Source organism: Microtus oregoni, unplaced genomic scaffold, assembly GCF_018167655.1.
Source record: "Microtus oregoni isolate MIOR12 unplaced genomic scaffold, Mior012 000007F_ref0000211, whole genome shotgun sequence".
In the NCBI taxonomy this organism is placed as follows: Eukaryota; Metazoa; Chordata; class Mammalia; order Rodentia; family Cricetidae; genus Microtus; species Microtus oregoni.
In genome coordinates this window covers 4932777-5076955 of record NW_024543066.1, presented here as the reverse complement: position 1 = coordinate 5076955, position 144179 = coordinate 4932777, and the positions used below count along the sequence as shown (strand labels likewise).

Below are 144179 nucleotides of genomic sequence, written 5' to 3'. Positions count from 1 at the left end.
GTGTCACCAGGAAAGACAAACAAAAACCACATGGTCCTGTGGTCCTCACTATTACCATCAGACTTATTTTCTCTTAAAATACTTTTTAAATATTGAGAGGTACAGAATCCCTGAGAAGATAATAGGCAGCCGTTTCAAATATTTGCAGTACCTCTTGGTTGTATACATTGCCTGGCTATCATAAAATATGCTTAGAAAGATAGCAAAACTGAAACTGAGCAGTAGTGAATGGCGATGTTTGCACTGGCTCCATTTTTTTGTTACATAAAACATTGTCACTTCCTTTTGACTTAAGTAAAAATATTTTCACAAGCACACCATAGGTGCAGTTTGTTGCAGCACTGGTGGAAGTTCAGAGGGGCAATGCCATGTCTGGCTTTATGTGGGGTCTGGGGCTTTAAAAATAGATATTCTTTCTTGCATAGTATGTTCTTGGTCCACTGAGCCATCTTTTGAGTCCTGGTGGCTATTTCTTATTCTGAATTTGAATGGGAGCCATACATAAACTACATGCACATGTATACATGCAAGTGTAGCTAGGACCAACTCTGCAGCCCTGCCTATTGACTCTGCCCCATCCAAGATGGTAGAGGTATGTTCATCACCTCTGCTAGTCAAGCTCACTTCCCCAGCTCCAGGGACGCAGTGGGTCTATGTTGCAATGAAGAAACTAGTAGCATGCTACCCACAAACACCATTTAAGGGGAGGACCTCCCAAAAGAGTCAGGGTTCATGCTGCCAGCACAAAGCAGGAAACCCTTTCTTAAAGAAGCTGTGCAGTGTTTGCAGCTAATGCTGAGTCCGGAAGCCTTCTTTTAAAGGAGTCGTGCCTCTCCTCACTGCCAGCAAACAGAGCCTATCTGAAAATAAAATGCGGCTATAAAGAAGTTGCACTTAGCTTCTGCTTTTGTGGGTCGAGAAGCCCTCTTTTTTTCCTCTTCAGCTTTTTTTAGGTTTTTTGTGGATCCATGCCAGACAGGGGTCACCAGTAAACAAAGACTGCTTGTTTGTTTCCTGTCTCCTCAGACCCAAATAATCACACAGAAACTATATTAAACAATGGCTCAGGCTTCTTATTAACTAACTCTTACATCTTAAATCAACCCATTTCTATTAATCCAAGTATCTCCATAAGGCTGTGGCCTACTGGTAAGGTTCTGATGTTCCAGTGTCTTTCTCCTTCAGCAGCTACATGGTGTCCCTCTGATTCTGCCTATTCTCTCTATATATATCTTTTCCAGCCTGGATTTACTCTGCTATGTCATTGGCCAAAACAGCTTTATTCATTAATCAATGAAAGCAACACAGATACAGAAAGATATCCCACATCAAAAACAAAGTTCACTGGAAATGTATCCATTATCAAATATATTCTGTGTGGTGATCATACACAGAATTCAGGCCTGGGTGAATAGAAAAGTGTGGTGGTTTTTTTTTTTTTTTGCCAACATTCATGCAGGAGACTGTTCTCTTTGTGTACACCCATCATGATAGCTTTACCGTTTTGATGCTTAATAGATTGTCAGCCTATCTCTGTTTCTCTGTTGCATGTTTGTACTTAGTTCTTTTGTGTGCGTTGTTGCTTTGTTTTCTTTTGTTTTTCTGGAAATTGTCTTTTATGGTATAAAGAATCACTGATTTCAGCAATCCAAGGTAATTATGTTCTAATATAGTTTCATGGCAATAGTGGTTGAAGGGCAGAGAGAGAGAGAGAGAGAGAGAGAGAGAGAGAGAGAGAGAGGTGAATTTAAGTCAGAGAAAATGAATTATACAATGACATGTGAAGTGATTACTTATATTATTCTATTGTTAAATAAATAAAACTTGGGAGTCAATTACTGGAGTAAAACCCAATAGACTGGAAGAACAGCAAAGGAGTAATCAGCTGACGCTGCCTCAAAACCTTTACAGCTGATCAGGTCAGCCTATCACTGACTCCACCCTCTCATTCAAGGTAAATTTAATTGTCAAGGCTCAGAATGTCGGTGGTAGCAAATACCTCACAACAGACGTGTACAGTCTTGTCCCATTGTCAGGCTCACAGCTGACCCTGTAGCTGCCACTCTGGCCACTTCCCAGCTGGCCACTTTCTGTGCCCCACCCCCTCTCCGCAGACTCTCTTTACTGGATATCTGCTAATTACAGTATTTATATCTCATGGAAGAGAAGGGGATTTTGCTCCCATTTTCTTGACTGCAATGTCTGTTAAATATTTTTATTTCCTTCTTTGAGAACCACTGATTAGTATGGAAAACTTTACATGACTCTAACAGTGAACTTTTATAGAGAGACTATCTCCATTTATCACGGTAGGTAAGATTGCTTCCAGCTTACTTTGTTCCTTTTAGCTTGAAAAGCTGCCTCTCATTACAGAAAATTGTCTTGGGGAGAAAATTAATGACCATCTTCTCCATCATTTCTTTTATTTCTGTTAAACAATACAATAAATTGCAGGTGAAGGTAGAGTGTCATTTAATAACTCCAACCTGCTCCCTCTGTCATTGGCACCTGCATAGCCTTGCTACTATTGTTGCTATTTTAATTTGGACAGTGTAGCTGAACACATGAAGTCTGGTTTCGTCCTCCCTTGTCACCAAAACTCAAGACAGATGTGACTACCAGCGTGGCATGCAATCCTTCACACCTCCCACCTTCTCATTGTATTGGTTGTTCACTGGGTGAAATAATTTTTCAACGCATCTTGAGACATCACCGTGTCTTGTGACAACTGAGTAAGTCGTCGCCAAACTTCAGCCATTTCTCTTCCACAAACTACGATCTTCACCACAGCCCTCAAAATATCATTTACAAATGCACTTTTGTGGAAAACCATTGAGTGGTTTCCCAAAACAACTAGACTGAAGAGCACATGCTTAACTATGACATAAGTCTCATACATTTAAAATAGTAATGACAGTAACACGGGTACGCAGGGACCAGCAGTAGAGGGAGCAGCTTAGAGTCATTAATTAACCATCTAGTTTCACCTGCAATTTATTGCATTGTTTAATAGGAACAGAGGAAATAATGGAGAGTGGCCTTTCTTCTGCCGATTCTCTAGCTCTTGCCCCACATCTTCACTGCAAACCACTGCCCATTTATTTTTCTGACTCTTAAGCCTGTTTCTCAGCACAACTGTCGGATCCTTCCCCCTTGGGTTGCTCTCTCCTTCCACCCTGTTCCCCAGACACCTGACTCATCGTTATCATGAAATATTGTTTTGATTCATTCTTCCTCAGTTTCAACATTGTAGGCTACAGCTGTTTCCATGCTTTTAGCTTTGCCATGGAGGTATCTCTAACAAATAATCCTTTGTGTGAATTCTTAGCTAATATTTGTCTCCTCTGCTACCTGCTTCAGACCTTGAACGGAATTAATCACTGGGAGAGTGTAATCTAGGCTGAGGCACAGGGAAACATGAAAATGCTGAAAGTATTTTAAATAATGAATTGAATGATGATTACTGGGCCTTACATAATTTATAGTTTTATGGGTCCACAAATGTATTTATAAAATAAGCTCAACATCTTAATTTATCATGCTAAGATTACAGTATTTTTAACATTACTTAATATATTCAAATAACTAAAGAGATTCACATTTCGCGCTTACAGAACAGATGTCATATTACCTTTCAAAGGCTTTAATGCTTACATTCCTCTCAACAATACACGAAGGCATCTTTCTACAAAGATAAGGGAAAGATGGCTTATTACTGGTGTCTAAATTTGCTTCCTTGATTGTTATTGGAATTGAAACAACAGTTTTAATCTCTTCGGGATTTATTTCAGTACATGGTAGAAAGATTAAATTCACTTTTTCCTCCTGTTATCCCAGCACCATTTGTTGAATAATCTCTCCTTTCCTCTTTGATTTGTTCTATCATTAATCTTTATCATATTCTGTGATATCAATGGCTTTGATAATATAATAAATTCCTGTATACAGTATGGTTTGCTTCAGATACATCTATTTTCATCTATTCGTTTGTCTCTTTATTACTGCACCAGTGCCAAGCTGATTATATTAATAGAGCTCTTAAAAAGTCATCCTCATTAATCTTTTTCCAATGCAAAAAGGAGCCTGATGCTTCAAATGATGTCTAAAAAAAAAAATGGTTCTGTTAGCTTTAAAAAAAAAATAGCCGGTGAGACTTTCATCTGCAACCTATTTTGTGTCGGACTTTTTTGGAGATCAGACCCAGCGATGGAGATTTGCACTCAGAACATCCATATGGTTCATTTAGGAGTGTGCATGACAACAACACCTGGGGGAAACTGAGTGGCCCGGGAGTGGGGAGTGTGTAACTAGAATGAGGTGGCAGTAGAGGTGGCAGTCTGTCCCAGACACCACAGAGCTGGCATTTCTCTTCAACACTGATCATCACTGAACCACAGGCTCTATTCCAGACAACCAGACATTTAATGCATGCAGACAAGGTTTGGGACGGTCCGTAGAGAAAGACCCAATCATAAGCTGCCATTGGCCAACACTCTCTTAGAGAACGACTCAGCCTTAAGCTGTCATTGGCTAATGCTCTCAGCCTCCACCAGTGCACGGTGCTAGGACCACAGCATCTGGGATGTGGTCCGGAGAATTGTGCTGCCTTTCCCATGGAAATAACTGACATTTTCTCTTATTCAATTACTTTGTCATAGGCAACGCTCTCAAGCTGAAAACATGGAAAAAGGGAGTCACAAACAAACAAGTAATGTCCTTGCAGTGACTGTCACTAGAAAAGTAAAAGGATTGAACTCAGTAGACTGGAATAACAAGCCCATGTCAGCAAAAGAGCTTAACAAAAGTAAATGCCAATCGTTTCTTCCATATTAGCTGGAAGCACAATGTGGTTCTTCAGGAAAAATAATGTGTTACTTTTCATTCAGTTAGTTTTGTTGAAGCCTGTCATCTTCCATGACATCGAAGGAAAATTTGAGACACAACCACCCCCACTCCCTCCCCTATTCTTCCTGCCTACTGTCTTTGCATAAGACTGGCCAACACATAGCTCTGTAGTAGAGCCTGCCCAGCATGCAGGTAGCCCTGGTTCCATCCCAGCAACAATCATAAGGGAGCAAACACCCTTTGCTTTCTTTTATTAAAGAGGTTTATTTTCAGGTATCTGTTCTTGTGTGTATCTGTGAATAGGACTGTTCACTTGGGTACAAGTGCTTGTGGAGGCCAGAAGAGGGAGGTAGAAGCCCTGGAGCTGAAAACAGAGTGTTGTGAGCCACAGGATGTGGGTCTGGGAACCAAATTGGGGCCATCTGCAAGAGCAGCCATCACTCTTAAATTCTGAGCCATCTCTCAGTCTCCTCTTTGCACCTTTTGCTGTTGCTGATCAACACTGGTATTTCCATGTCCCGCTGCCTTCCGAGTGTCTCTTTCTCTGAATACTCATCTTCTATTTCTCCTTATCTCCTACCCCAAACCCGACCCTCTCCACGTTCTCTTCTAGATTTCTTCAAATGTTCTCTGACAGCCTGCTTTCAGTGTGTGGTCGGGACCTGCCTTGTCTATCTGTGGGGTATATAAGAAACTGTCTTCCTTCCATTGTTAGTGCCCCCAGCAATGATCCTATTAGTGTTATGTCTAAGCAGCTGCCTTCCATTCCCAGTACCCAATATTATTTTGCACATAGACTAATTCTGTAGACTCAAACCCACTCTCGGTGTCTCTCTTCATTTACAAATTCAACCAATGATACCAATACTAACACAACATCACATAAAGCTCACCCTGTAATGATCACTGCTTATAGAAGAATAAAATACAAGTTCCAAAGGTTGGCTAGAGATCTATCCATGTGGCTTCACCTAGAGTTTTGATCTTTGATCCAGATTTACTGCTTCCACGTGCTCCTATGCTTCTCATTGTCACTGCTTCTCCCGAGTCCCTGAGCTCTTTTATAAACTCTTTGCCAACTTCCCCTGAAGATAGAGTATTCATGTCAAAATCTGGCTCAGGTTTTACTACAGTGAAGTCTTCCTAGTATCCCACGGAAGAAATTGTGCTTCTTCTATGACCAAAACTGCCCTTGGAGTTATTTACTCATTTTTTCATCTCTCTCTCTCTCTCTCTCTCTCTCTCTCTCTCTCTCTCTCTCTTTCTCTGTGCATGTGTGTGTGAATGGTATGTATTCTTGTAATGGTACATGGTTAAAAGTCAGGGGATGATATTCTAGTTTCCTTTCTGTGATAAACACCATGACCAAAGGGAACTTGGGGAGGAAAGGGTTTATTTCAGTTTACTGTTCTAGGTCATAGTCTATCAGCAGAGAGCAAAGGCCGGGCAGGTACGCGGAAGCTGGAGTGTGTTTTGTTGGTTTTGTTTTTGAGACAGGGTCTCATTGTCTAGCCCTGGCTGGTCTGAAACTGCTTATGTGGACAAGGCTGGCCTAGAACTCACGGAGATCCACCTGCCTCTCCGCTCCTCAAATGCTGAGATTAAAAGTGTATTCCATCATGCCTAGCTCTGGGGATTACGAACTGAAATAGAGACTGTAGAGGGCCACTGATTACTGACTTGCTTTTGCTGGCTTGCTCCGCTTGCTTTCCTCTATAGCTCAGGGCTAACTGTCTCAGGACAGTACTGCCCCTAGTGGCCTGAACCCTCCTATACTAATCAGAAATCAAGAAAATGCTTCACAGACATGCCCACAGGCCAATGTGATGAAAAAAAATCCCTCAACTAAGACTTCTTCCTCCCAGCTGTGTCTAGGTTTATGTCAAGTTGATAAAAGTAGGCCAGGTGACTTGCTGGAGTCCCTTTACTCCTACCCCTATCACCACGTGTGTTCTTGATATTGAGCTCAGGTCACCAGGGATGGTGACAAATTCTTTTGCTTGCTGAACCACCTCGCCAGCCCCACGACTGTTTAAATTTAAATGAACGAAAATAAAAGGTACTGAAAACTTCAATTCCACAAAGTCACTGTTTATATGCTCTGCACACATTGCTAAAGGCTAGGAGTGCGAAGATGTCAACATTTGCACCCTTCCAGAAAGTTCTCAGACAGTGATGCTCTGTAGCGTATAGCACTTTCAGGGGCATGTAACAAAATTATTTGGGTTCCTTAAGGGAGCTGACTGTAGAGTTTGGGGCAAATATAATTTACTAAGAAGAGGAACCAAAACTCAACGAAGGCAGATTTGGTGGGTGGAGAAAAGAAAGTCACCTCATAAGCTGTTAGTGTGTTTCTCTTCAGAAAACTGGGACTTGGTAGCAGAAATGTCCCAACACAAGTTAGGAGGCTTATTCTCCAACTCTAGCAAATAACATTTGCCACTGGATGTGGCTTGGGGGAGGAGCTTAACTTCCTGCTTCTACACATTAGCGTAAACATCTTGAGGAAGAGCCATAAGGTGGAAAACTGTCAAGGCTGCAAAATGTTTGTTATTGTTTAGCAGAATATCTTACATCGGTCAAGAGAAGGATTCCTGAGCCAACAGATTCATTGAACAAAGGCTGGGTCTGGCTTGTTGTCTCATATGAACATTTTTTAAGAAGGGGAAAAATGCTGTTTGCCAGCTCAGTGGCCTGCAGCTGAGAAGGCCCTGAATAGTTGGCTCCGCAATAATCCTGACTTGACTCTTTCGTCATCATCTTAAGTTGTCTCTAGGATGTCTAACATCACCAGGTCTGACATAACACTCCACAGGGAAGGAAGGAGTAAACTTTGGTCTTGGTCTTTGATCTCTTATAAGAATGGGGAGTTATCTAAGAAAAAAAAGAACAACAACAAACATTAACCAACCAAATGAAAAACTAGCCAGTAGACTTCCTTTTGTGTCTCAGTGGCCAAGACTATCAGATACGCAATGGGTGGCAGAATTGCCTGTGATTGGCTTAACGTAATCAACATTCACTTATTGGGTTGCCTTTCTTGAGAACACTACTTTATAGCCCCTGACAAGGATAAGTTTCTTCTGTAATGTGTGATATGTGTGGGCTGGGAAAGCCAGTCTATGCAGGCAGAGGCCCAAGATTTTCAGAAAGATGTTAACAAATTGAGAGAGTAGAGAAAACCAGCCAGGATTTCTAGGACCTGGACACTACATCTTATTTTGAGTGGATTATAAAACCAGACACAACCCATTACGGGCTGAATTATTCAATCTTGGAATTTGCTGCTATGACATAAAGGATAGAAAACTTAAAGTTATTAGGCTAGCAATCATTAAGTATTTGAAATACGCCATTGGACGGTGAATTAAATTGAATTTGATGATTCACTGGGGCTGTGGAGAGGAGCAATGTCATAGCTAGATTTTTTTTTCATTCATTGGATAAATAGTCCCGATAACAACTGGAACTGTTAATAAATAATATGTTAAAATAGCAATATCCTGTGAATGGCAAATTGAGCCAAAGCTGAATTAGTCTTAACAACTTACATTTTAATAGTGTTTTGCCTTTTAGAATGTTATTTCATTGATCTAATCTTAAAGCTGCATAGGTACAGGATGTAGATGCCATTAGTGTATTTTCCCCGGGGAAAGAAAGTAAGGTTAATGATTATTCAAGATCATGGATCTAATAAATGGCCGAAATGTGACTCACATTCACGTTTTCTGACCTCTAGATACTGGCAATTCCTAAGTCTTTATAACTGTTTGGTTATTTAAAACATATTATGGAACTGAAAATAATGTAATACACCTGGACTTGACTGTGGTTGTATTGCTCTAATTCTCATTATCAGCGATATTGTTCCAGGAATAGCCAGAATTCGCTTCTCTACTTTTAGCCTCCTTGATAACTTCCAAATGGCCTCTCTTCCTCCTTCTGCTTTTCTTCCCCTTCCTCCTCCTTCTCCTCCTTTTCTTCTCCTTGTTAATAAGAGTTTGCTATTTTACTCAAGATTCCAGAGCTCAAGTAGTCCTGGTGTCTTAGGTGCCAAGTAGCTGGGACTGCAGACATACGCTACCTCCCTTGACAAAACTACATACTACTGTGGACACTATATTCCTAGACAGACTGACACTGCCTGTATTCTCCTTTAGGGTAAGTTATTTTATTTGGGACTAGTTATTGAAAATATTTTTAATGTTCTCGGTTCTCTGTGATGTCCAGTTTTTGAGCAAATGAAAGCATAACACTCAAAGTAGATCTAGCTTTTCCCTTTGGTCAGTGTGAGTTTCCTCTTTTTTTGTCACCATGTGTTCTTGTTTATTTCATTATTCATTAGACCCCATTAACCTACCCCCATACCATGCCTTTGTATTAGACACTGAAGATTAAATTGCTCCCATGGATTTTTTTCCCCTTGCTTGCTTTCCTTTCCCCTAGGTGAGGGTGGGTGATTTCACTGTTTCCCATATAGCAAGCCCTCGATGGCTTTCTCTTCAAAAAGTTACAAAACTTATTTGAGCTGAGAGGCCGTTTGGAAGGTATCAAGGAGGCTAGTGTTGATCTTGTACGGATATGCTTTGTGGTTCTGTCTTTCCCCTTGGTACAGAAACGTGACTTCATGGACTCCAAAGCTGGAGTGTTTAACGTCCCCAGAGCTTTAAGCTTTGTAGCATTTGCAGCAGCTCATTCCGTTCAGGGACCACACAAACTTCTGCTGCATCTTGAATATGTTTGATACAGGGTTTTTCTGTCAACTCTCCAAACGGGCTGCTTTGGAATTGGAGCAGCGCTCGGAGATACTCTATTCATTACCTCAACGTGTGCTATGTGGGGTGATTAAAAAAAATGCCCAAGAATTTTTCAACTTCAAAAGTATAAAAAAAAACTTGTTGGAAGGTAAAGCTTATGTAAGCTACTGTGATTGCTATGGTAATTTTTGTTTCTTACCTGTTAATTCCTTCCCAATGGTCCTTTATTCCACAGAATTATACAATTATACAAAAATAAGATTTCACTTGTCTTGGTTGTCTAGTACATAAGAGACAGTATTCTAAGCAATATATATCCTATATATATATATTCCATGAATATGCATCCTATATATAGTCTACATGTGTATTCTATATATTTTAACTATTATATATACACATACATCATGTATATGTATATATATTGACACAAAAACAACTTGGTTAGGAGAGTCCCATGATATCTATTTAAAGACTTCAGTCACAGAGAGGTTGATAAATTATTTGGTCACATACTCAACAAGCACTGAAATCAATCTTGCTATTCAGGCACATGCCTGGTCATTCTACTTTACAAATAATAAATACTGTAATTATTGGTCCTATTCTTCCTATTAAATGTCTTTTGAATTCTTAGAGTGCTAGCAAAAATTACAAAGGATACTATTCCTCGTGCGTGTGCTTACTTCAAATTTCTTGTATTGCAACTTTGACGTTAGCTGAATTTTAGTATTTTAAACATATGAACTGTGTATATTAAGTTTTTATGATTTGTAAAAGGAAGTTGATAGGGTCGGTGTTCCTGAGTGAATCCTATAGTCAGACTCTAAATTCTATGAAGTTGGAGAGTGTAGCTTCGGAATGTTCCGAAGAGCTGATGCGGTCTGTGTGTGGAGGAATGCCAAACCTGGTTGTGAAGGCACGTGAGAGCAAGTACGGGTGATCAGAAGACTCCTAGGGGCAAGGGTGGTAAAAGATGTGGGTAAGAGGACAGCATGTTTAGCTCAGAACCCGGACCATATCAATAATGCAAACGTTCTTATCGCGAGAAAGGTTTGAAGATGAAAGCTAGCGGGGGTGGTACAGACTTGGCAATCCTAGCTTTCCAGAAATGGATTCAGAAAAACTAGGGGCTCGGGGCTAACCTGGCAGTAGAACAAGTCCCCATCTCAGTACAACATAGCCACCTAAAGTCTGGGAATGCCGCTCAGGGACAGAGCACGTAACTGTTTTACACATGGCTCTGGGTTCAGTCGCCAGCCCCGAGAAAAGAAAGGTTCTTTTAAAGCCAGCAAGAAAGAATCAACATAAAGGATCAGAGAGATAAGGGTGGATTTTTGTAAGTCAGAGAAAAAAAAATACTAGATGCACTTAGGAAATAAAAATTGGATTCATTACTGCAGAGCCTCAAAAAAAAAAAAGAAGAAAATTAGTCAAGGAGATAGATGGAGAGGGGAAAAAATCACGAAAAGAAAACAGGAAAACATACTGAAGGGGGGCCATATTTACAGAAAAAATCTCACGATTTTTAAATTATTGGAGGCTACAGACACATAATATATGAGCGCTGAGAGGCTGTCTCCTAATATAATCCCAGAGCTGAGAGGCTGTCTCAGCTGCCTGCAGAGGTAAAGGCAGCCATGATTCTTTATTATGACGATTGACCAGCCAGATAAATCACAATTCAGTAAGTTATGGTCATGCAAGATGGAGCAGAAACACACGGCTACTCGGCAAACTGTAGAAGGACTCTGACTTTATCAGCAGACACATACGGACCCATCTAGATGATGAACCTCTTTATCAGCCAGCAAATATAAGTGACTTATGTGGATAATATTTCAAGGCATAATAACACAGCTATATCTAGTGTTCTTCTAAGATCTGGGTTATTAAATATTAAATATCAATGCTGTAAATTATAGCAGCAGCTTTATGTGACTAAATTAAATTCAAACAAAACCTAATTTCCTTAATCATTGGCTGTAATCCTCCAGGAACATATGCTATTAACTCAGCTACAAATGGCACCGAAATTGTATGACTTCAGTTATATTATTCACTGTCAAATTCTAATCCAGGCCAGACTTCTCTGTAAATCTCCTGTAGGGAGTTATTATGTCTATAATCACAGTGGCTTTTTACAAAGAAAGTCATCTTTTTTCATACTCTGATTTCCTTTGCTCCAATTTCTGTTCATTTCTGTCACCCTGCTCCTTTTCTCATTTCTTTGTCAATATTTTTTTATTTTATTTTTAAGGGTGTGTGTGTGTATGTGTGTGTGTTCTGGCCATGAGTGTGTATAATATGAGTGTAGGTACCCATGGAGGCCAGAAGAGGGCACTGGGTGCTAGGTAGCTGGAATCAGAGGTTGTGGTGAGTGGTTTCATGTTAGCACCGGGAACCGAACTCAAGTCTCCTGCTGAAACAGAATGAGTTCTTAATAGCTGAGCCATTTGGCCAGCTCCTCAGTTTTTATTTTTACAAAAGGCCTGTTGGATTTCATTTTTATTTTGATTCAAATGTATCACTGGAGTTATTGCAACCTGGGACATTGCACAGAAAACTAATGAAACTTCACTGGAAGTATTTATAAATCCAATTAACACTTTATGGCCTTTTACATCAGTGTAAGCCCAAAATAGTAACAAATTGATCAGTATAATTTGGCTCATTTTTTTCCATTGCTAAATGTCTATTATGGGTTTGTTCAATGATGAAGTGTATTGTAGCTTTTGTAATTAAGAACAAATGGCTTAAGTGAATTAATTTTTACCCGTCTACAAATGTTAACTGTTCTTTGAATAGTTCATTATAAGCATTATAGGCATAAACTAATAATATCTGATCAAGAATCTAACACCATCAGAGAGCAGGAGTTTGAAAGGGAGGGGGGCATCCCTTTCTATTCCAGGGGTGAGTTCTGGCAGGCAGCAAGTGAGAATTCTGGAAGATGTGTGATTTGAACATAGAGCAGCTTGGAGGAAATGGTTTATTTTTACTGATGGTCTCAGAAGTTTCAAGCCATGGCCACCTGGTCCTACTGCCTCTGGGTCCATGGTAGGGTCACTCAACTCAGGGTGACCGGGATGCACAGACAGACAGAATGGAGGACCAGTTAGATTTGAGACATATTTATCATTCAAAAGCATCACCCTGGAAATGTGTTCCCTCTGAGTAGACCCCACCTCCTAGATTCTATTGGGGGCAAGGTATAAGGATTAAGCCATTGATAAAGTCAGGGTCCTTATGTTTCAGTGACCTCCTTAAAGCTCAACCCCACCTGGGCATCAGGCCTTACACACATGAACCTTTATGAAGGCATTTCATATACATACATCATAAGAAAGAGGTCGCCTGGTCAGCGTGGGCTGCTGTTCACAGTCATAATGAAGACAGCCATGGGCACATCCAAGAACAAGTCTTCTCTTAGCAGGAAGATGGCAACCAGGTAGGATGAAGGGGTTGAGGCTGACCTAGAGGACAGCAGGCCTCTTAGCACCACACTGGAGGTTTGGTCCACAGAGGAGATGCCCACCTCCTCTAGAGGAAGAAACTGCAGCTAAGCATTCTCTGTATGTGGCATGCCCTTCAATGTCAGCTTCTTCATCCTTCGATTTTCTGATTGGTTGTGTAGTCTTCACAGTTAAGTTGTAGTCAGGGCTGAAGCGTGAAGCAGCTGGCACATGCAAAGGATTTGATGGATTACCTACAGGTCCTAGGGTCAAAGGTCATAGGATCAAAGGAACTAAAGAGCCTGGTTAATAACATCTGATCTGTAGGTGAGTCCTCTCCCTGCTTTTCAACAGCTGCCTCTGACCAACTACCTCCATCTGCTTTCCTGGGTCCTCCCCACCAAGATGCACTGACCAGGCCTGAAACCACACTGTGAGCCCAGGTAAACAACTTGCTCCACTGTGTTGATTCCCAGGATGTCTTCATCTCAAGGGATAAGCCCACTTACAGAAACAGTGATTCCAGAGAAGAGTCGGTGGCAAACGTGAGGGGGCAAAGGGAATAATCCTTCTACCTGTCTGTTCTTTGTCCCCTTCCTTCACATTTTTTATCTCAGTTGACTGTCCTACGCTAAGCCACTCCTTTAATGAGAGATAACAGAGAATGGAAGGCCATGGACTTCTGTTCAAACATGGTGTCGGGGAGTGAGGGTAGAGGTGTGGTAGTGGTGGGGACCACTGTCCAATTATTGACACCGTTCTTCAAATAAACATTATCTCCTGTCTTGTGCTGGAATACGTACCATCACACACAAACCTGCTTACATGGGCCAAACAAAACAGGAATCCTGTTACCTTTTCCTTTCCTTCCTATTTCATACAATTACCCAGCCCTGAAGGTCGTCTCCAGTCTGGGTAGAGCAGCCCTTCCTCAAACTACTTTTAGCCTCAAAGTTCCGACTCCAGCCCTTGGTCTCTGTTAGAAATTCCAAGGGTTTCCTCTAGTTTGACTCCTGCAACTTGCATCTGCCCTACCTTTATCCCGCTTTGATCCACATTAGGGAAAAATCCTCGTGGCATCTCCCTCTTCGGCACCTGCCTTTATCTGACGTTCCTTCCCATCTTTGTCAGTAATGTTTTTTAATCCAGCGGTGAAAAGGAATTTACACAATACACATAACTTTCAATAAAATAAAACATCTTGTTGACCATGTCCTTTGCTTTTCAGAAGTTTCTCAGTTTCAGGAGGTTCCATTTATTAATTGTTTTTCTCAGTGTCTGTGCTACTGGGGTTATATTTAGGAAGTGGTCTCCTGTGCCAATGTGTTCAAGTGTTGGTTTTATGTTCAAGGGATCTATTTGCATTCTTTGACATGTTGATATCCAGTTATGCCAGAACCATTTGTTGAATATGTTTTCTTTTTTTCATTTAATATATTTAGTTTCTTTGTCAAAAATAGTGTTTGTAGGTGTGTCGATTGATATCCAGGTCTTCAATTCAATTCCATTGGTCCTCCTGACTGGTATTCCAATACGAGGCTGTTTTCATTACAGTTGCTCTATAGTAGAGTTTGAAGTCAGGGATTGTGATGCCTCCAGATGTTCCTTTATTGTTCAAGATTGTTTTGGCTATCCTGGTTTTTTTGTTTTTCCATATGAAGTTGAGTATTGTTCTTTTGAGGTCTGTGAAAAATTTTGCTGGAATTTTGATGGTCATTGAATTGAATCTTTAGATTGCTTTTGGTAAAAGAAAATGCCATTTTTATGAACAGTGACATCATGAAATTTGCAGGTAAATGACTGTAACTAGGAAAAATCATTCTGAGTGAGGTAACCCAAATTAATAAAGACAAACACAGTGTGTATTCATTCATAAGAGGATACTAGATATAAATCAAAGGATAACCAGACTACAATCCATATCTATAACCATGCTCAAAACTCAAGTCCAGATGTATCAGAGACCTCAACATAAAACCAACCACACAGAAACTCAAAGAAAAGAAAATGAGAAGTACACTTGAATGCACAGGAGACCACTTCCTAAATATAACCCCAGTAGATCAGACACTGAGAGCAACAATTAACAAATGGGACTTCTTGAAACTGAAAAGCTTCTTTAAAGCAAAGGACATGGTCAACAAGATAAAATGGCAGCCTACAGATTGAGAAAAGATCTTCACCAACCCCACATCTGACAGAGGACTGATCTCTAAAATATACAAAGAACTCAAGAAACTTGACATCAAAAGAACAAATAATCCAATAAAAATGAGGTACAGACTTAAACAGAGAACTCTCAAAAGTTAAATCTAAAATGGCTGAAAGACACTTAAGGAAATGTTCAATATCCTTAACTATCAAAGATGCAAATTAAAGCAACTCTGAGATTCCATCTTACATCTCTCAGAATGGCCAAGATGAAAACCACTAATGACTACCTATGCTGAAGAGGATGTGGGGTAAGGGGAATGGTCCTCCATTGATGGTGGAGTGCAAACTTATACAACTGCTTTGGAAATCAGTAAGGTGATTTCTCAGAAAATCAGGAAAAAAATCTACTTCAAGACCCAACAATACAACTGTTGGGTTTATACCCAAAGGATGATAAATCATACCACAAGGATATGTGTTTAACTATGTCCATAGTAACATTATTTGTAATCACCAGAACCTGGAAACAACCTAGATGTTCCTCAACCAAAGAATGGATAAAGAAAATGTGGTACATTTACACAATGGAGCACTACACAGTGCCAAAATTAATGACACCATGAAATTTACAGGCTAATGGATGGATCTAGAAAAAAGTATATTGAGTGAGGTAACCCAAACCTAGAAAGACAAATATAAAAAGTACTCACTTAGAAGTGGCTTCTAGACATAAAGTAAAGAAAAGCCAGCCTATATTTTACAACTCCAGAAAACCTAGATAACAGAAAGGACCCTAAGAGAGACACATACAGATCTAGATAGGAAGGAAAAAAAGACAAGATCTCCTGAGGAAATTGGGAGCTTAGGGGTTACAGGAGAGAGTAGAAGGGGATGGGGAGGAAGGCAGGGGTGCAGGGAAAAAATGTATAGCTCAATAAAAACAATAAAAAATAACAATGACGAATCAAAAAAAAACAATACGTCAATTCATCCTTTCATATCATAGCCATTCTCTGGGATTAGGTTACTCTAATAACTATTCATAGTTCCAAGCCCCATGGTCCTGTCTTTGAACAACCCAGACCAGCATCTCTCATGGAGTTTCACAGTCTTCGTGGTGTGACAAATAAACAAATAAGTTCAAATTGTGCCAAGTATTAGAAATTGTGTTTAGAAGAAAGAACAGCTGGTGCAAGCGGTCAAAGAGTGGAAGAGCTTTTTGTCTGTGATCCAGAGTCCATGTTAAAGACATGCTTAAGGGGAGTTCTGAATCAAAACAGGAAGTCGTGGCCTAGGAGCTCTAAGAAGAGGACAATGCTATGGTCTAAGGCAGGATAGTACTTGGATTCTTAAGGCAACACTAAAGACAGACATCGGGTCATGCAGAGTGAACCAGGATGAGGATGAAGGAAGTCAAATTGGAGAGGAAGCAAGAGACTAGGTCAAAGTCATGTGTTCTTCCCCCTGTTGATGGAGGTCCTAGCCCAGTGTGAGAGTGAGCCTGGAGAGTGTTGAGGCAGCATCGTAGGAGCCAAGTTCTGTGTCAGAGCCATAAATCTGGTTATTGTGTGGCTAACTAACAAGAAGCTGAATACTAACTAGAATAAAAAACAGGAATCTCCATCTAAGAGCCTGCCTATTGATTGTCTAGACTTGGCTTGGGTTGCATTGGTCACAGTGAGTTACAGAAAATTATTAGGTGTAAGATGTATTTTGAAAGTAAAAAATTTTAATGGGATGGATCCTGAGGCAATACTCACAAACAACTTCAGTAAACTCTTAAGTGTACTCCAAATGCCAGTTCACTGACATCCGCACCATGCATGAGTAATCTGTCACAGCTCATAAGAAATGGCCTACTCTTTCTCACACTCATGTTCTAGTAGTCCGAATATGGCTTTTTTGTGTCTTTTCTCATTGACTCCCCAAGAAGGACATACATGTCCTTAAATATATATATATATATATATATTAAATATATATATATATATTTAAGAATTTCGCACATGCGTGTATGTGTTTTAATCAAGTCTACTCTTTACACCCTCTTCTCTAATTCCCTTCCACTTTCTCTGTCAGTTTCATGTGTGTGTGTGTGTGTGTGTGTGTGTGTGTGTGTGCATGTGTATATTTTAATACTCATTGAGTCTTCTCAGCTCAATAGCTGTGTGTGGGCATGGGATAATCTTACTAAAGCATGGCTAACGTCATAGAAACTGCACCCCTGATGACAACGGATTCTCCTTCTCCCACTAGCCATCTATTGTCAATAGCTCCTCAGCTGGAGGTCCTGAGCACCTCCCCTCTACATGCCGGAATTCTGTGTGGCTTGATCTTGTGACAGTTTCGTCCCTGCTGTCACAGCTGACATGAGTTCACATCCTTCAATGATGGTCACTACTGATTCTCTCTTGCGCGCCCTTCATCCTGCCTCAGCGCTTCATGTGCTGGGACTAACTGTGAGAAACCTCTTTCTGGCTATTAGGAATAATCATTCTTTTATATTGCAGTAGAAATAAAAAGCATACAATTCATAAAATAATGAATTTGACAAGTATTTAACAAAATTGTATATTTACATTTGGCAAATATTTGACAAAATCACATAATTCATACTATGATCAGTAGCCTTACATTCATAAATTTACCCCAGTGATTCTCTTGTAAAAAAAAAAGTGAAAACATATATTCACAAGGCAATTCATCATAATACTGCTCTTATAATATTAAACTATTAAGAGCATCTCAATGCCCATGAAGAGCGTGTACTTGAATAAATTATAGCACACCCATAACAGTATAAGATGCGGCTTTAATAAAAGAATGACTGTATTTATGCAATTCTTCCTTGGCTAAATAGAATAGTGGCATCTTTATTTCTCTTCAAGTACTTTGAAGTAATTCTCATGATGTCTTAATGAATGATGAAAGTACAATGTGTTACACTGACGATAATTTGTTTTCGTGTGTGCATTCAGAGGAAGAGACATGAAAATTTTGTCATATATATTTGAAGATTAATTTACAAATATTTACATATGGGTAAATTATTTTATTCTGTGTTCCAAGTTAATAAAAGAACAGTGTTTTTGACTGGTTATTATCATTAGAAGAGCTAGTCAATCTTTAAGTAACCCAACTGGCTTTGAACTCTTGCTTCTCCTAGGATCCTGTCTTCTGCCAACCTGTGGGAGCTTTCCTAAATAAAGACTTATTCCTCATCCCCCTGTTCTTTCTCTTTGTATTCTATTTCTAGAACCCATTTAAGGCTGTAGGCTGTGGCCTGAGGGCACAACCAATAATTCATGGAGACAGCATATAATGAGAATTGTGGACTCAAAAGATGTCTCTTTTTTGTTATTAAAAAGTGTGGGCTAAAACATTAAATAAGCCTACTTTTTCTCTTTCTTGATTAAAAATGAAGTAAACTCAACAGAATAGTCAAGCAAAAGTTGGGAAAATGTGGTTCTTCGAACTGGCCACAGGGATATAAAACACATTTGTAACACTAGCCACGGTACACTCTGCAACCACATATAATGCTTGAGCTAATCTTATTTAAGCTCACAGCAACACAAATATTCTTTGAGTGCTCTGTGTAAAGTCAACTCTAGGGATTATTTTTCCAGTCTGTGAGAGCTGGTTTTGATCCAGTGCACAGCTGAATCTGATCTATTTGAGACTCTTTCATCTTGCCATGGAAACCTTCCACAGAAGGCTAAGGGCTGGCAATTAGCAGACAATTAGCTCTGGAAAGTTTCTGGACCAAGATTTCTGGGTAACCATATCTGGAAGTACCTAGACTCCAGATTCTAGGTGACGGTATCAGAAGTCCCTATTGTGTCAGGTTTTAGATGGTGATCTCTGGAAATGCTGAGCCTGTGGATTTCTGATGACTTCTAGATAAACCTAAGCTGTAGGTTCTTAGCTGGTTATCTCTGCCAGGAAGGTCAATGCAGATCCCCAGATGATGTTTCTGGAAGAGCCTGGACCACAGGTTCAGGGCTATGCCTCAAGCAGCCTATATGGTCCCAGCACACCACTGGTTTCTCTATTAACCTCACTCCCCAGTGAGGTAATTCTTGCTGTAAGCAGAATTCAATTTTTCTGAGGTTTATGAATCCCAGAGGATCCTGAGATGCCTAGCCAGGTCTTGGTTTAGAAAGTGCTGAGTGGGATATTTAAAGAAGAATGAACAAGCCATCTCTCTGAAGGCAGAAAGGTTTCAATAGCTCTATAAATGATGTGTTTGAAGTGTGGTGGGAGGCCAGTCAAGGGATTGCATTCTAGGAGAATAAACTGCCGTCTGCCTTCCGTATGATGTGCCCAAGCCTCAACCTTGAACTTACGATAAGCCCAGCTAAGTTCTGGAAGATCAGTCATGCCAACACTTTCATACATCATAATTAAGTTCTAACAGATTCCATTTGATGTGCTTTCATCTGTGACTAAGTGTTCAGCTCTTAGTCATTTGAGAAAATGGTAAACTTTGTCTTAAGTGCCATGTCTCAAATTTGGATTGGTCTGACTCATAAATGTTATTTGGAGGGTTTGGGGGTGTAGCTTAGTGCTTGCTTGAAGCCCAAGACCTAGCAATGAAAATCAAATGCAAAGGATGCTATTTAAGGCTTCTTAAGTCTAATGTCAGACATACCGCTCATTTGCTAACCGGCTCTCTGCTGTATTTGTTCACCGCCCATTCATTTCATCGCCGTGACTTTGGGAATTCATTGCCAGTGTTAGAAGGGCACCAGGTTGGTAGGAATTAGTAAGACTTTGGGGGCTGGAGAGATGCTAGGCTGTCAAGAGCACTTTTTTTTTTTTTTTTTTTTTTTTTTTTTTTTTTTTGCTTTTCCAGAGGACCGGAGTTCCTTCCCAGCATCCATGTTGGTTAGTAGTTCAGTCAGCTCACAGCTACATGTAACAACAGCTCTAGGAGATCTGATATTTCTCTTTGCTCTCTTATAGCACCCAGAGTCATAAATGCATGCCTGCACACGCACACACGCGTGTGCCTACAGACACGTAAATAAATTAGTAAAAGAAGTCACACTGTTGTGTGGTTTATGTGTAAGGCTTTGATGAGAAATAAAGGTAATATGGTGTATTTTGTTTTGGGTTTTATTTATTTATATATTTTGAATTTGGGGCTTGTTCGAAAAAAAATCCAATTTCCAGTCCTACTTTGGGGGCTTTGGAAATCGGAAGCAGTGAGAACTACAGTCCATTTCATACACAACACAAAATGTTATGAGTTGGAGGGAGGCTTCAAAGGAAATAATAAACAATAAAGCTCTTATATAGTTCATGTTTAAAGGATAAAGCCTACCCGTCCCATTAGGTGATTTGAAGAGTCCCAGTAACTCCAGCGTCTTCTCTGAAGCCACCACAATGTTCTGTGGGAAGTAACTCTTCAGATTACAGCTGCTGTTCACGAAAAGGCCAGGGTGGTGCACTTGTGACTCTCCTCCAGAATTTCTGCCTTATCAACCTTTGACTCAGGACGGGAACGCAGCCCTGGTTTCTCTCAGGGATGTCTGCACTGTCTGTCGAGTGAATCTAACTCACACATTTCAGAGAGTGTAGAAATTGTTACACACAAAAAGCATATTGCTTTTATTTACAATTTTCCAGGTCATCTTCAGAATCTATGAACGTTGCAGTGAAAAAGAAAAAGTTGAAACACTTTAGTATTGTTCCACACCACCCTCTGTTTGGTGTTTCTTTAGGAATTAGGACACAACAGTGTGACATTAACAATGAAAACATTCCCAGATCTTTCTTCAACTTTGTAAGAAAGAAATAATGTGACCAAAAGAGCAAAATCATTTTCAAACAGGTTCCTTTCAAAAATTACAGCCCTGAAAGTAGGTTGTGTAGAATTAAAGCCTGCATGGGCAAGTGTACAACTGCATATACACACCATACCCGCCCACCACACACACATACACACCACACACATGCCACACACATATACATCACACACACATACACATCACACACACATACACACCACACACACATACACACCACAGATACACATACACACCACATACACATGAACACCACAGATACACATACACACCACACACGCATACACACCACAGATACACATACACACCACACACCTTTCACACATACATACACACCCCAAATACACCCCCCACACACATACACCACACACATACACATACACACACCACACAAAATCACACAGATTACAGATTACAGAAAGTAAGCCTTAGCGTCTAGGCTTACTTTCAGCTACAGACCCTCACACCTAATGCAAGCAGGTCATGATGTCTTAGGTGAGAAAGAACTGTCTTCCAGTGAAGGCTATATGTGCAGCCGTATTGCGTGAGAGAATCGTTAAAGCTTTCAAAAAGCAATCTCATGTTTTAACAACCTCAAAGATTCTAGGGAGCGATACTTTAAACCCACCGCGTGGCCCAGGTCCTCACTAAAATATGACTGCATGCATCTTCTCCCCACTGTCTCTCTAGGGTCCAGCAATCCTAGTTTCTTTCCCTGTTGCTTTGAAAAAATACCTATGACAAAACTGATGGAAAGGAGAAAGGGATGATTTTTGTTCGTGTTTCAAAGTTATAGTCTATGGCGGAGAAGCTAAGCAACAAGAGAGCAATGAATGCTTGTAGTCAGTTTGCTTTAGCCACCCCACCCCACACACTTTAAAAAAAATATACAAACCTGAATTCCAGCCCTGGGAATGGTACCACCCATGTGGGCATTTCTTTCCAATCGATTAATCGAGATTAAGTTATCATGTTCATGCCCAGTGCACTGTCTCCCCAGATGTTTCTAAATTTTATGAACTTGACAATTGAGGTTAATCATCAAAGTACTCAAAAATTATATGATTTTTCTTTCTGAGCCATCTCCTATTACTGGCAATTTCATCATACTGTTTTGAACCCATATAAGTGAGCCATCCTGAAAGACACAGAGGAGTTTATGATCCAACTCTCCAAACATTAAAAAGTTATGTTGTCTGGTTGCTTTTTTCTTTTTCTTTTCTTTCTTTCTTATTTCTTCTTTTCTTTTTTTTCTTTTTTTTTTTTTCAAGAAAGGGTTTCTCTGTGTAGCACCTGCTGATGTCCTGGAACTCACTTCGTAGGCCAGACTGGCCTCAAACTCACAGAGATCCACCTGCCTCTGACTCCCAAGGGCTAGGATTAAACGTGTGCGGTGTGTGCCACCACCACCCAGCTGACTTTTTTTTTTAATTTATTTTACATCCTAACCACATTTTCCCCTCCCTCCTTCCCTCCCTTTCCCTCCCCTTACCCCCTCTCTGCCCCACCCCAATCCCAACAGATTATATCCTGATGAGTTTCCACTTTCAGACATTAAAGGACTACCTTCTGGATATGTCCCCATGTGGCCATTTTCCTTCTGCTCCCACATAACTAGATTCCTACTGCTTTTTCCTTTAAGAAAGCCAGTCATGTTGGACTAAGTCTTTTCCTTATAGGTCCATTTGTTTTTAATGACCTGCTTAATGGCCCTGTCTCCAAATATAGTCACCTTTGAGCTGGGGTTTCATATATGAATATAGAGTGGTGGACACAACTCAGGAATATTCCATTCTGTCTTTATAGAATTTACATAATGAGGTATCAAGAAGAACAAACATTACCCAAAGACTTCACATCATCTTCCGAGGAAAGAATGCATTTTTAATTATACACAGCATAGTTGCAGCCTGTGGCAGGTGTATGCCATTTGCAGATTATTTATGATGCTATGTGTGTATGGTGGGGATGACGAGTAAGTTCAGAAGAGGACAATTGTGAGAGCCATATATGTATTTCAGTTTGACTGGGTCACTGTCCACCCAAGCATTCAGTCAAGCACTATCCTGTGTATTTCTGCAAGAGTGATTTTGGAGGAGGTTGGTATTTGACTAGGTAGTCTTGCACCACAGGACGTAGGACTCGTTCAATAAATCAAAGACTTAACTGGAAAAAGATGCTGAGTTTTCCACAAGATGGAAGAGATTTTCCTGCTTGCTGGTCTTTGTGGGAGAGAGAGGCTCTTTAGGTTCTGGAGGTCTGAGACCTGAGACCAACAGTTACTTCCCCTTTCTATGGGTCCTTCCCAGTCCTCTGCTTCAAGCTGAATCTAGAGTCTAAAGTTTTTTGCAAACTTCCATTGATTTAGTTTCTTTTGAGAACTCTGACTAATGCAGATGTGAATCTAAAAGGCCAGCTGTCTCCTCCTCCTCACTTAAGCATATGTATTGTAACTTTTTCCTATTTGGTCGTGTTTGTATTCTGTTGTTGCAAAATTTAGAAATTATACAGTCTCAGCCACAATTTCTAGTTTTATGACTACTTGTGTGAATCAGAAGCTTGAACAATTGCACAATATTTAAATGACTAAGAAAAAATTCTAAATCCTCTGATGCACATGCTACATGATCTACGGGGAAGCATTTGTCTCCTGTGACATCTTTTCTACAAAAGATCCTCCTTGGGAGCATGTGAAGGAAATGTACTGCTTTCATCTCACAGAATCTCTTTTGATCTCATAGATAGCACATGTCAAACTCCCATAAAGGTACAAGACTCATGTAACTAAGAGTTTGGCAGTAATGCTACCTGATATATGTATGACTTTCTTATGATGGGCTTATCTTAAAAGTTTCTAAAACTTAAGATGGAGATACGCTTTAGACATTAACAACACTCGCTCCTCTTGCAGAGGACAGAGTTGGGCTCCCAGCACTTACATGGTGCCTCACAATCATCTGGAACTTCAGTTCCAAAGAGCCTGATGGTCTCCACTGGCTTCAGCAAGCACTGTGTGCATATGGTGTGTATACATACACGCAGACAAACACTCATACACTAAAAGTAAACATTTAAAATTGTTTGCAAATTTCTAAAACTTTGGAAACATCTTTTGGGAATAGACTCCTTGGGCTAAATCTCAAGCATTGTCCTGACTGACTTTGGAAATTCAGCACAGACTCACTTTTCTGGTGAAGGTTCTAGAATTCTTCCACAAGTATTCCCGTAAGCCACCAGAGGAGACACACACACACACACACACACACACACACACACACATATATTATCATATATCAGTGTTATCTCTAAATGACTTGCTAACTGATTGATCTGTGGGCAAGCTATTCTGTCAAAGATGAGTATAGATGACCCTTAATTTGTGCCATTCCATGTGCAGTGTGGATGTTATTGAGAGAATGTATGGAATCTAAATCACTGCTGCTAACAATGGGAGCACAGCTTCGTCTTTATTAGCTTCTTTAAGAAGTTTACAGCATGTCTATATTAAGCCCTGGTGGTCAGAAGGATGGGCAGTTTTTCTTGGCTCTGTAGAACTCTAGATCATGGGGTCTACACTCCAGAAAAGAGTGGTTTGAAAGGACGAGCAGCATCAGATAAAAATGTCAAGAGTAGAAAATAAGCTAAATTAATCTACCGCCCTTTTTCGCCTTCCACCCACCACTATGATGAACACGAATACATCTGAGAATATTTTCTCTCTTTTTTTTGTTCAAATTACATAGGAAAAAAAAACGTAAAACCAGAGTTCTCTGATTAAAGTTAGCAGAAGGTTTTATGTTTCCTTTTGTCACTGAGTCATAAAGAAAGAAAACAAAACACACTCAGCTCAACCTAAATCTAACCAATCACATAGCTTTATTAAACATAGCATCAACAGAAAGAAAATGTGTAGTGCTTTCTCAGGAAGGGAGAATGCCAAGAATAAAGTAATTTTCTGGCTTTGTCTTCAATATCTATAAATTTTTTCCATGCAGTTCACTATGTTACTGAACAGCTGTTGATATTAAACATGAGGGGAAAAATCACAAATGGACAGGGAAATATATCAGGGATTACCAGATACTAACTAGCCACACTCCACAAGGACCTCACTCATCTGTTTTTGACCTCAGACTAAGAAACCACTTTCTTTTCGATTATTCCATCTCTTCATATTTTTTGTGGCCAAGTATGTATTGGATACAGAGCTTGTTCAGACCAAAACTTGGCATGTGAGCTCTTGATTTGACTGCAGTTGGGTTACCACCAATTTGCAAAAATAAAGTATGAATAATAATCTTAGCTATAAGAGTGCAAAGTAAAATAAATCTTTACTTTGCCATCTTATCGGGGAATATAAATCGATCTGGCATGCAAGTCAACCTTAATTTCTTATGTAAGGGTTCCAGATGTACCTCAAATTATGTTTTATAAATATAGCCAGCATGTTAGACATAATGATATCTAAAGACTCCATGGATCTCAGACATGGCCCTTGCTCAGTGAGCTCCAGCCAAGCGTTGGGCCACAGAATTAAGAATTCAACTCAGCTCACTTGACAGCATTGCCTCTGTGTATACTCTCTGGGTTTTTTTTTTTTATTGAAAGAAAAAAAAGAAATTCCCGCCTCCTCACAGCACTCTCCCGGTTTCTTTGCTCCTGTGTCTGCACTTGGCTAATGTCTTTCCACTCTCCTTGCTCTCTGACATGTACATTCCTTCTGCCTACCCACAGGCCATTGATTCCTAGAGGCATTATTGGTTTAAAGTAAAAGAAATCGCTTTTAGGATATACTATCTGCAGCTATCAAACAGTTGACTGTTTGACTGTTACTATTTGATTTTTATGTAAGGTTAGACTTAAGATTTGTGTTGGCTAAGAATTTATGCTTCATGGAAAACTCTTACTTGTACAAGACTTCCATTGATGTTCTGCCCACTTAGCATGAGCATGCCATTGTTTCTGTATCCACTGAATGAGGGCAAAACCACCTGGGTACCCTCATCAAAAAAAAGCAGAGAAAGTCACCAGCTCTTACCTGTGGAGTATCTGCCATTCCTGACATACTTCCTCTTTCAGGGCTACATCACACTGTTACAAAGTCTTCTTAAAAAGTAAGAAAAGGGCAGGATTGAAAAGACCTTTCAGCAGTGACAGTACTTACTACTCTAGTAGAGGTTTGGAATTTCATTCCTAGCAGGCATATTAGGCAACTCACAACTACCTGTAACTCCAGTTCCTGGAAAATCTGAGTCCTCTGGTTTCTTCAGGCACCTGCATTCATGTGCACATACCTCCATGTAGACACACATAATTAAAAATCATTTAAAATCATCTTTTTAAAAGGGCCTTAGAAACATTAATATGTTGTGAGGAGGCCGTTAGTTTGTTTCTTGGCCACCCAGCAGTTCAGACCCGAAATAATCACACAGAAACCATATTATTTAAATTACTGCTTGGCCCATTAGCTCTAGGTTCTTGTTTGCTAACTCTTACATCTTAATTCAACCCATCCCCATTAATCTGTGTGTCACCACGAGGTCGTGGCCCACCAGCAAAGTTTCAACACATCTGTCTCTGACAGCAGCTCCATGGCTTCTCCCTGACTCTGCCTTATTCCTCCCAGTGGGCAGTTTAGTTTTCCCTGCCTAGCTAAGTTCTGCCCTTTTACAGGTTCAAATCGCATCCATGTTCCTGCAAACAATATCACTTTTTCACAGCTGAAAAACATTGCACTGTGTACATAAAATGTTGGTGAGCTGTTGCTGTTTAATTACAAACTGGACATAGATCTTAAGTGAAGCTCTTCTTTTAAGAAATCAACCATGTAGTACAGACATTAAGATCAACAATTAATAAATGGGATCTCACACAAGTGAAAGTCTTATGTTAGGTAAAGGACATGGTCAATAGGACAAAATGACAGCCCACAGAACTGGAAAAAAATCTTCACCAACCCCACATCTGACAGGGGGTTGATCTCCAAAATATATAAAGAACTCAAAGACATTTTACAAAAACCAAGTAATCCAATTAAAATGGGGTAGAGAACTAAACACACACACAGCTTTTAGCTGTTTGCTGGCAGTGTGCTGCAACTCCTTTAAGACAGATTTTCCTGATTGAGTGGTAGGAGCCTGTTTCAAAATGGCAGCTTCCTGGCCCTGGCTGTACCACCATCACAAATTCCAGCTATGAAGCATTTCAATGGCATTTATGGGCCTGTGTGTTTGTATGCCCACTCAGGAACAGGAGAAAAATAGCTGAGACCATGCCCATGGCTCAGAGCTCCCCAGCAACTGCCAGGGAGTGTCCAGGCAGTCAGAGCACCAGTGGCTTTTCCACCATTGAGCAGAGGAGGCAGGATCAGGTCTACTAGGCATGCATAGATAGGAGAGCATGGCGGATTCGTGCTGCCATACACAGAGAGATTTCTAGGCCACGCAGTGCGCCAAATGGCAGATTTAGCTTTTACTTAGAAAAAAAGGTTTGTATGCTTCATGGTGCTACCCAGGTGGTGAGGATGGCTCCCACCTGGCAGTCCTAGAGCTGAGGTGAACTACCTCCACCATATTTAAAGCCTGAGAGAGGCAAAGCCAGCACCCAGGGCCACTGAGACCAAGACGCTTAACATTTTAAAAAATGCTTCTGATCAGAAAATAATTATAGATATGCAATAAAGACAAACCCAGATAAAAAGACCTATAACCCCTTCTTAGGTATTATTACAAATCTTATCCTTTTTTGAGGGACTAATCTCTCTGGGAGTCAGTGGCACCAGATGTTTTTAAATTAAGTTTTATTTTATTTTATGTGTATGTATACTCTGCATGAATGAGTTACAGGTGGTCGTAAACTACCCAGTGTGAATGCTGGAAACTCAACTCAGGTCCCTTGGAAGAGCAACAAGTGCTTTTAATTGCCACCCCTGCAGCTTGGCATCAAATTGTAATGCCCTTTGCTTCTCTTCTCTTGGCATCATCTCCCATCTCCCTCCCCTCCCCCAGTAGCTGTGCTCAGACTTTATGATTCTCTTCTATCAAATTCAGATTTAAGAGGTCTTATTTTCCTTTCAAAATCAAGAGAATGTGACCTCCTTGCTGTCTCTGTTATCTTTCAGTTCATTGAATTTCTCTTCCTTGTTTGTTTGGCATCCTGGGGACTGACATGGGACCTGCAGTCCTCAGCCTCTTTGGATCTGTCACATCCCTCTTCTCTACTGCTCACCAATGTTGCCATCCCTTCTCCCCATCTCTACCCTTGGACAGATGGAGACTACTGGAAGAAATGGCATATCACCACATGTTGGTACTAGTGCCACGTCAGAATCACCCAGCAGCCTCTTATCTCCTTCTGCATAGACTTTCTGGTTCTCAGAGTCAAGCGCAAATCTTAACCAGGTTTCTCTGGTTCCCACTCTCAGTCCCTACCCCTCCTTTCACCCAACAGCCTCATGCCCTGCTTCACTCCGATGACTGAGGTCATCAGGGCTGACTCATGCCAACTTCCTGTCTCTCTCTAGTCTTTGCTTTATCTCAACCCACACCCTTCCTTCCTCCCCACAATCTCGGGGGACATGATGCTGTGTCTCTTCTCCGGAATCATCACCCTCCCCCTCCCCACTTTATCTCTATGTGCTTCACCCTCCTTCTGTTTTTCAAGACCTCCCCAGCGGCCACTCTCCTCAAAGAGTTTCTTACCATCATTTCCACGGTGGGTTGGGTGACGTCCCTTGGAGCCTTCCCAAGGCACACATGTGTCCTCTCGGTGTCACTGTCATAAATCAGTTAGGTTGTCTGTTTCCTGTTGTGCAGTCCCTAGGAAGAGAGGTCAGATTCTTCTCACCCAGTGCCAGTGCTTGGTGAAAACCTGTCCCAATGAAGAGACAGTTTTACTTTTCTGCTTTAAAAACAAAAAACAAAACAAAACAAACAAACAAACAAGAAACCATACTTTTATTCTTAACTGAGCCTGGCTGTATTCCCTTTAAGTCTGGACCAAAATCAAAACCAAAACAGGCCAACTAGCTGGGACTATAGCTCAGTGGTAGAGAGCTTTCTTGGCATCTACAAGGCCCGGAGTTCTTGCCCCAACAAAGACGCAGGAACAAAAGCAACTCAAACAGATCCACAGCATGGATGTCTTGGGCTATCATACTTTTCTTTTATTTGGAATGAAAACCATATATGTGTGCTTCTTTATAAATGTACAGAAATATACAGAGATGTTCCTGGTTTTCTAGAACCTTATGTGTTATTAAGAATAGATTCTTTTGATTCATATTTCTAATGTTGTCAAAAGTCGGGTTTTTGCTTTTGTCAACTGTCCTTTGAATGCCTCAACTTACAAAGTAGTAAGGTTAGACTAGTTAAACACTGTGGCCATTATCACATGGAGGTACCAATTTTGTCAATGATAATAATAATAATAGTAATAACAATGACAACAACAACATAAAGACTCTTCCCATGGAAAAATAACAAAATCAAATCTGATGATCTAAAAATATTGTACTATACAGCATTTCTTTTATTTGACACCTCATAAGACCCTGCCGAACCAAGATGCAGTAAGCCATGGGGCCGGGTCCCTGTTGTGTCCCTGACACATCAGGGCCTTCAGTTATCCTCTTTCATATTTCATGGACAATGCTGTGCAGCTTGGGCCAGTGCTATGTACTCAAACCTACATGGGGCAATTGTATCTGCACTGAATGTGGGCAGACACGCTTCTTGCCATTATTCCCTGGACCGTGCATTCTAAGAGCAGTGCACATAGTGTGAAGCTTGTTTTAAGTATTATGAGTTACCTATAGAAGACTGAAAAGTACACAGCAGGAATTCATATGTGATAGGTAATACAAACACCATACTATATATAAAAGCATCCATGGCTTTTAGTACCCTAATCCTGGGACCCATACTTTGATACTATTGAACAATTTTATTTATATACTAATTAACACTTGGAATTAATTCAGTATACTTTGACACAATTTCACAATTGTGCTTAATGCATAATGACCTCATGCTGACTTTTTTCCATCTTTCTACCCCCACCACCACCACCACCACTGCCTTCCTACCTGCAAAGTTCCCTGTCATTTGTGTCTATTCATTTTGCTTTGTGGCCTGATTAATTAACATTTTAAGAGTCATTTTAACTTTGATAATAGCTTTAGATTTACAGAACTTTGTGAAAATAATAGTTTCTTTATGTTTCTTCACCCGAATATTTCTTTCAGGTTAACAGTTTACGAAATTGTGCTATATTTCCCATCTATATGGTACCAACCTTGATTTGTTATTACACGGCAATCATACTCTCTCAAACGCATTTGAATTTCACTAGTTCTTACAAGTAACACCATCTTTTCTGCATTCCAGAATCACATTCAAGGTATGGTATGATGCTTACTGGCCATCCATATCTCTTCCCTTGTAACTGGTTATTTGGGGGTTTTTCAGAACCTTAAGGGTTTTGAGAAGGACACCATCCAAGAAATCCCTCAATCTGACTTTGGTATGATACGAGACTGAAATGATATATTTTGGGTAGAATGCCATTCATTCTGCAGCATGGATGGCCATGATCAGTATGGCTAACTCCCCGTGTGGTGTGGAATATTGGTTGATATTCTGTCAATTATATTTTATTTTTTTTTAATTTATTTATTTATTAAGGATTTCTGCCTCGTCCCCACAACCGCTTCCCATTTCCCTCCCCCTCCCCCGATCAAGTCCTCCCCCCTCATTTGCTCGAAGAGCAATCAGGGTTCCCTGACCTTGGGAAGCCCAAGGACTGCCCACCTCTATCCAGGTCTCGTAAGGTGAGCATTCAAACTGCCTAGGCTCCCACAAAGCCAGTACGTGCAGTAGGATCAAAAACCCACTGCAATTGTTCTTGAATTCTCAGTATTCCTCATTGTCCGCTATGTTCAGCTAGTCCGGATTTATCCCATGCTTTTTCAGACCTAGGCCAGCTGGCCTTGGTGAGATCCCAATAGAACATCCCCATTGTCTTAGTGTGTGGGTGCACCCCTCGTGGTCCTGAGTTCCTTGCTCGTGCTCCGTCTCCTTCTGCTCCTGATTTGGACCTTGAGATTTCTGTCCGGTGCTCCCGTGTGGGTCTCTGTCTCTGTCTCCTTTCATCGCCTGATGAAGGTTAATATTCCTGAGGATGCCTATGTGTTTGTCTTTGGATTCACCTTATTTAGCTTCTCTAGGAACATGAATTATAGGCTCAATGTCCTTTATTTATGGCTAGAAACCAAATATGAGTGAGTACATCCCATGTTCCTCTTTTTGGGTCTGGCTTACCTCACTCAGGATAGTGTTTTCTATTTCCATCCATTTGTATGCAAAATTCAAGAAGTCCTTGTTTTTTACTGCTGAGTAATACTCTAATATGTATATATTCCATACTTTCTTCATCCATTCTTCCGTTGAAGGGCATCTAGGTTGTTTCCAGGTTCTGGCTATTACAAACAATGCTGCCATGAACATAGTTGAGCATATACTTTTGTTGTATGATAGGGCCTCTCTTGGGTATATTCCCAAGAGTGGTATTGCTGGATCCAGGGGTAGGTTGATCCCGAATTTCCTGAGAAACCGAAACACTGCTTTCCAGAGTGGTTGCACCAGTTTGCATTCCCACCAGCAATGGGTGAGTGTACCCCTTATGTGTCCCTAGTTTAATTTCCTTAATGATCATGAAAAGGACAAAACTGTAACCTTCAGCTCTGTTTCTAATAAAGGACCTTGAGGCTGCATCACTTGCTTTGAAATACTGTTTGCCCCATAGAACTCCAAATACCACCTTGATGTTACATATAAGAGAATAGAAACCAGTATCTTACAGTTCTTTCCAGTGTGACCCATCCTCATGCTCCCATGATTAGCTGAGTTCAGGATTTGATGATCTCTAATTTCGTTATACTGTAGTATAACCACCTTTGGGAAAAATCCACTTCAGAACAGGGAACCAACCAAGTAAGAAATGGCAAACTATTTCACTAAATATCTCAATTTGAATGCATGTTTAAAATGAAATTTCTTTCTTCAAGCTGTTATTTTTGTGTCAGTCAAACCTTATGCGCCTCAAGATCCATGGCTGCTTTTAAAAAAAGATTTATTTTCGTTTATTCTATGTATATGGGTGTTTTGCCTGCATGTATGTTTGTATACCTTGCATATAAAGTGCTTGCAGGAGCCAGGAGATGGGGTTATATTTTCTAGAAATGAGGCTACACATGGTTGTCACAGACTACACGGCTTATCCATCACTAACTCACTTCCTCACGTACTGGAGGCTAAAGTTCCCAGACTAAGGATTAAGGCCTCACTGGTTTGGTTTACTCTAATGTCTTTCTTCTTAGCTTGCAGAGAGAATGATGTTTTTGTTTTTACTTCCATGATTTTTTTTTCTGAAGCTGATTCTTCTGGAATCTCTGGGTCCCAATTTCCTTTTGATGTGAAGGGCAATGGTGAGATTAGATTAATGCCGAGACTGTGGAGACTCTATTCTTGTGGATGTGCTAGTTTCCAAATTTTGGAATTACTTATTGATATTGTTTGAGAGGTGGGACCCTAGCTTATCTCCTTTGCATGGGTTGGGTGTCCTGTACAATGGTTAGGCACAGAAATGGAGCACGATTAATGAAAACTCAGAGATAGATATTGGGATTCAACCTGAAGGCCAAAAAAGAAAAACAGCCATCTACTGGCTCTTATTTCTATCTTAGTCTGAAATGGCAATCCTGCCTCCAGAAATCCTCTTAATGAGACTGTCTGAGAGCTGTTTCCTCCCATTTTATATTCTTTCTTCGCTAGTACTGTCATTAAAGGCATGCACCACCACCACCCAGTATTTTGGCAAGCTAGTGTGGCTACTAGGATTATAGGTGAGTGTCACCATTGCCTAGTCTGTGAGGATGACCAGGGTGACTGTTTTACTCTCTGAACTTCAGACAAGCTTTATTTATTAAAATACAAATGAAATATCACTACACAGGAATTTGTCTGTTTTGCCCTCCTGTGCTCCATAATTCAATGACATCTTTCCCGTCCTTAAGAAACTAGACTGCTTATTAGACTTATGACCCTGTCAGAGTCTGGGATTTCCTTAGTATCCAGAATTTATAAGTCACAAATTCACCATGGTGGGAACTAACCAGTCTAAGTGTTTTGCTGTAATAACACAAATGACCAAGGCAAAGTCACATTGTAACTTAATCATCTTTTTAAAGACTTTATCTTTACAACTGCTACTGAAGAAAGGGGAATGAAACTAGATTCCTGCTTCTCATCTTGTAAAGACCTTAACATGATGCCTGGGACACTGATGTTATTATAGAACAACCTGGAAACACTTAAGCATATAGTCTCGGGCAACTACTTTTGGAATAAGACACTAAGAGATTAAAAAATGGCACTAACAGATTAAAAAATAGAAAAATATCAATAATTGATTGAGTCAAATTTAAGTCTTTGCACAATAGAAGAAACAATAAACAGAAAGTAAATAGATTATAGAATGGAAAAGAATCTGTCAGCTTTTCATTTAACATAGACTGAATATCAAGAATATACAAAGAACTCAAAGCATTTAAAACACAAGCGCATGCAACCCAACCAAACAAAGGGAAAATGAACCAAAAAGATATATGTAAGGAAGTGCAAATGCACAATGAATAAATGAACAAAAATATTCAGTATCCTTATGTAGGCAAAGGCTGCTCGTTTGTTTCCCAGCTGCCCAGACCTGAAATAATCACACAGAAACTATATTAATTAAAACAGTGTTTGGTCTATTATCTCGGGCTTCTTATTGACTAACTTTTACATCTTAAATTAACCCATTTTTATTATTTTGTATTTTACCACAAGGCTTGTGGTTTACCAGTAAAAGTTCTGTCTGGTGTCTGTCTCTTTTGGCAGCTACATAGTGTCTCTCTGACTCTGCCTTCTTTCCCCCTGCATTCAGTTTAGTTTTCCTGCCTACCTCTATTCTGCACTGACACAGGCCCAAAGAAGATTCTTCCTTAACCAATGATAACAAAACATATTCACAGCATACAGACGATAATCCCACATCACTTTTAGTCATTAGAGAAAGACAATTTAAAATTACATCACAATCCATCTCACTTCAATCAGAATAGTTATCATGGGGAGAGTGAGAAAAGATAAGGAATGCTTAAAAAGAAAGGGAAGGATAGAGAAGGGACCCCTCGTGCGCTGTAGGTAGGACGTTTGGCTACCATGAAAATCAATATGGAGGATTCTCAATATCCGAAAAGAAGCAGGCATCCCAGTTTCATCCCTTCTGAGTATACATCCGAAGGCATCAAAGGCACCCACCATGTGATTAAAAACACCTGTCCATCCATCCTGATGGTGACAGCAGTCAAGTTGTGGAATCTGCCCAGACGCCCAGGAACAGATGAATGAATAAAGAAGACACAGGGTGAACATACTATATAGTGCAGAGCCACATTCACCACAAGTAAGAACTAAACAAGAACATTTGCAGGAAAGATCCCGGGACTGGAGATCCTTTCAAACTAGCCTCAGAAGGACAATCGTAAGTTTTCTCTCATCCGTTGAATGTAAAAAAGTAAGAAAAGGTAGCAATCCCGTGGGAAGAGAACTATTAAGAAGAGTAAGTGGTCAGGGGAAGGGGCAATGGCTAGAAGGGAGAGTAAGACCTATATTTTGTTATAGCCATTTTAGTCACAAATTAAGCAAGCTATTTGCAAGCTATTCAGAAGCCTCTGTGGGGCAAGTTCCAGGCCTAGGGGCCTAGGATAACCCTTATCTCCCTGAGAGTTAAGATCCCCAGCAGACCTGTGGACCCCAGGCACCAGAAGTAATTAGAATTTCCCTTGTTAGTAAATGTTTACAGACCCTCCTAAGATAAGCATCTCCTTATCTCTTCCTATCAGCTAGAGGCCTCCAGACCTGGCATTTCAGCATCTTACCCTGCCTGTTTGCTATAAAATACTCCTGAAAAAACAAACAAACAAACAAATAAATAAATAAGGTTGGCAGCTTGCCACACAAGTCTGACTTGTACGTCAAGCTGTCCCTTCATTCCTCTCTCTTCCAGATTACCAGGGACTCTGGCTTGTTTCCCCGCTGGGTGGGACAGGGGTTAAGTCCTCAAGCATGTTGTACCTGTGTCTAGAGGCATCACACTGAACCTACTGCTGTGCATACTTGTTATAAAGTAAGGCAATGCAAGGACTCATTTCTAAATATAAGATGACTTATTTCTAAATATAGCTACATTCTGAGACACTGGGAGGAAGGACTTAAATATAACCCAGGAGGGAGCACAATTCGCCGTTAAGAGATCCAGGGTTCAAATGTAGCCATGTAGATCTGAGGCTAATTGGACCACTCCGCTGTTCTGGGATGCACATGTCAATAGAGCAACCCAAACTCCAGCAAGCATAGTATGCCTTCTCACAAAAGATGGGGCAGGATTTTGATAGAATGATGGTCCTGCTTCCTTGGTCCTTGACAGAATGAGATATTAAACTCCCAGGTCCACAGGGAAAGCACTCACTGGCTTTCTTCTTTACCTCCCAACTGAAGCTGGCCTTACAAGGAAACTCAGCAATAAAATCCTCAGTGTGTGTGTGTGTGTGTGTGTGTGTGTGTGTGTGTGTGCTGTTCATGCACCCCTTTGGATAACTCCGTTTGTTTATTCAGCAAATGTTTGCTAAGTGCCTGCATTCCAAGCATTTTTTCTAAGCACCTTTTAAACCGCTAGCCGGCTTAATCCTAACCATAGACAAGAAGGTATCATCACATCTCCAGTCACATGACGTCATCAGAGGATCACTTAAGAAGGAGAAGGGGAGCCAAGAGATGAAGAAGGTAATCAGAAGTTAGGCACATCTAGATGCTTACCTGGACATTGGCTGTTTCTCCCTCTCTAGATCTCAGAGTGTTCACCTGTTGATAATCACACTTGAATTTGTTTTCTTTTTTTTCTTTGAAACAACCACCAGAGTTAATTGTGAGCTTCCAACTGCTCTGTTCTCCTTCACCGTAAACTTTCTGGGAGAGGCGCTGTTAATGTCTCATGTTCAAGCCACACATCTTTGGATGTTAAGTAAATCTGTGAGTTTTATGTTCTGGTTGTGAGCCAGGAACTAAGACTCTGCCTTTCAGATGGCAGAAAAGTGTTTTAAACCTAGAAGGACGGAATAGAGATGAGGCCTGAAAACACAGGATGTTGGGGACGGAATCTAAGGAATTTCAGGCAGACACCATAAGGGTAGAACCATTAGGTAGAGAAACCAGAGAAAATAAGACATCCTCGGATGGCTAAGGGGCCCAGCTCCTCCTTTGAGCACACCAGAGAAGAAGACACGATAATTAGCAAGGGCAAACAGCAGTGGGGCTCAGTTCACTCAGCAGCTTTATCAAGGGCAGTGGAAAATGGCTGCCATTCATCCCTGCCTTTTTCCTCAAGGGTGCCATCCACAGTTATTACTCTCTCAAAGTAATATGAGCAGTTCTCTAAAGGAGGGACAGGAACTAGGTCTTGCCTTAATTTAAGCTGTAGAGAAGACCAAATAGAAGTGTCACAGGTGGGTAGATACAGATCTTCTCTGAAGCCACCATTGGTATGGGGGTACGGGGAGAACCCTGACTTGAATCACATCTATGAGGCCCCCACTCTAGCCAGGACTGCCTGTCCCTCTTCATTGCACCCTGAAAGGAAACAGATCTGACAAGTGCTCATGACCATCTGTCTCAAACCACAGTCCTTGCAATGGACAAAGAACAAATGGAGTGTGTATGTATGTATGTGTATATGGATGTGTGTAAGTATATGTGTATGTTAATTATTTCTGTTGTTGTTGTGATAAAATATATGACATAAATAACTAAAGGAAGATAAAGGTTTTTTGGCTCACCATTGGGGGCACATAGTCCATCGAGTTGGGGGTGTGGATCCGGCAGAGGAACCTGAGATGGTTGCCAGGAAGCAGAAAGAGAGGAAGGCCAGAGCTCAGTCCTCTTTCTCTTTTTCCTGTTTATTCAGTCTGGGATCCCAGGCTGTGGCCTGGTGTTGCCTACATTCAAGGTGCCATTCTTCCCTCTGTTCTTAACCTGCTCTGGAATGGCCCTAACACACACACTCAAAGGTGTGTTTTCAGATGGCTCTAAATCCAATTAAGCTGATGGTGAAAACCGGTTGTCCCAGCTTATTCCACCCTGTAGTCAACCCAGACACAGATTTTTCTAATGTGAGAAGCGAGAGAGCATCCTCAGATTATTTGAGAATATATCAACCACAAATATATCACTGTCACTGAAATATGGGATTGAAAAATGTGAGCAACTGAATGAAATAAAGTAAGAGGACAGAATTAATTAAAGGCCGTAGGTAGTATTACTAAAGATGGCTTAAAAGGTGTTGGAGTACACTGAACAAGCATAAGCCAATGTGAAAAAATAAAATACCAAATCACAGTTAAATAGCTTGACAAAATTCACCCCTGAAGGTTAATAATCATCATAATAATCCAAAGACAAAAGTAGACATCCAGGAGATAGATTTTAGAAACACCGTCAGAATACAGATGAAAAAGACAAGAGGAAAAGTAGAAGGCATTTGCTCAGTTGACTTTTTGCTTCTGTGAAAAACAAAACAAACAAAAAACCACTGACCAAAACAACCCGAGGAGGAAAGGCGTTATTTGGTTTTCAGATTATATATAGTCTGTGGAGAGAAGCCAAGGCAGGAAGCTGGAAGTAGGCACTGAAGCAGAGACCACAGAAAAGTCCTGCTTACTGACTTGGTTCCCCTGGATAACTCAGCTGTCTTTCTTTGATAGTCCAGCCTACCTGCCCAGGGTTGGCATTGCCCTTAGTAGGCTGGACCATGCTATAACAATCCGTAATCACGAACATACACTACAGACTAATCTGATGGGAGCAATTCTCTGATCCCCTCTTAGGTGTGTCAAGTTAACACCTGAATCTATGACCCCATTCTAGAAGAAGGTGGTAGACATATTGGAGAAATTACCAAAGACATATTACATCAGCCCCAGCTAAGTGTGGAGGAATGCAAAAGACTTTTTAGAGGTGTGATGTAGCCACCAGAAAAAAGTAATTTAAAAGGTGTTGGCTGAGACTAGTTCTTCTGGGAAATAGATGTACACCTCTGTACAGTAACTGACTTTTTCTATCATTGTCTTACACTTGTAGGCACACCCTTATGTATCAAAATGCTAACCAAATAGTATGCACATCTAGCTAAGGGAAGAGCAGGATTACCACCCAAAGAAGTGTCACGTCTGACAACAACCCATCCCTTGGGGAATCTCTGAATGAAGAGGTGACCTTTGGACTGTATCCCCACTGCAAACCCACAAATGCCTTCACAATCACGTGCCAGAGTGTAGGCAGCAGGAGGCAAGGATACCTGTATCGTGGCAAATCTTCTGTGTTAGCATGTCAACACAGAAGTGAAGGTTCTACATGGGTCAGTCATCATATACCTGCTATCCTCTGTTCCACCACTACTTAAACAGCTCTGCCCAGAAGCCCATGGGGAAGGGCCTAGGAAGCTGCACTGACATATTCCTTGTGTAGGGATGGCCTGAAAATGAAGCCCAGACTGGCAGTCTATGCAGTGCTGGGGACGTCACCTGGACAGTTACTTTTTCATCGCTGTGATAAATATGTTCAACCTGAACAACGGAACGATGATTTTTGGCTCAGAGATTTCATTAGTGGTTGATAGATTCCACTTATCCAGGCCCATGGCAAGGCAGATGCCATGGTAAAAGCAAAATAGAGTAGAATTTCTGGCACTCAGTTCGCAGATGCCAGCAAACAGAGGGCAGGCTGTCTGGGGACAAGACAGACCTTCAGAAATCCCAACCCAGTGGCCATCTCCACTACCTCCCAATGGTCGACCCAGTCGCGAGTCCTGACAGAGATCAACCCATCATTTGAGACAGGGGTGCTCACGTCTACTCACTTCTCAGCAGTACCACCCAGCCCTTTAACACGTGAAACTCCAAGTAATAGTCCAAATGTAATCCATAAGTACTAGTATCCAGAGTTAATGGAAGCTAATAGAATCCCTTTCCAACTTCAGACATTTGGCTGGGACCCAAAAAGGTCGGAGTTGCTGGGCAAAACTCCCCAAGCTGCAGCTCACACGTCTGTGGTGTCACTCGAGCCCCCAGCTCGCGTCGCCTGGTCTTGGTTCTTGGGAATTCTGTCACTTCTTTAGAACACGGGTTCCCTCTCAGCGGCTACTCCTTTCACTTGAGTGAGCTTGGAAAAGGCTTTATTGCAACCCAAGTGACAGTACGCCGAAAAGAAGCCCGAGAAAGCACAGCATTTGGAAGGGACCAGAGGGCTGATGGTGGCTACCAGGTAGCAGGTGGAAGGCGGCTGGTGTGCTTCGTGTGTAACGACAGCTGGCACCAAAGGGGCTGGGTACCGACACTGAGGCCTTTTTTTTCCCCCAAGCTAAATTGCTTAATGATTTTATACATTTAAAAGTATCATTGGAGATCTCCATATAGTTCTCAAAGTCTCTTCTCTATTTAGGTGAAAAGGAAGAACAAGAACTTTCCAGCTGTCTTTAAGGACAGTGCCTTTGTCTTTCAGAACCAGGCAGAGGACTCCACATGATTCAGATTGTCAAAATGAGAATCAAGAAAATGTTTATTGTTGCATTTCCCTCCTGGAGAGCCCTTGTTGAGACATATAGAGGAGAGAGAAGTCCCTGCCAGGAAGAGACTAATGTGTCTCTGTCAGCCACCCCTTGGTTCCTTCCACTTGAAAAAGGGAAACTTCACACCAGAGGATGCCAACTCTGTAGACCAGAATACAAACTCTGTCCCTTTACACTCGTATGTTACCACAGTCAAAAAGGCCAACTCCGTGTCGCTGTGGATCAGGATGCAGAGTTCCTTTATAGTCAAGTGTGAACACAGCCAAAACAAATTCTTCAAGCTACAAATGACCAAACCTTGTCCTATCCAAGATAGGCTTAGCAAGAAAGCCAGTTGTGAAAGTAATCCTACCTCTCTGTAGCATCCCATCTAAATCCCCATGGTCTTTAAGTCCCATGAACACCTAAATCAAGTTCTGATGCTTTCTAATAAGTCATCCCTGGGATCTCCACACTTTCTGAACGCTCTTGCTGATCTGGTCTAGTTTCCGTGGAGTGTCTCTCTCAAGGAAACCATAGTCAATCCAATTTATTTGGCTCCAGGGGCATTAGCTTGGTTTCTGCTAAAGCGTTTGTCAAAGCCTCAGGAAGGCTACGACTCTCTTGACCATTTCTGATTTTCCTTGTCTCAGGCACTAAAGAGCAGTGACTTTCTTAGTCCTGGCAATAATTTCCATGTTTACCATCTATGACCCACGGGTGCTTTATATGGGTCTCTCTCCAATAACATCCCCATAGACGTCTCTTTCCATGTTACTCCTATGGATAAGAGAGCACCCTTGCTTCACAGTACTGTGACTGTCGTTTCCTAAACTCTCTTTGTCACCAGACAAAGCAAGAGTTGGCAGCACAGAGCTTTGAAGGCTCTGGGTCAATCTGGCAAGGTTCCAATAACTTAGTTCACTTTATTAATTTTACAACTGTCTCCCGGCTGCATAGCCTTTCAATTTACAAACAACATAGCTCTTCCACATCTTTCTCAGGGAGATTTTGAATCCAATTAAGGGGGGAAAACCCTAAAAAATAAATAATAATAAAAGTTTGAAGGCCATCAAACAAGGAAGCAAAAAAATCATGCAGGTCTCTGGAGCCCAGACTTCAGCTCCCTCTCTGACATTGATGCTTGGAATTTAATTTGCATATCTTCATTGCAAGCATTCAGATGGCAAACATATACCTCAAGTACTCATAATGCCCATCTCCCTCCCCCTTTTCGCCCTCCCCTCTCTTCTCTACCCCTCTCCTATACTCTCCCCACCCCCTTATCCTGTGGCAGGTAAATGTTCTAAGACTAAGCTAAAGCTTCAGCCTTCCTTTGATTTTTTTTTTTTTTTTTGAGTCAAAGTTTCACCCTGTAGCCTGGGCTGGGCTAGAATTCACAGCAATCCCCCTGCCTCCACCTCATGGAGTACCAGAGCCCTGGTTAAGTATGCCAAGGGCTGCGCATTTCGCTGAATGAGAGACTGGGGAAGGCCAGCCTGCCTGATTGCCTCTGTTCCCTGGAAGTTTCATTTCTTCAAACTGAACAAAAACTTCAGTTCTAAAATTGCTTGAACAGCAGATTCTTTGGTTCTCTTGAGTCCCAGTTTCGCGAGTCACCACGAGGGCCAGCTGAACTTTTCTGATGTGGGAACGACCTAGAGAACACTTGGATAGGAAAGCGAAGGGTAAATGTGTGCTTGCCCTTCCCCCTTTCAGTCCTGAAGCACCTTGACAGCTCACATCCATTTGCTCGGAGTGGGGTGGAGGGCATTCCTGCCGATTCCCTGGTGTCCTGGGGGTGGGGAAGAGGGCAGGGATGGAGGCTGGCCCCCAGCATCCGCAGGAGGATGGGCAGCGCTGCAGGAAAACACCCGGGGGAGCCTGGGTGGTGCAGTCTCCTATGCCTTGCAGAGCCCAGCAGCCAGGAGAAACTGGCTTGGGACTCTGTCTTTGAAGAGTTCTCTGGAAGTTGGAGGGGCGGGGCGAGCAGCGCTCTCCTGTCCTACCGGAGTCCTGCGCGGGAGTGTGAGGAAGAACTCAGCCTGTAGTCGCAGTCCCGGTGCTGTCCAGCTACTGTCCCGCTCCTGATCAGGGGTGCACACAGGGTGCTTGCTCAAAGGGTCGGCAGGGCGCACGCGCCGGCTTGGCAGAACGCACCGGCAGGATGGTGGGGCTGGTTTTGCTCAAGGCGCTGGTCACCAGGCTGCTGTTCGTGCTGCACTCTCTGGTCGCCGTGTGGCGAGTGACCTGGGTGAAGAAAGAGCACCGTTACTGGCTGCTGGCCCTGCTCAACCTCTTGCTGGTCCTGGAGACAGTGCTCACCCTCAAGTTCAAGCGCGGCAGAGGCTACAAATGGTGAGTGTCCTGGAAAGAGAGGAGGCAGAGGGTCCCGGGCATTGTTCATTATGGTCCTAACAGGTGGCACCAAAGCCCTTGTCACTGCAGTGTGTGGTTTCCTCGCTGGCATTTGAGCCGGTTTGGTTCTCCGCTGAGCACGTAGGATGCGGTTACATCTTTTGGGCAAGTCAGTTGTATCTTGGGTTCCAGCGTAGCGCTGGAAAGGCTGGAGTCTGGACCTATGCATGTACTTGGCTGATCCAGCTGATAGCCTTCACTAGAAGAGTGGAGCTGATCCCTGGGTGCACTGCTTTGTAAGTTCGAGTGCGAGACTGACTCGGGACCAGTCCAGGATGTACGTGCAAGAGTGTGCAAGAGTCGGGATGCTTTGCCGGGCAATTGTGATCCTGGCAGAGCTGAGCGCTCCGGAGCGTACACTGAAAGGTGGCTCCCCCGCACCCACCTTTGGTTTTTAGCCCTCTTCCCTTCTTGCCAGCCCTCGGTGCGACTGTGGTTTTAGCCACTTCCAATTCCTTCCAACCCCAAACGTCCCTGGCTCTGCATTGTGAAACCAGTTTCAGGTGTCTGCCTTTGGTAGCTTTGAAACTTGGCAGCCTACCTCATCAGGCATGGTTTGTGCTAGGGATACTGGAAGAGGGACCAGCAATGATTTAGTCTTAACCACACAGCATGGGAACTCAGGGTTCCTTCCGCTGGTGGCTGCGTTTCCTCCTATAGACTGAATGCAAATGAAAAAAGGTTGACACAAAGATTGCCCAACTACTTGCAGAGCGCACCCCAGCCACTCACAGTTACTTTCCAGGGCAATTCCATTCCAAACTTCTCCAACTTAAGCCTTTTTTTCCTCGAAGGAGACGACGGTGGTATTAGGTTATTTATTAACTGCATGCACTTTGCTGTTGTGTTAGCTGTCACGTTCAGAGACAGAAGTCCCTCCGCAACGGAGTACGGAAAGGTTGTATACTTCATAGTCACTGTGAAAGAAGATGGGCTACCTTTGAAGATGAGGTGAACATAACTTTAGGCCTCTGCTTTTGAGAAATGTCTAGAATTATCAATGCTCAAGTCCTTGGGGGGCTCAGGGTAGATGGCAGAGCCAGGGTAAGCATGGTACTTCCCATCCCCCTTACCACAAACAATTTATGAAGCTTGAGGCTTTTGTGGTACTTTCTAAGACATAAAGGGGAGAAACCAAGGGGAAGAGATGATACGTTCACCTGTGCATTCTATAATAGAAACATTTGAAGTGTTTTTGTCTTTTTTACCCCTTAGTTGTAATACACTAGAGTAGACATATCTTGCATTGCAGGAGGAAGTCTGAGGCCAAAAACTGTGCAGTGTGAAGTAGTCCGGACACCAATCACGAGCACTTCTGGGACAAATGTAGATCTCAGGGAGGAGTCAACTCAGCGAAACCTGAAGTAACCCCTTTCTCCCCAAGAGTAGGCCAGAGCCATTCAGCTCCTGTGGTAACACCAGAACTGGTGGAATACACATCACAGCCTTCTGTGTGTTTCGCTGACTCAGGCTGTCATGGCACTTTCAACAAGGAAGGGGAAAATAATCTGGACAAATTGTACATGGGTCAGTGAGTCAGATAAATGGGTAACTGGAGTCATGTTGGAGTTTAAGCTGTGGGCTGCAGAATTGGGCTTAAAAATAGGATAGATTGTGGGCGTTACTTCTTACTTGCATAAACTTCGATGTATTTACTTCGTGTCTCCAAGCTTCAGGGTCGGATCTGCAAACATGTATTTCACAGGTTGTTGGAGGATTATGTGAACTTATATATGTTGAGAGTTAATGAATCCCAAGAAGCTCTTTTTATACCCTGATTTTTTTCATTTCTTTCATATTAAAATATTCTATGCCAAAATATCAGCTAGACACATTTTATTCTTGTGTGAGTCAAAGAACTTTAGCAGAGGGACTATTTAATAAGCCATTGGTTCAGAGTGCCAAATGGGGGAAATTCTTCCGTTTCGAGCTATAGACCTCTGCTGTGTGTTTTGTATTACATCACTGGTTCAAGAGAAAGGTTGCTGGCTTGATATCCCAACCAATATCTGAAAGTACGCAGGTAGGGAAGTTGATACATTTGGGTCATTACAAAAGTTCATGAGCAAATGGGCGTATGTAAAGTGGGGCGAATCATCTGCTCGCTCTAGTTCTACCCAATCCCCAGGCTACTTCTTTGATGCGACAGAAGGCACGCTGTAAGCCAGCCTGCGAAGATGGTCATTTGCACTGTAGATAAAAACCACAAACAATGGGCTGTGAAAAACATAAATGAAATTATCCTTGAAATAACATGACAGCAATGGGAAAGGCTTTGATTTGGGGCCTATTTCATTCTAGGTTGGAGTTTTCTGAGAAAAACACGGCATAAAGCATTTTCTGTTTGAGCATGTTAAGAACCATTTCCTATCCCAAATTACTAGCTGATAGAATCAAAGAGAGAAAAAAACAAACACTATAGTAATATCTATGCTAACTATATACAGTGAAATACAACACGTATTATCTATATGGGAAATGTAATTTTATATAGTTGTATGTGTAGATTCACATGAATGGAGATAGATAAATAGGTAGGAAATTTTTTTGAACCAGGGTCCCTTCTTTCTATTTTGCAATCTGCCCAAAGAATCTATATGTAAAGAAACAAGCCAAAATATTAACTTCCCCCCACATATTGGTGGAAAATTATGTTGAGAAAATTATAGTGAGAACATTATGGTTTATTCATACTGATACTATTGAAAAGGGTGAGATAGAGTTTATCCACTGTAGTAGAGAATTCTCCGCTGTGTATCATCAGGACAGGGCACTTATAGACTTCTTTGTTATGGCTCGTTTGTTACAAGGATGGACTTGGAGGAGAAGTATACATTTTCCAATTGAAAACACTTGGTACACTCATCAAAAAAGAAGAAGAAAAAGATGTGGCTAAGTGAGAACAACTGTAGAAAAGAAGAAAGATAAGGAAGAGGGGGAGAAGAGAAGAGAAGTATCATTTAACTCTGTTTCCTTGATTTTTATTATTTCAGTTTTCTGGGAAACAATCCAACTGATGTATGGATTGTCATTTAGGTAAAGTCGAAGCACACAAGACGGTGTTTCAGTCACTTCTTAGCCAATAGTGCTAGAAAGGAGGAGGCCATCTCAACACTAACCCTTCTCCCATATTGAAAAATCAGTTGATTCCAGTAGCACCCAAACAATGGCTATGACAGACTGGAGGGAAGCAAGAACAGCTCCACCCTGCAGGCAGACATAAGCACGCATACACCAGGAGCAAAAAAATCCCTTTGTAATGACTAGTGCAACATGAACTTCCGTTTTACTCTTTCAGGCTAATTTGAATATTATTCATTTTGTTAAAATTTAAACCTGGACCCTGAAAAGCTGAACGAGGGATGGCACAAATCCTGGTGCTATAAAGGACAGTGGGGATTCGATTTCTCCATGTAGCAAGCACGCACATGTCTCTAAGGACATCTTCCCAGCCCTTTGGAAGGGAAAAGTGGAACTAGATGCTGAGCTCAGCTGCACAGGGACAAGGAGCATTACAGCATCCCGACTAACTTGCCAGCTGGAACTGTTAATGCTGGAATTCTATAGAATACAGAGGGCGGACCCACCAGTGACACACCCGGAAGGAATGCCAGGGGGGCTTGTTTTTCATTCCCCTAGTGTTCACACTCCCTGAATCTTCATCTGTCTTTCTCCAAGATGGAAATCAGCATTACTTAGTTTAATTTGTTTCTTGATATTTTTTTTTCAGTTGTCTGGGCAAAGATCCAATGGATCTGTGAATTATCGTTTAGGTAAAATCAAACACAAGACAATATTCCAATTGCTTCCCAGCCAATAGTGATAAAATACTCCTCGGGGGATAGGAAATTTACCCAAGTTCGTGACAAGTTTGAAGCCTGTGTGCTTGGAAGGAGGTAGTAACTGAGAATAACAAAGAAAAACTCTAAGGTGAAATTACTGGCAAAAATACAGACTTTTAACCACAGATCTTTCTTCATCACAACGTTAATAATGTGAAGGATTTGTGACCCTTTGAGTTAGTGGGTAATGACCTTTGTCATCTCTCCTTTATTTTTCCTTTATGGTTGGTTAGGCAAAAGCTGTTTTTTGTTCTGTTTTCTAGACAGTCCTCTGCAGTCCTGGTAGCCTTCAACCTGTGACATTCTTTCTTCCTCCTGAGTGTTGTGGTTGTAGATACATGCTACCTAATCAAATTGACAATTATTTGTGTGGGAAGTAACAACAATATTGTGCAAGGTGCTATGGCCTGACAAAAGTAACAGGAAACAAAGAAAAAATAAACCTGAAAAATTTAAATAAAATATAACATTTTGATCAAGCGCTGTAATGTGTGGAATGAAAATCATTGCGAATCGTTAGCGTTTATCGAGTTTCAAGGTCTGGTGGATTCTACACACGTGGTCCCATCTATTCCAACAACCACTACGTTTTTATCCCCCTATTTTCCCCATTTTCATACGGGAAACTGAGGCACAGAGTTGTTAAATCTTTTCCCTGAAGCTTACAGAGTTGGAAAGGACGAGGGAGGGAGTCATGAAGACTGACAGATCCCATCCTTGTCTGCTGTGCTCTTCAACTTCCCAGAGGAGTCAGGGGGGCGAGCACCAACAGGCAGGGCAGAGAACTTTGCAGCATCTGAGCTGCAGCAGGATAAAAGGGTGTGACCTGCATCTGGAGGGAGGGATTCAAAATCCAGCTGGGAGGAAGGACACTCCCAGCTGGCAGAGCAGGGACCCTGGAGCTTACCCTTCATTCAAGCACAAGACACACGGCCAGAACTCATTCCATGTAGTGGATATGCAAATGTGGAAAATACGGAAAGAAACTGAAGTAAATTCCTTCCCCCAGTCACTTCATGCATTTTATGAAGGAGATGAGAAAAATCACTAAAGAAGTGCATAATTAGTAAACTGATGGACTAACATATCAAATGAACAAATGCTTGATATAAATAATGGGCACCTGGGTGATGTGGATGACAGAGTGAGAAACAGGTGGGTTCTGCTCGGTAGCCGGAGGGATAGTTGGACTGGGCAGAGGTTTTCAAAGTGACGTGGTCTAGATTCATTACTTTTCTGTTGCTTTAAAGAATCACCATGGCCAAGGCAACTTGCAGAAGACTCTGCTTTGCCTTCTGACCCCAGATAGTGGGGAGCATGGCAGGAGGCAGAGAACTCACATTGTGAATCACAGAGGCAAATCAGAGAAAGCAAATTGGAAAAGGCGCAAGGCTTTTAGTCTCAAAGTCTACGCTCAGTGACATACTTCCCTCAATGGGGCCACACCTCTTAAACATCTCCAAACAGCTACCTACAATGAAAACTGAGGGCCAAGTAGTCAATGCCTGACTATGAGAGATGTTTCTTATTCAAACCATCACAAGAAGCTGACATATTAGAATCATACAGGGAGAGGAAATAATCAAAAGAGGATAATATTTATGTGCCTTGGGATACTAATGACATATCCCCCAAATGTGAGTCATTTTCTTGTTATGCTACTTTAGTAAAAACGATTGTATTTGGTTTTCTCAGGCATGGGTTCTGTGGTAGACTGAGAATAATTGACCCTCATAATCCCTTATGGAGTACCACTATTAGGAAGTGTGGCTTTGTTGGAGTGGGTGTGTCACCGTGGGGGAGGGCTTTGAGGTTTTCTATGCTCAGGATACCGCCCAGTGTCCCAGCTGCCTGCAAGATGCAGGATTCTCAGTTGCTATTCTAGCACCATGTCTACCTGCACGTGCTGTGCTCCCCATCATGACGATAATGGACTGAACCTCTGAAACTAGTGAGCCACCCGAATTAAACATTTTCTTAAAGGATTGTCATGGTCATGATGTCTCTTCACAGCAATAGAAATGCTAACTCCTTAACTCAAACTCAGATAATGTTCATTTTCAATCTCACTAATCTTTGGGACCCCAGAGAGGATGAAACAGAAACTTTTGAAGGGAGCCCCCAGTAACTTCCGTGTAACCAAGTCAGGCCATGGACGTTCTCTCAGAAGGTAGACTGTGCTCTGCCTAATCTCAGCCTCACTTGCTGTTCATATCTCCTGGAAGTTCTCTGGAATTTTAGCTCTTTCAGTAAAATTTCCACTGTGAATCAGGTTTTCCATCCCCATCTGCAGTGAGTCAATGTGTATCCCAGATCTCATAACATTATCTTCTCAATTTTCTCTTTCTTCTGGTAGGCTTGCCGGGGTTTATGTGCTGTAGCCTGAGCCTCCATCTCAGTAGAGAAAGATAAATTAGGTAATAGTAAGTTTGGAATCACACACTGCATACCTCCCCTCCAATGGCTTTGTTTCTTGTCATTCATGTCAAGGCTCAGTCCTGGTCTTCTCTTAGAGCATTTCTGTGATGGACTGTCAAGGTAAAGCCAGGGGTCTCTCCTTTTCTTTCCTGATGGGCTGGGGAAAAATGTAATGATGACACTTGAGTTAGAGTAGGATATCAAGGAAATTGAAGCCCTGGCTGATGTCCAAACTTAGTCCATGAAAATACACAATGGGTAAATTTTAGAACTGAAATCAAGGTGACTGACATCTTTTGATTCATTTTTCTTATCATAGAGCAAAACAGAGAAAAAGAATCGATGTGGGTAGCTCAAATACATCAGCACAGACATATTTCTACTTCTATATATCCTGTTTCTCCTCGGAGCAGGGAGGTTATTATGTGTGCAGCACTGGGACATATGTGGACTGTTGGATTTTTCTCTAGCAGTAGAGAGGTCGCATTCACATCGAGGCTGAGTTCCTTGTGTGGGGGCCCCATATTGTTTATAAATTCTTCTGAAGGATTAGTATCAGGAGACTGCAGCCTCAGGTGCATCAACTATGTGGTGAGGGAAAAGCAGTGGTTTTCTTCTTTTAAAAATCACAATGTTTGTACCATAAGAAGTTCTTGTTTTAAGGTCACGTAGAATTGATATTTAAGACACAGGAAATTGCTCATACGAAGTGGCAGGGTGGGTATTGACCAGGTTCCCTTTTTCGGAATGTAAATTTATTACCCACATATATGTGTATGTGTGTATCTCTATATACATCTGCATTATGTATCTGTCTTGCATAGATGTATATAAACACACACACATATATACATGTAGTACATACATATGTATGTATATATTAGAGAATTATATTTTAATTGTGGTTCATATGTTTGGCCTGATACAGGAAGACAATATGTAATTGATTTAAATTATGCATGTATTAAAGTGAAGATTAGTCATTCTTAAGAGAATGAAATCCCTCCTTTCACTTGCTTTCTATTTTTATGAATCCCTCTGCTTTCTACTTTCTTAGAAATAGTTCTTATCTTATATAATATTTTGGTTTTCCTAAATTAGTCACCTGGTAACTTGGTTGTGTTATTCTTTGGCAGTCTCTGGTAATAGTAATGAGGATGAAGAAGATGACAATTATGGGGTGATAATGGAAATGATAACAGTCACTAGTCACGGCTTACTCAGGCCATACCAAAGCTTTTACATAGCCATTATCTTCTGTAATTCTCAAATGACATCATAAATTCATTTCCCTTTTTTAATGCCATCTTAGTGTGACTATACTCATGCACAGCAAAGTGATTTGCCTAAGGTCACAGATAGTGACAATAAGCCAAGATTTCCATTTCATTGTCTCCTCTTGCTATCAGGTATAAGATGTTTTCCATGAGGCAGAAAAGTTCATGCTAAACACATGGCTCACACATTCATGCTCAAACAAATGTTCTTGTTAAAACTAAATAGGTTATGAAGAAAAGAGGAAACGAATTCTACATAGCTTCAGGTTGGATCTCCAAGCAAAGATTCAACCTTGCCTACAGAAAAGAATAAACATATATTATCATCTTTATGCATAATAAAATAAATTACAATATTACATAAATAACATTCATAATATATTTTATGTTATCAGGCATCACAAAAATCCCTATAATTATGACCAACTTAATCTCACTTATGCATTATTAAACAAACATTTATTCTCAATAAGCAAACATTCCCCATAGAAGATGCTGTGCAGAATATAAGGTTTACGCAGCTGCATGTGTCATGTGAAGAAAATAAAAGAATATCCAGCCGGGCGGTGGTGGTGCACGCCTTTCATCCCAGCACTCGGGAGGCAGAGGCAGGCGGATCTCTGTGAGTTCGAGACCTGGTCTACAAGTTCTGGTCTACAAGAGCTAGTTCCAGGTCAGGCTCCAAAACCACAGAGAAACCCTGTCTCGAAAAACCAAAAATAAATAAATAAATAAATAAATAAATAAAAATAAAATAAAATAAAAGAATATCCAACTAATTCTGTCCAGGGTGCAGTAAGGCTGGAGGGTCAAGACACAATGACACAGGCTGCGGAATTGTCATGACAAGAGTCTTTAAGGTTGTTTCTCAGAACCGGTTCATGTGAAAAGGTGTCATGATTTCCTATGCTGAGAAATGTTTTACGCTAAGAATCATACATGGATCCCTGAATCGATTCATACTCTTCCCCTGACACGGATTTAGTTGTGAGGCAAGATCCAGAAGTTCAAATATCAGCTATCAGCTATCTGATTGTAATAAAGCTGGCCTTGCTTCAAATGAGCTCTTGGGGATTCTGAGATTGAGTACAGTGTGGAGAGTACAAGTTTCCCTTCCCACTTCTGTCATAATTTCAGGAGTATGGTTTTTATTTTAAAAATTATTAACAAATCAATAATGAATAATTTTAACACTCACCTCCAAAATTGTCTCTCTTAATAGAACCTACAAGGAATCTAAAGTAAAACGAGTGGCTTTTCCATTGCAAAGTGTAGTCTGAATCTTTTCAAAAATTCTGCTTTCCTCTCTTGCCAACGTCTGTCTAGCAGACTTACATAGGATAAATTAAAACAAATCTATTGTCTGATTGATAATCATTAACATATACCCAGTCTGTTTCTTTGGGGATTCTTATGAGCTTATGGGCACTCAGTAATGGCTTCTCTTGCCCGTGGAAGGCACCTGCAAAACCATCTGGCAGTAAGGACAGAAGGGGAGGGTATTTTACTTTAAGAAATAAAGAATGGTTGCTGGTGTCAAGACCCTGACTTCCCAGGAGTTAAGAGGATATAGTCATGCAAAGGCCTTGGGTTCACTGATGAGATGCTGCAGAAGGACAGGTTAAGTACCAAGGTGTTGACAACCATCAATCCCCTGACACTCACAGACATCTCCTGTTGAGGAGCCAGCGTGGACGTCACATATTCTGAAATTCACAGAGAGAAAGCAGCCTATTGATGAAGACGCCAAGGAATCCTTAAATTGGAACTCAAGCCCCAAAGAAGAACAACAACTTCCAAAAACAACCCAGCATTTCCAGAAATCATACTGAGCATATTTAAGGGGCCTTAACATTAGATTTTGAAATTTGAGTGTGTGATCCTTGCAACTCCAATCTGTTCTATAGCGTGTCAAATACCGTGAGGTGAAATAGAAATTAAATCTGTAGAAGTAATTTTTGAATGCTAGTTTTTTGCTTCATTTAAATATTACCCTACGTTCACATCTGTATACATGATTGGAAAGCCAGAATAAAGGAAAGCTAATGTCACAAGTGATATTATAGCTAATTTCCCTCCGTGTGTGTATATAATGTTGTATGTCTAAAAAATGAATGGGTGTTACATTTTCAGTAGGAACAATAATTGTCATTTTTTTTTTAGAAAGAGCAAAATTGAATCCTAATTCTAGACTAATGCTGAATTGAAATAAATAAAATCCACCCCAGCACTAAAGTGCTAAATGCCATGGCATAATCATTTTATGAAAAGCACCATAATTTGTTGAAATGACTACTTTGTATGATAAATAGCATTTTAGTTTTAGTACAAAAAATGAAAGGAAAAAAAATCAGCCAGTACATCTTTTGAAGAACTCAGTGCTAAGCTGGGTGTAGTGATGCTTGCCAACAACCTCAGCACTGGCGAGATGGAGGAAGAAGAAGCCAAAGTTCAATGTCAGCTTGAGTCATCAGATATCCTACTTGAATAGAGAAGGATAGGATATAGGAATAGGAAGTGAGGGAGCTCAGAGTAGTGTTGAAAAAGACATCGGTGCTCATATTGTCAGGAAATAAAACCAAGCCATCTAATTTATTAAGCAGCAAATAATTACGATAGTACACATAGGAAAAGTCTAGGACATATTCGTTTGGAGAGAATTGGTGTGCACAAAAAAAAATCTTAAATGAAATGTTAAGATAGAAAAGACATCTGAGCAAAATAATTTGGTGTTAAGATAGCAGCGCCCAACAACTTTAATTCTCTGACAATAATTGAGATTATAATGTATTTTGAGTTTCTCCAAGAAGCTAGCTCGTTGGTGATGGGCTATTGTCAATTTTGTACGAATGTCCCACTTGGATGTGTCATAGTCATTGTCCAGCAGTATAATGTGTGACATTTTCATGGAGAAGTTTCCAGAAATCTAACTCATTTGATTTCTGAGCTGGCTTGGTCCTCTTGAGGCATTAGTCATCAAGCAAGTTGCTTGGAACCTACTTATTCCTGAAGCCGAGACAAAAAAACAAAACAAAACAAAAACAAAGCTCTCAAGAAAGACCATATGAATTGATTGATGACACAGCCAAACATAGGAGAAGATTCAATTTATTAATTTTAAAATCCAAACTCTCTTTGGTTCCAAAACTGAAGAGTATTGATGATATAAAATCAATACTACAGACCTGGGACAGTAAGATGACTTCGTGGATAAAGACATTCGCTGACAAGTCCTTGGACCCGAGTTCAATCCTCAGAAGCTACTAAGTCCATAAATTTGTCCTCTGCCTTAAATGTATGCGTTGTGCCATGCGTGCATGCAGCATACACAGAATCAATAAATTATAAAGACATTTTAAAGGATACTCCAGTCCTTCAAACTAATACAACATAGCTATCTTCTCAGGATGAGACACTGCACTTCTTCTAAGAGCAGAAAAAAAAAACATTAGTTTCATTCAATAAAATTAATTTGTGGTTTTATTTCAAGAAGGTATTTCTAATCAAGCCAGGGTCCTTATCAAATCACTTAAGTGTTTGTGCCAGGCACTCTGAAGGAGCAGAGGGTGTTGTTTAATTAGGAGCAGGTAGTCAAAATTGCATGTGCACTAAAATTTAGGATGCCTGGGGGAAGATACATAACCCAATGATATCTAACACACGAACACCCATATATAATTATAAATTTAGAAGCATATGGAGAAAATGCATGAAAGGAAAGCTTGAGACTTGAGTGGCATGTCAAAGATTTCTAAGGGAGTCCCTGTGCCCCCACATTGTTGACATGAACCGGGAAGAAGGAAATAGTCAGGCTGCATTGAAAAAAGAGAGGCACACACATGCGTGAAGATCTGAGACAGGGTGGCATACGTCATCTCTAGCATTGGAAGAAGGCTGCAGAAGCTTGGTAAGGAAGAAGAGTAACACAGCCCAGAAGCATGGAGGGCTCAGAGTGCGCCTCATCTTAGAGCTAAAAATGGGCAAGTGGCCCACACACTTCTCCACTTCATGAAGGTCAAATGTGAAGCCAGCGGTTGGGGTGTTCTTGGCCGTGCTAACTGCCTCTTCTCATTTAAGCAGTTTTAAATAAGTGTAATTGTGAGAATCGTGGTTTAATAACAGAATTGGTCTCAGGTTCTCTTAAAAAGGCACTCCACTAAAAGGACCAAGTAATTGTTATGCATCGTCACCCATGTGTAGCCATGGGCAAAATTTCAGAGCTGAGCCCAGAGAAGGCAGAAGCTATGGAATTGAGCATCTGAAATGTTGGTCACATGACTCACGTTGCTTCTGCTAACACTCTAACCAGCCTACGTCTCAAAACGTAAAAAAGTTTCCCAACATGAAGGAAAGGAAGAGGCGGTATTCCAATTCAGGTCTTCCAAATGTGACCATTTCTACTGGCCATTCTGCCTCAGGCACTGGACTGGAGAAGTGGCTCAGCAGTCAAGAGCACTTGCTGCTCTTCCAGAGGATGCAGCTTCACTCCCTAGCCCCCATTTCGGGCAACTCACAACCACATGTAACTCCTCAAGGACCAGGGGATCTGATGCTGCCTGCTGATCTCTGTGGACACCTCACAAATGTGGATACACACATACATAAAAATGTATATTAATCTTTAAAAAAATAAATGGCGAGTAATAATTCCTCAAAGGCCATGGCTCGAAGAACATCTTTGGTGCTGGACTTGCAGAAAAAAAAGGTCTAGGTGCATGTCAGTAGACTCATCCATTTTACCCATTCATTTACTCTTGATTCGTAAATACAAGCATTTAAACAGCTAAAGTTTGCTGAACAAACATGAGCTGAACACAAGATAGTGAGTCAGGAAAATAAACAATCAAAGAGAAAGAAAGGTTGGGAGATGCAGGGTCTGCCTTCAGAGAGCTTCGATTCAGAAAGCTGATCTAACATCCACATGGTTGCAAAATCGCACAGTGTCTCAGCAAGACAGATTCTGAATATTGCCTGCCATGCCCTGCCAGAGCAAGTCTGATGTAAATGGGCAGATAGGTACAGAAGATTATTCCAAAACAGTTTTCATTGTTTGGGGGAGATGTCCACATTTAAAGGCATTTCACATCTTTTTTTAATAGCTCAGCTGTAAAGGATGCTGTTCTAAACCCAGGCCCATTGTTTGTTAGAGGAGGCTGTGGATAGACTTGAGTAAATTAATTCCTCTATTGATTCTTTCTTTTCACCTCCTTTTCTATGTCAGATAACTCTACTAAAGAAGGGTTGAAGAAAGGGAACCTCTTCCAAATTTTTTTTGCTTTAACAGCACTGGGGTTGGAACCCAAGACACCAGCAAAGTACGACATCACTGACCTAATCCTCGTTCCTGTTTATTTTGATTTGCTTTGTCCAAAAAACACAGCAAGTTGGGTTATTGAGTCACTGGTCTTGATGGGATGTGGTTGGGGTAAAGGAAGGTAAAACTAAAACGGATCATGGAGTCTTTGACTATCGGACGAGAGTGGTTAGACTTTCTATATTACAGCAGAGAGAAAATCCTGAATCTTCAGGAGCGCGTGCGTGCGTGCGTGCGTGCGTGCGTGCGTGCGTGCGTGCGTGCGTGCGTGTGTGTGTGTGTTTGGAGAGCCAGTCTCCTAATTAGGGAATATACACTGAAATGGATAATATTTTTTCTAATTAAAGAAATGAATCTAGTGCATCAAAGATACGCAGGTCATTGTTTTATTCTCAGCTTCTACTGAGAGCGAGTGTGTGCTCAGCCTGATACTTCCCCATCTTACTATTCTAACAGCATTACTAGGCATTAGTCTCCAGATTCATTTGAGGTTAGCAATCTTTCGCTTCAGCCAATATTTGGTGCTTCCAAACAAAAACAACTGCCAGCGTGTAGCTTGCCCTCTGACCAGAATTCACTTCCTACCCCATGTCACACGGTAGCGCCTCCTCACGCTTTCTGTGGTATAGATGGTCAAACACTTGATGGTTTCTTTCGTTTAAGAGCATGCTCAACATGGGTTTTTGACATTTTCCTGCAGCTCAGACATCTTCCATATCAGATTTTAATAATATCTGGACCCATAACCTTTTGCTTCAAAATTGGTTTTGGCAAGAAATCAACAGTAGGAGAGTGTCTATATTAAATATTGATTTTTTTAAAAGACCTCTTTTTTTTCTCGCCCTTTCTTTACAGAAGGCAAAAGAAGATAACAAAAGGGTTAATAACCTTTTAAAACTGCACCTATTTTCCCCATTATCTTTATTCTCTGATTTATAATAGTACAATTTGGGTAATATTTAATCTCACAAATACAAATGTGTACTAAAAACATTTTTAATAAAATGAATCAAATTACAAGTTTGATTTTGAGATACTCTGCCAAGGAAGAATTTAATCCAAAGAAAAATATGCCACATGGTGGTGGTGCACACCTTTAATCCCAGGAGGCAGAGGCAGGTGGATCTCTGTGAGTTTGAGGCCAGCCTGGTCTACAGTGAGTTCAAGGACAGCCAGGGCTACACAGAGAAACTGTGTAGCTTTGAAAAACCAAACTAAAGCAAAACACAATGTGAAGAAATAAATTTGGAATGAACATTTCTCTTATTTCACTTTATCATCACTATTATTACTGTTGTTGTTACTACTACTATTGTTTGGTTTTAAAAAGAATCTTGCTGTCCATCCAAATTGGCCTCAAGTTTGCAATCCTCCTGCATAAGCCTCCAGGGTATTGAGATTACAGGTGTGCATCACTGTGCCCAATTTATTATGTCAAAATTTTAAGGGCACATGTTCAGTTCACATTGTACTAGTTTCATGTCTGTTGTTGTGATAAAAAAAAAAACACACTGCCCCGAAATCAACTTAGAGAAGAAAGGATTTATTTCATCTCTGATTCTAAGTTACAACCCATTATTGTGGAGAAGTCAAGACAAGAGCTGGATTCATCATATCCACGGTCAGAACAGAGAGAATAAATGCTTGGATCTCTGCATGTTTTATTGCTAGCTGTCTCCATGCTGACAGGGTTCTGAGACCAGCCTAGATGATGCTGGTGCTGCCGCCACCTTCAGAGTGAACCTTCCCAAGTCAATTACCTCAGTTAAGAATCTCTCTCTCTCTCTCTCTCTCTCTCTCTCTCTCCCCCCACATGCAACCTAATCCAGGCAATCCCCCATTGAGACTCATTGCCTGGTGGTTCTAGATTGTGAAAATAAGGAACACAGGCACAATTTCATGATAAACAGGAGTATAACCCACTTTCTCTTCAGCAGGTTCATCTGCCAGACACTGGGGCATAATGATCCCTGCCAGGTTAATGCAGCTACTGTGTGCTACCACAGTTCCCCTCCAGATTTCATAGTCATAAACAGGACAGGATTTGGAGATTGAATTATATCATACAAGTGAACCCTAGTAAAATGAAACTTCTTTAAAAAGAGGAGGGACATGGAAGGGCTCTCCCGGAACGTGTGCTGAGACAAGCCCAATGTTCTCCTGTAGGAGGCAGAATGGGAGCTGCACCCAAACTCCACCTTGCTGACCCGCTATGGTGAGCTTCAATCTCCAGAACTCTAAGAAAGATAATACCACTGACAAAGCCATGGTAATTGACCCCTGACATTAAGAATTGACTACCAAACTTGTAGCCATTGTGTGAACTGGGAAAAAATGGGTAGGTTAACAGCACAGGTCATTTGAACGTAAGCGTGTCTCTATCAGCCCATTCCTCAGACTTCCCTCTGAATCAGGAATTAGCAAATATTGAACCAACCTCTCGAAAATTCCCAAACCTCCGGCTATGGTTTTTCTTTTAATTTTCCAGGTTTGGCAAATTCACGGGAAACCAATGAGCCATTCTCCCTTCTGGTCCTTGTCATTGGGATTTTGTGTTCTAGCAAGAAGTCATCATCTAAGATCTCAGAATTCTACATTGAGAATAGAAAGAAAGAAAATTTCTACAATGCTCCCTGAAACTGCAATGTCGAAATAAACCCAGGATTTGTTCTGGCTGCATTTGCGTTCTGTAAAACATCTTAAACACAAAATAAGCAGTGTTGTGCCTGAAACTAATTGGCAGTGTCCCCAGTGCCATTTTACAGTCAGCTTCTATTAATTGGATTAGGGATTCGGTGCGAATGGCAGCTGGTAGAGGCTTTGCAGTTACTGTGGCTCTTCTCTGTAATCCCCGCAGCAGAAATCACGTAACAACGACAGAGAGTAGCATGGTTGGTGATTGCGCTTGGGCATTTGTTTTCCTTCTTTTGGGAAGGCGTGTGTGTGTGTGTGTGTGTGTGTGTGTGTGTGTGTGTGGTACATGTGTGTTCACATTGTGGGAGTTCATGTGTTTAGGAGTGCGTGTGCACACGGAAGGCAAAGGGTTGATATTGGATGCCTTCCTCAGTCCCTCTTCACCTTCTATAATGAGGCAGGGTGTCAAATTTGAACCTAGAATTTGTTCATTCAGCTAGCTTAGCCAGTCATCTTGCTCAGAGGGTCCTCTGTCCTCACTTTGTGCATTTGGGGATCACTCAAGGTCACCTGGCATTTACATAGTAGGTTCATGGACCTCTGATTACAGGAAGCACTGTATCTGCTGAGCCCTCTCCTTGGCCCCTTCCTTATGTTTTTTTTTTTTTCTGGAAATTAAAAGAAAACAAAAGCTAAACTCACTTTCTCTCCTTTCAGGCTTTCTCCGGCCATCTTTTTATACCTGATCAACATCATGCCGTCCTTGTGGCTCCTTGAATTGCACCATGGAAACCAGGTATGCATTCCTAAAATGCAAATGATGGTGATGTTCAGCAACAGTCCACTTTCAGAACAGGACAAGATCTGTGTCATTACCGTGCCTTCCCAAGGGTTTGGAATTATCTAGAATTGAAGAAAAAAGAGGCCAGGGGCAAAGGAAAGTGAGACCCTAATCTATCAAAAATAAATTAAATAATCACAGTGAGTTCTGAGTTACAATTATTTAACTAGCATTTGCTGTGGGTGATTGTCTTAATTAGCTTTCTGTTGCTGTGGTTAAAACCATGACCCAAAGCAGCTTGGGAAGGAAAGGGTTTATTTGGCTTTATAAGCCTGATTGCAGTCCATTGAGGGAAGCCAAGACCGGAACTCAAGCAAGGCAAGAGCCTAAAGGCAGGAACTAAAGCAGAGGCCATGAAGGAGTGCTGCTTACTGACTTGCTCATCAAGGCTTGCTCAGCGTGCTTTCTTATAGTCCAGGACCACCAGCGTGAGAGGGGCTCTGTCGTTAGTGAACTGGGCTCTTCTATATTAATCACCAATCAAGAAAATGCCTCACGAGCTTGCTTACGGGTCAGTCTGATGGGGCTATTTTTTCAATTGAGTTTTTCTCCTCCAAGATGGTCCTAGCTTGTATTAAATTGACAAAGAACGAGAAGAAGAAGAAGAAGAAGAAGAAGAAGAAGAAGAAGAAGAAGAAGAAGAAGAAGACGAACCAATAAGCATAGTGGTCTTCTTCTAAGATCCACCCTTCTTTCCCCAAGACATGCTAGCTTGAGTTCACAGGGGGCTGTGAAAATGATCTATTTATCTGCTTATGTTTGTATGTCCCTGTGTGGGTGTGTCCATGTACATTTCTGAAACTGGGTTCTTCCTGAAGAAGCCAACAGAAGGTACAGGATGTTCTCCTCCATCCCTCTCTGCCAAATTTCTTCATGGCAAGATCTGTCACTGAACTCTGTCAGCAAGCCCAGGAATTCTCCTCTGCCTGTCCCTGCCAGCTCTGGGGTCATAGGGTCATGCAGAAAAGCCCAGATTTCACATGGATGTTGGAAATTTACACTCAGGTTCTCATTCTTACACAGCCCGTCATTAAGCGCTCAGCCATCTCCCTATCTCTGTGAGTATGATCGAAGACTTGCAGCTTCAGGGTGTCCCAAGAAGTTATGCTAAGTGTTTCATTATGCTAAGGCCTTGATCTGGCATTATTAGGAAGATGTTCTTAAGAAATATCAGAGTTAAAAATGAAACTACATTTAAAAAAAAAAACCTTTATCTGTGTCCACATGAATACATTCCAACTTCTAGGGACCAATGAAAACACAAGGGGAGCAGATTGCAGGATATACACTTTTGGAGCTTGGTGGGACATCATAGTAAAAGAGAAATCTTTGGGTTGAAGAGAAAGCTCAGCAATTAGGAGCACTTGCTGCTCTTGCAGACGACTGCAGTTCAGATTCCAGTACCCACATCTGGTTGCTCACAACTGCCTGTAACATTTCCAGGATCTCTATTGCCCTCTTCTGGCCTCGACAGGCAGCAACATGCATGTGGGTGCATGTCTGGCTTGAATGCGCACACGCGCGCACACACACATACATACATTCACACACAATTAAAAATAAAAGCCGAATAAAATGTACTTCTAGGGCCTTGATATTAAATATAAGGGAGTAATATCATGGAGCCCACCACAGGGAAAGGTACCATACATATCCAACCACACAGACGATGACCATGGCTCCTAATCCAATCCCCATTTATAAAGCAGTTCCCATTACTCGTGTTTGTTTTCTTGAGCCACAGACTGCCCTAGTATTTGCCTATATAGCCCAGGCTGGCCCTGAACTTGAAGTAATTCTCCTGCCTCAACTTCCTGAGTTCAGACTCCTGAGTTCAGCATACCTGGTTTATAAAATGTTTTAAATATCGACCTACTTCCTCCGTGAACTTGTCTGGCTAATAGACTCAAGACCGAGCCTGTCATTTGTTTTGTTAGCTCTCCTGTACCAGCCTTGGAAGCTTCAATGATAAAATGCCTTAGGCAAGATTTGCTCAAAATTGACCCTGTATAGATTTTCTTTACTGTGGCTGTTATTTTATATCAAGGTTGAGTCTCCAATTCATATATAACTTTATCTGAAAATGCTTCCTGCAAACTTGAGGTACAAAAGAGAGTAATTTACCTTTGTGGATCTCTTTTTAAGAAACTCCCAAGCAAATATCAATCATGTAGCCACCAATAAAGCATTTCTCCTCCTCAGACCTCTTGCTGAAATTCATTAAAGTTCAAGGCAACCTCAATGTCTGCATTAAAGTATTTTGGTAACTGTAGATTGGTTAATTCAAGTCACCATGGCTTTGATAAAAAAGACCACAGAGAGCCAGAGGACCACTTGACTCTCTTGTCAGGACTACGAGAACAAGCTGAGGTGATTTGAATCAATTTATCCTCGACAATCCAATTCTATGACATGGCTATCATCCACAATAAGAATTCGTTTCTCCCAAATGCTTTCGTAACATAAATGTATCACACAGCCAATGGATATACAGGTCAAATCCCATTACAACCAATAGCATGCAACCAAAAACTCTTTTTAAGAGAGAGAGAGAAAGAGAGAGAGAGAGAGAGAGAGAGAGAGAGAGAGAGAGAGATTTGAGCCTTGGGCAGAACTTCTGTGTTTCTCATACTACAAAAGAAATCAAACCTTCACTGTTGTGATTTGACACTGGAAATTAAAATGAATACTAAGAGATTGAAGCAGGCAGGGCAAGCAGAGATGCAAGTTGGAAAAAAAAGAGAGAGAGAAATATTGGGGTTATGTTTAAAGAAATAAGTGGCATTTCAGAATTGAGGGAGATATAGAAATCCCCTTTGTCCTCTAGTTGCGACAATCAATTTTGTTATATAGAACCTGAAATTTCACAGAGTTTTCAGATAGATTTTTTCACGCAGAGATTTAAGGACCTCAAACATTAGGCATGGTGCAGATATTTCTGTTTTATAGAAGACAGCCGTGGGGCTTAAAAGACAAGTTCAGAACAAACATGCGGCCCAGAAGAATACACTCTAATGTTTCAGGGGAGCTCACCTAAGAATCATCTGAGTTTTTCCATGATGGAAAAGAATCATTTACTTGTCATTTATGAAACTAGAGAAGCGGATTGGTGGTTAAGAACACTTGCTGCTTTTGCAGAGAACCCGAGTTCAGGTCTCAACACCCACCGAGCCCACCACGTCCTGGAACTCCAGGTCCAGGAAATCTGACACCCTTTTCTGGCCTCTTCAGTCACCTGCAGGCATATAGCATAAAAATACAAGGAGACATACACATACACGAAATTTAAATTAAAAAATAAATCTTAGTTTCCATTCATATTCTCCATATTCTTGCATCCCAATTGTTCTAGATGACCAGTGTCATTCCGTCATTGCTACACACATGCAAACCACAATGTCCTAAGGATTTCAACTCTAACCACACTTGAGCTCTGCTTGGGAGAGAGCTCCTTGAAAGTGATGGAAATGCCCAGTTCTTCATGATGTCCTTGTCACTTTCAAGTCAAAGGGATATTTTAGGGTTCAATGACATAGCCATGAATCAATGACATAGCCATGCTGGTACCAAAATTACCTTCCTAAAATCCTCTGGATGACGGTGCCCACTAAAACACCAGACACAAAAGCAGAGCAGGTCAAATCAGGGTGAATGGGTCAGCCCCCTGCTTTTGGCAGCCTTGATGTCTTGCGAAGAAAAGGTCCATCAGTCTAAAACTGAGTACCGAGGAGAGGAGAGGAGCTCAGTTAGTGCCATGATGCACATGAAAAGCTGTTGGCTTCCACATTAGAAGGCACTGCCTTCAAGAGTGTCATTTCCCCTAATAGCAAGATGTTTACACAGTTTTACAGATAAAGGTATTAGAGCCTAGCACCTCAGCACCTTTAATACACAGCATGTTTTTATACCTCTAAAAAACAGGTGGTTAACGTTTTGTCTCTAGTGACAGTTACATAGTTAAGCTCATCAAGTTACTCGACAGATGATGATTGGTGATTTGCATCAAAGATTCAGTGTTTTGGCTGCACTATCTCTTCTTTAAACGTTGGTTACATTTGTGTATACACATATATGCATGCACACACAACATACACACATGCAAATTTACTAACATGAACATGCACACACAGTCATGCACACACACGTAACACATGCTCACACAATGTGTGTGCATTCACATTCACACACATATGCTTACTTGTATATTCACTTGCATGTTCACACATACATGCATGCACACACACATGCACATACACACATAATGTGCATACTCCTAATCACGTTATTTCACTTAGAACACTAATCACTTAAGTTGAGAGCAGAAAATAATGGCTTCTTGGTAGACTTTATTATCTATTTGTCAAATGGCTTATGGTATAAATGGTACAGTTTTGAGAATAATTAAGAAAAAAACACTTCTTATAGCTTTAGTTCTTCCCGCCCCACCCCATAACTTCTCTCTAAAGGAATGTGTAATCATGGAATATGGTAGTGATGGTGGTGATGATTGGTGGTAGTCTCTCTGTCTCTGTCTCTCTCTCATGTGTATGTGTGTGTGTGTGTGTGTGCGTGTGTGTGTGTGTGTTTATAAAACATGCCAGCACTGCAGATACTTAGAGTCGATCACCCTCTAAAGCCAGTTTGTAAAGTCTACGGCTGAAGTGGCTACTTTGCCAAGTGTTGTCTTATTAAATTTTCCCACCTGTATTCTACCTCAGTTTCCCAATATCTGGCTAGATATGATTACAGACAGTTTGTTTGCATAATGAAGAGAGGAAAGAAGGAAATCATCCTTTAGGTCAATTATCCAATTTCCCACAGCCCTAAGTTGGCTTAGTAGCAGCACTGGCTTCTGGGATGCTGGACGTGCTGACTTGGTTGTGCCGAAGCCTGAAGGGTGAAGAGTAATTGGATTATTTATTTAACTGGAATGATATTTTTAGATAGAGAGCTTTCTTGGTAAGAAAACAAACTCATAAAATAAAAGTATTCTTAGAGTTTGTATCACAATTGCTCCCAAAAAGTTTCAAGAAAGGGACCCCACTAACTAACCCATAGATTTTATAGCTCTCTAGGATGGCTCAGCATCTGTATCCTCCATGCATTCAGGGTCAGGCAGTGAACGCTCTCTTTGGTACCTTCCACTTCATATTCTGGTCTCAGGTAATGTTTACAGGGACCCTGGAAATGTCCCACATCTTCATCCTCTCTTGCATGGAGTGAAGCTGCTTTGTTGTTACTTCACTGTGACAGTTTTTCCACACACGCCCTCAATTCTTAGAATTGCAGCATCCTGGCACAGAACATCAGCACCGAAGGAAATGTCAATCAAACCTCGACATCCCAGAGACCTACCAACGGAGTGGGAACGATCATATATTTGGTGAGAGCTTTTCCCATAATTTATGATAAGTTTCATAAAGTTGCAAAATTTGGGGGCACAAGAATTGTAAAAGAAGATGTGTTTCCTTCATTAAACCTGCATCACCTACGTGCTGGTGTACTTAACATTAATAATCACTTGCATTAGAAGCACAACTCTTACAAGTATATAGAAACATAACTAAAGTGTATCATATTACAGCATATTAATTATATTGTCATAAATTTAGGTACTCTAATTATGTCTATATTTAATATATAGTTGTGCCTGATAACATCTTTCTTTAATCAGAGTAAATTCAAATTTGCAGCATAAATGAGAGGAAGGTATCTGAATTTCCCATAAACCTCTTGCACTCATACATACATAATCTCCCTTCTTAACATATCTTGCATCTTGATGATATGTTAGTCCAACATCTGTATAGATTTGGGGCAGGGTATCACACAGTACAGATTGGCTAAAAATTCACTATGTAGCTGAGAATGACTTTGAACTTCTAATCTTCCTGTCTCCACTTTACACATGCTATTACAGGCGTGTACCACCACATCAGGTATATGTGATGCTGGGGGTTGAACACAGTTTTGTGAGCTATTTTGGATATTTTAGTTCTCCATAGCATCTTTAGACTCAGTTCCTCACCACTCACAAAATAGTTTGATGGTGCTATGGTTGAGCTGGCATCAAATACGTGACAAGTCATGGATCACTTGACATATTGACACTGGTGAGTCTACTTAGCAATGAACAAGAGCCATCTCTCCAGTTAGTCCATCTTCGCTTTCAGCCTGCAAGAACTGTGGACATAGCTTAGAGCTACAACTTATGTCTCATAGATACAAGGTCCAGTGTTTGACTCTCAGTACTATCCAGAAAACAGAAAGACTGGTTGAACTCCTCAGTATTAGTAGTTTTATTATCTATATCTATGTCTCTATATATCTGATATATATATAATGTATTTTAATATAGATGCACATATAACATACATATACTTTAACATTTTATTAGATTCACAACCAAGTGTTTTATTTTGCACAGTGACAATGTGATTATAAATTTTAGTTTTAACATCTATTTTTTTATTAGTATAGAAAAAGAAGATTGACTCTTGAATATCAAGCTTTATTCTACAATTTCTTCATTAATTCCAGTAAAGTTTTTGTTTATTTTGTTTATTTTCCCCACCAAATCTTTAGGATTTTCTACATATGTATGTGATGTCAGCAAAGACAGTTTTATTTCCTCCTTTCCAATGAACATAACTCTTATTTTCTTTTCTTATTTTATTGAAGTAGTTGGGGAATATATAAATACATATTTGTTATTATATATTCATTATGTTTATATATAGCATCCATATAATAGAAAAGGCTGTTTGCCAAAATTCAGTGATAGAGTGGCTTTTTTTCTTCACACATCTTATATTTTGCAAGTTGGTGATGTCCTGTTTGCAAACAGTTTACAGAGGGGACTCAAGACAAACAAAGTCACTACCCCTGAGAAATGTTTTCTTAAATAAGATACACTGTTGAGTCCCAGAGGAGAATAGAGCAAGGCATGCATTATCATTCAAGTTCTAGTAGAACTTCCCTGTGCCACTGTGGACAAGTCACTTGCTTTTCATCTTAACTAAAATGGTAGCATTTATCCTGGTAATGTGTTAAGTGAGTTGTATGCGAAGCCACGTAGGAGAGACATCAAGAAACAAGTGATAAAAATATTTGATCTTGCTGTATGGACACCATCAAGGTTCCCATCTTCCTTGATCACTTCTCTCCCTTTGTACAGTAGATTTGGTATGAACAACTGATCAAGATGTGTGTTTCGATTTTGTATAAGAGTAGCTATGCCCTTGGCAGCGGTCACCTGGCATTGTTATCCTGTCTATTTGTGACACAGCTTTTGTAGTCTTGAAATATTTTAGCCTAAACCAGTAATAACATGCTTTGAAATTTACTTAAAAATTTAATGGAAAGGATATTTCCTCCAAAATCTAGTAGGGGATCTAAGTTTTTCTCAAAACCTAAAAATAAAGGCACACTGGATTTTTCTTGTTGAATTATGGATTATTGAATGATATTCTATGTATTCAGAGCAAAGATAGGAGATATTACAATTATTCTCTTCCATTAAGCAAATGGACAAACACTAATGTTTTTCTGGCTAGAATTTTAAGGCAGTGTAAAACAAAAAAAAAGATTGTAGTATGTTAAAACTCCCAATGCTACCAGGCGGTGGTGGCACACGCCTTTAATCCCAGCACTCAGGAGGGAGAGGCAGGAGGATCTCTGTGAGTTCGAGGCCAGCCTGGTCTACAAGAGCTAGTTCTAGGTCAGGCCTCAAAGCCACACAGAAACCCTGTTAGTAAATTCAGATTTAAAGTCAGTTAAAGAAAATACTAGATGTTTTATAATCTTAATATGGAACTTATCAAACTGTGCTATGTGTTATACTTTATTGTAGAGTACAATAAAATCCACAATGATCTCTAAAAGATTATTACATTGGTCCTTAACTATTACAAGATATCGTCTTACTAAATGTAAGATTTAAATTAGCCACAGGGTAAGTCTGACCTTAAGGACTCCATTATATTTCCTTTTTAGGGTGTTCATCTAAAAGGGGTGGCATTTTTCTTGTTAAATTAAGAATGGCTCTTGGAAAATGTTGACAGAAACACACTGCTGAATGAAATCCATGTTGAAGTAGACAATCTCCTACACACTGATGGTCTCTAATCCTGATGTCTATGGGCTGTCTCTGTTCAACAGACCTCGGAGTTCCTAGAAACCCTATCCTTGGTATGTGATCCAGTCTGGATCCTAGCACTCCATCAAACGCTGCTGTTGATATTGATCCTTGGACGGTGGCTTCTGCCCATTGGAGGCACTATTACGAGAGACCAACTCTCAGAACTTCTTCTGATGTTTGTGGGGACAGCGGCAGACATACTGGAATTCACCACTGAGACACTAAAGGAAGATAACGTCAGGTAAGGTCAGAAGCACCACACTTCCGTCTCATCGTCTCAAATTTGTACTTTCCATGACAAATGTGTTTAAACATATCTTTATGTCAGGGCTCGAGGGATGAATTATTTAGTAAACTGTTTGCTGTGCAAGCATCAGGACCTGACTTTGGATCCCCAGTTCCCATGATAATACTAGGCATGGTGGTGTGTGTCTATGATCCCGGCACTGGAGATGTGGAGACAGGAAAAGCTCTATGGCTTGCTGTCTACCCATTGAAGCCAAATCCGTAAATTCCGGGTTCAGCGGGAGACTCAGAAAATGATGCTGATAGACGAACATACCCAACATAAAACCTCTGGGCTTCTTATGCACTTATATACACATGTGCAGGCACATCAAATGCACTTATACACACATGTGCAGGCACATCAAGCAACATGCACACCCATGAACATGTCTTCACACACACAGCACATGTACTATATGTGTACACACACACACACACACACACACACACACACACACACACACATGCACATACATACTAGGAACCAATCTTTATAGTAAAAAGGAAAATGAAGGACGGAGACTTGGCCTAAGAAAGGAACAGGATATATCTAGCCTGGCTTAGACCAGACCACCATCTATTTGTCCAGGAGGGCCAGGGCAGACCCACAGTGACTATAGGTATCTGGAGACCCTCTGGTGTCTCTTCTATCTTCAGTCAGGTGTCAGGAGTATAGTCAATGGCATTTTCTCTTAGATCACAGCATAGTTACAAGAGACACAGAGAAATTGTCCCTTTCTGCAGCTGAAGAATTTACATTTCCCAGCGAGAAGGCAGAATGGAGCAGATGAAGTTTTATTGTATGAAATTTTATATTTAGTCAGTTTGGTTCAAAGCGCCCAAAGGCTTTCTGGTGGAGATGCCTATAAATTAAAACTTATTGAGTTGGTACTTTTATTTTTGCCACGAGCAAATAAACTCAGAATCCATGATCACATCTGTTTATGGAGCCGCTTTCTTCCCATTAGGGATTTGAGTCCCCGCGCCTGAATGTACTTTAAGCTTGGGTTGTTTTGTATGATGCTATAAAAATAAATTGGAATGAGGCTGGCTTTTAATGCTACAGTTTACTTTATCCCACACTCCTCAAACAACATAGCATAAAGACTGAGCAAAATGCACCAACTTATTAAATAAACTTAATTTTTCAATTATAGTGTGAATCATTATTTATAAACAAGGGTTTTTTTTACAAGAGCACTCATTGTTTTGTGCATACTAATTTTTCTTTTAGTTTATTAAGTTGGCACCATTTTTTTTTGAGGAATTCAATATGAATTGGATCACTGTAGTCATAGTGTTTATTTTAGTCTTGTGGTTTCAGTGCCTAATGGTTGATCAGCACTTTGCATTGCATAATGCTTTCAAACATGCTTAAGATAATTATAATACAATGTCATTACTAGAGGAACAGGAATGGATTGTGATGGAACACATGCAATAATGAATGTGGAGAGTTACAGAGACATGACACCATAATGATAACAAATTACCCCTGTCCAAAAATGAATGCATACATGCTAAGTATCTACAGAGAACAGAGGCAACACAGGATAGTAAAAGGACTTGGGGAGGGCTATGTTTTATGGTGCTCATCGTAAAAAGAGAGAAATGCCAAACCCAGTTATCTTAATGGGCTCTATGAGCCCCATCCAGAAGGATCATCAAAGAGTAATGCATCCCGTGTTTACCAATAAATGTTGATTATTAAATAAGTTTATTTAATTGGTTGACCCATAAAAGGGACCCTTGGAAGTCACTAGGCATTGTTTAATAGACTTAGAACTGTTTTTTTTTAATGTAACATGTGCCAGGTAGTGTGTTGGGCAGAGCTTGGGTAGTAAAACCATAAGCAAGTTATGAAGGAAAGAGCACCCAGTTCAGCCAGAACAGGATTATTTTGGTTCAGCAAAAATTTGAAGAGCACTGGATATTTCAAAACACCATCAATCCCTAGTTTTTTTCTGTCACTTACAATTCAATCTGAATACTTTCTGAGCATATATTTTGGAAAAATTGAACTTGCGTTTCATGCAAGTTGATGCTTAATGGGGCTGAATAAATTATAGTTCGCCCTCGTATCTGCTGGCTTTTCATCCGTGGACAGAAAGAAATCTAGACATGATTCCAAGTTTATTGTAGAATGTGTGTGGATCATTTGTTAATGTTATACAATGTTTTATAAGAACTTGAGTCCTACAAACACCCTCCCACAGAGAGTATAGGACTTTGTTACAGATTCTATTTTTAAATATCATTTTCAATTGTATTTTCTCAAATTGAAGTCATTTTATTTAGAAGACCCCTGGACTGCCGCAATCTCCCGTCTGTACCCTACCACCTCCATGACGCCAGAGTCCCTCATTCTATGGTCAAGTCCCAGAATGCATCTCAAGATTATTCCTCTCTTCTAATAGTTTGCTTCTGAGTTCTAAGTTTTTTATCTCGGATCTTACCTATAATATAAGAAATTTTACCAAAAAATGCCAATTTTGTGCATGTATGTGTGTGTTTTTGTGTGTCCTTAGAACAAGGGGCTGAATCACATGGAACGATAGTTACAGATGGTTGTTAGTCCCTATGTAGTGCTGTGAATTCAACCCAAGTCTGTCACTAATGAACCATCTTTCTAGTCCCACAATTATATATTATGAACAGCATAGTTCTACAAAATACATTGTACTGGCTTTTCTCTTTTGGGTCATGTTTCTTGGTAGCATATACAAGAAATAATAACAAATCCAAAATCAGAAGTGTGTTCTGTTTTCTACCTATGGAAACTTAAAGCTGGTGTGTGTGTGTGTGTGTGCGTGTGCGTGTGTGTGTGTGTTTCCATTTGATTTGTGTATACTGTGAACTAAACTTTCAATTTCAATTTATTTGGCATTGACACAGAATTGTTTGTTGTACCAGCTTGGAATAACTGTCTCAAAAATATTGGTTGAAAATGTTCTTTCTGAGTTCATCTGCCATATCTATTCAAAATCAATTGACTCCAAGTGTAAGAGCACCAAGGATGCATGTGTCTGTCTTTATGCCAACATCACACTCTTGTCACTGTGGCTTATGGTGACTTTTGAGGTTAGATACTCTAGACACTGTAGCACAGCTTCCTAAAAATACTGATTCTGGTAACCCAGGGACTTTGCATAGTCGCATAGCTAAGATTACCTTGCAAAGTTTTATAAAAACAAACAAACACACACACACACACACACACACACACAAAAGGAAATCCTTGTGGTCTTGGCAGGAAGTGAAGTGATCTGAAGGACCTGTTGGGAAGGTTCAGAATCTTGACATTATGTGAAAAGTCTGAGCTTAAACACTCTTCAGTTCGCCTTTGTTTTTCAATTCTTTCTCTACTTTGAAGTTCTCCTGTGTCTTGTATTATTTCTTGTACCCTTTCTAATGGATTTTATTTTACTTTCCTTTTCTAATTTTCAGTTGCGTTAGTAAAAAAATATTTACCTATATAATGATTTTGTAACCAGCAAAATGATTTTGGAACACACAAAACTTACTTGTTTTGTTTTATCTCTGTTTAGGTTTTTACTGTATGTTATATCATGCTATTGATTAGTAAAGATACTTCTGATTGTCGCCATTGTATGTTCTGTGAATTACTTTTTCATGTCTTATTCTACTACCTAGTTTCTTTTCTCTACTTTGGACAGAAGCAGTGGGATTAGACATTTCAGTCTTCAGGATGAACATTCTTTCTGTCTCTGTTAAGGATGGTATTGGCATTAGACATACACAGACTATCTTTATTAACTTAAGCAAATGTCTTTTTATTTCTAGATTATTGAGTTGTTCTTATGTATATTGAATATCATGAAGTCTGTCTTTATTAATACAGTTTTACTTTGGTTGCCCTTTATTATATTAACTGATTTTCAGACGTTAAACCACCTTGGATGTCAGTATAAATTGAACTTAGTTGGGCTGCATAATCCTTTATAACATGCTTTTTGGTCTGATGTGCCAACGATTGTCATTTCTTCTATCTTGTATATGTGGTGTCTTGTTTGCCAGTATTATGTCTAATGGTGCCATGTTCTGACTTCTGAATCAGACTAACCCTGACTTTAAGAAATGCCTCAGGAAGCAGTCCCTCTATCTTTATATTCCAAAAATAGTTTTTGTATAATTGTTATTATTTCTTTGAAGATTTTAGAATTTGCCAAAGGTGCAATTTGGGTCAAACCTCTATGAGAAGCTGCTTTCTTTCCCTTTCCCTTTCTTCTCTTCCTCACCTCTCTCTTTCACTTCTTCATTTTATCTAATGACCTAACTCAATACCATTACTTCCTCTAGGACTAATTAGGTATTTCACATTTTCCTGGGTTTAAGTGTATGCTGTTCTTCCTAGGATTATTTTTATATGGTCAACAAATTTTCCTTTATAACATACACATATATGATAGAAATATCTATATTACATATTCAACCATGCAGTGGCTTTCTGAACGTTATTTTCTACTACCAGATGTTAGTTCTTGATTATTCATGGTCATCTTACACATTGAGAATCGTCTGCTCTTGCTGACTTCAGGGTTTCCGTTTCTCCATCTACCAACACTTTGTGCTGCTAGGCGCATACCTCCACCATCATCTCTAAATGCTTGCTCTGCTTTCTTTTCTCCTCCCCTTCCTAAGGTTTCTGTTGAATGTGTATGTGGTTGAATGTTTAGAAAGTATTGCTCTTTTCTTCTTGAGCACATTTGACTCTCTGAGCTTCAGATCAGAGATTTCCTATGGCTCTGTCTTCCAGGTCACTCATCCTCTCTTTTGCTATCTCATATCTAGATGTGAAGTCATACTGCGGAGTCTTTTTAGTTGATTCTTCACCTCAGCCCCTTACTGTTGACTCTGGGGGATCTTTATATTCATTTCATACAGTTGCTATATGTTTACTTAAATTGTGGACTTGTTGAGTCTTTTACATGCCACATTTCTTTAATTTATGCACTTAACTGTTTTTCATTTCAGAAAAATACTAGCTGCTGTGATGCCCTATTTTTTGCCAAATCTGAGCTCCAGTTCCAGGCTCTTCACTTCTGTTCTTGACATATCACATATCACATTTTCCAAACATCTCTAACACCATCACAAACTCCATTTGTCACCTTTGAAATGCTTTATTTTAAGCATATGGGCTTGCATGATCATATGTATTACTCCACATGTGTTCTGTGCCTGCAGAGATCAGAAGACAGTTCATGGAGTTGGAGATATAGATGGATGTTAGGAACTAGACCTGGGTCCTCTAAGAGAATAGCAAGTGCTCTCAAACTCTGAGACATTTCTCCAGCATTCTGCCTTTGTTTTCTTAATTAAAGAATCTACCAATCTTTGGGTGACACGGGATGATATCTCTCTGTCTGCCTGTCTATCTATCTATCTATCTATCTATCTATCATCTATCTATCTATCTATCTATCTATCTATCATCTATCTATCATCACCAGACTTACTTTTAGCTTGAGTCATGCACAGTTCCAGTAAAATGATACAGTTTGTATGTCAGTCTGTAATTTGAGCAGAAATGGTGATGAAACCTTTAAACTCTTAGAGCTGTACCCACTGAAGACATATACTAAGAGGCACATTTAGGATCAGGAAATGTTTGTGTGATCTTCATCTTTTAATTTAAACAGGGCACTGCTGGGACTTCACTGAACATGCCTATAATTTCTTAATAAGCTGAGTGCACAGAATTTATCACATTCCTCCATAACTTCCTTGTTTTTAGAAATTCCCTGCTAAAGTTGGATTCTATTCAACACTCACATGAGTGGACTGACAGTCTTGAAGTAGAAGGTGTACATTTCTCCTTTTATTTCTAATCAAGCCCATCATCTGTGGACAACCACATTTCTGAGTATGAACTAACATTCTTTCTCTTTTTATTCTTTCCTTCCTTTTCTTCCTCCCTTCCACCCCCCTCCCTTCTTTCTTTCCTACTTTCTATTTCCTTCTTTCTTTCTTTGAGACAGGGTCTCTGTGTAACTTTGGCTATCTTGTAACTCACTATACAGACGGGGCTAGCATTGAACTTACAGGGATCCATCTACCTCTGCCCCTGCTTCTTCAATGCTGGGGTTAACATACCAACATGCTTAGCCTGAGTGTCAATCTTCATATGGCATTCTAAGTTCTGTTCTTTCAAGACTAAGTCTTCTCCTGTAACACTCTACTCTGATTGACCAAGTTGGCCTTAATATACTTAACATTTGCATAAACTTTAGAGATGTGGCTCTCCCTCCCTCCCTCCCTTTCTTCCTCCCTTCTTCCATTCCTGCCTTTCTCCCCTCCTTCCTCCCTTCTTCCCTTTCTATATCCTTTCCTTTCTTCCTCCCTTCCTTTCTTCCTAAATAGTTAGCATTACTTTCTTGTTGGCATAGTACAATACCCCAACAACAGAAAGCAACCTAGGGGCAAGAGGTGTTTATTTAGCTTACATTTCCTTACAGGATACCATCCATCATGCTGGGGAAGACATGGCTGCAGAATAGGAAGCTGGCCCGGAAAACAAGAAACAGAGAAGAGAAGCTATAAAAACCTCAAACCTCATCTCGAGTGACATACTTCCTCTAGCTAGGCTTCACCTCCTAAAGTTTCCACAACCTCCCAAACAATGCCATCAGCTGGGGACCAAGTACTCAAACAGGAGAGCCTATGGAGTATGGGGGGTGACATTTCATATTGAAATCACAGTTAGCCTTGGTTTCCTCTTCCTTGGAGCCTTTCTTTTAGGAAAATGGTACTCTACTTATCTGTGCTATTGAATCTTAGTCTTCTCTTAGCTCTTGTCTTTCTCAAGGACGAAGGATGTAGGATCCACATCTTCCAAATGGATTAAAGAGTCTAATAAGGAGCAATGTCATCGATAAAAATGGGGTTCCATCTTGCAGTGTTTGTGGGAATACTTTAAATCCCAATTAGCAAATGGAAATCCTCCACACACATCCATCAGCTGCCACCCAAGGGTCCTCCAGGACTTCCTTTCTTAGGATTGAAATCTCTCCCACCTTTTGTTGCAGCATATTAGAGTCAGATTTCCCACCAACTCCAATCATCTGGAATGAATTCTTCTCTCTCGCTTTAACACCATCTTATACAATTCTTCTTTCACGGAACTGAGAGTGGATGCTGCAGATTCTCACTGCTGTTACCTGAGATTCCGCCACACTAAGGAGAGCCAATGTTACCGAATTTGTTGCTTGTCTCTGGTTCATTTGCACAGCATGGATGGTGATCTTTGACAGCGTGTCTAATATAAGCCATATTTGTTAAGGGGGAGAGGCATCTGTTGACCTTTTCATTTGCTGTAGCTTCCTTTCCAAAATGCTCATGCGTCTAAATCCAGCATCTTCGGGAGAAATAGTTCATCACCTCTGGGAAACACTCTGTATGGTTTCTGAACACAGATCGTTTATTAAAAAGAAAAAGTCTATTCCCACACCGGTACTATATCTCAGAAGATTGGACAATGCAGAGGAGGCCTCCTCGAGCTTTCCCATGCTCAGTCTCTCCATTTTGCATTTTTCTCAGTGCAGTGTTCCTTCTGAAAGCTTTGTGCTTTGTACCCATCCCTCTTCTCTCTCTCTCCTTCATTATCTTAACATGTTTATCATGTTTCTAACCATATGTGAATCCCATTCATTGACTATCTCTTTCATAGAAAAACACATTGTATTCTAAAAAAAAAAAAATTAGTTAAGAAAGTAATCAAACTATTACTACTTTTATCCTTGGTTTTTAAATTTACTTTTTTTGTGTGTGGGTGTTTTGCTTGCATGCATATCTGTGTACCATGTGTGTGCCTGATATTCAGTTGATCAGAATACAGTGTCCTATCCCCTGGGACTATAGCTAATTATGAGCCTCCATGCGTGTGTTGAGAGTCAAACCTGGGTCCTCTGGAAGAGTGGCCAGTGCTCTTCATCACTGAGCAATCACCCCAATCCTTGAGGCTTCATATTTTTAATTTTCACCGACTATGGTGCTTTTGTTGATCCAGCAAAAGCTAGTAACTTATTTCCCTGGCTACCAAAAAGAAAAAGTATATGCTCGCCTCAGTAATGTTACTTCTGAAGATCTTTTATTTCATGATGAGATGGCCTGAAATTCAGGTACCGTCCTGAATACAGATTGTGCCATTTCGTGGGCTGAGATCTGAGTCTGAACAGGAAAAGGAAAATAAAACAAAACAAAAACAGAACGAGGCAACAAGCTGAGCATTAGTGTTTGTCTGTGTCTGTTTCCTGACTATGGATACAATGCTGAGCTAGCACTGAACTCTTGGATAAGCCGTGTCTCTTGGATAATATTTCTAAAGGTCAATTGATATTACAACAGTAGTAGATAAATCTGCTCCATAGTCCGTTGAGATTCTTTTTTCTTTTAAACGTGAATTTTGGTTCCTTTTTTCTTTTTTATTAAGTTTTCTTAAATACATTTTTTTCTCATTTTACATAGCTATCCCTACTCCCTTTCTCCCACTCCACCCTTCTCTCTACCGCCTCCCTCATCCACTCCTCAGAAAGGGTAAGGCTTCCCGTGGGGAGTCTATGAAGTCTGACACTTCACCTCGCCATATAAAAAGCAAAACATTAAACATACAGGAAAAAAAAAGAAAGAATATTAAGAGCCGCAAAGGAAAAAGGCCAAGTAACATATAAAGGCATCAGAATTGTAGCCTACTTCTCAATGGAAACTCTGAAACCCAGAAGGTCCTGGTCATAGATGTACTGCAGACACTAAGAGATCACGGATGCAATCCCAGACTACTATACCCAGCAACCCTTTCAATCACCATAGACTGAGAAAACAAGACATTCCACGAGAAAACCAAATTTAAATATTACCTATCCACAAATCCAGCATTGCAGAAAGTGCTAGAAGGAAAACTCCGACCCAAGAAGTTAGCTGCACCCACAGAAACACAGGCAACCAGTAATCTCACAGCCCACAGAAGCTGTCCTTAAGATTCTTGACTGCTGCTTAAGCTCAGTAACGTATTTACATTCCAAAATTAACCTCCTTGGGTTTACTCTCTGCTCTAACAATTCGTTATTCTTCTTTAGATTAATATTTTACCTGCGCCTTTCCAAAATTATTTTTTGATAGTCTTTTTTTTCTTAGCACTCACATTTTTCCATTCTTTGTGTGTGGACAGGTTATGTGTACATAGGTCAAGCTTTGCAGTCACTATCTGTGATTCTAAATCTTGTCTATCAACTTGATCAGATTTGAAATCACCTAGAAGGCACATATTGGGGTGTGGTTTTGAGGCGCCTTCTAGAGAGGTAGTAACACCATTTCCGAGGCAGAGTTCTGAGACTGAATAACAAAGAAAACCAGGAAAATGGAGTTTAGGACTAGCTTTTATCTCATCTGTATCCTGACTGATGTGGATACAATGTAGATACAATGTGGATACAATGTAGCCCGTTATCTCAGGTGCCGGGCTCTGAGATTCTCTGCAATGCTTAACGTCGCCCTTAAACTGTGAGTTTAAATCCACCCTAATTTCCGTCTTTGGGTTGCTTTTTTCACAGCTATGGAAAAAGTAACTAATTTAGAAAATGATATGGTTACAGTTGGGCATGTTTAGATCTAGGGAGAGTTTACAGTTTATCTCTATATAATAAGGAGATGAAATTGAGACACCAAGTATTTTAGAGAGAGAGAAGGTAGAATAAAAATAAAATATTCATCAAATAAATAACAGTCCCAGTTATTGCTTGTTTACTATGATGTGTTCTTGGAACTGTTCTAAAGTCTTTAGGTCAATAAGTTAGTTAGTTTTGACATTCATACTGAGGCAGACACAATTATTATTATCTTATAAATATACACAATAAGATAAAAGCAACCAATATGCATCACTCCCCCATATACAGCCCCATCGGGTGCTGCATCAAGATATGTTTCACAGTTCAATAATACACCAAAACAATCCCATGAAATCTAGTAGCGATTGTAATTGTCATCCTCACAATGCAGACGAGTACACAACAGCGCACAGATGTCAAGTGACGTGTGGGTATGAGGAAGCCTGTAAGCATTGGGCTAGCATTAGAGGCTTTATTCTGCCTCTCCGGGGGTAGTGGAACTGATGTTTGCATTTCTGTCCCTAGGATCCAGAAACTGTGCACTGCACACTACTGTCTTACAGACAAATGTTTTGGGTCGAATTGTTGAAGTTTGAGATTGCAAGAAACTTCAAAAATGACCGTTTTCAGAAAACTCTCTTTGCCTTCAGTTTTAAAAATTTTTTTCTAAAATATCAGTCATTTTCTTGGAAGCTCTATGGGATTAATCCTAACAGAGGCTATCTGTCCCGGAAGTGACATGTTCCGTCTTTAGGCGATTTTATTAGACATGCTAGATGCATCTCAACTCCTTTGGGGATGAGCTTTTGCTCTGAACTCACAAGACCCGAGTTTATTTCCCTCAGTGGATCCCATTAAGCACCAAAGGGAATAAACATTTAACTCCTTGATCAGTTCCATATTCAACAGCATTCTATACTTCCTGGGAATCATAGGCTCTGTCCTTTTGTGCAAGTTAACTTACATGTTTCTCTCCTCAAGAGGCATGTTTCAGACGTGTGCTGAACAGCCTAAAATACAGTAGGACTAACGCTTTCCTTCTAATGCCTGGAGATGTTGCAGGAGGTTGGTGTGATGAATGTTCTGGATTGTCAGCTTGATGGGTTTTAGAGCCACCTAGAAGACATATGTCTGGGAATATCAGAGAGGGTACTTCCAAGACGTACTCGGAATGTAAGTGGCACAGTACAGTCTCTAGTGAGTTGTTTAGTTTTTACATGAGGTGTCAGGGGACTGAGATGAATGATAACACCAAAAAAAAAAAAAAAAAAGAGTGAGCAGAGCACCAAAATTCACCTGGGTCTGTTTCCTAGCTACAGAATGCCTGCCCCGCCATTAAGGGTGACATCACTCAAACCATGAGCCAAGATAAATTCTTCTTGTCTTCACGAGCTTTGATTATCTGTTTTTGTCACAACCTGGAGAAAATGAATTATCACAACTAGAGCTAAAAGCCTGGATGCGGGTATGAGAGACATCTCAGCAGTTAAGATTGCAAACTGCTCTTCCAGAGAACCGGAGTTCTGTTCCTAGCACCTGAGTGTGGCAGCTTGCAACAGCCCGTGCCTCCAGCTCCAGAGGGTCTGACGCCTCGAGAATGGGAATCTGCACACACACACACACACACACACACACACACACACACACATATGCACACAGCTACACATATATACAGAAAAATTTAAAAATTAAAAGCAACTCTCTTTAGAGGATAGTGACTGAACTCTGCTATCTAGCTTTATTTTTCTAACAAAATCAATTTGGACATATTTCCCCAACTCTCTAGGTTCCCGTTTCCTTCTTGATCAAACATGAATAACATATGTGCCTTCTTTGTTGAGTTACTAGAGGATTAAGTATAATCACCGAGTTAGACACGGAGAAAATTGCCTGCTGGGTAAGCCTGAAATCAGAAACCATATATACTATTAGTTAAAAATGGGAGGTTTGCTATGTATAGATGTTGACACAGTAAAGAAGAGGTTTAGTCTACTTTCTCAAAGGACTTCCACTTAAAATTCGATTTCATATTTCTTGTGAATTGACCTATGGTTGCATTGGACTCTGGAAAGCCATAAATCATGTCACGCCATGGGCGCATAATTGGATATCAAGGGAAAACCCATGAGCTGCTTCTGGGAAACGGGATCTTTTCTATTATGTTCCACCCCAATTTAGGCTATTCAGTCACATCTTTTGGACTTGTGATCAGGTTTTCTGGAGAACTGCTCTCTGCCTCTGTGCATTAGGTGCACACGAGGAGCCTTCCTCTGCATCATTCACAAGGTCACTGATCAAACACGCGGAGGAGCGGAGCCTGGTTCAGAGCCTGCGGCCATCAGCTAGAGCACTCCGTTCCGGGAGTCATTGGCTCAGTCAGAAAATCACCTAGCCGTACTCACTCACAATATTGTTTAATTTTGTTAATAAGACACTGTGGGAGATATCTGAGGGAGGCTTATCTAGATCCAAATGTCTGTTATCAATTTATGGCATTGCCCGCCTGGTAATCCCAAGTCAGTTTTTGGAAGATGGAAGAACTAAACTTATCGAAGAGCAGTTATTCTCAGAGAACCCTCATAACACTGGTAATTACCGCCTTCTCTGAGGGTTCTCGGAGGCCCTCTGGAGACTCAGTTATATAATCCAAAGAGGTATTAATGGTAACTCGCTGTCTGTACCTGGAGATATGTCTCTGCTTCCTTTTGAAAGTGAAGCCTTCATTTTTTCTTTTTAATTTGTCATCAATCCCTTCACCACAGCAACTACTGAAGCAGGCCAGAACAGGTCAGATGTTTCCTTTAGAAATTCTGAGTTTTGAGGTTTCACTTCTCAAGGTCTCCCCACTCAGTGTGTTCACTGAGACCCCCTCAAGACCACTAGTGTGCTAGGGATCAGGCTGCCTCGTGTTCCTCTGGCCTTCTCCAGTCAGAACTCTCACTGGGGAAAAGCTGGAAGCACAGTCTGTTGTTATATCACGTGGTCTTGGTTTTGTTTTGTTTAGCTTTGTTTGTCTGCTTCTTTCTTCTTTAGTACCTTCGCATTTATGCCACTTCTATTCTTTCGGACTCTAGTTTTCCAGATTGTTCTCCTAGGTCTCTTTCTTTAAACATAGACCATTCTTTTGTATGACCAATCAAAAAAACTTTTATAATTAAATTCTGAATATTTATCAGTGCCAGGTACTATTCCGGGTATTGAGCGTACAATAGTGAAGGACACACACACACACACACACACACACACACACACACACTTCCCTTTACTTGTAGTCTATTCTCTGCTGCACATCCTTTTTAGTGAAGTTGTCCCTGCATTTTCCCCACCTAACAACGTTTTCCTTTCATTATGACAAGCTTTGGGTAGATGAGCATCATTCTGCCCTTCTGAGTTTTCTCTTTGTAGGGCTATTTTTAAAATGCTCTGTATCTAAGGGTTCCCCGGTGTCACGGCCACCCTCGACCCGCAAGGATGACGTGACCACCGGAGCTCTTCTCACTGCAGTTTATTCCAGGACTTTATTCACAGCAATCTATCTCCTTTTCCTTCTCTTTCTCTCTCTTTTCCTCTCTCCTTCCTTCTTTTTCCTCTCTCTCTCCTCTCTCCTCTCTCTCTGGGCAAACCTCTCTCAGCCTTTAAGTAGGCATGGGCTGCCAAGCCCGAACTGCCAGGTAGGCACTGCCCATAGGTTCACGCATATGCAAGCAGCTGATGATCATTGCGTGATCATAGCATAGGTCAGGCCTTAGCCATCTCAGGAGTTGATCATACATCTCCATCAGGTGTGACACCACGCAGCTCGCTACACCCCAGTATTAATGTATGTGCTTGGTACTAGAGGTCAAAGAAGCCTGTCAGATTCCTGTGGGCTGTAGTTATAGAAGATTGTTTATCACCCTATGGGCGCTAGTAACCCAAACCAGGTCCTCTGCAATAGCAGCAAGTGCTCTAACCACTAAGCAATCCCTCCAGCTCTTTGAATTATCTTTTTATTAGTCTTGGAGTCTTGGTGCTATAGTCTGCTTTTCTGGGACATCATTATCATCGTTGGGAGTCTGAATGCTTATGTCTGTATCTAGCTGTTTCTTATAGCATTTCTCTCCTGTGATGTTTCTACAGTGTTAGCAGAGTAGAAGAGAATTTGGGATCAGTAGGCTGTGTTCTCATTTCTGCTTATTATGATTTATTTATTTATTTTTCTTTTTAGAGACAAGATCACATGCAGATCAGGATGGTCTCAAACTTGCTGCTATGCAGCCGAGGACCATATCTTTTGTATGGTTCCATTGTCGGGTGTGGTTATTTTTTCGTGGGCTTATTATAACACAAAATATTTGCCAACTCCAAAAAGCTTTAGTTAGTACATAACAAGAGGCATTTTAGCTGATCTCCCTCTTCCGCACGTGGTCATGTTTTATTGATGATTTAAAATGCTCTTGTCTTCTAGGACTAACCTGATACTGGTCTGTGGCATCCTTGCCGTGTGGACATGGAGTATGCTACAGTTTCCGCTGGACCTGGCAGGTAAATGTATTCATATTTACATAAAGAAACAAAAAAGTATGACTCTTAAATATAAACCACATGAGCACGAAGGAGGCAGTGTTAGCTCTACTGGAACTTAGAAGAAAGGTAGGTTGAAATTCAGGAAAGCCAATTGTAGACCCACCTTGGTGTGTGGCTGAGTTTAAGATAAATGAGTATAGCCAAGTACGGTGGTGTGTTCATTTAAGCCCAGCACTCTAGTGGTGGAGACAGGAGGAGCAGAAGTTCAAAGTCATTCCAAGCTATACAGCAAGTTTGAGGTCAGTCTGGTCTACGTAAAATTTGATTTCCAAAAAAAAAAAAAAAAAAAAAACAAACCCCAAAATTAATAATGATAAGTGCTTGAGCTGTTGAGTGTGCTGTTTTATATCTGGCTCCACTAATACTTCTATTATTCATTATCTGCAATCCTGCCAAAATTTATTAAGATATGTGTCTCAGTTTTTCACCTGTGAAATGGGATGGTACATTATATCACAGCATCATATATTATTATGACTCAATAATATAGCGAGTGTTTAGTGATCTGTTGATGTGCGGCCTCCATATTTCCAGCCAGTCACATTGTGAGATGTCACATACAAGGTAAGAACTGCAGTTCAGAGCCCCATGTGGAAAGTTATGATTTCCTTTCATGGCAGCCCTTATTCTAACTTTAATGAATACATCAGCCTTTAAGGGTGGGAAAGAAGTAAACCATTCAGCTGGAATGCCATGATACTGACTTCCTGTAGCTGCGCTGTCCTACCGTACGGTACCCACCAGCCACACATAGCTGGACGGCTTGATATTCAATAAAGCTGAAGGAGCGACTTTTCAGTGACACTGGCCATATTTCACCTTCTCCCTTGCCTCATGTGACTCGCATGCTGGGCAGCAAAGATGTGAAACAGTCTTAGCATCATAGAGAGCTCTATGGCATGGTTGCTGCTTGGACTCACACTGTGACTTTTTGGTTCACTGGAAATATGACCTGGCAATTCTTGTCCTTGGTTCATTACTCTCGAGGAGGCCCAGACTTTAACGGTTCTCTTTTCCTCATCTATTTCTTTATCATCATGCTGGCTTCAGGATGAGACTAAGACAGAATACATGAATTTGATGGTCCACATTAATAGACTCAGAGGTCTTCTGAACACTCTAGATCTTAAGCTCACATTTTCTTGGATAAAATTGTTTCCTGGATAGATGGCAAGAGTTGCCAGACTTTTTTCAAATTAGAAAAAGAAAAAGGTTGGGCATGGTTGGGCATGGCAGTGAACTCCCTTGTTCCTAGAACTCTGAAGACGGGGAGGCTTGCAGATCTCTGGGTTTGGGGCCAGCCTGGTCTACTTTGTGTCTTCTAGGCCAGCCACAGCTACATATTGAGATCCTTTCTCAAAAAGGAAAAAAAGAGGAAAATACCAATCCAATTCCAGATTAATAATCACAAACAAATATGTGCAAACAGCATGCAGCTCTTTTGCTGAAGTCTTCCTTAGGTACATGGTGCTCGTTACCCAGCTAGAAACCAGCCAGCTGCTCTTCATAGGCGCCAGGGCTCCATCCTTTATACCCTGGTGGGGGGGGGGCGGGGAGGTCCACCAGGAGGGATTCCCTGAGCATGGCTTCTCCAGAAAGACACTCGCTGACCTTCAGTGTGTCTTTCCTTTGTCATTCGCTCGCCCTCTCCTGTCTTGTGGTTTGCAGACTTGCTAAGAAAATTTTTATTTAAGAAACTGTGTAAACATTCAGAGGTGATAACGCTATGCAGCTGTTTGGAAAACAAAGACCAAATGCCGCTTCTGACTACACAGCTATTGTATTCTCCAACAAGTAGGACACTGTGCTCAACCCGATCAAAGTCGCTTCATATTTGCACGCCCTTGCTGGATTGAGACGTTCTTTGTTGGAAAACTCCAAAAGGAAGGCTTTATTATTACAAAGAGGATTATTTTCTACCCTTGACCCTGAATTAAATTTACATCTTTGAAAATAAAACAAAAGTTTCATCTGTTGATGGAGTCTCCTTTTGTTCAACTAACACACATACACACAAACATCTGCAATTATTCTCAGTTGCTTATAAACTGGGAGACAAAAGCAGAAGGAATGAGGACAAAATGGAATAATGGCCATTATTATTTGAGCTCCCACACCAGACACACATGCTATCACCAACATAGAAAAATTATGTTTAATGTGAGTTCAGTTTAAATTTGAATTCTAAGCACTTGAGTTAAGTGAAATACGGAAATAGGGGCATGCTAGAGAAAGCATCCTGGACGGTCTGGCTGGGGACTCTGCCATTCATATACTGTCCTTACCAGTCAAGAAAGTCCCTCATTCCTCTGGAAGACTGAAGGAAGAAGCAGAGAGCAGAAACGGAGACAGGGTGCTATTCCAATAGAAAGAAGATGTGTAAAGAAAGAGCATGTGTAAAGGATCGATTTGCACATCTATTCCAAAGAAGTTGATGAATAGAGACCTAGGTTTTAGGAGTCAGGCTCTTTGGCATTTCAAGGGAGAAACCGACAGGCCTGTAGGTTATGCAACATGGCCAGTATCTCAATGCTAGACAGAGAGGCAACCAGGGATAGTACCAGGCTCCCTGACTTGAGACCCCCCAAGTACAGACAGGTCTCTGCTGCCTGCCCCCTCTGCAGACCCCCAAACACACACATAGCAGTTTCCTTTGTATCTTATGCTCTTCAGTCTGTTTAATTGGTCATTCCCTACGGGGAGACTGGGAGATGATGCAAGACCTTTAAAGTGGATGAAAGCGCAGGGCCAGGAAATGAAGGGCTGAGGTGGAGAGATATCTCCCCCCTTCCTCCCAGGCCTACACAGCACAGATACTCTCCATCCTTTACAACCAGACCGTCGATATAGACGTCTGTTCCCGTCTTTCACCTCAGAATGTCAATTGTTGTTTCTTTCATTCTCCAGTCCAGCTGAAACTGGTATGCCCCTCTTCTGTGAAAGCCAGGGGCTTCCTCAGGCTCTTCCTATGCCAGTACAGTGCAGATCTATGGGCCATCGGGCTCAGCTTCTTCATCCAAGATGGTCCCTTCCTTGTGGTGCGCCTCGTCCTGATGATCTACTTCCGAGTGATCAACCACATGCTGGTGTTCTTCGCCGTGAAGAATTCCCTAGTGATGGCGCTGCACTTCTATCGGCTGGTGGCTTTGATCATGGCCACCCGGGCTTCCATGCAAGATGGTCCAGCAAGGCTCAAGGCACGGCCCAGTGTCCTAGACCAGCCCTCTGAGAGCAGTCCCAGTGAGTGGGAGGACATCTCCAGGGAGGCCGTGCCTTTGCAAACCTCACCTGTCACCTCTGAGGAGTCCTACCCTATACCTTAGGTGCTTGTTCCCATCATACAGCCAGGAACTTAACTCATTGTCTTCTTGGAGTCTGGTTCTCTTTCTACTCCCACCCCCACCCAATTTTCACCTACAACAGCTTTTAAGGAAACAACACGAACAAATGATCTTGTATTACAGGCAACTTACTCTCTAATTTTTCCTCTGAATGGAAGAAACTTTGACGTGTGCCTACTGTTACAACCTCCTACCATGGTAGCAGACATTACCCAACTCTGAGAACCACTCGTAAGTGGTTGGTTCTCATGGAATTGTTTGGAAGGTTGTAGACAGGGCTGTCATGGCACATCTTCCAAAGATTTAGGGCTGACAAGTACCATCCCCACCATCAATCCTCTAGGGTGACGTGGTTATACAGAGCCTTTAACTGTGGTGGGACCATCACAGTCTCTCATCTGGTGTTCTCATCTGGTGTCTCTCTGATGTGTATATATACACTTTGAATATATATTGAACAAATGGGGGAACATGCTTTTCAAATAAGCTTGCTGTGAGGTGGAAGCTTGGAATTTGAGCTGTCCAGCGTATTCAGTGAAAAACGAAATAGCCACAGCAGCTTCACAGTCCCACCAAGGAATATCCTTCTTCTGGACCAAGGTGGTATTCTGCCATGGTACATATGTTCTTAGAGAGTAGTGACAACTTCGGGCTTGGGTGCATAAAGTTGACAGCAGGCCATTTAGGTTCGAATAGCAAGTTAGTTCGCTTTTTCTGCATTGTCAAAGTAAATCACATGACCAGGTTCCAGGGAGCTCTGGCATGCTGTGATGGAGGTGTTTGTGGCCTTTAGTGTTGCCATGGTTTCCGGTGGCTGCCAACAGCCACTGCAGGAGCAGCACCAGTAGAAGACTGAGCCACAGCTCCCGAGAAATATGGTCCCTGGTTTGAAGAACAAGGTGATGGACAGCGGTGCCAGCCGCATGCACGGGGCCTCCATTGATGCTGAACATCACCACAAGGCACCCCATCACCTCTTGGGGATCATGGTGGCTTTGTTTCCCGTGCCTAAAACAGTCTTGCTCTTCCTTTAAACGTGTCTGGACATTCTGGGTTGAAATGATTTCAAACCTTTGAAAGCAGCTCTTGTTCTTACATATGTGGTGAGAACTGGGTGTGGCAATCTAGCAAACAACTCTAAAACTGTACTGGAGTTCAAAGCATCAATCAATCCACACTAGCCTTCCCAGGAACTCTGAGTCACTTATTCAGGGGACTTCCTAAATTGGACGTGACCATTAGATGATCAGTTGGGACATTTGCTTTTAAAGTATGAATTTCTGGTATGGTATAGCATTTATCTACCACGTTTGATAACATGTTTTATAAACAAATTCTATTTTGTACACAATCGCAACTGTTTTCTAGTAATTTCTAATTCTTTGATTTCTTGTGCTTCCCACTTTAGCAATGACATCATGTAAACTGTGCAGGAAACAAGTGGAATGCACTCGTAACTTTTGATAATAATTGTATGCAAGTTAAGATTGTATTTATAGCAAGTAGAGAATGTGATGGCTTTGAAGGTATATTATTTAATTAACATTCTTAGCAATGAGACTTGAGGAGATGTCTCAAGGTTAAGAGCAGGTACTGCTCTTGCAGAGGACTGGGCTTCATCCTAACACCCACACCCCAGGGCTTGCAATGTCCTCTTCTGGTCTCTGTGGGCACTGACTATGCTCATGCACACACACACACACATACACACACACACACACACACACACACACACACACACACACACGAAAAATAAATAAAAATATTTTTTAAAATAAAACACTCAGCAATAAGATGCAGAAAGGGAACAGGTAATAATACCTGAAATTTGTCAAACCACCTCAGCCTTCTCTTGCTGTGCTGCCTGCTTTGTCTTGAATCCCTTCGCCCATGACATGTATGGGCCTCTTCTTACTGCCTATCTGCCCACAGTGTATTTTTATGGGATTTATCTTTTTCCCCAGAAAAAACAAACACTGAGCTTCTAAAAATAGAACATAAAGTAGTATGACTATTGCAAAGATATTTTTAAGTGTTTTCAAATCTGAGGCTTGGCTTGGTTCCATGAAAGACTTTCTAGCGTTTAAATAAAGTATTTTGTAATTAGCCCTCCCTCCTCAGTCCTGTCCAAAATCTGGCTTAACTTAGAATGCCAGGAAGTCAGAGAGCACCCAGGACCGGCTTGGTAATTAATGGATGGTCAAAAATAGACACGCAGTCTTCAAGGCTTTTCCAGGAAAATCTGCTAAAGGCAGCATTTAACCCAACTGCCAGTGTTTCCAGTTCCTTACGCTGGCTGCTTTGATCATAGTGAAAATGTCTGTTTAGCTTAGTCTACGTTTTACCTCTGATAAAAGCTAAGAAATGTATTCAGTTAGTTGTGTGTTTGCAATTATTACTATTATTTTACCCTTCAAAATTGTATGTTTTTTTCGTAGATTGGTGCACATTGTAATTCTTTTTTAGATCTCCAAGTGCTAGTCATACACTGAGCACCAGTCGTCTCCCATACGCCGGCATCTTGAGACGTGTTTACCTTTTCTTTGTAGAGAGAAAGCTTAACGTCATGTAGGAAGCAGAGTCTACCCTCTGCCCCCAGCCACAGTGCACACTAAGCCCCAATCCCTGAGGAGGAGGGGGCTTCACTTGCAGTTGCTAGAGCCATTGCTGACTAGTTAAAGCTCAGTCAAATATCCTTCCTATAGACATGTTCCTCCACTTGTGGGAAAGCCCAGTGTCTGTGTTTATATGACGCTCTGTGTGAACACACCTCAGGGGCCTCTTAGGCCTTCTACAGAGTGACTGAGTCTTAAATGCCACAATACTGTGGTATTTAATGCTTAAGACGAGCATACAGCTCTGTGTTTGTTTATTCTGCCAAGTTCTGTTGCAGCTATAAATGACGGTGTTAGAAATGCTGAGCCTGGAACTGATGAATAACATCGGACGCATTCAGGGAGATGTCTAAGGGAATTCTGCCCCTGGCTCTGTTGTCCTACCACAAAGCGCTTCGGCGGCCTTGAAGATGTGTCCAGACAGCGATGGGATCACTACTATCAGCACACTTCCTTATTTAACAGGAGCCTTTTGGAGCCCTGGGAAGGCATGCCTCACAGGTGTGAACCCTTTAGGATCACCATGATTCGGAATCCAGCGTGGACTCTACTCATCTTGGGTACTTAGCATCAAGAACTCTTAATCAGATTCTCCTGGAGAAAGAGAGAACTATAGAGACGAGGCCTGCCAACCTCCAGTCCACTCTGAGATTCCTAAAAATAGACGTTACAGCCTCGGAGATCAAACAGTCTTGAATTGTGAGATAAAAAGACACTGTTAGTCCTTTTGCTGTCTTCTAATTCTAGGTTTTGCTTTTCACTTGTGGGAACTTTTGATCTGTTCTCAGACATACCTGATGAGGGTTAGACCAGGCAGCTGGGGGCTCCAGATAACTTTCAGCATGGCGAGAACAGCTTGATAGTGACAGAGGAATGAGTCGCCATGGCCTTCTACTTTATCAGTTTTTATCTTTGAGGTCTTTTCTTTTTAATGAAAGGCGTGTGAGTGTATTTTCTGTGAGTATTTCTATATTTTGTTATACATGTCCTTTTCGTTTTATTATAGACATTAAATGCTTATGTACATCTTTCTCCCATTGCCTTTTTTCCCCCTACTTTGTGTGTTTCTCTACTGTCACTCATTTCCTTCATGGTTTTTAAGCCCTGGCTTAATAACTAAAACTGATCTGTTTAGAACATGATTAAAGCGGCATTTCCAAGCAGCGAGCAGAGAATGACCAATTTCATAACTGATGTCAGAAAATGTTGCTATCCATCTGGAAAACATAAAGCGGAATTTTTATCTCATGAAATCTATAGAAATAAATTCCAGATGGATTAAATCTCATTGTAAAATGAAAACTATAAATATTGGATGGAAATACGGAATGCGTCCTGAGCATGTGGGGGATGGGCCACTTTCTCTGAAGCAAGACCCCAAACCCAGAAACAATTAACTGACAGACTTTCCTATATGAAGCCTTCACTTTTCTGAGTGGCAAATTGTGTCGTGAACATACCGGTTGGAAAAAGAGAAAAAATAAAAACCTGGTATAGGCAAGAAATAGAAGGGTAGATATTGAGAAGGAAGAGCTGAAGGTGTATTTATCTGGAAAAGACTGAGCATCTAAAAATTACTAAGATCAATAGCATGCACAAGCTAGCAACATGCAACAAACTTTTGAGCAGATTTTCCTGACACTATGAATTAAGGCCTTAAAACGTGTACGTTTGAACTTCAGAATTTAAGGAAAGTTTCCGATGATGCTGAGAGTCATAAATGAGTAAGTTACTAAATAGACATTCTACTGGGTGATAATATGAGGCATCGATAATTTAAAGAATCAAGTTCTCTTAAGTTCATCTGTAGACCATCTTTCATTGTGTTATTAATAAGATCCTTTTCGCATGGATATATTGTGTGTACCATGCATGCGTGTGTGTGTTCAAAAGTGTGAGCATGTGTGAAAGACATCACAGTTATTGGACGTCTTCCTTAGTTGCTTTACACATTTTATTGACTAAAGCAGGATCTTGCCAGGAACCCAGCACTAGCGAATTCAGTCAATCCAGCCAGCCAGTTTTCTTGTTTCTGCCTCCCAGCACTGGGATTACCAATTGCCTGCCATAGAGGAAGGCATGTTCGTGTATCCCAGGGATTCAAATTTTGCTTCTCGCTCTTACAGGGCAAGTGCCTTACTCACTGGACCATCCGCCAGCTCTGAGACATAATTTCTAGTGACTACTATTGATTTTAACAACAAGTTTTGCATTCTAGTGACTACTTATGCTAGAATGTTTCATAATTAAATAAGCACAAGAAAATAGCTGGAACATGTTTTTAACAGACAAATGAGAGAGTGATTTCAGTATTCCTAACTACATTACACAGTTACAATAAGCAAGAGAATTTGGTTCTGTCATATGAATAGACATGCCAAAAATTTGAATGGAATAAAGTCAATAAATATGCTGAACTATGTAAGGGATTTGACTACATGATAAATCACAGGCCAAAGAAGTAGAATATTATGAATAGTTTAGGTTTTGTAAAATATTAAATTGGATCTTTACTTCAATCCATATGTTGAAAATACTTCCAGATGGATCAAGTGATTAAAGATTTAAAGTAAAAAAAGAGAGAGAATGATGCTTTTGTACTTAAAATGGCAAGAATGACTTTTTAGTAAGACATAAAGCAAGGATGCAGAGGGGAGTCACACAGCGGCTCATGGAAAATTACACATCATAAGAGCATCCTAAGCAAAGAAAGCTGAACAACAAACTAGGTCAATAGAAAAATAAAACAAGTAACTGGGTGCATGGGCTTGCAAGTAGTATACCTAAGCATGAGTTTTTCAAGGGAACAAACAGCTCTCACAAATAAGAAAAAATGTAAAATGCCACTGAAACCAAAAACATGAGCAAAGGACTTAGCATATGATTCAATGCAGAGAGAATCAAGTCGTGAAATAAAACCACAACCAAATGCCTTTTGTCCAACGAAACCTGAACCGTAAGCAAGAACTTTTCACATGTTGTACAGAAAAGGAGGCCACATGTCTTTGCCTGCACTGCAGAAGGAGGAGGCTGGGAGAAGTAGGTGCCACTCTCCATGGGCAGTGAGGGTCCACACCTGTTCACTTTGACGATAGAGCTCAGAGATGAAAATTAATATCTGTGATATGACCTAGCAACTCACAGTCTAAGCAACCACCCTTGATTGTACGTATATAAAAACGTAAGAGCCGGCAGTCCCTGGAGTAAGGGATAAACAATGGGAGTGTGATACCCAATCAAGTTTACAAAGATTGAGTGATCTAAAATCATTGGTAGGAAAAAAACCACTTAGAGATTTTGTTAAAATTAAGGATAGATGTAACTTTGTGTGTTGCTCTTTTGTGTTATCAACACCTTCATTTTAAAGATGATAGACATTTCCACCTCAATTTTTATAGCTTTATGAAAGTTTTATTTATTGTTATTAAGTGTATGATTTTTGGTTTTGCCTGCATGTTGCATGCACACCATATGCATGGAGTGCCTGTGGAAGCCAGAAGAGGGTGTCAGATCCCATGGTACTGCAGTTGCAGATGGTTACTGGGAACCAGGCCTGGTCCTCCACAAGAGTAGGAAGGGCTCTTAGTAGATGGGTCATTTCTTTATCTCTTATGCTTTTTACAGTTTAGGTTTTAGAAATTGACAAATTTCTTCCATACATTATAAAAAAAGCAATTACGAAGGAAATCTTGCTACTGTATAATTTTTACAAGAATCTTCTCTTCTGTATCGAAATATCGATATAACTTTATGAATAAAGTAGCAATTATTTCTTTTAAACCCAAGAAAACAAAGGTTTTACCATTGTAGTCAAGAAAACAAGAAAAAAAAAATCCCATAAAACACTTGATAAATCAAGGGCTTAGACCATATCAAATTCTGCTGGCCTCATGGAGAATTGAATACATGGGAAATGAAATCATGAATAGATCTATAATAGCCCAGAAAATCAAACTGACTAAAGGATTCACTTGGTCCCAATTGACAAACATCACAGAGACGGTGTTGTAATTACTAGTCTGACAAATCCTTACCCTCCGACATTTGTGGAGCCACCAAAACAAACCAGACAGCAATGTAGCTTTCAATTACATAGCAAACCTTATTTTCTGAAGAGAGGCTGAGAATTGAATGGGGCCTCGGGGGGAGCAGGCTTCTGAAAGAATCAATGTGTTTATTTCCAAGTCAGTTTTCACAGCTCATCTACTCTGAGTATGGAGTCATTCTAGATTTTGTCAAATATGTGCTGAGTGTACAATGGGTTGTGGTGCATGATCTAACCGGTCATATGCAAATCTGACCAAACCATGGAGCCAAACAAAAATTCCTAAGCCAACCATATGTCAGATACCATATAGACTTTGTATCCAATGAAGAGTATGGGCCAAGGAAAATTGGAACTATAAGACAAATATGTTTTCTCAGTGGAGACGATGCTCAGTTCCTGCCAATCATGTGGCTGGAAAATTCAGATGGCTGTGGTTCTGGTGCCTTGGGGGTTGTTCCTACCTTCTGGCAAATATTGCTGCTCTCTATTACTTAAGGGTTCCCACGTGACCTGAGTGACAGCTGATAGCTGGGGCAAAAGCTGAAATTAAGTCATCAGGTGTTTCGATTTCAACTGATTCAGATGAATATTGGGTTTGACTGGTTTATCTAAGTCAAAGCGTTTTATAGATGCCGTGCTTGCTCTCGTCCTGGTTGTTCTAGAAGTGTCACAGATGCAACATGCACGTTCTGGAAGAATTCACTGGCTCTTTTGCTCAAGTACCCATGGCAGAATCAGACGCACCCAGGACCCTTTCTTTCTGTGCTTGCTTCTTCTTCCTAAACAGCCCTCCGTTTAGCAAGGTGTTTCTGTGGTTGTTGCTCCTCCTACATCCTCCTGCCATGCATAAATCCAGGGTTTTGGAGAAGAACAAAACTGAGTGAACAAACACATAATACAAAGGGAATTTATTTGATTGCCTTACAAAACACAGGCTGGAGGCTGGACAGGTCAGCCATGGTTACCTGCCCACTAGAGAGCCAGAAAACTGACAGCTACTCAGGACATGAGGCTCAATGTCTCAGGAGTTGCAAGATGCTGCTAGAGGCCTAGTTAGGCATTTCCTTGAGAGTCCCTGGTCGTCAGTCTATGTTGGAGGGATGAAGATGCTGGGTTTCTGTGTTGGTGAGGGATAATGACAGCACTAACAGCAACATAATAGATGCAATTCCTGCAAAGAATACAGGCAAGCAGGCAAAAGCTGTCTTGTTTTTTCCTCAGACATATTTTTACCTGGACTGCTACCCCAGTGAAGGTGTTGCTTACTCTAGAAGGGTCTTCCCTGTCCCCTCATCCTTTCGGGAAGTAATCTGCCAGAGGGAACCGGCTTAGTTGATTCCAGATCCAATCACACATGTCTAAATAACAAAATCAAAGTCTCTAAGATATTTGTAAAGACATACTAGCCTGGACCCAATGCTTCAGCTACATTCCACGTCATGGCAAGCTGCCTCTACCTTTCACCAAGAAGCTACCATAGGAAACTTCCTTGAATCTGACACTGTTTTCTAGACAATGTCCTGGTAAGCAGAGTTTTTTATTTGTTTGTGTTTTGTTATTGTTGTTTTTCCCAGCAAACTTCCTACAACTCTCGTTTTTACTGGTAAACTCATGTGTAATTGCTTTCTTCTCTCATGGACAGTCCTAGTGCCCAAGGGAAGAAAGAAACTCAGCAGCCACTCTGCCATCCTGGAACGGAGTCCTCCAGTTTATGAAGTTTGCATTGGATCACCAATGCCAGGGAAGATAAAGCCGAAAAGGGGCTGTGACTGCTTACTTATCACAGACCTCAGCTACAGTTTCTGGAGAAGCAACAAGTCCATGAACTCTGGAAGTTTCCTCTTCTTGAGTCTTGGATAAGCTGTACATTTCCTCCAGTGTTCACGAATCTTGCAACTTCTACTTAGACAGCCTTGGCTTTGCCTGCTCACTGACTCCTGATCCCTACAAACATTTTGCTTTGCTTTCCTGACAGTATTTCTACTCAAGGTTTACCAGATTGTTGGCACCCAACATTACAGGGGAACTTTGGGTGACTGTCCAAGCAATCTGATATCACTGTCACTAGGTAACATTTTGCCCTTCTGGGGTCTTTGATGGAGTTAAAAGCTAAATCGTTAAAGTCATAGCTTTCCTTAGTTGTGATAGAAAGCAAATTAGGTATAAAACCTTAGATTCACCAACATAAGATAGAAAATAGAGTATTTTCTCTAATTTTTCCAAATACAAATAGGCTGGATATTGTTACTATAATTCTTCTTTTTTTTTTAATTTTTTTTATTGCGAAAAGAAGAAAAAAAAACATAAACAAAAAAAACAAGTTTCCACCTCCTCCCAGCCTCCCATTTCCCTTCCCCTCCTCCCACCCTTCTCCCCCTCCTCCCACCCTTCTCCCCCTCCCCCCACTCCTCTCCCCCCCCCTCCCTCTCCAGTCCACAGAGCAGTCCGGGTTCCCTGCCCTGTGGTAAGTCCTAGGTCCTCCCCCCTCCGTCCATATCTAGGAAGGTGAACATCCAAACTGGCTAGGCTCCCACAAAGCCAGCACATTAAGTAGGATCAAAACCCCCTGCCATTGTCCTTGGTGTCTCATCAGCCCTCATTGTTCGCCATGTTCAAAGAGTCCGGTTTTATCCCATGCTTTTTCAGTCACAGTCCAGCTGGCCTTGGTGAGCTCCCCGTAGATCAGCTCCACTGTCTCAGTGGGTGGATGCACGCCTCGTGGTCCCGAATTCTTTGCTCATGTTCTCCCTCCTTCTGCTCCTCCTTGGGACCTTGGGAGCTCAGTCCAGTGCTCCTGTGTGGGTCTCTGTCTCTATCTCTATCCATCACCAGATGAAGATTCTTACTTAATAATGTCAGCCAGCCAGTGAGGAAGTAGGAGGTGTAGAAAATGAGGTAACAAGCCATGAGCCACACAGTGAAGCATAAATAAGAAATACAGGTTAATTTAAATGTAAGAGTTAGCTAGTAACAAGCCTGAGCTTTTGGCCAGGCATTTATAATTAATGCAAGCCTCAGTGTGTTTATTTGGGAACTAGTGGATGGGAGAAAAATGTCTAACAAGGAAACTTCCAAGTAAGTTCCAGTTTGGTTTCTTTACATTTTGCCACCAAAGCATGTGACAACTTCAGCAAGAGTCTTACCATACAGTTATGGTGGGCAGCCAAGAGAAATGGCAGTAGCTTGTATTGCTTGGTGGAGTTCTGCAACCTTCATGATTAATGTCCCACAGGGAAGCATTCCCTCTCACCCCCTGGGATTTTCATAGTTTTCACTTAAAAGCCAAATTTACCTTTATTTCCTTCTTAACATTTTGACAAATCAAAATTTCTTATTTGATAATTTTATAGTGTCTAGGTTACCTACAATAAAAATTTGAAGATCAACAGTATCTGCGTTGCTCATCTCTGTCTATTGGCAAGCACATTAGAAGTTGCTCATACATTCATTTCTAGTATATTGTGTTTATTATGCTCATGTATACAATAATTCTTTGATAATATGAGAATCGCACTTTACAGTTATATTTATGAATATATTAATGTGTTATCCTTGCTTGTGCAGTTTTTAACGTGAACTGTTATTTTTTTCCTTAAGAGCATTTATTCCTTGGCTCGGTGGTGGTAGTATATGCCTTTAAATCCAGACTTTGGAGGCAGACATGGGAGGATTTCTGTGAGTTTGAGGCCAGCCTGGTTTACAGAGCAAGTTCCATGAAAGCCAGGGATACATAGAGAAACCCAGCCTCAAAAAGAAAGAAAGAAAGAAAGGAGAAGAGGAGGGAGGGAGGGAGGAAAGAAAGGAGGGAGAGGAAGAGGGAGGAAAGAAAGAAGCAATGGGCATCTACTCCCATCTATCTACTCTACTCCTGCATGTAACCACAGCAAAGATCCAATCACAGCGACTGCAGGTTTTCCCACTCTAGTCATTCCCAGTGCACTGCCTTTTCTTCATGGCCTCCTTGCATTTCCCCGGTGATGAGAGAACCATCACCTACCAAGCACTCCTCATACTTTCCCAGTATCAGCACCAGTCCCTCTATCCCAGTGGTCCTGGGTGTCTGTCATTCACAGAATACACGAGTCCCATCTTATCTACCTGAGTGAAGCTCTCCTTTCTTGACTCCTCTCTCACTGTCCCATTGAGGAGCCATTCGCCATCATCATCTGCTTCCTCCCAAACTTCTATGTATCTACATATGTACCTAGGCTCGTCACATACAGATTAAAATCCTCTCCCAAACCCTTTTCTTGCCTTCCCCTTCTATTGATTTTGTCAGTAGATGTCTTCTTTTCCCAGTCATTTCAGTTCAATATAGGCACTCCTCTATGGTTAACTTCCTTCTTATACCTGTTGGAGTCTAACAACCCTAATCTTGTTTTATAGTTCGCAGAGTTGCCTTACTTTCTCCGATTCTGTAAGTCACACATCCATTGCCAAGATTTCAGGTGTACAAACGAGCATAAAGGTCAGGGTGAAATGATCTCAAACCCTACTCTGCTAACGTACTCACTAACAGGAACTTGGTGGAAATGATTTTGTGAATTGTTGAAGATAAATGATAGCTGGAAAGACAGAGAAAAATGAGATAACACATTACTATTTTTAAAGACAAAATTGCATCAGACCACAAGAATTAGAAAAAAAAAGTATGACTTAAATTTGAATTCTAAATAACTCCAGCTCTCAATCTTATCAATACCACCTATCTGAACACAAATAAAACCTCATTGGCAAAAATGAAAAATGCCTTAAAACTCTGTGCATTTGAAACTGGGACTAATGGTGTACCCCTGTGGCACACGAAAGTTTAGACTTCATTTTATTCATGACCTATGTCCTGCGGACACTGTCGCGTTACATAAAGAATGCATTTATTCTTTCCAAATGTTCAATGGCACCAACAAATATCTTTGAAGATAGATTCTTTATGAACCATTGACCACTGTTTGAGGAACGCAAAAGTGAGTAAGACATTGGCAGCGAGGAGATTTATATGAGCGCTCTCTCAAAGCAGCCCCTCTGATGCCGCAAGCTCTACTCCGTGCTACCCATCTTCGTTCCCAGAAAGGACTCCCTTTGGTCCTCTCTGGGTTTTGTGTCGAATCTGAAGCTCCTGGCTTTGCTTCCATCATACCCTTTGAAACATAAGAGACGAGGCAAACAGGAAAGGAGATCTGAGGAGGCTGCTTTGAAAGAGATGAAAGTTGTTTGTTTTTTGAAAACACATTTTTGTAGGTGGATGGCAGTTGATTTCCAGAGGATGGCCACTGTTGGGACCCCAAATATTGTGGAATCTCATCTTCGGCCCATCATGATTTGGACAATCATCTGTAGTCTTCTTTTCAGAGAATATAGCTCTTCTGGAGGAGGCTTTTGTCTGAACTCAGTCGTGTTTCCACAGGCAAAGTCAAAAGACCATTTATGTGAAAACATTGTGGAAGACTTAAAAGCATCACCCACACCTTCAGAGAGCCCAAAGTGAGCTCCTGGGAGATTTCCAGGCCAGAAGATGATATTTGGTCACAGGTGAGTGAGCAGTGAAATTTATTTTCTTAGAAAGGGGTACAAACATTGAAAGCAAGACCATTGTGACCATCAGAGCCCAGAAATCTCAATTGTAACAAAACAATCTTATTTGAGGATTACAGTTTCTTTCAGAATGCTCTCCAATAACTTTGCATAACATTTGCAACCATACTTAAGGACCTTGTGGGAAAGAAGCCTTAAAGGAAACACAACTTTAGGGAACATGTCAGTCTAAGTAAGGCAGGTGTCTATCAATGTGCTCCAGGTATGTACATTCAACTATATGTTGTTAAATTTTATATAAGAAAACAAACCACTGACTACTGTTAATTTTGCTTGTGAGTGAGTCAACAGGAGAAAAAAAAATGGTTGGTGTTCCAGAGTCAATCTGGCTTTTTAATAAATTATCAAATTATACAATATGGAACGCACATGTATCTCTGGCTCTGATGTACACATGAGCCTATGGACTGAGCACTTGTGACACTGCTTCATAGTAATTTGGATTTTGAAATTGTATACCTGCTTGTAAAACAGCACCTGCCAAAAGAAACTGGCCATGGACTCTTTGTGTTCACTGATCTTCCATAGAAGACTGAATATCCAGGAGCGGATCCATTTATTATACTATACGTGACATCTCCTGGGTGACAGCCACATTCATCAAAGCTCCAGTCCTTGCAAAGGGATAATGTTCAGGAAATATTTGAGCAGCTATCAGAGAATTCATTCTTGCCCCGTGGCTCTTCTCAAACTTAATTTTAAAAAACCTCCTTTCTATCAGTCTTCCAAAGAATACAAATTTCTTGTCTCCAACTTCTTGGAGAAGCCAAAGCAAACATCAACTGTTATAACTTTTATTTTTTTAAGCTACAGATCCCTCAAAGGGACTCTTTGTTTTAGCATCATGCTTTGACTTCCTGTCAGGGGTAGCCTTCTAAGGAGTTTACCATTCAGACTCCATTTTCTAGGTTTATTTTGAGTGCTGGGCTCCCAACGTATTGAATTTAGAGTACAATATTGTATTTCCTTAGCTTTTGGAAGGCTGGGAAAGGGTAGTTAAAAGAAGGGTCCCCTGGTCATAACCCAGTAAAGAGCAAATTCAAGATAACAATGGCCTGTGTACAAAGACAATTTTAGAAAACAGAACAAAATTAAGCACCTTGACCATTTTACTGTCACATCCTGTCTCTAGTGTCCTTGAAATATTCTTATCTATGGTGGGAAAGTTTAGGCAGTAATTTCATATTTTTACATCCACTTCTACAACTGCTCTGGAAGCAAGTTAAAATAAAAATAAGGAAGTGAACAGCAAGGCAAGGGGTTTATATGAGGCCAAGCCTTCCGAGTTTAAATATGCAGCTTTGTGTAGTTGTGTTCCATCAGTGAGTAGGTGTGAGCACAAGACAAAATGAAGTATATTTGCCTCCCCTATTGATCTCAGGCTTGACTGCTGTCCTCCTAATTGGGTCCAAAGGCACCCCAGAGAAGTGATGACTACAGTAGCTAGAGAAATGTCTCCATCCATTAAGGGCTACCCTGCAAACAAAGGGACCCGAGTTTCTATTACCAGAATCTTGTAATGGCAAGACAAGACAGTGCACATCTGTAACCCCAAAGCTTGGGTCAGGGGTGATAATAGGTGGATACTTGGAGGTCATTGGTTAGTTAGTCTAGCTGGGTAGATTAACTTGAAGTGCTGTGAGAGATCCTGTCTCAAAATATAAGATGGCGAGCAATGAAGGAGGATGCCTGATTTTAACCTCAAGCCATTACACACACACACACACACACACACACACACACACACACGTGCTTCTGCATACACAAATGCACAAATCTGCATTAATATACACCATGCATGCACACATACATCTGCATACAGATAACAACTACTCTATGGGGACAATCAGAGTGGGGTTATAGTCTCTGTCCTTAAATTGCTAACTAGTTTGCTCTCAACAGCCTCCACCTCCTAGAATATTCTAACGCTACCTAAAAAATGAGAAGCAAAAGAATTGGTTGACTCGTGCACATTTGTTCAAAGAAAACACTTGCCATTGTTTCTGTGGTCCTGGGATTAATTAGGTCAGAACATTTTCTTTTGATTGTCTCCCTTGTCTGCATTTCATTAAGGTGGAAAAAGAAATAAAGCGAATTTCCCCTCCTTCACATGCTAAAGCCTTCACCACATTTGTAGGATAGTTAAGAGCATCAAGAGCACATGAGATGGACACTGTATCAGGAAGTAGGCAGAACTCTGGTGACTGATGTTGGGATGACATGATCTCCTACAACACAAGTACCCCGTCTCACCAAGTCTTCCTACATATCCTCATGGAAACAGGAAATGGAGGCTTCCTTTCTCAGACTTCATTTGCATAAAACGAAACACCAACTGCCTTGTCTTTGCTTTGCCACCATGTTCTTCGGACGCTTCTGCAGGAGTCCTGGGGTCCGCCTCATTCTGCTCCCTGTTTCCTGAAGTTTTTCCCTCAACTTCCTCAGGCTTATCTCTCATCAGACTGGCCTAAGTCTTTCTGTGAAAGCTCAGTTGGTAACCTTGGGAAGTCAGAACGGCATCCAAAACGGAATTCATTACTGCATTGGGGGTGACATTGGCTTTCATGGAAATGAATGCTCTGAAACAAACCACCGGCTTTGGAAAATAATTCATTACTCTTTCTTTTGGTGGGGAGGGGGAATAAAATGCCTCACATAAAGAGACCTCTTGTGTGGGTATCCTGTGTGACCCGTCTGTCATGAAAGCATTAGGACAGTCGGCTGTGTGGGAGCCTGGAACATGGATGCTTTCATGCTGACTTTCAGGAGAACAAGGGGAATCATGAAATGCTCGAAATTATTCTCTTGTGGGTCTGTTTAAATCAGAATCTCATTGTCTCTGAGTGTGCACCCGGGAGATGTTGTAGGCAGTGCAGAGATGGGAGGTGGGGTTCCCAAGCTCTGTATAGTTTGGTGGGTAACGGCAGCGACACTTCTGATGTCTCCCTCTCGGCCACTCCTCTCACTGTCTGAGCAGGAGCTGTCACCATTTGTTTCTTCTCAAGCTGACAGAAGACTTACCGATGGCCCCAGGATTTGAAGGTTAACAAAATACCTTCAATGACTTTTTAAAAAAAAAATGTTGAAGCACTGTAGTAAAGTTATTTTTATTAATGCCTAAGATTAATGTGTCTAGCCTTCAAGAGAGTTTATTTGGCAAAGGCACTTGCTGACAGACCGGATGACCTAAGTTTGATCCCCAGAACCCACATGGTAGAAGGGGAGACTTGACTCCTGCAAGTTGTCCTTTGGCCTCTACCTACTTGCTGTGATGCCTGCACACACACACACATGCATACACACCCACACACACACCACTAAATACTTGGTAAAGTCAGAAAAAAAATGTATGTCTAATAGCCATGATTAAACATTATTATGTCATATTTACCTTGCAGTTTACTTATTCAAAAGAAGGTGGGAAATTTATTTTAGTATTGAAATGTATGTATATGCATGTCTGTATGGGCACATGCATATGAGTGTAGGTGCCTGCAGTGACCAGAAGAGAAAGCTGGATCCCCTGAAACTGGGGTTACAGGTACCCATGAAGCATTATGTGGGTGCTGGGAATCAAACCCAGGTCCTCTGTAAGAGTAGTAAGCGCTCGTAATTATTCCATGTTTTTCTTTTTTCTTTCTCTTCCTCCCTCCTCTCCTCCTTTCTTTTCTTCCTCCTTTCTTACTATATTTAAGTCTTAGTGATGTGCATGTGGGCACCCTAACCAAGGTGGAGGTCAGGGGACAGCTTTGTGAAGTCATCTGTCTTCTTGCACCTTCACTGGGTTCCAGAAATCAAATTCAGATCACCAGGCTTCTGCTGCAAGCAACACTATACCATTTGGGCCACCCCATACTTTCTCTTCACAGAAGCATACAAATTATAGAGAGATTAAGTGAAAACCTTTGTCCTTCACAATTGTATTCCCCTTTCTCCCACCCCGGAGACAAGCGTCCTCAGAAATTTGGAATGTGCCCTCGCAGTCCCTGCCCACAGAGTTTCACTGTCCTCCTTTAATATGTAGTATCTAAAAAACACACAATTCCACTCCTGTGTTTGGTTGTTAGGATTCCATTTTCCATTCTTTCAGAATCCTGGCAAGCTCCATGCAGTCCCATTCATTTCCCTTCCTCAGTTCGGTGGCCTCTAGTTAAAGGGTGAGGTAATGGGTAAGAAATAACAAAACTTAGTTTTGGCTGGAAGCCTACCATAAAGGTGTAAAAGCTGAGCTTTCCAAAAAGTCTTTGCTTTTTGATATAAGTATTCAGGAACCTCAGATTCGATCCTGTGCCCAGTTCCCCTTTGAGCCCAAAGAGAACTAATTGCCCGAGCCTCCTGTCCCTCACTTTGTGGGATCAGACTGGTTGGTGGCATCTCCAAGTCACCCTTACGTAGGCCACCTTCAGCTACACTGCAAAGAACAAGAGTATAAACCTGTATTGGATCAGGACAGTGTCCTTCATGTCTGTCTTTAAATGCAGCCAAGTGGTCATAACTGGCAGCATGTTTCTTTCTTTGATTTGGGGAATTTTTTTAGAAATGATATTATCCTAACATGTTGTTCCAAAACTTACTTTTTAATAAATATTTTGTTTGCCCCCCCCCATCTACCATGATACCTATGTAGTTGTGTGTATATGTGTGTGGGGGGTGTAGCTAATGACTGAACACACTTCATGAATACTTCGAAGGTACACTACCACAGAACTCTATCCCCAGCTCTCTGTTTATCTTTTGAGACATTTCACCAAGCTGAGCAGCCTGTCCTTGAATTTATTTGGTAGCTCAGGCCTGCCTTGAACACGTTACATTCCTTCTGCCTCATCTTTTCTAGTAGCTGGCATCACAGCCAAAGCAGCAGACCTGGCTAGATCATATACTACTAAATTTAGTCTTATGAACCATTTCACTTCTTATTAAGTATTTTTAGGTTATCCAACTTTTCACAGTTATCTCTTATACTGCCACAGGATCCTGCTCACTTGCACAGACAAGAGTTTCTTTGAAACACACACACAGTGTAGGCTCTGATTGACAGTTTTGAGGTTCTTGCTCGCTGCCAAGTGGCTCTTTATTAATAGTAATTGTGTGTCTTTATGGGATGTGATAAGATGTTTGAGGACATGTTTGCAATGTATAATGATCAACTCGATATACTTATGTCTTCCTTTATCTTCTATATGTATCATTTATCTGCAAAGAGACTATTCAGTCAAGATCCTCTCTCCCAGATCTTTTGAATTACTCAATATTACACTATTAACTGAATCATCCCCCTCTTAATGGGATTTCACATATTATCCTGCCTGTCTGTCTGTGGCGTTGTTCCCGTCAGTCATTCCCGCCAAGTGGATTTCTAAAAGTCAAATTATTTGTGAATCATCATCTGTCTGTACTTGTGTATAAATATTCATAGGAGAATAATGGTAGTTTCCGGGCATCTTTAAACTATACTGGGTCAAATTTTCTTGTTTCCCTTACTTCATTCTTTAAGATTGGGATGGGAACTGTAATGAGAATTTTACCTAAAAATGATTTTTGTTGGGACCTAATGGAATCCTGGCCTTCCTACTCGCCTCCCCTGTGGGTGACCTTTCTTGACCTTGTTGGTCTGGGTTTCTGAGAAACTTGCAAGTTCCTTACTCTCAGAGTTGTTTACCAACCCTGCTTCCTGAGTTTGCATTGCCTTGGCTCTAAACTGAGGATTCGGCTATCAGGTCTCCATTCTGTTGAACCACCAGTCTGGGTTAGGTATAAAACCCCCTTGGTGATGTACAATAAAGGGCTTCTGATTCTGCAACATCCAGAGTGTGGGTTTCATTAATTCTGACGTCCTTCGCTTGGACTTGGCATCCAGGCTGCGCTGGCGAGGCAGATTTTAAATTTTACAAAGCTTCACAGTTTACCCTTTGGAGGCAAAATCCTAGACTGTGACATTTTTGACCTTTGGGGCCAAGTCATTCTTGCTGGTAGGCTGTCGTGTGCCTTACTGACTAAATACCGGTAGTGTATGTCTGTTCATGTGTGAACACCAAAAGTCACTCCAGGCATCGCCAAATGTTCCCGTGGGGTGTATGGCACAAAATAGCCCCAGGTTTATCATTCTAGGTGGATACACTGAAATAGAGACTGAACTCACACAGTCTTCTGGTCCAACAGTCGGATGCACAACAAAGACGCAATGGTATTTAACCGAAAGACGGCAGGCAATGTGAAGGCATGTAGATCAATCTATGTACACGATACAAATGAAGACTGGCATTTACTTACAGAGGCTATTTTCCATTACAGTCAATTAAATTTCTCAAGCAGAATGCAATTACCGTTTAAAAAGATAAATCTGGGAGAAATAGAGTCTATAATTTGTTATAGAAAAACCATGTTTGAGGCTGGGCTTACAAATTTCAATTTTCTTCCTCTTTTTCTCTTTCCCAACCGCCACATTCTTTCTGCAAAGACCTAAGAGAGGCAGCCAGACAGATAGATAAAGGTAACCACACACAATAAAACTTGGCGTTGGAACAGAGAGTCGATCTGGCAGTGACGAGAAAAACACTCACTGAAGGACCCGAACACTGCTAGAAGAAAGCTATAAATTAGCACTCTGCCCTTTCATGACCGGTCGGCAAAAGGAAACCTAGTCAGTCCCTGTCCTCAGGGAGCACCTGTCAGAGGTAATGCTGCTAGTCCCGAGAGCTAGGTCAGACAGGAAGTCATCCCACTAGGCCTGACAAGTCACCCTGTACACTGTGCATCAATCAGAACCCCACCCCACCCCCACAAACACTTCAATAAGTTGTGCAAGACTGGATGGAGCTGTAATTGCTTTTTAAAAATACCAATTGTCATTTACAACTCTCACAAATACTTCTAAAGTCACCAAAACATTAAATGATTAAGACTTTCCTACATAGTACTTCAAAAAATAATTCTTTCAAGTGTCTATTTGACTCTCTGCAAACATTTTGACAAATTTATGTATTTTTGACCGTATTCTTACAGGCTTTTAAAACTCCATGATTTGCGCTTTGACTCCCCGCCCCACCCCCCAAAAATACTCAATGGAGCCATTGTAGGGTCACCGTGGCTCGTGCTACTAACTTAATAGCGATTTATGTAACTTCATTTCCCCAGTCTGCCCAGTCGCTCACACGCTGTAAGTCTCAGGGGGCACCTTATAAATTAATAATTTTTAAAAAGCCTACAATAATAGCTGTAAAACCAGCAAAACCCACACTGGGCAGGTTTCACTTTCTGTTCCAAATTGCTCGCACAGGTCTATTAGCAAGCAGAGCAATCACGCGATGCCAAGCGGCTTTGCCTGCAGTACATCCTTGAGAGTCTGCAGGGTCGGTCCAGGTGAAAGAACTAAAACTTTCACTTCCTGCCGTAATTCAGAAAGCACCGATATCCATCATCATCGTCGTCATTACTGATGCTATCATTGCAAATAGTGAAAGCTGAGGTGCATACCTAAAGCCTGCCCCAAGGGCAGCCTGGAGCCATATCCCAGCAAGTTACTGTGTCACTGTATTAGGAGAGTTTTATCCATCATCAATAAAAAATGAGCATCGCCATTATTGTGGCAGTTTCCACAGTGATGGCTGTTTCTGCTATTACATCCCTTAGTCAAAGGGTGATTCGCTTCCCCCATTATATGGTGTCAACTCATCCACCTTTCCGACACCAAAACACAATGCACAATCCTACATGGACGTTTCTCTAGTGAAGCCGTATTCCCATGAAGTCAGGGGTACCGCCACAGCGCTACTAAATCGTGAGCAGAAAGTAAAAGTAGATTGCATTTTAAAAAAATATAATAAACCAATAACAGCACTGAAATTCTTCCATTCCTTTATCCATAAAGGAACAGAGTTGAAATGGATTGGATAAAATACATATTTTACAGAGTGGGCCTGGGATCCTTAGTGGCAGAATTCTGCCAAAACCAATGTGCTAGATGCTGCACTGGATGTGCTGTTTGGAACCCCAATAAAGTAAAAATTAAAAAATAATAACTAAGGTGTAGTCCTTTAAGATCAAAGATTTGGAAGAGAAACAAGAGAATTTATCTATCTATCTAGCTATCCATCTATTTATTTATTTATTTATTTCACAGCCCTGCTGAACATCCTTGGTTTTCTGCAATTAGTTTGGGTCAACATATCTTTTATCTCTGAACAAAACACAATCAGTGGCAAAGCATCTCTTATCTATAAATAAACCCTTAGCAAACACGTGGGACTTCTGAGTCAGAAAAATACAGAGATTGTTGTGATAATAATTAACAAATTACTCTTTGATGTATGAAGGAGAGATAAGCATATCAAAGACAGAACATTTATTTAAGTGCTGTTTTTTTGCTGTTGCCAGAGTCTAATAAAGATTAAGATTCTTAAGAAATAAATCCTTGATGAATAAATTTGGATAAATAGATGAATGTAAAAATGATAATTACACTTAAATTTAAGGAAAAACAAATCCTTGCCTTTAGCAAATATAAGAGAGATATCTTGGAATCTGGCATATTTCCAGGTATAGGTTTTAATGAATAGTAAACTTGAAAAAATATATATTTATCTTTGCTTTATACTATTGTTTTTGAAGAATTAATTTATTCTGTGGTATGTCTATTGGACTAAGCAATCTATTAGGCAGAGAGTTGTGTTGCAAGACATATTTCAATGATCCACTACATCCCACGATTGGGTATAAAACTGAGGACCATGAAGGCCATGCAGCTTGGTGTAAAGAAAGCAGAACAGAGCCGACTTCTTAATTCCACTCATCAGGCCATCGATGAACCATATTAAATGCATTGACGTGACACACTGAAGTCAAAGATCCAACAATAATCCCACAATCCCATCTTACCCATCTCTTGTCTCTGAACCTCCAAAGCATCCTTGCTTTCCAATGGTTCTGTTCTTTAGTCCTTAAGTGGAGTCTCAAAATCATGCTGATACTTAATTTTCAGATGGCAATCATGATCCCAGCTCACATCATGTCTCACCTTCTAGGTTTTATACCTTCACATTAAGTTTAACAAAAAACCATAAAGAACAAAAGCAGCCATTGCCTCTAAGCTGGGAGAAAAACCACACAGAGAAGATATTACAGGGAACCTTCAGAAGGGTATCTCTGCCTAGGATGCGAAGAACACTCCCTAAAAGACAGTTGTCAATTCAGGGGCATCAGCAAGGACTTTGTAGGTAAGTCTTAGATGAAAGGTAGACTTACCAAGAGTAAAAGAAAATTTATAAAAACTAAAAATTTTACAACTACGGATGATGCATAAGCATTTATATGGCCAAGAGACAAGAGGCCCTGCATGGAAAGAAAGGCTATTTCTAGATAGAACCTTCAAACATTATTCCATCAGTTGCATGGGATTGTGGGCTGTTGAAATATAAATTCAAGATGAGACATCATGAAAAATGCAACTAGGGGGACAGTGGAATCTTGGAGGCTGTAGGTAGAATCCAAGGGCTCAGTTCTCTTCCTGAGGTACTGTTCTTTTCTAAGATAACACAAATCTTTTGGAGAGTCTGGGAGGACACAGAGTGTGTTAAATTACTACGAACTAAATAAGTAAATTTTATAGATCTGCAGACATTTCTTCTTTTATGCTATCCAGATGCCCAGGGATGATTGGAGCAAATAGCAAGCAAATAAATTCAGAGGGAATTAATTAATTAGCAAACTGCTTGTAGTTCAACATCAGAATTAACGATACTTGCTACAAACATCTTTCAAGTGGATTATTGCAGATTATAACCAGAAAGCATAAATGTAAAGTCAATGGACCTTGGGAGTCCATTCTAACAGTTTTGTAATTTGATTACGAGAGCCTGACTGTTTTCTGTGTACCAGGGACTAGCAGAAAGGATAGTACTTCTGAAGACAAAAATTCAGTCTCGGCCCATAGTGCAATATTTCTGTTTTCGAAGCTTACTTCCCAGCAAACCAGGAGGGTGTTTATTAAGGGTATCTCAGACATGACTTCAAATTCTAAGCAGGTATGGTCGTGTGCAGCTGTAGTCCTAGAGCTAGGGAGATGAAGGCAGGGGCATCCCGAGTCCCAGCTCAGTCTCAGCTACAGGGAATCTGAAGCTAGCCTGGGCTGTGTGGGACCCTGTCTCGAAACAACCAAATTAAGTAAAATTCGAGGTTCTGGAAAATGCACTGGAGTAGTTCAGGAAATTAGCCAGAGATTTAAAAAAAAATGATGCCACGATGAGAAAGATGAGGCGCACAGAAATACTAGTTTGAGAAATACAAGAAGTAGGGCTTATTACAAAGTCCCTGTGTAACACCGCGGCTGAAGCTCATTAGAGCGTGATGTAATGTCCATTTGATTCTTTGGCTAAAAATACAGCCAGCATACACGGATTTGAGGCTCTGGAAGATTTTAATTTAAAAAAAATGTTGCTCCAGTCCTGTAATTATTGAGACTGCTGACCAGTGCTGTTTAAAACTCTTTGTAGTTTGGGTTCATCATCATTTTGGATAAAAATAGGGAAATGGCATATACTGCCTCTTAAGAAGCAGAGACCCTTGCATCATCTGGCCTAATTAACTGGTTAGAAGAGACATCCATTAAAAATGGGAGCTAGCACTTCAGGGCCCATTATCATCACCCTGTGAAGCTGCTCTCCTCAGTTGACTGATTTCTCTCTGTCTGCGCTTGAGGATCCTACCCCATAATATACAGAAGGAAGCCTCTACCCAAATATCCTTCTCTCTGTAGTCCTCTTGGTGGTAATGGCAGTCTGCTAATGGGTTATGAAATGAACTTTAGTCTCCAGAAGGTTTTGTCATATGGTTGGGCTTGGGGTTTACAGCTTTTTTACAGTTGGCTCCATCAAAATTGAGCATTATATAATCTGTTGTGCATTCTCTTCCCGACAACACACTGTAATTAAAACTGTTGGATTTTTAAACATTGGTTCCATAAAACACTAATTTCCAAAACCAGAGCAAAAAATAAATAAAAATTAAAGTAAAAAACACTCATCACCCATCAATATTCCTTGAAGACCAAAGGAGAAAGGTTGGTTTCCAGGGAAATGTTTGCATGCTGCATGTTGACTTTGTGTTTCAAGGTAAACACTTCCAATGTCCAGAGCTTGGCTCTTTCAGGAAGACTTTCAGCCATGAGCATATTGTTTGGGAGCTGCCAGTCATAAATGAGCCATTGCTCTCTGCTTAATCAGAATTATCAACTTGCCTGATAAAGAGTGTTTTTTATTTTACTTTGTAGAATATAGTAAGATGCCAAGAAATGCCACTATCTTTAAATATGTAATCGAAAAATGTTATATCACAATTTTGGAATCCACTGCATTAATTTTTTCGAAATTTGTTTTGAAACAAGTCCATTTTGGCAGGTAATTTGAGGGTCTTGGCTACCATTCCAAGATTGGTTTCCCCAGCTGTAGGACTGGAGATGGCGGTGAGGATTCCTTATTTTTATTCCAATTTGTCTCATGGTGAGCAAATAATTTTTACTCAGTTGCCAGAGATATTAGAAACTTCTTTATTTAGAGAATTAACAGCTTCCTACCAGGCCTAGGAGTAGAAGAGTATTCGTATTCGTAATTTTCAATGAAATAGTAACTATTTGTCAAAACAGCCGCGATAATGCAGAATTTACACTATCCCCATACAAATAATCCCTATACCATAGAGATAAGTGACAAGATATATTGTGTGCTTCAAACATTGAAATGAGGTTCACCAGGACAAATTTTGTAAAAAAAAAAAAAAAAAAAAAAAAACAACAACAACAACAAAAAAAAAAAAAAAACAGAAAGAGAACTCAGAAACAAAATGATGGGCATGGGCGAATCCACTCAGCCAGGTTCTCAGCCTCAGATTAACAACTAATTCATATCCAGAAAGATTAAGAATCAATAGAAACCACTCCACATAAACATAAATGTATGTAAAGGAAGCAAATCACAGCAGAGGCAAGATAAGCTAACACACACACACACACACACACCACACAAACACCAACAATGGAAATTAAAAACTGTAGTGACTAAATAAAAAAGCATGAATTCTATGAAACAACCACACAGACGAGGCAAGCAAAATGACAGGAAAAGAATTCAGGAATGAGCCAGTTCTGCCGATGATGTCATACAGAGCACATCACAAAGAGCAGAAGATGGGATCCATACTGGACATGCAAGAGAAGCTATGGAAGAAACATGAGGAAGATCCGAGGGGCCCCGGGGAGAATAGAAAGTCATGGGAAAAAACTCCAGGATTCAAGCACATCCAACTGAGTTGCCCCAGAGTGAACCACTCACAACAGTGTTTGAATGCTGAGTGGTACACAGAAAATAATGAATCAAATCAGGAGCAAAGGGTTAAATAGAGTTGAAATAACCTTAAAACCTAGAAGAAAAGGGAAAGATAGAAATTTCCAGGGAATTCCTTTTAGCAGTAGACATCCAGAAAGCCATGAGGCTGGGAAGTTGGGTGTCAGGTACTGAACACAGTGGCTGTGGAGCAAAATTTTAGGTCCAGTTAGATTGTAAAGAGGAAAGAAAAGATGAGATTTTTTTTGAGCATGTACCAAGTAAGAGTGCTCATACAAACACTCAGCTCAAAGAATAACTTTTTGTCAAGAAGAAACATGAACTCAGATGTTGACAGAATGTCACTAAATATAACAATCCATTGACTGCTAAAACAATGTGCTATTTTTCCTGGTTTTAAATGTAAGATTATAGCTTTAATTGAAAATAAGGGAGCTTGAGAAAATTAATGCAAAGAAGGATTTTTTATAAACTCTATATTGTACAGGACAGAAAAATGTCACACACATGAGAATTTCTTAGACAATGTTACTAACTGTATTGTTTGGTTTAATTCAGAGTAGCTACTGAAACAATATGATGAGGGCTTCTAAGCCAATAGAGTAAAATAAAAGACACCATTGAACATTCTATTAACTCAAATCATAATAGGAGATGAAAAAATGGGTAGGATATAGAGAACTCAAAATCAGATGATAGGAATAAAACTAAATACATTTTTCAGGCTGGGTAGCACATGCTTGCATTTCCAAAACTCAGGAGGCAAAGGCAGGGGGATAATTGTACATTTGAAACCAGCAAGGTCTACATGCTACATAGAAATTTCCAAGCCAGCTAAATTTTATCCTTACCAGACCCATAAAAAAACTGAACAGATCAATAAAGATAAGAGATCAAGCTTACACCAAACAATACAGTTGCTCTCTTATGTTCATTAGCCAAAATTCAAAAGAAACTATTTTAGCAGACTGGGACTATGCATCTAGAAAAGGTTGCCATATAAGAACCAAGAGAAAAAAAATTCAGCATTTTTTTTACATCTGACCAATAATTATTTAGAATAGAATTGAAACAAATAATAATAAAAAAAATAAAGCTCACAAGATATGCATCAGAATCTTTGCCTCCAGGAAGCTGGCCTACACATATACTGAGTCTTTGTCTAAATCAAAATCTGGCAGAACGGAAAGGTCAAACTTTGCAAACAGAGAATCATAATGGAACAGTTTAACTCGACTGTCAGGAACAGCACCAGCCAAACAGTCAGAAGTAAGACAGCTAAGATATGCCTATTTTGAATGAAGTACAAACCCAGAAAAAGACTGAGAGGAAGGGAAGGGCACAGAGGGAAAGGAGGGAGGGGGAGGGAGAAGACTGGAGGGAGCTGAAGGGGAAGAAAGGATGGAAAGGGGAGGAAGACATGAATTTATAACAAAAAATAGAAAGCATACTTTCATTCCAAATGCTCAGGAAATGTTCCTTGCATTAATACATCCCACATTGTTTGACTCTTGAAAATTAAATTAAATTAGTAATCCAAGAGTAAATAGATGCTTTCTATTAGAATGTTTGAAATTTAGGAAGGCATGTCTAAATTGCTTGTAGAAATCTAAAAATATTTAGAGTTGAACAACTACAGATGCAATAAGTAATGATGAGAAATATTTAACTGGCGCTTTGTTTAGAAAGAGATTAGAGTCTTGCATGCTTTCATTAAAAAAACCAAGAATATTTGAAAAGAATGGATTTAGCTTTCAAATCAAGCAAGAAATACCAACAAAGTCTTAAATATTATAGAGAAAAAAATCTCCACAAATAAGATAAATATTAACTCAAAATGAGTAAGAAAATCAAATTAAAGAAACCAAACTAAATATTCTTCTTTAAGGACCTAATAAATAATCATATTCCCAAAAGGAATGACTAAGAAAAACCAAGGAATTAAAAACACTATGAACAAACATGATATAATTACAGATATATTCATTCTTTGAGGCCATAAAGGAACATTGTAACTAAAAGTAAATAATTGAAAACTTAGTGAAATACAATATTACTATCTTTTTATATTTTTATTTTTGAGACAGAGTCTGACTGTGCAGCCTTGACTGGCCTGGTGATCACTAGAAATACAAAATTCCTAATGAAAACTCCCAAATCAAAACTGAGAAACTGCAACAAATGGCCTTTAAAGGAATTTAATCTATAATCAAAATTATTGTTCTCATTTCTTACTTTCCAATGAAATGAACTCCAAGACTTGACTATTGTTGGAGTTTGTTTTGTTCAAACGTTTAAAATCCAGTAAATACAAAATACTTACCCAAACAAAAAAAATGGGGATAACTGCCAATGTTTCTTTTTATGAGGCAAGAAATAACCTTGAAATTAGAATCAGACGAGAACACACATAAAAACATAAAAATTATGAGTTCAGACAGAAAGTTTGCAGATAAAACCCTCGAGCAACATGAGCAGGCAGTTCACAGAGACTTAGAAGCATGTAGACTTTACTAAAATTTAAGCAAAAACACATAATTAAAACACAAGGATCAAGAACATTGAGAGGTGCTCAATGGTTAAAAGTGACTACTGGACTTGCAGGGGGCCTGGAGTTTGGTTCTTATTTGGTGTTCTTCACAACTGCCTGTAGCTCGAGCTTTCGTGGGTCTGATGCCCCCTTCTGACTTCCACAGGCACCTGTAGTCATGTGTACGCACCCTAACATACAAAATCACTATTTGGATAAAAGTTTGGAAACATCGAGGAATGTAGTTGGAGGCTATTCCCAGCTGTTTAGACCTGAAATAATCACTCAGAAACTATATTATTTGCTACACTGGTCAATAGGTTAAGCGTGTTTCTGGCTAACCCTTATATATTAAATTAACCCATTTATATTAATCCGTGTATTGCCACGTGGCTGTTGCCTACCGGCCTCTGTCTCCTAAAGGCGGCTACATGTGTTCTCATTGGCTCCACCTTCTTTCTCCCAGCATTTAGTTTAGTTTTCCTGCGTAACTCTATTCTGCTCTATCACAGGCCAAAGCTGATTCTTTATTCATTTACCAATAAAAGCAACACATATAAAGAAGGACTTCCCACACCAGAGGAGTGTTTTTTGATAATATGAAATGCTGGTAAAAACAGGAAGAAACAAGATTTCCATCTTCGGTGGGAAAGTTGTGACTTGCTCCAACTGCAAACATCTTGTTCAGAAATTGGGCAATATCCAATACGATTGAAGCAATGAGCCTTTAGTGATGTTCAGAATTCTCTGAGGCATGCAATCAAAAACTGAAGCTTGTAAAACTGCACAATTAATGTGGACAGCTTGGGAGCTGCAACACTGTGTGTGTGTGTGCATGTGTGTGTGTATTAACGGCAGGACTCTGTGTGTGTGAATGTGTGAGTATATAAACTGCAGGACTGTGTGTGTACTGAAGCACTGATTATATAACAACAAAAGTACAAGCACAGAACTCCCATAGGGAAAACAAGCAAGTACCTTTAAAATGAGCGCTTACCTTTATAATGAAACTGATGTGTGCAGAACTTTGTAACAGGGCTGGAAGTTCATATTGCAATGTTAAAAAAAGTCACATACTTAAGTGGAAAAGTACAAAATGATATAACAGACTTACATGCAAAATTGAAAGCACAAAGCCCACTCAGGTGGTTTAGAGACCTCCCCACATAGTCATAGCCTATAAACAGCTCAAGTAATCAATATTGATAACAGCAGATAGGACCTGAAGCAATATGCCTACAGGGAAACATGAATATGCAGAACGTGCATTCTGGGTAAAAAGAATATCTTGTAGGACAAAAAAAACAAAGAGTAACGTGAACTCTGCTAAATATGCGGATTGGTGACCATAAGCAGGAAGCACCACATGTGAAAACATTGGTTGCGGGTAAAGTCAAGCATGTTCAGCATTAAGTGTGCAGGTCAGAAGAGAGGGCTCCATTTCCCTGAACAGAAGAACCATCTGGATGATTTAGAAAACAAAACAGCAGGTTAAGCCCACAGGAAACTGGAGGTTCACTGTGGAAGAAGGGGCAGAAAGACTGTAAGAGCCGGAAACTGTCTTCCTGACACAACAGGACAGTTGTGTATATAAATGCAAAGCGGTTGTGGGCACAAAATTCATGCATGAGCTCAAGGCAATCCGAATTCCAGTTTGGAAGAGGGAGGTAGGCGTGATGTGCCTCTTAGCTAAGGAGCTATTGGTAACTAAGGGCAGTTGGGAGAGGGAGCTTCAGCTTTTTAAAGAATGTACCCCATGGTAAGTTGACTACACTCTTGTGGAAGACCACCTATCTAGGAATATAGAATTATACAATTGATTTGAGCTTTTATAAAAACCAAAGAGGACATAAAGTTGGGTGGGTAGAGCAGCGGGCTGGGCAAAGCTGGAGCAGGGGGCGATTGCGATTAAAACACAGTGAACAAAATTCTCAAAGAACTAATAAAATTTTAAGTACAAGGAAATAAAGAATACAAAGTAAAACATTTAATAGGACTGCTTAAAAGAAAAACACTTTTCAACTCATTAGCTGAGAATATCAAAAGAGCAAACAATAACAGTTTGATATACTTAGGAAAATAGACCTCGAAATGCTGAGCAAAATACCAACAATAATCCCAGTTGTGTGATTAGTCAGTTTAGAACTGTGGAGGAAGGGGTACCCTCATCCATTGCTGGTGGGAATGCAATCTTGTGCAACCACTGTGGAAATCAGTGTTTCGGTTTCTCAGGAAATTCGGGATCAACCTACCCCTGGACCCAGCAATACCGCTCTTGGGAATATACCCAAGAGATGCCCTATCATATGACAAAAGCATTTGTTCAACTATGTTCATAGTAGTATTATTTGTAATAGCCAGAACCTGGAAACAACCTAGATGCCCTTCAATGGAAGAATGGATGAAGAAAGTATGGAATATATAAACATTAGAGTACTACGCTGCGGTAAAAATCAATGACTTCTCGAATTTTGCATGCAAATGGATGGAAATAGAAAACACTATCCTGAGTGAGGTATCCCAGACCCAAAAAGATGAACATGGGATGTACTCACTCATAATTGGTTTCTAGCCATAAATAAGGGTCACGGAGACTACAATTGGTGAACCTAAAGAAGCTAAATAAGAAAGTGAACCCAAGGAAAAACATATAGTTATCCTCTTGGCTATGGGAAGTAGACAAAATTGCAGGGGAGAAAACTGGGATCTTGGGGGTGGGGTGGGATGGGGGTAAGGGGAGATGGGGAGAGAAAAGTGAGAAGGGGAGGAGGGGGGGGAACTTGGGGAAACAGGAGGATTGGGATAAAGGAAGGTTGGATAGGGGAACACGGAAGCACAATTTTTAGTTAAGGGAGCCACCTTAGGGTTGGCAAGAGACTTGACCCTAGAGTGGCTCCCAGGAGCCCATGGTGATGTCCCCAGTTAGTCCCTTGGGCAGCTGAGGATAGGGAACCTGAAATGACCCTATCCAATAGTAATACTGACAAATGTCTTGCATATCACCATAGAACCTTCATCTGGTGATGGATGGAGATAGAGACAGAGACCCACACTGGAGCACTGGACTGAGCTGCCAAGGTCCCAATGAGGAGCGGAAGGAGGGAGAACATGAGCAAGGAAGTCAGGACCACGAGGGGTGCACCCACCCACTGAGACAGTGGAGCTGATCTATTGGGAGCTCACCAAGGCCAGCTGGACTGTGACTGAAAAAGCATGGGATAAAACTGGATTCTCTGAACATGGCGAACAATGAGGGCTGATGAGAAGCCAAGGACAATGGCACGGGGTTTTGACCCTACTTCATGTTCTGGCTTGGTGAGAGCCTAGCCAGTTTGGATGTTCACCTTCCTAGACATGGACGGAGGGGGGCAGACCTTGGACTTTCCACAGGGCAGGGAACCCTGACTACTCTATGGACTGGAGAGGGAGGGGGAGAGCAGTTTGGGGGAGGGGGAGAAGGGTGGGAGGAGGGGGAGGGAAATGGGAGGCTGGGAGGAGGCGGATACTTTTTTTTCCTTTTCTCAATAAAAAAAAGATAGTTCAAAAACGAGAAGAGCGCGGTAGAGACAAGATTTGCAAGTGAATATGGTGGATCAAGTCAGGGAAGTCGGGGCAGGAAGATTGGGGTGAGATGGAGACAAGCCCTAACTACCTAGTTGCTTTAGACCAGTCTGAATTACAGTTTAAGCACCTATCTAAAGAAAACATGGAAGGAAAGAAGAGAGAGGAAGAGGGAGGAAGGGAGGCAGGGAGGCAGGGAGTGAGGAAGAATGTGAGGCCAGAGCAAAGGAAGGAATCATATTTTGGACTTCCTGAGCTAGCATGATGCACACAAAAATACCCAATCAGCCACACTATAATTAAGACAATCTTCCAATATTGTGTTGCAAACACACATTACCCACAGATATTTAATAAAAACACATTTATTTATGTGCTATCATAAAACAGGCTACGGGTCACACTCTTTCACCCTACTGTAGGGTAGTATAATTGATGCAGACTGGACTAAGTCCAGTAAGTTGAAGACATTAAATGCATCAAATGAACCTTAACTTGCAATGTTTTCAGTTTGTGATGTGTTTTCCAGGATGCAACCTCATGTTAAGTCAAGAAGTGAAACCTTTCAGTGTTCACACAGGGCGAAATGGCTCCAGAAATAAATGTGAGCTGCTACAGAATGAAGCCTGTGTTTATAGAGAATGGAGATGATCTGTAGGCATCTCAGTAGGCGCTGACAATTGATTTTATAGTATTGTCTTTCTGTGCTAGGCTAAATAACACCCCATGGATGATGTGTGCAATTATCCCATAGCCCAGGAATGTGATTCACTATGAATCTAAAGTTTGGGACATTATTCTTCAGCATGCTGGTTGGGTTAACATAATCATAAAAGTTGTTATCTGAAGAAGATGGGAGTGTCAGTGTGGAGATAAGACAACAAAGATGGAGGTTGGAGGGACCTAGTGTGCAAACCAAGGCATGCTAGTAACCTCTAGTATGGGGGAAAGGAAGGAATCATAGAGCATGTCTCTATAATAGTCCAATTTGGTCTTCTGGCCCCCAGCATTGTTAAGATTGCAAACCCATGCAGCTTTAAACTACAATCTGTTGGGAAAATTTAAAGAGAGCTGCACTAAAATAGGAACATTTTACCATTTATAATAAGAGATCCTGACAAGTAGAACCGGGATGGATGTGCCTTAATTTTAAAAGACATCTGTATACATACAATGAAAATATCCCCACGGGCAAGCATTAGACAATTTTCCTCCGAAATCATAAGCAAAACAAGGATATTCATTATTCCTTTCTGTATTTAATGTCGTATTGGAAATTCTACCAAATGCCAGAATGCAGGAAGAAATGGATGATGAAAATCTTGGAGGGGAATAAAGGGAAGCTCCATTATTCGCAGATGGCACAATTACGAATAAAGATCCAGAAGAACCGGTAATGAATATTGAAGTGGAGATGGGAATTCAGCAAGTCAGAAGGATAGGAAGCTCTTTGAAGAGCTTTTTTCATCGCCGTTTCAGTCAAAAGTGAGGCTGGAACATTTGGTTATGTCAAAAGCTAAAGCCGTGCCCAGAAGTAGAAGAGGGCGTGTCAAGATGTTACAAAGACGATTTGAGGGGGCTCTGAGCTGTCTCTGGAAAGGAACATTTATTCTCAGAATTAGGAGAAACAGGCATTAACAGTGAATAAAATGAGAGGAAAAGTCCTTTTGTTTGATACACGCTTGTATTAATTCATACAAGGATCACCAATGCTCTCTTAAACTATTTTGTGGGTAGTGGAGGAGGACAGGGCCTTTCCTCAGACTTGGAGTATTTTTCCCCACATTTTGCTGTCAGTTATTAATTAGAGATATAAGTGGTAATGAGGAATTAATGCTCATTTACAGTGAGTGTCATAGTAATCAAATGATCAAATTTAATTCCATTAGCAGATGACAAATATATAACTTCTCATGCACACATATATGTTTAATAGGAAGGTTATATAAATCAATGGATGATAAAGAGGGGGATAATATATCATGATAGATAATTCATTGCCAGATTAGATAGATATATAGATGATAGATAGATGATAGCTTATATATAGGAGCTTATATACAGGTGGTATCTGAATATATATGATTAGATAAAAGCTAAACACATTCCCCTGTGTGTTTGTGTGATGTTCACAAACTATGTGAAAAATTAATTCATATTGACTGTACTAATTTAACAAAATCTGGGAGTAATCTCTACGTGGAAAATTTAGAAAAATAAAAGACCTAAAATGTGGAAACACATACATATATATGCCACATTCATAAATTAGAACATTCACTCTAGTACAAAATTGTACAGTATTATTTATAAGTGTACTTGCTAGCTAAAAGCAATAACATAAAAAGAATCCAACCACTCAAAAGAGAATTTCATATGTATCATCTAAAGTATATATAGCGACAAAGATGTTGAGAGTGCCGAAAGTGGATTTGGGCTTGGTGGAGCATGCCGATTATTCTAGAACTTGCGGGATGAAGGTAGGAGCCTCAGTTGTTCAAGGATGCTGAGTTTAAGGGGAGCATGGGCTCTCTGAGCCTCCAATTCAATAAATAAATGAATAAATAATAAATAAATAAACCTTAGAATGGGGTGGAGGAGAGCAAGAGTTAAAGAGATCAAAACAATAAGATAGGACATCTCTCTCCCCCCATTCTGTTGAGAAAAATAAACTATGAGGAAACCGGCTCCATCACAGATAAAGGTGCAATGCCATACTGCAGCAACTAGTTAAATATTATGGGATCTAACACAAAGATGAGCAAATTGGTCAGAATCAAGGAAACATATGCTTTCATGCATGATTCACGACCAATCTGTACTGAAGCACTCTGGATGAAAACATATTTTTTTAAGTAATTTTTGTTATGTCAGTTGACTTTTCTTACATGGAGGAAGCAAAACTGCCTCTACTAACAGCAGACAAAAGAGCCAGTTCCAAGAAGACTGAAGATCTTAGAGCCAAGAAAACACAGTGAGCCTCCAGGTTAATATAACAGAGTTCTATCGTGTGACTGACAGGCAAAGGCCATTCATAAATAAGGCAGACAGAGCCATCAGAAAGTGTAAGTTGTACACACTGAAATGAAGAGTCATCAGAGAGGACGGAGCCTCAGCTGAGGAAATGCCTCCTTGAGATGGAGCTGTAAGGCATTTTCTCAATTAGTGATCAATGGGGGAGGGACCAGCCCCTGGTGGGTGGTGCCATCCCTCCTGGGCTGTTGATCCTGGGTTCTATAAAAAAGCAGGCTGAGCAAGCCATGGGAAGCAGGCCAGTAAGCAGCTCCCCTCCATGGCCTCTGCATCAGCACCTGCCACCAGCTTCCTGCCTTGTTTGAGTTCCTGTCCTGACTTCCTTCAGTGATGAACAGCAATGCTGAAGTGTACGCCAAATAAAATATAGGAAAGGGTTTATTTCCTTCCCAACATGCTTTTTTGGTCTTGGTGTTTCGTCGCAGCAATAGAAACCTAAACTAAAACATGACCTTATCTAGAGCATAGATGTTGTTTTATTATATTTAAGCTATTATAACAACACATCATGGTTCTTGATATTATTATTACTGTGTGTGTACACACGTGTGCTCATGTGTATGCACAGGCATGTCAGAGAAGACATCGAAGTTGGAGAACAATCTTCAGAAGCTGCTTCACTTTTTCCAAACCTTGTTGGGTCAGGATCTCTCTCATTCCCACTCTACTCTGTACCCTAGACTAGCTGGCCTGGGAGCTACCTGTTGAATCTCCTTTCTCTATTTTCCACCTCACTGTAGGACTTACTGATGTACAGATGTGTGCCACTGCGTCTGGCTTTTTTTTAAAGAGTTCAGATGATCATGTATGTGTGGCAAGCACTTTGACACGCTGAACTCTCCCACTGTCTCTTAATGTCACACTATAATGTGGTTACTTCATTGTCACTATGTTTTTGCCCTCATTTGTCATAGGTGATTTGGAGAGACGCTCTGTTTTCAGCTGTCCTCCCCTCTGCCTTACATTGCATATATACAGATGTATAGACATGCCCAAATCTCTCAACCAGTTACAAATGGCTAGAAAATGATGTCTTACTCTGTGTTCCAAAGTCTACGAGAGAGTTCAAGCTTTCCCAAAGACCAAGACATATGCCATTGATCACACTGCGTGCTGCTCTATCCATAAGGGGCTAATTTAAGTTTCTTCCCACTAAGTAATATGGCAGCTCACGTCCCTTAGGTCAACATTTGCTTTGTGTTCTTTTCCACTTGGTGGGGTTTATAAACTGTGTAAAATATTTTCTTGGCTTTGAAGAGTGGACTACATATGTACATAAAAGGAAGAAGGAAATGAGTATATACTTCTCCCAAAATGCCTTTCAAAAGTGAATGATGACTTTATTATTTTCTCAGATAAAATTAACTCCATCACTTGAAAGAAATACAACACTCATATTTAATGCAGAGTATTGAGATGAGGGAATGATGTCTATATTTATAATTCATCACAACATTTTATATTCAATTTTCACTTTGCCAAGATGCATTTATCATTGCAATTTAGAAAAATTGAAGTCACTAATACTTATGAAGAAAAGTCGGGGGATAGGCAGAATTCCTTCTAGCAGAGGTTTTAGTTCAAAAATGTTATATTTCCAATTCTTTGATGAAGACAAAAATCCCAAGGGAAAAAATTAAATGTTGCAATATGTCCTCTTACTATATAAAATATTAAGAATTAACCATCTAAGATTATAAGCTTAGTCAAATACAGCATTGGTCCTCTGAGACCATCCACCTAGGGACTAACCACAGAAGCTAGCCAGTTCTGTTTTCCTTTGAGTCATACCCTCAGGAAGAGACGTGGTCAACCTTCTAGGGATTGGCCTCAGAGCAGCATTCTGTAAATCTCTTGTCACATATCAGTCTCCACTCAATAAACCATACGTCACACATGCTTTCTATTGGCAAAACCTCAGGATATTTATAAAACGGAAGATGATGGCTTCCAGCAGGACAACTTAAACTAAGACACATATGCAGACGAGGAAAATGGGCCCAGTTTTCCCACGGAATCCTTTTCCCTTCTTGCCTTCCAATTCTACCGAGGAAAACTAAAGCTGTGAACGTAATTTTTATTTAAGCTTGTTTTATTTGACTCAAATAATTAATCAGCACTATCTCAAGGTTTCTTTGCTCATAAACTGCTTTTTCTGCTAATTGCCTGGTTGATTTTCCAATAGGCCTGAGTATTCCACCTGAGCCCTCCACGAGCCCAGTTCCAACCTGTGACATATTAGCAACCAGAACACAGGATCCACACCGAACTTGTTGGACTTTAAAACCTTGGGCTGGTACTTCCAGAGATTTGATTCCTTTAACAACTAAGAGAACATTGAAGACTACAGCACAGAATGCTTTGATAAAATGGAAAGGACGGTGCCTCCATCCTCCTCCATTGCTAACCGTGTGTCTCCGAAATTAAGTTGTAAATCTGAATTTTATTGCTCCATTTATAAGTTCAGATTTTTCTTTAAAAGACTTCAAACTTAGAAGCAGGTTCACCGTTTAAGGAAATGGTGGCACACATTGAGGTTCGCATACAGGCGGAATCCAAACAGGCTCAACAAACGGTCGTTTAGCGGTGCAACTTTCTGATTGGTGATAAACGTAAATTCTGTCTGGAATTTTTAAAAAATGGTAATGAGATGGAGATGTACACTGTTAAGAGAACCTTGTCACAGAAGAGTCACACTGCTGGGTAAGGGACAGCCTCTGACTCAGTTTACCATTGTCCTGTCTTCCTAAAGGCAAAGGACACAGAGGAGACTCCCAGAAGCCAAATAATACAAGATTATTTGAAGGCCAAAGGCTGAGACAGACATGAGGAATTTAAACTCGTCTAAATTGAATAAGGCTGATATTAAGACAGACGAGTTACTAAGTGTTGTCTTTATATCAGAGACTACATGGCATACAACTGTTGAAATACATGACTAACCAAAAGAGACACTAGACTTTCTCCTTTACAGGAAAAGCAACACTGATTTTAGTAAAAAGACACCAATGATGGGGGTGGGAGATCTTCAGAGAATTCAATCACCTCATTAGAAGAGAGTGTTGCAGGTCAGAGGGAACAGACAGCATGACCATGCTCTCAGAGCTTCCGTGGAGGGTATATATGGTGTCTCCTAGAAGATTATTTTCCTGTCCACCAAGACACCCCAAAGAGTGGATGTCCTTAACTTGTTAATTAATTGCCATCTATTTCCTAGTTACATACTAAGCATCATATATGTGTCAGGGATCATGTTTCATTCTGAGGATACCAGATACTAAGGCATTATACATAAGAAAGAAAATTTTAACACTCACAGAGGCTTCAGTTTTTTGAGGAAAACCAACATGAAATATTATTTACAAAATTGATGACAACCGCTGTGATTGTCAGGAAGATGAACTGAGTGACCCCAAATCTTCTGAAGTTCCACTTATTTTTGTCACGGGTTTCCTTTCTTTCTGTGCTTTAATTCCTCCCTCTGGAGTCCCCAATATATGTCCTCTCCCATTCTGCTTCAGCCCTCTTGAACCTTCAACATGGCTGATGATCAGTCTCTATAGCTTCTGTTCACGTGACACCAGCCCTCTGCGGGGTGTCTTGTCTTCTTTCCAAACAAGGTATTGCAAAGCATTGGGGATGTGGACCAGGTCAAAGAGTGATGGGATCACGGACCGTGAATACAAACTTTCCCCATGACAGGAGCCAAAACACATCCTTGGGGATTCATAGCTTCAACGGAATCACATGAATGGTGACAGCACACAGAAAGAATTTTCATGAATGAAGTCTGGGAAGAGCAAGTCACTTGGAGAACAGGAATGGAGGGCAAGTGGACTCCATTGACATTTTTTCCTCTAGGGTGGTTGTGTGGAAAACGTTTATAAAACTCATGCAAGTTTCCTGATAGTATGAGAACTTCTAAAGAAAACACAGCATAGTTACTTACTTAAATTATAATTGCATAATTGTTATTATTTGAATTTTAAAATTGTGAGTTTTCTTTATGCAAACTGCCGTAGAATATGAAAGAAATGTAATACAAGTTTCAAATATGGAATGGCCATTCCCAGTCTACCCTAGATCTTACTTCTTTGCTACCGGTCTGACATGTGGCTTTGACATGTGGCTTTAAGACAAAGGGTAAAACCTCTACTATGCAAAAGACAGTGTGAAGGTGATGAAAAAGAAGCCACAGGATGTAGTGATATCTTATTTGTATTTTAATAAATAAAGCCTGCCTGAAGATCAGAGAGTAAAACAGCCCCACTGGTTAGCCTTACAGACCAGGCAGTGGTGACCCACACCTTTAATCCCAGTAGCCACACTAGTTTGCCATAGAAACCAGGCAGTGCATGCCTTTAATTCCATCCTTAGAGAGGATTATAAAATGGGAGAAGATAGCTCATTCTGAGATTTCTGGAGGCAGGATCACCATTTCAGACTGAGGTGGAGGCAAGAGCCAGTGACTGGCTGCTTCGTTTTTCTGATCTTCAGGTTGAACCCAATTTCTGTCTCAGGGTTTTTTTATTAATCATGTTATGACAGAGGAGCAGAAGATATTCGTAAAAGAGAGGTCTGACAGAGAACTCTGGCGTAAAATATAATAGTGTACTCAATAAACAAAAAATACAGAAATCATTCAATTAAAAAAAAAAACAAGACCAAAACTTTCAGCAGTAAAAGTATATGAAACAAGCTGTACCTTCTCTTCATATTTCACCAGGGAAACGAGAACTGAAGCATAAGCGATGTATATGTGATGACTAATTTTGATTGTCAGCTTGACCACATTCAGAATCAACTAAAACTTAAGGTGCAGGGCACACCTGTGAGGGATTTTCTTTTTTTCTTTTTTCTTTTTTTGTGAGGGATTTTCTTGATCAGGTTTTTTGAAGCAGGAAGACCCATGTTTAATGTGGGCAGCACCTTCTGGTAGCAGCCTTAGAAAAAGGAGGTGGAAGAAGGAAATTTGTTTCTCTGCCTGCCTGTCTTTGCTCTTGCTGACGACTTCATCCATCCTGTGATGGCAGCAATACTTCTCTCATAGTAGAGCCCATTTCTTCATAATTCTACCATAGATTGGTGGTCTCAAAGTGTCCTCTGAGACTTGAGTACTAGATTAGGACTGTTGAGACATCCAGAATCCCTGATAGGGGAGATGGAAGATCAGAGGTGTTTTTCTCAAGACCAAGATCATCTATTGCCCAAAAGGCCATATGTCCCATTTATATGGAATTGGGAAATCCATACAAATGGGCTATATGGGAAATTGGGAAATCCATAGATTCAGAAATGTATTGGTGGATGTCAAAAATTGGGAGTGATTGCTTTTCAGTATTATAGTATCTCCTCGGGGTGATAGAGAGACACGGTACTCAAGAGATAGTGGTTGTAAAAACACCGTGAGAGTATTTGCCATTTAATTGTACATTTAAAAAAGAATAAATGGTCATTTTAATCACGTATTGATGGGAAAAACCTTGTTAAGAGGTGGATCTAAGTGAAGGCGTGGCTTCCTGGGACTGAGGGAAAATGTGTGCACTCCCCAGGTACTCCCTCTCTGGGTGATTCCTGCTCTACACAGGGGAACTTGGACTTCTCGTTTCCTGTTTTGTGAGTTTTTCCTCTTGTAATAAATAAAAATATAATTGTTTTATTCTTTAGCTAGCCTGGTTATTTCTACAATGTATATTTTAGCAAAATAATGTTAAAAGCAATGCAAGAAAAATAATTTTATTTGCCACAATTTGGGTTTGAGTGTCTCCCAAAGGCTTATGGGTTAAAGGCTCACTCACTATTGTGACTGTCTTGGAAGGTGGTGGGTATTTCAAGAGCCATCACCTGGTGAAGGTGCTTAGGTCACTGGGGCTATGTGAAGGAGATTGTGGAGTCCTATTCTATTTCTCTTTCCTTTCTGCTTTTTGGTCAAGACTCCTCCTCCATGATGATCCCAGGTTGATGGGAACCAGAGGCTCAGAGCCACGGACCAACTTAGCATAGAGTCGGCACAATAGAATGGTAAACAAAAATAAACCGTCTCTATTCTCTCTTTATAGCTAATTTAAGGATTTGTCATAGTGATGGAAGGCTGACTAACATGTCACCAGGATGAGGGCAAACTCCACAGTGGAATCCTAAACAAGGTTTAAGCATGACAAAAAAAAAAAAAAGAGCTGAATTTCACCAAGTAAGTACTTCCTTACTCAGCATCAACACTGAAGAGCTATGAATGGTTCAGCCACAGTGAAGAATCTGGATCCCTCTCTTCCATTACCTTTGGGAGCAGCAGCTGTTAGGGACAGAAGGAAAGAAAGAGAGCTTGTAGGAACTGAATTTTGAATTGCCTCAATCGTTTTGACAAGAGACTGTTCAAGCTAAAAGGTACAATTATTGCAAACTAGAAAACCCAGAGATACGGTTATTGGCAAAGTCTGGGGGTGTTGACTAGTTTGTTATGTTTTTGTTACAGGAACGGCTGTTTCAGAGTGAGAGAAACAGCTGTAGGAAATCAAAGGATCCTTACACTGAGCGTTGAGCATCTCTATAGTTTATGGCTGAGACCAATTCCTGGGGCTAATAACATCCAGTACCACAGACTGAACACCAGAGATTACTTCTTACTCTTTTTTGTTTGTTTGTTTTGTTTTGCTTTTGTTTTCTTTATTGATTTTATTGAGCTATACATTTTTCTCTGCTCCTCTCCCTTTTCCTTCCCTCCCCTTCAACCCTCTCTAGTGGTCCCCATGCTCCCAATTTACTCAGGAGATACCGTCTTTTTCCACTTCCCATGTAGATTAGATCCATGTTTGTATCTCTTAGGGTCCTCATCGTTGTCTAGGTTCTCTGAGATTGCGAATTGTAGGCTGGTTTTCTTTGCTTTGTGTCTAAAAGCCACTTAAGATGAGTACATATGATATTTGTTTTTCTGGTTCTGGGTTACCTCACTCAATATGATGTTTTCTAGGTCCATCCATTTGCCTGCAATTTTCAAGATGTCATCATTTTTTTCTGCTGTGTAGTACTCCATTGTGTAAATGTACCACATTTTCCTTATCCATTCTTCAGCCGAGGGGCATTTAGGTTGTTTCCAGGTTCTTGCTATGACAAAAAATGCTGCTATAAAAGAAAAACCAGCCTACAATCTACAACCCCAGAGAATCTAGACAACAAAGAGGACCCTAAGAGAGACATGTATGGATCTAAATAGGAAGGAGAAAAAGACATGATCTCTTGAGTTAATTGAGAGTGTGGGGGTCACGGGAGAGGGTAGAAGGGGAGAAAGATGGAAGGGACAGGAGCAGAGAAAATATATAGTGCAATGAAAACAAAGACAAAAGCAAGCAAGCAAACAAACAAAAAAGTGATGGGAAGTCCGGAACTGTGATAGTGCTTGTGAAAGCAGATACTACTCTGAGAAAATGTCAACATGACGTCAACACTCTGAGGTATTTAAGTATCACCATGCCACAGTTACAATCATAAAAGTTAAATGCCAAAACTATGAAGAAATTATTCCTATAGGGGAGAAAGTTTGGGTAAAGAGGGAGATAGTCATAAACATTCACTTTCCACTTTCCTTCGAAACAATGGTTTTTATAATTAATTTCTTGATAATGTGAGACTCCTTGTAATAGAACAGTCCCATCATAATGGTGTCAAATGGTGGGATCAGAAGCAGTAGAGAAGACACTAAGCCATGTATCACAACAAAAGAACCTTTAATTCTACCTTGAGCAGAAACAAGTTAACAACGATCAAACTGAGAATCCAGCTAAGGCCCTATCAACAGAAGGAGCATCAGGCTTTTATTTGACATTTTGTGGGGAGCTTAGAGTTTGGTAATTGCCCATTAGTCATGGTCATGGTTTCAAAGGATGTTTTACTTTCTGCGTGTAAGCACTCTGGCCTTGCACGTGGTGGGCCAATGGACAGTAGTTTAGGTACTGCGGAGTCCTAGCTGGAGCCACGTGGTGCATCAACACCCCAGCTTATGAGGATCCTGAAAGGTGAACTGGGCTCCAGTTGCAAAGACTGTACAAGGACAATGGAGAAGAAAACTATCCCCTCTGATGGGAAATAGCCCCAGTTAACCCTGTGCTGAGGCAGAGCACTTCTCAAGTGTGTCTACGTATGGAGCTTAACGAAATCTGTCTCTAGGGTTCTGAGGCAGTCTCAGGGACGGCACGATTATAAGGCCATCTGTTCTTCTAGTTTTGTCACCATTACAGACTCTAATGAGAGATTTAGCATAAGTGACCTTCAAGTTTCCCCCAAATACTCTATGCAATTATTATGATAACGATCAGATGGGTCATCTTATGGAAGAACAAATGGCCCAACTGCATGGACTCCAAAATGATAGACTTCAGGTTAACTACGAACAATGAAAAGAGAAGGCTCCTTTTGGTTGCTTCAATGGCAGTTCTCCCCATTAATATTTGTATTAATTTGGTTCATTCACCAGGGACTCCTGGACTCCAAACATTCTGGCCTTGTTGTCTAATCTGGTGTTCTATGACAAAGCTGTTGATAGAAAATAGGTTGAAATGTCCACGTCCGCTTGCAGGGGAAATAGAGGCCGGCAAATCCCCAGGGTTGCTAGGCAGACAGCTGAGCCTGTTTGGTGAGTTCCCCGCCAGTCAGAGACCCTGTCTTTAAAAGAAGAAAGGTGGGAAGCGCCCAAGGAACTCCACCTGAGATTGTCTACTGGCCTCCCTATGTGTGCACTCAGGGTCACACACACACCTCCCCTCACATAACTACACATAGATACACATGTAAAAGAATACAGATAAAGGCACTTCTCACATATGTGCAGATCTCATTGTTTTTTCTTTACATTTTTGCAGAGATATTTGCTCTGAGGCTTGTCTTTCTTGCATGACCAGAATCAGTAAATAACTGTTAGTAAACCCATCATTTTCATGGAATTAATTTTGCCAATGATCATGGGATGTCTTTCATTATCTAGTGTCTTTCTCTTTCTTTCAAAGTTGATAGTTTTCATTGTAGAGGTCCTTTACTTTTTTGATGAAGTTTATTCTGAGATATTTTAATTTCTTTGAGATTATTTTGAATGGGAATGTGTCTATGATCTCCTCTGTGTGTTTGTTGTTAGTATAAAGAAAAGTTATTATTTGTGCAAGTTGATTCTATATCCTACTACATTGCTGAATTTGTTTATAATTTCTAGAAGTTTTCAGGTAGAAATTTTGAAATCTATAATGTATAGTAACATGTCATTTGCAAATATTGATGTTGGCTTCTTTCCCCATTTATATCTCTTTAATTTTCTTTTCTTGTCTTATCTTTCTGGCTAGTACTTCTAGCACAACAAAGAGTAGGAGTACAGACAGCAGACATCCCTCTCCTTAACATCAGTGGAATTGCTTCAAACTTTTATCCATTTATGATTATGTTAGCTGTGGATTACTCTTATATGTCTTTATTATGTTGATGTATATTTCCTCTAGCCCTATATTCTCTAGTACTTTTATCATGAAGATATGTTGGATTTTATAAAAGGACTTTTCTATTTATTGAGATGAATGACCCTGTAATTTTTGTATTTCAGTTCATTTGTGTTATTTATTGACTTCATATGTTGAACTATCCTTGCATTTCAAGGATAAAACCAACTTGATCATGGTGGATAATATTTTTGATGTATGTCTGTATTCTGTTTGCAAGTATTTTTTGAGCAATTTTGAGTCTATGTTTATAAGAGATATTGACCTGTAGTGTGAAAAATTCTCAAAAGACAAAAATAAAACATATGGTATACCATATATATTGGCATATACTCAAAAGACCCAACATTCTACTGAACAGGTGATTGCTTAGTCATGTTAATTGTTACTCTAGTCCCAATGTCTGGGAAATTGAAACAGCTTAAATGTCCTTCAGCCAACAAGAGGATAAGAAAACTATGACACATGTTCACTACATAACACTGCTCAACTATGAACAAAAGTGAAATCAAGAACTTTTCAGGTAAATGGATGGAACTAAAAAATATCATACTTAGTAATATAACTCAGACCTCAAAAGACAAACATCACATGATCTCTCTTATTGGGAATTCCTAGCTCTAACCCTTCAGATGTAAATATATATTCTGTAGTAACTGCAGAATCCAGGAAAGTAAAGAGGGATCATTGTTGATGTAGGGTGAGAGGTGGGGCAATAGAGTTGGGGATAACAATGTATAAGTCATTTTATTGGGAAATGGGAAAAGGAGGACATATAATTAAGAAGTGGGGATAGAGGCAAATACAGAAGAAGGGGAGAAATAACAATAACAAAAAGTCATAAAGAACCATACTATTAATTATCTACCTAAAACATATAATATACATAGGCCTTTATATTTTAAATTAAATTTTCTCATTTGGACTGACAATGCTCCCTCCAGTATCCAAAGATCATCTACCAAAACTCTTAATGCCAGATAGGAGAAGCCATCTTTGACTTGTTGGTCAAGGTTGTCCAAGAGAGTCCCAAAACGTTAGAGGCTATTGCAATTATCCTTGGTTGCCTCTCCAAGAGATGGAAAGTAAGTCACCATTCACTTCAGACACTGTGCCAAGATAACCCTGAGCCTCAACTGACTTGAATGCCTCTTTCCTGAGGACTGACTAGCATTCACAGTACCATGAGGTACGATGCAAGTTTCCAAACAATAATCCTACCTAGCTATGATGCTTATGAGTCACAACAACAACCAGAACAGCACAATAACCCTAAGGTGTAGTAGCACCATATATACCTCAGCAGTAACCGGTTGCTTTCTAATCATACTTAGCATATGCTCAAAAAGAAGAAAATCATGCCTGATGCTAAAACCTACCCAATTATCCAGGGTCAGTGAAATCATGAATTTGGATGAGAACCTACAATCATCACTTTGTTAAACAATTATCATTTATAACTACATTTTAAATAGTCCGCACCTCGTTCCCCCATTTAGGAAACTTCTCTTTGAAACAGATGGACACCATTACAGAAAACCACAACCAGTATAATTTCATAGTTGTGGGAGCCCAGACCCAGTGAATATGTCCACCAAGGCTCCCACAGCTGAAGCTCGGGGAATATTGTGGAAGAGAGGACAGAAGGATTGTAAGAGCCAGAGGATTATGATGTTTGCTGTGAGGCTGTCTCCTAGTCATGCCAGAAGATATACCCATAACATCTCAGCAACATGAGCTGAATAGGAAGAGTAGACATGGCAGAGTGAACATGGGAAAGCCCAAGATGCCTCAACCCTACACGAAGAACTATAGGCAACTAAGTAAGGAATGGTGGATGCAAGAGAAATAGTCTTCCCCCGAGAAGAGCATACTAATTAGGTGTCTAATACCAAATCGTCAGCCCTAAAACAAAGATACATGTAACATTATACAGACTAATCATGTTGTATTTATGTATTTAGGAATACCTATATGTATGTATGTATGTATGTATGTATGTATGGGTGGATGGATAGATGTATGGATGGATAGATGTATGGATGGATGTATGGATATGTCTTACATGGGATTTCTGTTGACTGAGGTTTCTGTCTTGCCCAGTTTCCACAGTTGTTAAGTCCGAAAGAAATCACACAGAGGTCTACATCAATTATAAACTGATTGACCTAGTATCTCAGGCTTCTTATTAACTCTTATATTAGCCCATAACTTATATTAGCCCATAATTCTTGTCTGTATTAGCCACATGGCTTGGTACCTTTTTTGGAAAGGCAGTCACATCTTGCATCCTCTGTGTCTGGGTCACGACTGCAGAATTTGCTTCCCTCTTCCCAGCATTTTTGTTGCCTGCCTCTACTTCCTGCCTGGTCTCCCCGCCAATACTTCCTGCCTGGTTCCTGGCCAATCAGCACATTATTAACAATAATACAAATGACAAGATAAAAGACCATTGCCCCACAGCAGGTTTCTACTGCTGTGATGAAACACTGTGGCCAAAAGCAAGTTGGAAAGGAAAGGGTTTGTTTGGCTTACACTTCAAGATCATAATACATCACTGGAGGAAGTCAGAACAGGAACTCAAGCAGGGCTGGAACCTGAAGGCAGGAGGGAGCTGATGCAGAGGTCATGGAGCAGAGCTACTTACTGGTTTGCTTTCCCTTGGTTTGCTTAGCCCAGGATGGCCATCCAGGGAAGGCACCACCCACAATGGGCTGGGCCTTCCCCCATTGATCACTAAATGAGAAAATGCCTTCCAGCTGCCTTTCAAGGAGGCATTTCCTCAACTGAGGCTCCTCCTTCTCTGATGACTCTAGCTTGTTCCGTGTTGACAAATACAGCAAGCCAGTACAGTTTATAATAATTAATGAAAAAAGGGGCCAGGCATTTGAAAGAGCATGGAGGAATATATGGGAGGGTTTGGAAGGTGGAAAGGGAAAGGAGAAATGATGGAGTTGTAGTATAATGTCAAAAACAGAAGAAAAAAGGGAGAAGATGTGAGATTCTTGACTACTGTGGGCATCATAATCCACAATCCCCATGGTAGTCAAATGTGTTGGTATTCTGCGCAATGAAGATCGTTCTATTTCTGAGCCACATAGTTTAGTGGAGGTGGAAAAAAATCTACCTTATGGTTGCCCTGAAGGCCAATTCCACCCATTCCATAACCCCACCACACAGTATTGCGTTCACCACAGGTGAACCACCACTATCCAAACATAATCTTTTGCAAATCTAGGAACCATTATGTCTGCTGTAGAGCACAAAATGAAATGTCTAGGACATAACGACTAATACATACACTGAGATGCCCACCAAGTTTCCAGGTGGCTATTTGGTAACTAAGGTAATTTTGGTTTGATAGATACAGCCGGGTTCCTAGATGAGCTCACAACACCACCACCACCACCCCGGAGGACCAGAAAGGAGCCTCAAGATAGTCATTAAAAATAGCATTTGAAGCCTCAACCTTCATATTAGAAAGATTGGAGCCTTCTAACAGAGAAATAGGTACAGTTTTCAAATTAATGGGGATTTGTGGTTCGAGGGGATGAATGGGTGTTTCTCAGTAGCTACTGGTATTGTTTGGTTTTGATTTGTTTTTAGGAAAATAGTAACAGTAGTCTTTCTGGACCTCTGCTTTAGTAATCTTATTTTCACAGGAATTAAAAAGAAAACAGATTAAGGCCCTCAGGTAGCACAATGACTCACTATGGAGGGGGGGAAACCTGATTGAATTCCCACACTAGCCTCTCATTGTGATCTAATTCTCTGTAGGTGCCACGACCTAGTTAAATAAGCTTTTCATTTTTTTTCATTTTATAAGAATTGATGGAGTAATGCCTCAAGATGATCATTGAACTTTTGTTATTTTAATTGCACGGCTGTCGATATTTTTGTAGGGATTCATTAGACATTGCTCTTGATACAAAGTAAAGATTGATTTTTCTCTCAGCCCACGATCATTCAGTTTAGAGTGTAGAATGCTTAGAACTGTACTTTGTTGCTTTATAGGATTATAGCTCACCTTTTGATGTATGTTAATGCTGAACGCTTTATTTTTGCCTTTATGCTTTTAATAGCTCATTTTGTTACCACCTGTAACTGTTTATTCCCCCCCCCCCGTCAATGCATACAAATATTCTAGATTCTAATGATCTCTCATTGGCCTGCCATCTCCTAGAGAAATCGTAGTAAAAATAAACTTAAAAGGGGGAAAAGTACAATCTTGTGTAAAATAAATTCACCCTAGGAGAAAAAGAGAGTCAATGTGCAATACCCAGTTGAAAAAAAAAAATGCATTTTCCTGGCATTTATGCCCAGGGGTGGGCTGTGTGGTCATTTGTAATCACATTTTTTTTTATAATGAGGCAAGCAGAAAACAATAGTTGAGACAATGATAAAGCTGTAATTTGGTGTTGTGTCTTGCCTTTGTTTCAATTGAGACACAGCTGAGGTTTTCTGTAAAAAAAAGTGTGGAAAAGAAGGGGAAATGAATTATTGCCAGAAAAATAAATACAATGATGACTGAATGTATACATTAAATTATCTTCTTAGGGGCTTTTGTGCAAAGGCCCGTCTGATAGTGCACTTCAATGCATTTACATCTTGGAATTTTAAAAGGCCTGTCTATCAGTGGGCTTTCTGAATGGGTTTTCAATTGCACAAATGGTCTCCATCACATGAAAAGCAATACCGTGTTTTGAAAAGGCGACGTACTTATTGTGCTGCCCACATGGGACTATCAGGGCCTATTGGCTATCAACAATTGCCTTTGAAATGAAAAATATTGTTTGCATCAAAGAACTGTTTGAGCCTAAAGGAAAACCTTTGCAGCCCGCCAATCATCCCCATATCCCGAGGATTATATTGTTGGGAGTTTTATACAATTTACATGCAGAAGATGACAATGACTCTGGTGTGGTAGAGAACCCCACGGGTCTTTTCACTCTGCTTGGGTTGCCTTTCCTGACACCGCTGACATCAGAATCTGCCTGCAAGAGGAGGGATCGATGTCCTCCTATTTTTAGATAGCTGCTTCTGTCCAGCAATTGTTATTGTCAGCGGCGACTTGAAATGCCTCTTCCTTCCTGATTTCAGAAAAAAAAATAAATCACCTTTCTCAGCTCAGCGGGAGATTAAGAAAAACAGTTATTACAAACGTCTGTTCAGATTACAGGTTTGGAAAAACAGCAAATGAAATAATGTCCTAAATCCTCAGAGTGGCTCACTGGGCTACAAAATTCCCAGGAACAGAAACACAATCAGGATATTTGCGAGGCCGTATTTTAGATATTTGTTATTTTTAACTGGTGGCAGTAGAAAAAGCTTCCTCATCCTCATTCATTTTTAAATCACGAAGTTGAGCTGGGCTGTCAGTCAAAAATGTATTCCTTATTTTTAAAAAAAAGAAACCCGGCATCTATAATTTCTTTACAACCTACTTATGCCATAGCAGAAACCACTCAGGAGATACAGACAGGCCAGTGTCATTCAACAATCTATCTGTCTAGCTAGTATGTGAGAGTAAGTTATTGCAAAACCTGATAGGAGCAGATGTATTATTTGATAAATAGATAATGGATATTTAGTGAAGGGTTAAGTGTCACCAGACACTCCTGGGGTCTCTGAGGTGTATTTGTAAAGGAGCTCTTATCTCAGCCTTGCTGAAGATTAATTCTGGTTATTAACAGAAAGAGACATTTCATTTTAATCCAAAATATACACACTTGATATTTCCAAAATCTGAAAAGCAGAAGGAAATAAACGGAGAGGGGATTAGTACTGTGCAGAGAATACTGCTGTTCTCATTTATAAAGCGAAACATGTGGACACTGGGAGTGTTCACTAGGGAAAGAATGGAGTCTGGCGGAATACTTCTGTGTTTGGGGGAACATAGTTAGCTATATCTAATAAATATTTATAATTACAAATATATGTGAAAACCTTTTGGTACCCACAGATCAGCTATATATGTAACATATAGTTGAGATAAAAAGCATTACCTAAGTATTTGGTGATTTAAATTTTTTACAATTTATTATTATTATATTATATTTTCAAATTTTCAAAAGAACCCAGCGTGATCATGAAATTACCCCAAATTCTTCATTCCCTCAGACTCTGTGGCTAAAACTACAAAGACCACAGGTTTATTCCAATAGTCTTTTAGGGATTGCATGAAGAATTTCATAAAAATATCCACCCTTGGATAAAAAGAAACATTCCAAGTAATGGCTTGGAATGCTAGCCACTGTCTTGAATATGCAAATGCAACAAAATGTATTTCTCTAGGCGTCATTGGCATTTTGAACTGTAATTAGCGTTTGTTCACTGTGTTAGCCCAGTTGACTGGCATGTGTCAGAGTGAGGCTGGACTTCATGGGGAAGGCTCCAAATCTTAATGGCACATGTAGTCTATATATCATGTTAGGGATGTCAGGCTAGTACAAATTACAGGAGTGTTTTACAAAAATCTACGGGTTTATGTTTTAACTCTCAGCTCCCCCTTATAAAATCTGTAATCTAAAGGCTACTTAACCACCTCACAGCTTTATCTAGACCTAGCGAGTGGCAGCACAATCTACATGAATATGCAGAGGACTAAATAAACTAAACACTATTAAGAGCACCACTACTTGTGTCTAAGAACATATTGGCAGGTTCCTTTCATTTCTTCTGTTTATAAGATCAGCTAATAATCCTTGATCAAACACTTAATTTGCTCTCTTCTCGCTAAAGCTATTCATTGATTTACAGAGGAGAAGCATCATGATGCCTCAAACTACCAACATCAAGAGGATGTAAATCTCATAGAATTTGATTTTTATAAGGTTAGGGAGTCTGTGGTGGTTTGAAAAGAAACAGCCCCCAAAGGCTCAGGCTTGGCTCCTAAAGGAAGGGCATTATTAGGAGGTGTGGCCTTGTTGGTGGAAGTGTGTTATTGTGGGGGTGGGTTTTGAGGTCCCAAAAGCTCAATTCAATTGTTTCCTTCTACTGCCTTCAGATCAAGATGCAGAACTCTCAGCTTCTTCCCCAGTACCATGTCTGCCATGCTTCTTCCCCAGTACCATGCTTTTAGCCATGATGATAATGGACTAAACCTCTGAAACTGTAAGCCAGCCCAGATTTGTTTTTCATTACAAGAGTTGCTGTGGTCACGGTGTCTCTTCACAGCAATAGAAACCCTTAGTAAGAAAGAGTCTGTTAGTCAGTTTCTTGTTATTGTACCAAAACCCTTGAGGCTGGATACTTTAAAGGCAAAGAAATTATTTCTCTTCTTGTTCTAGGGTCAGGAAGTTCTAGCATCTGCTTGGCCGCTGCTGCAGATCTTTGAGCTACAGAACACCACGGAAGAAGGCATCTGGTGGAAGTGCATGCAACAGACTGGGAGAATATTCATGCAGTGAGACAGGAAGGATCAGGGAATTGGGGATCCTGGCTTCATCTTAAAAAAAAAAAAAAGACTAAGAGAAATCAACAAGAATCCATGGACAACTGCATTAATTCCAGCACAGCGATCTAAACGTTTATTACTGGGCCCCATCTCTAAGAGCAGCACCATAACTCCACCACACTGGGGAATGAACTTGAGGCCTTGAACTACAAAACACCACGTGACTTTTCTGTCTGTTGCTATTTCTCACAGTGGAGTACTACAATGCTCAACATGCAACAGAAACACAATAAAAAGGTAAGAAATGATTGACCTGCAGATCTTCATTTCATCTAGTATATCTGTTTTAGGTTTTTCCTGTGATAAAATCTATCTAGGGCTCACCACCTTACCACATTGCAGTGCGCTGTGCAGCAGTATTTAACGCATTAACATTGGTAGAGTCCCCCACCACGTCATCCTCAATTTCCACTTTCCACCTCCAAAGACCCCAAAGTCGCTCACCTCATCTCCCTCTTACCAGCCCTGGCATTCACTAATGCACTTTCCTTCCCTATCAGCCATGCTGTGTTTAAATGAGAGAAAGACAAGGTTAGAGATTCAGCATGGCTCCCAAGTCACACAGGCAGTAGTGACATCAGAGCTGGGCATCTGATGGGTCAGATTTTCTCTCCATCACATCGTTATGTGTGTTTCATGGAGCGCTCACCGAAGCAGCGTCTTTAGGAATTGGAGCTCATTTCCCCCTCTTTCTTGGCTGTAAATGAGACTGTCATATTCATCATGATTCCACCAGCTCGAGTGGGTGATCGAAGAAAGGCTTTCTTTCCCAAACGCGTGCCAGTAGAAGCCAGCAGCGGAGGTGGTTACATTGCTCCAGGCACTTTTGTAAGTATCTCGCATCATCCTCAGCGCAGCTAGGAGGATGAGCTAACACGCTATTTCCCAGCATTTTTCAGGTGAGGAAATTGTGGTATAAAGGCCTTAAGTCTCCTACGCATGGCCACAGAGATGATGAATTCAGCACAGTGACCTTTCATACGGATAGTTAGAAGTGATGTTGACCGCAGTGTGGGTAAATATATAACTCGTTGATGTTCTACACTGTAGGAGGATTTCTTTCAAGAACTATCAGAAGTCTGTTCAGCTGCCCTAATGAGACTTTTAATGGACAGATAGCATATTTACTGTTATGGTTATTACTATTTTGTTCATTGAAAGTTTTACGTATGTATGTGCTACACATTGATCGTATCTACCCCCACTTTTTCCATCCTATTTGCCCTACGTCCGCAACTCAATACATCTCCCTCCCTCTCAATTTCATGTCCTTATTTTTCAAAATCCCAAATTCTGATTAGTGCTGCTCATCTATCCATGGGTATAGGTTTTCCTGCCGGGGCATTCGCAATTTGACAGAAGTTCCTCTCCCCCAAAGAAAAGTAACTCTTGCTCCCCGAAAAACCATCAACTGCCAAAGTTCCTCAACTGAAGGTCTCAGGCACCCCCAATACCCACTCAACACACATTCCAAACCTCAAGGCTCAAGGGACATAGTAGATAAGGAGTTGAAAAGAACGTAAGAGACATAGAATGGTGAGGTATGACGTGGCTATTCTGTACATGAAACCACAGAAACTATGGCTACTTGGCAAACACGTTTTTGAAAAGTGACTATAATACACAGTATTTATCAAACATTCGAGCAAATAAGCCTTAAAAATAATCATATTAGTGATCATTTATATGCAGTAAATAAGCCAACCTTCAGTGAACTCTTTGAGTTAGGAGCAATAATCGTGAACAAGATAAAGAGTCACCCCTTCTCTCCCCGGCCTCAGGGAATCCTCCCACCACCCAGCCTCATGGATCCCAATCATCTTCACATTGCTGTGGGTCAAGCTTATCGTTTTCTAGAATTCCACACTTGGGTTCAAATAGTGTGTTGTCTTAGGGTCTGCCTTCCTGTATGCGGCATCATGACTTTGCAGTTCATGCAAGCTGTCATATGTGATAGCAGTAGGTGGGATTTTATCATCTAGTGTTCTGCTGCAGGGGATCACTTAGCTGTCTAAAAGCTCTTGAGTGGATTTGGTCTGCTTGTGGTTAATGTCTCCCAACTTTGGAAATCACGAATGTGGATCTCCAGTAAGGGCGGATTCTTCCATATGTCACATCCGTGGTAAGAAAAGTAGAAATCAGAGGCCGGAAGTTGTCAGCAACTTTCTTGGTCATGAGGTAGCTTTGTAACAAATTAACTTAAAAAACATATGAGAAATCTTCATGCCAGGCACTGTGTTGGGTATGTAAACTGTCTGCTTCATTTAATCTTTGAGTAAATGTGAAATTATCTATGAAGAGACACCATGACCACAGAATTCTTATAAAGGAGAGTGTTCAGGTGGGGCTTGGGTACAGTTTCAGAGGTTTAGTGCACCATCAAAGCATGGCGCCCTCTAGGCAGACTTGGTGCTGGATAAGTTGAGAGTTCTACATCCTAATCCACAGGTAACAGGAAGAGGAAAGGTACTGAGCCTGACTTGGACTTCTGAAACCCCAAAGCCCATCCCCAGTGACACATTCCCTCCAAAAAGGCTACACCTCCTAATCCCTGTCAAACACCACAGGGCCACACCATGAAGCATTTAGCAAAATGTGGTGTGTGTGTGTGTGTGTGTGTGTGTACTGTGTGGTATGTGTGTGTTATATGTATATATGTATATGCATGTGTGTAGTAGTCCTTTCTTGTTGGAACTACCAGCCCACAAATAAAGACACATATTTCTATTATTATTAATTATGAAAGTTTGTCCTTTAGCTTAGACTTGGCTCATATAACTGAAATTAACCTGTTTCAATTATTCTGAGTTCTATTACCTGGCTCAGTTACCTTTCCTCTGTCCTGTGTGTATGTCTGACTTGTTCTGAGTCCTGCTGGTGTTTCTTACTGGCATGATCCACGTACCTCTCTTCTCCCCAGAGATCTTTCTCTCTCCAAAAATCCCACCAATTCTCTCCTTCCTAGCTATTGGTCATTCAGCTCTTTATTGAACCAATCACAGCAATCACAGTGACACATCTTCACACAGTTTAAACAAATATTCCACAACATTCATGTGTGTGAGTGAGATGCGTGCGCATATGCATGTGTACACATGTTGTACACATGTGTTATGTGTATGTGCAAATATGCATTGTGTGTGCATGTCTGTGAGCTGTGTTTGTGTGTGTAGTGAATGTGTGCAAGTGTGCATACACAGCATTAATAATAACAGAGAAGAGAGTGAGACTTTCATGTATCTACACGTGGATGGAATGAGTTTTAGGACAGGCTGTCAATCTGACCTTGGCGTATAGAGGGATGGCAAATGCCTGGATAAATGTAATTAATTAATGAAGGATTAGATGTGGGGTCTTATGACTGTTGGCCTCGCAATTCTACAGAACATACAAGTCATACAATGTATTATTTCTGCAATTATCTTTGTCACCCCTCTCTCTCTCTCTGTTACCATTTGGAAGCTCCCCTTCTCCGTTACTGTGCTAATAAATTAGGGTTTCATAAGTGGCTTTGTTCAGAATCATTTTCTCCCCTCGCTTAGTGAGCAGCTGTCTACAGCTGCTCTTCAATCTTAATTCATCTGCATGGAAACACATTGTTACATACAGCCATCCATAAATATTGCCATGTTGACAAGCTGGCTACAGATGGGGGGGGGTACTTTTATTATTATTATCCCTGATTAAAAGAGAGGCCAGATTGACAACACAAGGGCTCTGAGGTCCCTTCTCTTCTACAAATTGTCTGTTCACATAATTATATTTCTAGTAACAATATTATGATACGCGTCACAATCATCATTGTAGTTGTTGGTGAATTGTCGAGTGCTGCTTCTCTGTTTTGCATTTTATGAGGCAGAGTTCAGCCTTGAGACTGTGAGGTAGTCTCACTGTATAAGGGAACCGTACCAGCCAGTGCAATTGGCCTGAGCTATTAGTGTAGACATGAAATCTTGTGCCGTATTTAAATGCCGTGATTACACAGCATACCATCTGTATGCTGTCCCCACTGACATAGTCAGGACCACTTAAGTTCTTTTTTAAAATTCAGAATATGAATACCTTTTGTGAAAATCATATGCAAATAATATTCTAAAATTACATCATATGAAAATAATATACTTACTATTTAAAGATGCAGGTTTTAGTTTATGTGTATATATTCATGTGTGTGGGTATGTGCACATGCATGTGAGTACCCAAGTTAAGACAGAAGAGGGAATTTCATTTCCAGAACTTGAGTCTTGAGTTACAGACAGTTGTGAGCTGTCTGAAGTGGGAGCTGTGAACCAAACATAGGTTCCTGGCAAGATCAGCAAGTGCGCTTAACCAATGGGCCATCCCTCTTGTCTCCTAAATACCATTTTTTAGTGGGACAGCTTGATAGATGACAAGTTCACAAGTATTTGGAAGATTCTTACTTTCAAAGACGTAAGATATTTCTGTCCCCAAAAATGAGAGAGAAAACTTCGTTCCAGTTTGCTTTGAGGGTAAATCCTAAAGGCACCCAAAGCATGCAACCCCATTGTGTTATATCATGGGAATGGCTTATAAATAAGACCATGGGGTTTCTACATATAGAGAGGCTACACTCCAGTAGAGAAAAGCAGATATTGAACATGCAATCATAGCTGAGATTACACACACATACAAAATTCAGGGAGCATGGGATAGGAAGATCCATGGTAGCTGTGAACACCTTCAAAAAATTACTTCACTCAGCTGCTGACTGTATCTTCATGTCTTTCATGCTGTTTCTATTCAAATTGTTTGAATTCCACATTCTTATGATTTATATATCATAGGTGTGGTTCTCTGTCACCCAAAGCATTTGCTGATGCTTCTGCAATCCTGGACCTTACCTACTGATCCCCCTAACAGACTCTTCCTTTGAGAAAAATTTATGCCTTACTTATAAATATGTATAAGTTGGGATGGAGAGATGACTCAGTTTTTTAAAGACTCAATATTGGTTCCCAGCATCCACCTTAGGTGATTTGCAACTGTCTAGAAATCCAGCCCTGCTGCCCTCTTCTGGACTCCTTAGGCACCAACACACATGGTGTTGCCCAGACACATAAATTAAAAATAAGTTGTTTAAATATATGTAATTCATGAAGTCTATATACATATATTATTCAGACACATGAACACTGCACATATCTCTAAACTGTAGAGGCAAAGGGCACTGATATCAAGGTCAGAAATGATGCTGTTGTCTACCAATCCTGCCTGTGAAAGACAGAAAATGTCATGACTTACTCTTCATCAGGCCGTGTGGAATAAGATGCAGCCAATGCAGAGAAACTATTGGGCCAGCTCCTTCTCCTCCCAGCAGAACGCCCATGTGGGTGGCTGTGTGTGCTCAGATGCTCAAAGCACCTTCACTCGGAAGAGCAACTTCCTGACCAGGGTGGAGATCAGGAGCTCTGGGCACCGGTGAGCTCAGGGAGACAGAAGCTCCATCAGGATGCAATGGCTTCTTCAGATAACAGCATTGGTGAGATATCTGTTCCTCGTCCCACAGTTCCTCCAGCCAAACACACTCGTTGGTGACCAAAATCAAAACTTTGATGCATTGCATCTTACAACAATCAATGGGAAAAATTCATAGGAAGGGAAGTTGTATGGAGTCACGAGGCTTATTATTATAAAGAGAACTTGAAGGTGCAGGCAATTCCTGGCTTTTTAATCTGTGTGAATCTTGCTTGTTTATTTTTCACAACTGATTTAAATATTCCGAGAAAGTTAGCATAACACAAAAGTACATGCATTTTCCTTCCAAGTTTTATATTCAGTGTTATTTATTCCAACTTCCAATTGGCAGGCATAGCATCCATAGCTACTATAAACGCTACTGACCTGGTTTCTGTGTCAGGGGAGCTGCAGGTAACTCAAGTCTTTGCATACCTGATTTTTCGGCTTGCTAGCTGAGGGGAAATAGTTTTCCTAAGTTATATATACATACAGTCATGCAACATATATGCATATGTCTATACACACATACATGTCTGAATATGAATATATATATATATATGTGTGTGTGTCACAAATCCTAACAATAATAAACAATCTAAGTTCTAAAATGTGCTTGTCTCTGTACCACAATCTATAAGTTTATCAGAAACAGCTTTGGACTATGCCTAGAAAATGGGTCAAAATTTCAATTTAATAAGATGGCCTTGTATTCAGTTTTGTTTCCAGGAAACATTTTTATTTTTTAAGGTCATTATTTGAACTTTAAAGAGGAAACTATTTTGAAACTAATAGATTATAGTACCTAGGATATTTTACAAAACTAACTTCTACCCTGTCCCCCAACACTCACATACACACAGGCACACAGACACATATACATAGAGACACACTTATGCACAAACACACATACAATGTACACACGTAACACGCATATGCACACATACACACACACACATATATATACATAAATACAAAATACACACATATAGACACACACAGGCACACAGACACACATACACTTCGGCACACGTATACATATATACACACTACACTTATGTATCATACACATACACACATATATTATATATATACACACACAGAGATACACAATACATACATATAAACACACACATATACTCAGGCACACATAAACATATGCACACACACATACACATTACACTCACACACACAGATCACTGAGTTGCCCATTTTGAACCAAGAATTTTTCCTGCTGTCAATCAGCTTTGGCCATCCAGGGCCACCCTTCCCTGGGGGATAGTTGGCAATTAGACATGGGTAGGAAGGATTTGCTTTCATAGACAGGACCTCCAGCTGCCAGGCTGCCCACTGGCCTCTCAGACTCTAGAGAATCTCCCCTGGCATGCATTTAGTGGAGTTTGCAGACTGCTTTCTCATACCCCTCATTACAGCTTCCTCCTAATGCTTTTTGCTTTGGACAGCGTGCTGGTAGGTGAGGTCTACAGTCAAGGCCCCTCTCAGGGGCCATTGCTGGTGCTCAATCTGGACTTTCAGACTCTGGAGGAACTAGAGCAGAGGACACACAGACGTGAAAAATCAGAATGTGCAGTCCAGGCAGGAAGTGAAGCAAGAGAAATGCATTCCAGATGCATCTTCCTGAGGCCAAGGAAGAAGGAGACCCGTGACTGCCGGGACAGTATCCCCGTGGTTCAGGGAGGGGCACTGCCAGGAATCTAGTTTATAACTTAAATACTTACACTAAAACATTAATATAATTTATCCTCAGAATGTCTGGCAAATCTCTTTCTCTCTTTGATGGGAGAGAGGGAAGTCAATGGCAGTTTGCCACAGTGATGTGATACCCTGGCAGGAAAATGCTCCATGTTATATCACAAACATATGTCCTGCTGACGGTTTTACATTCTGTTCCTTTAACTGCTTTTTTCCCGTTTGGGAGAGACCTCTTCTAGACACGAGTAATCTGTTTTCCTATCAACCTATCACATCAACCATTAACACGCGCCTCTGCTCTTTGAGTTTACATGGTTAAAAAAGTAAAAATTTAACCTCGTGTTTCTTAGGACCTTAGTTTGGACTGCGTAGTAAAGTTGGTTTTAGTAGCTTCTCTCTGGTGAAGTCACTCCGGTTGCTTCTCAGTTGAGGAATGGCTCTCCACCCCCGTGGTTAACATTCCTCAAGTTACAACTGATTAAATTGCGATGTGTACCAAATATGACCGCCACGATGGTAAGAAGACTCCAAAGCTAAGGTCAGGAATTAGCCTCCCATAAGACAAATCTGGGCCACAGATGTGTCTCATTAGGCTTAGAAAGTATCCAAGCATTTTTTTTAAAGTAGCCAAAATTTAAAAGTTGATTCATTGTAAATAGAAAATTAGGTCTTCCAAGTTCTAAACAAACAAACAAGCCAGCATCCTCAGCCTGCATTATGTTCCAGAGTTGCTTGGTAGTTTGGGTGCATGGCATCTGTCTCTTCTACAGGGTTTGCCTCCCTTGCTCACTTCTACCCTACCCAATAAATGTTCCTAGTTGGCACTGGAGATCCCCAACCTGTCCATGTTCAGACAAAAGAAGCTTTTCTTATTTCTAGAGAGATTTGAAACAATGGGTGACATCGAACTTGAAAGACAATCCCTCCTGAATGATTGATAGCCATGCTTAATTCTCTGAAGAATTGTTCCTATGAGCATGTGCTAGGTAATAAAGTTCTGTTGTCTTTGAACTAAAAGGAAGCACACTTTGTGCTCACATGGTGATAACATCTTAAATGGTGGACCAGAGAAGAGAAAGGCATAATCCAGAGACCCCTGTCACTGGGAGCATTTGAGGGTCACCAATAACAGAAGCAGAGCCGCACACTGCCATTGGTTTCTGAGCCCCTTCTAGTTCCATGAAGGTATCACGTGTCCTGTGTTATTACTTGCTTTGGAGATGTTAAGTGGAGAATCCGCTGCCTGGAAATCTAGTTTGAATTGAAGAGCATCACATGAGCCTCTAAGTCTTTAAATGACATAGTTTCTGACCAGCTAGGATGAGGGGTAGAGAGAGGACAAGTGTCATCTTTCAGAACCACAGGCAGTCCTGTAATTAGATTTGTCACAGAGTTCGACTCTCTTATCCCAGAAGGTTTGATTTTTGCCCCGATATCACATGGCAATCATCTGTATAGCTTTTCTCCTGGTAAAAATATTGATTATTAAAAAAACAGTTCTTGAATTCTCAGTATTCCTCATTGTCCGCTATGTTCAGCTAGTCCGGATTTATCCCATGCTTTTTCAGACCTAGGCCAGCTGGCCTTGGTGAGATCCCAATAGAACATCCCCATTGTCTTAGTGTGTGGGTGCACCCCTCGTGGTCCTGAGTTCCTTGCTCGTGCTCCGTCTCCTTCTGCTCCTGACTTGGACCTTGAGATTTCTGTCCGGTGCTCCCGTGTGGGTCTCTGTCTCTGTCTCCTTTCATCGCCTGATGAAGGTTAATATTCCTGAGGATGCCTATGTGTTTGTCTTTGGATTCACCTTATTTAGCTTCTCTAGGAACATGAATTATAGGCTCAATGTCCTTTATTTATGGCTAGAAACCTACTGCACGTACTGGCTTTGTGGGAGCCTAGGCAGTTTGAATGCTCACCTTACGA

The 144179-nt window shown here is 40.6% G+C and overlaps 1 protein-coding gene across 1 annotated transcript; it reads left to right on the top strand.

The window, feature by feature from the left end:
• Positions 1–41890: 41890 nt before the first annotated feature.
• Positions 41891–84410, top strand: Tmem26 (transmembrane protein 26). Its single transcript, XM_041655093.1, has 6 exons — positions 41891–42081; positions 58344–58422; positions 63749–63850; positions 66628–66848; positions 80969–81045; positions 83995–84410. The coding sequence occupies exons 1-6, from the start codon at positions 41891–41893 to the stop codon at positions 84408–84410; spliced, it is 1086 nt and encodes a 361-aa protein (XP_041511027.1).
• The last annotated feature ends 59769 nt before the right edge of the window (positions 84411–144179 follow it).

Coding starts and splice junctions, on each gene's coding strand:
- Tmem26 (XM_041655093.1), top strand. CDS start 41,891: ATGGTGGGGCTGGTTTTGCTCAAGGCGCTGGTCACCAGGCTGCTGTTC. Junction 58,423..63,748: donor AATTGCACCATGGAAACCAG/GTATGCATTCCT, acceptor CTCAATTCTTAG/AATTGCAGCATCCTGGCACA. Junction 66,849..80,968: donor CTAAAGGAAGATAACGTCAG/GTAAGGTCAGAA, acceptor CTTGTCTTCTAG/GACTAACCTGATACTGGTCT.